Source organism: Marmota flaviventris, chromosome 12 (assembly GCF_047511675.1).
Source record: "Marmota flaviventris isolate mMarFla1 chromosome 12, mMarFla1.hap1, whole genome shotgun sequence".
Taxonomy (NCBI): Eukaryota; Metazoa; Chordata; class Mammalia; order Rodentia; family Sciuridae; genus Marmota; species Marmota flaviventris.
In genome coordinates this window covers 36,063,590-36,188,324 of record NC_092509.1, presented here as the reverse complement: position 1 = coordinate 36,188,324, position 124,735 = coordinate 36,063,590, and the positions used below count along the sequence as shown (strand labels likewise).

General features: G+C 37.5%; 1 protein-coding gene across 3 annotated transcripts; it reads left to right on the top strand.

Moving 5' to 3' along the window:
• The first annotated feature begins 3,174 nt into the window (after window positions 1-3,174).
• On the top strand, window positions 3,175-68,548 carry Slc39a12 (solute carrier family 39 member 12). Of its 3 annotated transcripts, none has more exons than XM_071619706.1 (12): window positions 3,175-3,435; window positions 10,488-10,769; window positions 13,867-14,074; window positions 19,392-19,564; window positions 23,596-23,767; window positions 28,645-28,817; window positions 32,175-32,330; window positions 34,548-34,655; window positions 36,999-37,065; window positions 43,446-43,604; window positions 45,222-45,409; window positions 68,420-68,548. In XM_071619706.1, the coding sequence occupies exons 1-12, from the start codon at window positions 3,175-3,177 to the stop codon at window positions 68,546-68,548; spliced, it is 2,076 nt and encodes a 691-aa protein (XP_071475807.1). The 3 variants fall into 3 exon arrangements, with proteins under 3 accessions (XP_071475807.1, XP_071475806.1, XP_071475808.1); XM_071619705.1 differs by having other exon boundaries at window positions 34,545-34,655; XM_071619707.1 differs by lacking the exon at window positions 34,548-34,655.
• Window positions 68,549-124,735: the final 56,187 nt, after the last annotated feature.

Below are 124,735 nucleotides of genomic sequence, written 5' to 3'. Positions count from 1 at the left end.
ATGTGTGAATTAGCAAAAGCTATCTTTCCTCAGAACATCTGCTGGAAAATTGTAACAAATATATAAATCTATTGTAGAGGTAAATATTGATCCCACAAGTTGTATAGTGCTATACCTGCAAAATTAAACATTATATATGAAATTATGTATTCTGGTAGGCCCCTTTAAAGTCTTTCTGGGTCAAGATGGGGTACACATATAAATACATTGTATCAGCATGAAGAAGAAGTTTGATGCTCAGGACAAGAAGAGAGAAAAAAAAATGGAAGTGAAGGAGGAATGACCAGCCAGACCCTGCAGGTCTCCACCCTGTGTTGCTGTGATAGCACTAGGGAAGGTCTGCATATTAGCAAACACTGCCTAGCATGAGACTAGTCTGGGGTGTGAGCCCAATACCTCAATCAAAAGCAGCTCTTCTTTACACAGTTAAGATAGGACACTTGGTACTCCCAGAAGTTGGTTCGAATTGAAAATAAAAACAGTTAAGAAAGGTAGATTTCAGGTTTGTCGTGGAAGCAGGCAGGCTGTACATGAAGGGTTTAAGCTACAACCATGAGTCAGAATCTGAGACCACGTGGGACTTCCAGACTGGACACTACCAGAGGGGAAAGAGGAAGCAGGTCACAATGTCCTAGAAGGCTACTGTCCTGGGGACACTGGTCAGTGTCAATCTGGGTCTAGTCTTACAGCCACAGGGCAGGTTCTATATAGTGGGACTGGAGCAATTTTAAGGATCTGCTCATTGGAGCTGAACCAGGCTATGAGGATAATTACAGGGACCAGGGCAAAGTGCAGGTACTTGCTGGTACCCTGGAGGACAAGCTAATTTGTTGAATAGGTATTGGACTACTACTCTTTGGTAACCTCTTGACCAAGTTTTAGAGAAAGGGTAGGGCCAAGCCTTGAACAAAGCTGGGGTGGTCCCTGCCATGGGGTAGCAACAGTTGACAACAGAAATCCCACTGGGAGCTTAGGTCCAGTTGTCCTCCAGCTTGGAACCTGCTTCCTCCTGATTCTGCCTCTGTTGGAGCCTCATCTTGAAAGCCTTAACTCTGGTCTAACCTGGTCAAACCTTGCTTCTTTGTTTGATGATCCCACACTCTAACTCCAGTTAATCCTTACCATGGAATTCAGGAGACAGAGGCCAAGTTCCTTCCCTTGAGATCAATCCCAGTCATTTATGATGGGTTAAAGAGAAGCCTGGTATTTTCTGGAAATATTTGCCTTCCATATGTTTATCAGTGTTAGTAGCATTCTTTCGGGATTCTCTTACCCTGTTGTTACCTTGTTCATTCATTCACTGATTGATGAGACCAATTTTCCCCATTTTGTTCTCCCCTTTCCCCCTACCCAGACTCGAATTCTGCACCCTGTTGGGCTTCTGTGAGCTGTATTATTTGCTTGTTCTCTATCTACTTTGAAGTCTTGAATTTTAACTTCTTTTGCCTCCTATGAATTTTGCCACTTTAATTCCCTAAGTCATTTTTTTCCACTAATAATTTATTGAGAGGCTGCGTTTTGCAAAGGCCTGAATGTCACAAGATCCACAGACCCCAGGGATCCTAATCTAGGAAGCTAATTAAAATTCCCCCATTTGCCTCTACTTAATTCTCAGGTAACAACATTACTCCTTTCACAAATTTTGTTTGAAAACTTCTACTTATGAATGCCTTCGATATTTTAAACTTCCGCACCTTATGAGATAAATAAGGTTCTAAAGAATCTATCTTTCCAATAACTGCTTAGTTTAAGTCTGGATGAAATAGTTATCATAGAATTAATTGGGAAAAAAAAAGAAAATCTTGACTGAACACTAAAGTCTTTTCTATTCTGTAACATGATTTTTTTTTTTTTTTTTTTTTTTTTTACCTAGATTCTGTCCCTGGAAAGGCAAGCGACTGTAAATGATTCTTTTTAAAAAAAAAAAAAAATTAGTTAAATATTAATATAAAAAGGACCCATTTATTAACCAGATTTATTTGATTATCCCCAAAACCTGCCAGACAGAAAGTTCCTTTTACCCACCTTCATTGTTACCCTCTGAGCAGCTCTCTCCATAGCAACTGAAAACTTCTCTGGGCTGAAATAATCCCCTCTGGCTCCCAGTGTACAGTCAAGGAATTTTAAAAACAGGGGACTTTGAAACCACGAAATGCTCTCTGAGATTTAAAAGCCTGCAGAGCTCCAGATAAATAATCGTTTATCTTTCTTAAGGTAAGCACTGGGTTTAGAAATGTTTGTATCATCCTCTGTCATTTTAAAAATGCTAACATAAGAACCTTAAGAAAGATTCTTAACCACCCCTGCCCCCTTAACCTCAAAAGTATTCCCAGTATCTTTGTTACTACCCCAAGATCATTATTAGCTCATCTCTGGGTCAGAATCTGAGATGAGTTGCTGTTAACATTTTGTATTCCTTAAACAATCTACTGAAGAGATTTGTTTTTTTCTCCAAAAGCTGATTGGCTTACAAATCATCTCCTATCCTTTTAATCACAATCGAGTGAGTGGATTTATCAGGGCTTCTGAGATCTTGAAATCTTGTTTTTCTAAGTAATGCATTCTCCAGAATCTTGATCCTTAATCAACTAAAGAGTGACCAGTATTTTATGAACATTACTATTTTTTTCCTCCAGTACTTCTCCTTGTATGAAAACTTCTAACTCAACATTTTATTGGCAATATATGGAATTTATTTTTCCTTTATTTTTATTCTCTTACTTTAGTGATGAAGACCCCAATCAAAATTTCATGGGGTTCTTTACAATGAGCTTAGACGAGGGTGTTTCCTTTCCAGGTCTGGTAACTTGTGTCACCTGCAGAAAAAGAGACAATTTACTCTTCCTAATGTTTGGCAGTTTCAAGACGGGCAATCTGACGTGCTTCTTGGCTGTTTTTCTGTAGCTGGAAAGTTTACAGTCATGGTAGTTTCCTGCCTCTGTTTGGGGTTATAAAAATTACCTACAGACCTCCTGTTGTTCCAAAACAGCTTGTCATTGCAAATCAGCTTAGCCACCCAATTAATGAATCCTTTCAAACATGTTGCAGGCACAATAATTGAAGCCTTTATTTCCCCCCTTTACCACAGAAATTCTTCTTGTCTCAAGTTTATCCTGTGAACAGCCACCCACTCACACCTACCTAAGACAGATTCAAGGTAAAGGAAGCGTGGAAATGTGTTTGTGGACCAAACATTCAGAAATTTGGGTGCCATTGGTCTTTCTACTCAGCCTTATTCCCTTGACTGAGACAGTCAAACCCTCAACCAAGGACAGCAGCAGCACTGGGAGTCAAGGCCAACTGGCAGAAGTACTACAGGTTCTCTCTGCTGGTGACCACCCGCCCCTCAACCACTCACGAAGCCTCATCAAAACATTGTTGGAGAAGACGGGGTGCCCCCGGAGGACAAATGGAATACGAGGAGATTGTAACCTGGTTAGTGAAATACAGTGGGGTCAGGTGCCAAGGTGTGTTCCAAAGAGAGTAATGGATGCTAGAGTGAGTTACTTCAGCAAAGCAAAAGGAAATACAGATCTTTTAAAACCCAAGTGGGCAATGCACTGTGGTCAAATAACATCCAGACTTGGGATCCAACAAACCATTCAGCATTCTGCAGAGAACACTTAAAGATAGAGAATTTGTCGTTGTTGTTGTTGTTGTTGAAATGGTAATGTTTATGTTTTCGAGAACCCTTCTGTGTGTTTAGATAGAGGTATTTATGAGCATGAACTTTTGGTCCTTTCTTATTTTATAATCCTTTCCTGAGCTTGCAGTCAACTTGCCAGTGACTAGTTAGATAGATGCTATTTGTTTTCTGTGGTGTAATTATAGCAGTCTAATGTTTTTCTAATGTTCAATGTTTGAGTACTTTTTTCTAGATGGTTGATTGGTGTTTTCTAATATTTTTCATGGTAGGAAGTTCATAATTGGATAATTGTCTTCATAATGACGAATCTGAGCTGAGGGAGAGAAATGCTACAGGTAGACCTGAAATTAGATCCATGGCTTCTGAGGTCCATAGCACAGCTTTCTCCTAGTCTACAAAGTGGATCCCTACCCTGACTGGGCACTTCTGAATCTGCTGGCAGGTTTCACAGATACCCATGTTGGCACCTTATCCTTCTCAGATGGAGACTGAACTTTCCCAGGATGGAATTAAAAAAAAATCTCTACAGATCACCTTAATATGCACTCATTGGAGACTTGAGAATTCATCCCATTGGGGTGGGTAGATGTCATGGTAGAGGGGGATAGAACAGTATATAAGGTGAGAACCCTGTGTCTTAAAATAACTGCAAAGAAAAATCAAGCAAAATTGATCTTTATCATTATATTGCTGACCCATGAGATTTTGGGGGAAGAACCTACAAATATATAGTTAAATGAAAAAATAAGTAAAACAGATGCAAATAACTGCTTCCAAATTAAATTTTGGAATTTTCTTTTCAATCATACATAGTTCTGGGGTGGGGAGGGATTTCATGGCCAAGTGTTTTCTTTTTTTTTTCTTTCTTTCTTTCTTTCTTTTTTTTTTTTTTTTGGTGACAGAAGGGATCTTGCTCACAGATACGAGTCTTTCTCTGCTCTGTTTTAATGATAACTATGTACATGGATACATAGCAACAGAAGACATGCCTCTAAACGTACCCAGGAATCATGGGTTACGAATGTCCTCTGAGAATTTGCTTCAGTGCAATGTTCTCCTTTAATGACATGGAGTGCCTTATTAAGGCTGCTTGAATATAGTCTTGCTAGGGGGAATGTAAACAAGCAAAATTGTTCTCCATTTTTGGGGCTGGGGAAAAGGGATTGTTTCACATTTATTGTTTTCTGTGACATTATCAAGAATTTGACCCATTTGGCTTTCCTTTGAATTATTTTCATTCCAGGCCTTGAAATAGTATAATAGTTTCACCCTCTTTCTGATGCTCTATTTCTTCCTTTCTGGAAGAAAACTGAAGTGAAGCAAGGTGAATCTCAGCTTCACCTGCTCAGTGAGCTTCCACTCACCTGCCTTCCCTGTCAGCAAGGAGCCCAGGGAATGTATCCCTGTCATTCATGAGAAACAGTGGAAATAGAGTCCTCCTGATTTCATAAATACCCAGGTTCTGTCTCAAACCACAGGGCTTCAGCTTGCTGTTGAGTCTCTGGTTATCTCAGGGACTTTTCTGGTAGGCAGGGCTCATGCTAGAAACTCTATGGTCAAATGAGAGGGTAAGGGAGTGAGCTCATATCTCTCAATGTCTGGAAAAATAAGGGAAGTGGGTGCCTTGAATTTGTGAGGAGGAAAATAATGTAAGTCTACGTAAACATAGAATTAAAAGGAAACCCGAGGTTTCTGAAAATATTGGGCATTTAAATATAAACCGATTCCTGTGTAGTCTTTGGATAGTTCTTATGTGATCCTGGCTTTTTCTTTTCTTTCTTTTTTAATGAGAAACAGCTTTACTGGACTTAATGAGGGATTAAGTGACTCTACTTCAGTACTAATGTGAACCATGACCCTACATGGTTTCCCGAAGGAAAAAGAGCCTGGTTCTGGCACTTTCTATCTTTTGGGACCTGCTGATCCTTGGCTTCCTCATCAGTAGGACTGATCTAGTGAGTCTCTCCTTGGGGATATCTCTGGGGATCACAGGGACATCTGTGCATGCATGAGCTTGGACACAGGAGCTCAAGTTTCCTCTTTGCCTTCTCTTCCCTATACCTTGTGCTGATGTAGCTGGTCCTTCCTGGTCCAGGGACATTGGAACAGTAACATTCTTCAGAAAGCTTTTCCTACCTGTCCCCCAAGGTCCCCTCAGCTGTGCCAGATGCTCAGGATTTTAACCAAGTTCTCCAGACAATTCTCAGCCAGACTTTAAGTTGAGACACAAAGGTCTTTCGTTTATTTCACACTCAGCACTACCCTCCCACTCATTTGTCATAACTTTCATGGGATAAAATGTAGAAAATTATGAGCTTTATCTTGCATCTTTAACAAGTTTACCCTCACTCTTTCTTCTCAGTAAAGACTCTCTTCTTGTCAGTCAAAAAAGCCACTAAAACTAGTTCAGACCATTGAGAGCCACAGTCTGCCATCAGCTGACATCCATCCAGCCCTTTGGCAGGAAAAGGAAGAAATAAAATTTCCTTCTTGTATATTAACATTGATTATTGTCCACTAAAAACAAAGATTCCTCATCCTCAAACAAGACCTCACAAAAATCTAAGAACTTAAAAGAGGACAGTGGATTGGATCAAAATCCAATTTTTAACATCTATGGGGCTAAAACCTCTTAAGTTCATCCTGTAGGTTTGGCAGCTGTCTTATTGATGTAGAAAAAAGGAAATTATCATATTGCTTTTTGTCACCAAGGTTCTCACCTGGCATAATCAATAAGCGAAACTGAATTACCTACCTAGGCAATCTGATTTGGCTTCAGGGTGTAATGAACAATTATTACCAAGTGTTAGGGTAGCCTATTAGCTTGTAAGGATGCCTCTGCTTGAATTTGAATCAATCTTTTGCCAAAGTTTATTGCTTTATGAAGTCTTCAAAATGAATTCCTAGAATCTGTGTGGGCATTTTTCCTTTTAAAACTTATGCTTCCACATGACAAGATTTAAGGGAAAATCATTGGATTATTCCTGAATGGGTCCATTCTTCTTTAACAAAGAATCACTTCACTATAGTCAGCAGCCTTGGACAGAGTAGATCTTGATGCCTATGGGGTGGCAATAATTGCAAAAATTTGCTAAACATCCTCCCCAAACACAATTCAGTCAACTGCTAAAAACTTTAACAATGAAAAAAAAAAATCTAGTGATGATACATTGAAAATCCTTGTCCCTAGGGCTGGGGTTGTGGCTCAGAGGTAGAGCACTCACCTAGCATGTTAGAAGCCCTGGGTTCTATCCTCAGTACCACATAAAAATAAATAAATAAAATAAAGATATTGTGCCCAACTACAACTAAACAATAAATATTAAAAAAAAAAAAAAGAAATAGAAAATCCTTGTCCCCCTCCCTTCTACCACCCCCCAAAGTGCTTTTGGTGGGGGGGTTTGTTTTTCCTTATTTATTTCATTTGATGCTTTCTACTGAATTCGTTCCTCAAACCACCACTTTCTGTATTAGGATACCTTTTCTAAGATTCTAGTGTCATCAAAGGGAGCAAAGTTCTCAGCTCCTGGTCATTTAATTCACAGTTACACTTTTTTTCAGCAAGCCTCAAAATATTAAAGCAAGGGCTGGGTGGTACCTATTTATTCAAGATTACTAAAATCTCTAGAGACACAAAATTAGATGCTTCAATAACTGGTTTAAACTTTTCAAAGTCAGAAGTTAGTTTTACCTTGTGTGTTGTAAGCCTTGTACAAACCAGTTCTGTAATGCTTAGCACGATTACAATGCATACCCCATTCTCAGGGGCCCCATGCCTTGCAAACCCGCTATTCTAATCCTGAAAAGGCCCGGCAAAATGTTGAGCAGGAACCATTGATGGATTAGAGTCTCAGGCATCTCAGACCTGATAAAATGTGGCCACATACACTGCTGTGTGTCCAAACCCTGGCTATATGTGCATGGTCTGGTGGCCTCATGAGCATCCTCTCCTGGTGTTGATGGTCTTCTTCCTACTGATCCAGCCCCATCCATCAGTATATCATCATGAATTCATTTAACCCTCTGCATATATAACATTCTCATTCTGATTGCCATTTGACTTTTACCAATCCTATTGATCCTAGATGATCTTTATTCCTATAAATTAGGAAGGAGGGAAAGTAATTGGTTGGGAGGGCTGTACAATGGGTCCACAGCTTATGTTCTCCATGACACAAAAGAAAACAATAAGAGAATAAGGCCTATCCTTGCTAGAGCAGGAATTAGGATTAGTACAACTAACCAGTATTAGCTCTGTGGTTTTAGGCTAGTTAGTTATCAGATCTTACACTTGGTTTTCACATATACTATAAGTAAATTTTTTTTTTCACAGAAGGAAAATATGATTCTTATTTCTGTTCATTATCTTTGCATATTGCATACAAATGTATCCATCAATTCACTAAATATTAAGTAATTGCATAACTGGTATTCTAAATGCCTTACAGTATGTGAAAATATTTGGTGGATTATTATACAGGCTGAGGATATTTTTCCATCTAAAATAATGGAATAGGGTTTACACTGTCAAAGAAATCATTATCCTAAGCATTTTCCAGAACCAATTAGATTATACTCTGAGGAGTGCCTGGATATTAAGGTGCTCAGCACAGTTCTGGGCACTGAACTACTAATAATTGGGAGCTAATACATAGTTTGGTTTCAGGAGGAGGTTGTTTGGCACCAAGAATGACTTTATTGCAGTTTTGTTTCAATTTATTCACTTGTTGTTGGTGTCAATCCTGCAAAAGGCTAAACTTGTAAAAGTAAAATTCACTCTCATTGCAAATCCCATTTCTCCTCTCTTTGCTGAGTTCTCAAGCCCTTGCAGTTGAGAGGGAGTGGGACTGGAGTTCCTTGGCTTGTGGAAGAACATCATTATCCTTTGGTTTGGAAATTTATTCCTCTGGATCAGGGTGGTATGTACCAGAGGGCACCTACTGACCTACTGGGTAGCACAGAAGGCAGAGAATTAGAACCTCCAAGTGGGGACAACTCACTCGGAGATACTGGCAGGCATTTCCTTACTTCACTCTGAGGTTGTTGTGGCTAGGTAATGGAGCTGCTTCTCAGATTCTGTGAGAATCTCAGGAGCTTCCCAGCTGTCTCTGACAAAAGGTAGCTGCTCTCTTGCTAAGAAAGCTTCCTATCCACAATTCCCATGTCCATCTTTTTCTTACTGCCCTATGATGTTATCACTAACCCCTCAGACCATGTGAACTTTTCAGATTAGAGGAGCCACATCTACCCACTTAGATTCTGTGACTGAGACCTGTGAGCTGAACTGACTAAAGCATAACAGAAGAAAAGGCATACAGGTTTAGTTTGATGTTAATATTTTTATGTGGCTTGGGAAACCTCACAGGAAGAAGTGCAAGCCCAGAAGAAGTGGTTGGACCCAGGGACTTGTATACCATTTTAACAAAGAGCAATAAATTGTGGAGATGTGACAAGAGGAAGGAAAATGGGTGGTAAACTGTGGGGGAAATGAGTATAAAATAGATGAAGGATACTAATTTCTTTCATCAGTAAGGTTCTTGTAGTCAAGTTTGTGTAGAAGAATATCTGCATCAACTCTGTCTCCAGTGATAAGAATGTTTTCATATTCTTGGTACATGGAGGAAACATTTCTCATGGGAAATTATAATGGGGTTTAGGGACAAAGGGGGAGGGCAGAGAGACCTTCTTCATCTACTGGTTTTCAATTGCCTTCAGCTCAATGGTGTCAGTGTGCCAAAGTGATATGTTTTGGGGTGGTATGTGTTCTGATTCTCTTCAGTGGAAACATTTTTAGCAATTATCTTTGGTAAGATTGATAAGGGGCATATGGCATTCCATCATTGAATTTTTATACATAAGTATACAACTGCACAAAATTGACAAAACCTAGCCTTCATGGGCCACTAGTTTTCATGGGGGATAAAGAAAATAAACAAGAATAAAAACCCAGTAATTTTATAATGCTAGTGCTATGAAGTAAATAAAATAATGATATGTTCCAGAGGTGGCTGTCTAACACAGTGGCTATAGTCACTTGTAGATATATTGAGCACTTGATATGTGGTTCATCAAAATTAATAATTTTTAAAAATCTTTGATTACATGCTGAAATGATCATTATTAGGGATATGTGAACTTCTATAAAATATTATTAAAATTAATTTGGCCTGTTTCTTTTTTAAAAAATATGGCTTCTAGAAAATTCCAAACACATGTAGCTTGCATTATATTTCTATTGGACAGCATTGTGCAGAAGAACAAAGTTTGGGAGCAGGCAGGTCTTTGGGAAGACTTCCCTAAAGGGATGGCACTTTAAACTAAGGCCTGAGAAATAAGGGGAACAAGAAGATTCAAAAGATGTGGGAAAAGAGCTTTGAGGAACCCACAGAAAAATCATAGGGGCAGAATTTCAGTTATATTGTAGAGAAAGGCTAAGATGAGGTGGGGCAGGTAGGGTAGACAGGGGCTAGATCAGGAGGAAAACTGTAAGGAGTTTGGATTTTATTTGATGTGTCATTGGCATCATTTTAAAAGCCAAAGAATTGGCTAGTTTTATGTAAATCAGCAGATCTACAACTATGTGACTGACAACTATGACAGTGTGACAACCATGGTTGGAGATAGAAGGACTACACTACTCTTAGAAAAAAAGGCTTCTGAGGAGAGCATTATTGTTATATGAAAGTCTAGCCATGATGCTCCTATCTGAATCTAGCTATCAGACCTGACTCTTTTCCCCTTCTACTCACAAAGTTTAGGCAGTGGAGACCCCGTGGCTGTCCGTGTTCTGGAGCTGTTTGTTAAACTTTGCTTCTGTTTCTTTCTTCCCTCCCCTCCACAGTGTTTTGAACCAGATGCACTATTACTAATAGCTGGAGGAGACTTTGAAGATCAGCTTAGAGAAGAGGTGGTCCAGAGAGTTTCTCTTCTCCTCCTCTATTACATTATTCACCAGGAAGAGATCTGTTCTTCAAAGCTCAACATGAGTAATAAAGAGTATAAATTTTACCTACACAGCCTCCTGAGCCTCAGGAAAGATGAAGACTCCTATTTCCTTTCACAGAATGAGACAGAAGATATCTTGGCTTTCACCAGGCAGCACTTTGACACATCCAGAAGCCAGGTAACAAGGACACAGTTGCTAACCAGCTCTGCTGCTAAGATGCTGTCTCAGATTCTTACTCACTTATTTATTATATTTAGTCAGTTAATGATTCCCAAGTCTTTCAAAAACTTCTAAGAAAGATAAGTATTTATGTTTTTTTTTTTTTTTTTATCCACGGTATGGTAAGTGACATAATTTAGAAATCTGTGTCTAAAAGTGGAAATGTGATGACTAATCAGAAGATGAATTTTAGCCAGAAAGCCAGTGGCTGGTAGGCAGGCAGGACAGGTGACAGGCAGCTCTATCTCCTGATTTCCCTTGAGCACTCCAGTGACTCAGGGTTTTTAATTAGTCTGCAAGGACTGAACTGTAGTAGTGGAGGGTACTGTGTCTACCTACCCTGCCACTGGCCAGGGAAGAAGGCAGAAACAGTTTGAGAGAGATGAATTCATTGTTAATTATTTTCCCAAGGAAGCATCTTGCCAAAGGCATTATTCATGATGGTCAGCATGAGCCCTTTTATGGTTTTTGATTACATGGTCTGCATGTGCACAGGGTCTGTTCAGAGGCCTCTCATCTCTCCCAGCTCCCATTAGAAAATGGGCACCTGCTCATTTGCTTCCTCATTACTATTCTAGCAAAAGCTGAACTTTTAATGGTGTTTATGGTTTCTGGGTTGCAGTGGAAAGTTTCAGAAGGTAAAGATTCTGAACATCAAGGTTTTTGAAGCCACTTTTCCTAGCAGAATTAATTGAGGACCTGTACCACTTTGAGAAATTGTTGAAAATATTTTTTCTCTCTTGAATTATTCATTGATTATGTGTAGACATTTTGGTTCTCGGTCTCAATGGTTACTTCTAGTAACCTAAAGGTATCTGAAAAGTCATGCTTTGACTTAATGGCCAGCAGACATATCGTCCAGTTTGCTGTAAATCTGTTTAGTTTCTCTTGTCATTAGTGGAACTAATAGAGAGGCTGTTTACAAGGCACTTTGCAAACATCACAAAAGTAGCTTTAATCATGTAAATATCAAAATTGGGCCATAATCTTGTTTCTAGTTTCATTTTAGGAAAAATTTCCTTGAGAGAAATATCAATTTTCTGTTTAATAAGGACGTGTTCCTGGGTATCATGGCTTTATTATAACATCTATACAACACAAGATGTGTTTGAATTAGCCACTAGGAATTTAGTCATCTCCCCATTACTATCTTGTGATGCAAATTAAACGGAAGCCCAGTGTTTAAAACCAGATGGTGTGTATGTGTCTAGGTTTATGGTTATTATACATGTACTGCCAATACCCGGGATTCGGAGTGTTTGTGAGATCAGACATTCTCAGAATAGGGTAAAAAAATGTTACATGGACAGCTTTTAGTCAACAGGAACTGAGCTCCTGCTCTCATAGCCTTTGCCAGGTCTTAGACTAGTGATCTCCTAGAGATAGCACTGTTCCTAGTTCCTGGAACTAGGAACACCCAGGACCTCCTTAGAAGTCAGTCGATGTAGACTTTTGCAGAAGGCTGTTGACACCTCACTGCAGCTGCCACTCTTTCTGACCTGATGATGTGAGGTCATGGTAGAGGGTGCTGAACAGGAGACCCTCCACTAGCATCCCCAGGTCTTGATCTGCACAGGACATGGCTTCTATGAATCAAACCAGTAACAGCTATTTCAGGTGAACCTCACTCATTCCCCCAAAGAAACACCTCTACTCCATAGGGTCCTACTGCAGCCAACCCTGCTAAAGAACAGAACACAAACATCATTCCATCTCTTCATTCCAAACAACTTTGTCTCCCATCTTCCTAACTCAATCCCTTAGTGTTCCACCTCTTCTTTTACTGTTTGTGATTTCTTGGTAGAGGAATAGGGATGTGCACAGAGCTCTCTGCCAGCCCTGCCCCTTGCATAGAGAATGGGCATTCTTGGCCACACCCTAAACACTTCAAGGATGAAGTCAATGGCACCTTATAAGGGTTACTATTTTACAACCTCTATGAAAAATTCATACTTCTGTGAGGTTCATGTTATCTAGTATTTAACTTATTTTCATGCAAAGAACTTCTTGCTATGTCTCCAAATCTATCAAGATTTTGATAACTGACTCTCAGCCTTCCATTCTGCTGTCTACCATAGCAATGAATATGCTCCTGCCAATTTCACCAATTACGGACTTAGAAAGGAATAAATCCAATGTATACATTTTATTCCTTGTCCAGGTCACGAGAATTGAACATTGACACAACAACGTTCTTTTCATTTCTCTTTTGATGAACACATTCTCTTCTTCATATGTAGTGGGCCTAGCATAGTGCCAGGCACACAGCAGGCATTCAATTAATGTTTAAACCAATGAATGGGAATACTAGCAGAATATAAGACAAAATTCTAGCTTTTAGATATTTATATTTTAGTTGAGGAAAATTGACATATACATATAAAAAAGGCCCCATGTCATTTGTCCTATGTCCTGTAAGAGTTCAAAGAACCTAACCCTGTGCTGACTTTTGATTTGTAATAATTTCACATTGAACTTGAGACTAAGGGCTGATGTGAAAGTAAGTGGAAGTGCCCTGTGACGGTTAAGGCAGCAGGGCCGGTGTGAAGTCAAGGTAGGGAATGTAGACTTGAAAGTCATTGGCCTGCAGGCTGTATTGGAAGGTGGGAGAGATTTTACCAGTTGAGAGGATGCTATAAGAGCAGGAGATAGTCTTGGGAAAAGCACATCCATGAGAGGATAATGAGAAAGGCTAGATAACTGAGGACTGGTAGAGACGGGCTTAGAACACTGAGTATCATGGCAGATAAAAGAAGTGAGTATTGGGCTGGGGATACAGCTCAGTTGGTAGAGTGCTTGCCTTGCATGCACAAGGCCCTGGGTTCAATCCCCAGCACCCCCCCCCCCAAGAAAAAAAGTAGAAGAAGGGGGTATTTCCAAATACAGTTGCATCTAAGACAACTTTGTGAGATGACAGTCATTTCCACATACAATTCAATCTTCCTTCAGATGGACTATTCTTTATCCTTAGGGAAAATCCTAGAGATCATTTTAAAGTATTCAAAATAATTTTAGAAGTTAAAAGTTTTTTTCTTTACTTTGTGTGTGATTTCAGTGTATGGGAACTAAAATGCTACAGAAAAAATCTGGAATCCAGAGCAGTGACGGTGCGGATGAAAATACACTTCCCAGATTGGCAGCGACAATCATTGCTTTGTCCCTCCAGGGTGTTTGTCTGGGACGAAGAAACTTGCCAGCCCCAGACTATTTTACAGAATATATTTTCAGTTTCTTGAATAGTACAAATACTCTCCACTTATCAGGTAAGGAGGATTTTCATGAATTCAACTTCCAAGTCACAGCTTCCAAAATGATTGTGCCAAAAACAAAGGCTGGAGCATTTCAATGACTGAATTTGTTCAGTTATATTTTAAGTTCCATTTTATTTTGGCATGTAGTAAGAGGGCTCAGGTGGTCTTTCAAGGCAAATGTGTTAGGATGTCTGTGTGGTGATGAGGTGTAAACATAGATTTGGCCCCTTTCTGTGTTGATGGAAATTGTGATATCAAGCCAAAGGGAAGGATTTTAGGTCTGCCATAAGGCCTAAATATACCCTCCTCTCCTAATTGGCACATAATACTGAGGCTGTAGCTCAGTGGTAGAGCATTTGCCTACCATGTGTGAGGCACTGGGTTCGATTCTCAGCACCGCATATAAATAAATAAATGTCCATCAACAACTAACTAACTAACTAAATAAATTAAAAAACTGGGCCAGAGGTGGCACAGTGTTCTGTAGAATGATGAAAGAATAATCCACTAATTCAGGGTTCAAGGTGGTCCACAACCAGTTTGCTTATCATCATATATGTGAACCATTTAATTTTCAATAAAAATAATGTGAATTTTCTGTCTTTGCTGAATTCCTTTTTGGGGCTCTTAGATGAAACGGGATGTCAGGAAGGAAATCAGAATTTTTTTGCACATTTCTTTGTACTGGGTAAGACAGATGACAGATGACTCAAAAGTGGTATGACTTATTTTTCAAATCTGCATTAAGATGGATAGAGAGAGATTTTTAAAAAGCATCTCATTGCCAATATCACAAGTGAAAAATAATGATTTATTAATATCATAAAAATGCTCATTCACATTTACCTGACTTTTAAAAATGTTTTTTTTTAAAAAATCAGGATCCAAAAAAGGTTCATAAAATGCAAATTGTTGGTAGATCTCCTAAATAACTTAATAGGTGTATCTGGTTCTCCTTCTTCATCTTGTCTATTTTGTTGCAAATTTTTTTGAGGAGGGGAAAATGAAAAGGTCCTTTACCATCTGGATTTTGCTTATTGCATTCTTAGTTTTTTAACATGCATTTATGTTTGTTACACTTCATATGTTGGTTGTTATATGTGAAGGCCTTATTAGTTTTCAGTTGTTATTTGGGAATACTATTTTATAATTGATGTCCTCCTCCAAGAAACATATAACATTTGGTTGTCTCTTTACTGAGAAATTGGAAGCTATTGATGATCATTGCCTACATGGGTTATTTAGGGCTTGCAAAATGGTAATCTTCTAATTTTCTCATTCTTGCTTTATTCATTTGTGTGATAATTCTACACTAGAATAACTTCCTCTTATCTTTATTTCATTTGTTGAAGTTCCTAGAGGAACTTCAAGTTTTTAAAGGAAATTGATATTTTAATTGACCAGTTTTCAAATAGTAACACATTCCTTTGCATCTTTCAAAGAACAGGGAGGTTTTTAATAAATATTATAATGTCATATCTCTCATTTGTCATTATTATCCTAATTGGTGCTTAGATTGTTCCCTCCTTAACCTGTGAAAACTTATTTAAGTTGATTTTAAGTTCTTTTGACAAATATCATTAAAATATTTTACATCTCCTTTGCTTTCCAAAATAACAAGATATTTCAGGCTTATCCTACACATTTCCTGCCCAGACCTGGAATCAGTCATTTTCTCAAGTATTTTTTATTTTTATACAATTAAGTAATCAAACTTGTATTTTGAGAGATAGTTAAGAAAGCTTTCCCCTATACCCAGGTTATACAAGTCACTCATGTTTTCTTCCAGTATTTGTATGTTTTCATTTCTGATATAGTTTAGATTATTTCTGGGTATATTGTAAAGAATAGATTCAGTTTAATTTTTCTATGCAACTCTCCAGTTTTTCTTATACCTCTTATGCATTATTTCCTCAACTGACTGATAAAATTCTTTCATATGAAACAATAAAGCTCTGAACACAGTGGAGCCTGTTTCTGGATTTTTCTAGTCTCGTTGCATTTGCCAACTTGTCTATTCATGTTCTAATACCATATGATTTTATTTATACCAGTTTTCCAGTATACTTAAGTACCTAGTACAGCTAGCCTTCTCCACAGTTCTTTCCAAGATTTTCCTAGTTTGTTTATTTATTCTAATGAATACCATCAAATTGTCAAGCTCCAAGAAAAAACTTAAGGTAATTTTATTTTGATAGAAAAAAATATGTATATATAGAAAAAATATATATAAATATATTGCATATAAATATAATTATATGAATTATGTATATAAAATTACTTAAAGAGAAATGGTATTTATAAAGTGTTGCACCTTTATATCCAAGAACAAAAAATGTCTTCCCATTTATTCATGTCTACATGTATATTTTTGTGGAGTGTTTTTTTTATTTTCCTCACACAGGTTTTAGGCGTTTCTTCTTATTTTATATATAGGCATCTAACTTTCTTTTTGGATCTCTTAAGTGACGTTTTCTTTAATTATATCTTCTAGTTTATCTTTATTTTATTTTATTTTTTTAATATTTATTTTTTAGTTTTTCGGCGGACACTACATCTTTGTTCACAACATCTTTGTTTGTATGTGGTGCTTAGGATCGAACCCGGGTCGCACGCATGCCAGGCGAGCGCGCTACCGCTTGAGCCACATCCCCAGCCCCCTAGTTTATCTTTAGATATATGGTGATTTTTTCCCCCTCTGCCTTATCAAATATGTTATTGAGTGCCTTTATGAATTTTTAGATATATGAAAGCCATGATTTTGTAGATTAATTTTGTAACCTACTCTGATTATTTTCTTTTTACATCAATTTTTAGATGATATAAGTATATCATCTTCAGAAAGATATAATTTTTTTCTCTAAGTCTTGTATTTCTATTTGTTTCTTGTGGAATTGCACTGGTTAATAATTCCACTATAATACTAAATAATAGTGGGAGTGATTAGTATTCTTATTATATTGCTGATTTTAAAGGAAAAGCCTATAGTATTTCCTCATTAAATCTAGATATTCTACTGTTATGTACAACTAACTAGAACAAATTTAAAATATTTAGAGAACAAATGAGCAAAGTATATTTATAAAGTCTTAAAATTAACTTGCATTCTTATGTTCTAGTACTCTTCATTTTTCCAGTAGACTTGAACAAAATGAAAAATTTAAACAAAAGGTACATTTGGGTCATTTCTTTTAAGCTTAAAGGACTTAATTTTATATTTCTTATAAGGCAGATCTGCTAGCAATGAATTCTCTCATTCATTGTTTACCTGGAATATATATTTTTTTAAGAGAGAGAGAGAGAGAGAGAGAGAATTTTTTAAATATTTATTTTTTAGTTTTCGGTGGACACAACATCTTTATTTTTTATTTTTTGGTGCTAAGGATAGAACCCAGCGCCCTGCACATGCCAGGCGAGCATGCTACCGCTTGATCCACATCCCCAGCCCACCTGGAATTTTTTCTCACCTTTATTTCGAAGGATTATTTTGCTGGCTATATGGTTCTTAAATAACATTTTTTTTCTTTCTCTCTGATTATACCATCCCACTACTTTCAAATCTCTATTGTTCTGATGGAAAGTCAGTGGTTAACTATAGTGATGCTCCTTCACATGTGATGAGTCCTTTTTTTTCACTTTTTGCTTTCAAGAATTTGTCTTTGACATTCAACAACTTAATTATAATGCGTTTGGGTGTGGATCTTTTTGTGTTTATCCTCCCTGGTGTTTGATGAGGTTTTTGAACACAGTAGATTTTTACATCGCTTGGAAAGTTTGGGGGTATTATTTTGTCCAGTAGATTATTTTTCGGATTATTTTTTCTCTTTGTCCTCTCTTTCAGTGACTTCCAATACATAGGTTTGATGTGCTTCTTGTTTCCTAGCTCTCTGAGACTTCTTGTTCTTCCTCTGTTTTTACTTTCTGTTCTTCAAAATGGATTGTTTCTGTTAATTTATCTTTTTGTTTAGTGATTCGTAATGGATTCAATTTTTAATTGGTACATTTTAGTTATATGTAAAAGTGGGATTCATTGTGATATGTGTATACATGTGCATGACATAATTTGGTTAATTTCATTCTGCTGTTCCTCCTTTCTCCATCCTTCTTCCCCCTAATTCCCCTTCCTTTACTCCACTGATTCCCATTATATTGTCATAAGACCCTTCCCCCTTTAAAAAATTCATTATTTCTCTCAGACTTCCACAGGTAAGAGAAAGATTCAACACGATTTTCAGTGTCTAGCTTATTTCACTTTTTGGTGATTTTCACCCTCTGCCTTCTCAAATATGTTATTGAGTGCCTTTAGTGAATTTTTTGTTATTATGTCTTCCTTCTCCAGAATTTCTTTTATTTAATTTTTATTTCCTTATTGAAAATTGCAATTAGTTGATTTGTTGTTTCATACTTTCCTTTTATTCTTTAAGTATGTTTTCCTTTAGTTCCTTAAACATGCTTACACTAGCTGCTTTGAAGAATTTGTTAGAACCAACATCTGGGAATACTCAGTGATGTATTTGTTAACTACTCTCTTTCCTGAACATGGGTCACATTTTCCCTTTTCTCTGCAAGTCTCATGATTTTTTTTTGTTCAAAACTAATAATTAAAAATAAAATTCTAGTTTGTAGTTTTTCTACCATTGATGATAACCTTTAGGAGAATTCCAAAGACACTTTAGTAACAAGTAAAAGGATGTATAAATCCATATGAATTTACAATTACATTTAATTTTTCTCTGTATAAGTATTTTTTGAAGCCTAGAGTAATATTGAGGGAAACAAAATTGCAATCTATAAACTTACATCCATTCCATAATACCATTAGAAAACAAGATCTAGTTTGTCTCAGTAATCTCATCTCCCTTTCATTTATTTTCTCTTTTCTTCGTATCCACAGAGGAAGATACTTTGATTGACTTGGCTACATTAAAGTGGTAGTCAATCTACTAAGGATGTGGATTGACTCAAGGAAATACATTTCCTAAAAACTAGGCCAATATCTTCTTTAATTTATACATTTGTATTAAAGGAAAATATTTTATTCAATGGAAGACATTTTCATTGGTTGTGTTGCCCATTTATCATCTCTAATGTATTAAAATGATGGGGATACCTTTAAAAGATTGGTTCAGCCTCAGGTAGATCCTGAGAGAGAATCCATGTTCATGTGAGGTATAAATGTTAGGTCTTTGTTCAGAATGAAACCTTGATTTTTCAATAGAACAAAAATTTATCTTGTAAAATGTCTATGCTGTGGCCATGTGAAATTATAATTATTCTGAACAAGCTCTGCCTATTCTATGTAACACCCAATTTTGTATGAAATTTCTAGAACTAAACCAACTCCTCCATACTCTCTGGACCAAAACCACCTGTATCAAAAAGGATAAAATCCATCAACTTCAAAGGAAACAAGACAACATAACAACCCATGATTGGGGCTACTCTAATCTATCTGTGTCTGTGGACAAAGGTTCAGATGATGGTCCAATTTCCTGGGATCAGGTATTTCCATTATTTCTCTCATATAATCATTTGCTATTGATAAAGAAAGTCAGCAGTGAGAGTTCTATCAGAGTTGTAGAAAATTCAAGAAGAGAATGTATATTTTCTTAAAAGTAAAAATGATCTATTTCTATAGCATGCTCTTACTTTTTTTTTCTATAAGCAGATTCCTGTAGAAATAAAAACAAGGCCAGGATATTTAGGAGAATGAAATATATTGCTCTATTCTTCTTTGGGTCACTATCAAATCCATATAAAATTAATTCAGAAAATATATGGTGAATATTTAGTATGTACCAATCACCATCCGAGGCATGATGAAACCAGTGCTGAACAAATATAGGCACAGCATTTAAGGACAATACAAGGCAGAGGAGGATATATATATACATTGCATAAATAACTACAATAGTGCATAAATAAATTTAGCTTAGATTAGGAAGCAATTGTTTTAGGTTGTGAACAGCATGACATTATTTATATAGTAGATGGTACTGAAGATTTTTTTAAAAAGTGATAGGTGAGCCTACAAATATATCTATATCTGTATTTCCTAAAGTTCTGTTTCAGAGAATATTCACTGGTATACCTTAGCTTCTCTTTAGGTACTATGATCAAACAAGTTGGGAAAATATACTGGAAATGCACATTTAACTGTGGCTTGTAAAGGAGTCTGGAGAGATTCATTTTAGACAAATTAATCTTACTGAACCCAACTTTGATCAGAGAATCTTTCTCTGCCCTACTCATTTAAAATCTTCAGAAATTAGTATTCTGTGATAAGGGCTTGCATTTATTAAATACTTATTATGCATCAGACACTGTGTTATTTTGACCTGCATTAGTTCATTAATTACTAGAATAACTATATGTGTTAGTTTGTATTATTGCATCCTGTAAATGAGCTATGGAGCTAATAAGCAATTGCTTGAGTTTATAGAAACTAAGGATATATATCCTCAGTTTTATATATATACATATATAAATATGTATATATATGATACATATGATAAATAATATAGGTAATATTCTGTGTTCTTAATAACTATGCTATTATTTGGGAAATTGTCTAGGAAATTGGACCTACTATATTATTAATTGGGAAATGATTTAAATATGTTAAAAATATTTTTGTTCTTTATATCCTAAATGAGCAATACTCCTATGAAATACAATCTGTATCTTAAAAAGACAAGAGTACCTACTTTATATTCCTAATAAAGAATGTTGTGTTCACAAGTTGTGAATGCATGATTGGGCAATATTAAATATTTTTGCTACTATGTATTTTAAAAAGTTAATTTCTGTTACCTATGTCATGTATAAAATATATCAATCAGAATTGATTCTTTCAAACTTATGATTATTATATTCAATGGAAGGTGACAAAATGACCTCCAGATTACTCTTGTAAAGTGTCCTTAAGTGCATCTCCAGGGCCATGTTTCAGGAAGGGAATAAATTTGATTTATGGAAACCTCATTTGCATAAGGAACAAAGGTTATTTCTTAAAATTTAGGCTTTCTTATTTAAGGCATGCATTTTTAAAAACAGTAACAATTATTGTTTGTTCTAACTATGCAAAATAAATGAAATAATCTTTTCTACAATTATTCTTCTCTGTACCAATATGTCACTTTTTTGTGACTCTTGATGGGACCCTAACATGGAATACCAGTTCTGAGGACCCTGCTTATATTATTTAGAACAACATTCTCCAAGTCTTGTTCCTGGATCAGAAACATTATTATCACCAAGGAACTTGTGAGAAATGCATATCCTCAGGCCCCACCCCAGCATTTATTGAGTCAGCAATCCTGAGAGTGGAGCCCAAAACTCTGTCTTATAATAAGCCCTCCAAGTGTTTATCAAAAGTGAAAATTAGACACTATCATTTTAGAATACATTTGAAAACTTTCATAGAAACCTGATAACATCAACACAAGAGTCAGCACAACTTCAATTGAAGTTTTATGCAAAGGAATAAAGGTGTTTTAAAGATTACTGGCCAGATATTATAAATTTTCATTCTATTCTTCAACATTTTATAGAATGTAATGAGTCACCATTAAGACATTCATATTAGCGATTTCAGAAGAAATTTAAAATAATAATGACTTACAGAGCAACAGCAAGTAAAGATCAAGGGCACAGAACTTACAATAGAATAAAACTGTTCTCTCTGAGAAGGTATTCTAAAACTAGAAACTATTCAATTTCTTGACAATGAACTGGGAAAAATGCATGATATTCTGTTCCTGTTTACCTCTCTGCTCTTACTTACCAGCTAGACATTTTCCCATAAGATATTTATGATGGATATTTTATCATCAAAAGTGTGTTACTAATTTCCCTTTCTTTTTGGGCAGTGTTTTTAATGATGAGATAATCATATTCCATCTGTAACAAATGGTTCAAAAAAGAATATTGTCTTTGGTACACATTATCTTATTTAAGGGAGGAATACCACATATTTAACTTTCAGGTGATACTTTTCAGAGTAGGAACCTTTTTGGAATTCTTGTACAATTCCTTTCTAAGAAACGCCTTCCTCACTCCTATCACATGGATAGAACTGACCTACCAGACAGATAACTGACCCAAGAGAGCCCCCAGATAACTTTCCTGAACTAATCAATTCTTTCTCAGGTTTTGCAGATCAATCCATTCTTGGATTCCTGACTGAATGTCACTTTAGAATGGGAATTTATATAGCCTCATGATTATCAAATGAGAGGACAAAGTGTAGAAGGAAATGGATACCCACAGAAGAAAACAGAAAGGAAAAAATGCTTTGTGTACAGGTGTGCACACGCATACACATCTTTGGTTCAGATTTCCAGTTTGGGCTGCAGCTCCTGATGAGGTGTGGCCTTCAGTGCCTGGATTCTCTGAGATCCTTTGTGTCCTTCCACTGTGGTCTCCTCCTGATTTTCTGATTTGTGTGGTTTGTGTTCCATGCAAACAAAAGCTTCCTAATCAAGAAAAATCTTTTTTTATCTATGGAATCATCACCAGAAGATTTTTTGTATCTGTATGGTTGAAAAGGAGTGTGTCATTATTTTTTAATTAAAAACTTGTCTTTGTTTAAAATCTCAAAAATTCTACAGCATAGCAAAGCGGATTAGCCTCATAAAGCACTGACTTTTCTAAAAACACTTTAGTCATTGAAACTAAAGATCACAAATATATTGCATTCTTTCAATAAAAGTCATTCATTTGTGCTTGTGAAAATACGGCATTTTCATTCACATATTAAAATATTTACATTGTAATCTTTGATGTATACAAACATCAGCTTTTATTTTGGAGATGAAAAGATGCCTTCTGGCAATTTTTAAGAGACTTGTTGCCTTTGTTGTTTATTTATAAGTTTTACTTAATAAACATGCCTATGTAATATGGAAAATTACAAACATTAAGATAAAAAATAAGACAATAGAAAACAACAATTCCTACTGTTCTGTGGAATGGTGATGTCAAGTAACACAGGTAGTCATATCATTGAGTGTATGTGTACCAGCTAGTTGACACAGAATTCACTTTTAAAATTTGTAACCTTACTTTTATCACTTTTGGAAATACAGGTTGCCAAAACAGGCTTATTAAATCAGGGAGTTATTAAAGATAACGACCTCATTACCACAAAGTTCCTGTTTATCCTGTGAAGTCTTAGCTACATTGAAAACCAACAAAACACAGGCATCAAGCCTTATTTTGACTGCTGGTTCCACCACCATGCAGCACATTGTAAAAAACAGTGTATCTTTTCAGGAAAGAAAAAAGTGTGCAGGAAATATTAAACAAGATTCAGAATGAAAGCAAGGTGCTACAGACTTTGATCTCAGATTTAAAAATAATCCTGGGAGGTTCACAAAAAGTTAATGAACAAAGAGCAGCAGGGAAACGTATAGGAATGGCTTCCTCTGTCCATTGTCGACATTCTGTCTAGTTTGGTTCCTTGAGGATGGCAATTGGTGGCACATCTGGCTCAAAACTGAGGTTAGTAACAGCATGTTTTCCCCATACAGACTTGCTTCTCTGCTCAACAGCTGGTGGAGATATTTCTACAGAATAGATTTTCGTCCATTTCTAAGGAGGACTTTAAGCAGCTGAGTCCAGGGATCATTCAGCAGCTACTCAGCTGCTCCTGCCACCTGCCCACTGACCAGCCAGCAAAACTTCTACCCACCACGCTGGAGAGTAAGTTCTGGTTCTTCATTGGGAAGCTGATCAGCCCAATGCATATAATAATAATAGTGAGCACAGAGTATTTATGATGTACCAGGTGCTATTCTGAACATCCCATATTTACCAACTCATTTAATCCTCCCAATAATGTGAGGAGATAGGGCTGTTAGTATACTTATTTTACAAATGAGGAAACTGAGGCACTGAGATGTTCTGTGACATACTCAAGGACACACAGATGGTAAATGATGAAGTTGGCATTTAAACTCGGGCAAACTGGCCCCAGCGTCCATGTGTATAGCAATACTGCTTTTCAATAAATATTTCATATTCTGTACACAATTTATGTAAACTGATTTTGTCCTCCATATTTGACTCAAATCATAGATCAATTGAAAAACCCACAGTTAATAAATGACATGGTCTAAGAGAAAACACATTAGTATTGGAATCTGAAGTGCAGAATTGAGTCATCTCTTTTCATCCCCAGCCACCCCATGGCCTTAAGCATATTTCTCCTTCCACAAAGCTGTCTCTTTTCTGCACAGTGGAAAAGCAGTGAGATCCTAAAGTGGTTCCCAGCCTTTCACACATCATGGAACATGTACAAAATGAAGGCACACGGGGGGATAAACCAAAGATGTGCTTGGATGGAGGTGACCAATCCAGTGGGATACCAGCCTCCCAGATATAGTTGACAGCCATATGAAGTAAAGGCATAGACACTTACCCTCACAAGAAGTGAAGCCATGAACACTTACAGGAAGTGAAAGCACGGATACTTGCACTCACAGGAAATGACCGAATCAACGTTTGTGTCCTGTTGAGTCACTATTGTAGGCAAGCTCTCTCACAGACTTCACAGGGTATCCATGAGGTTCCGAGGTGTTCATGAATACAAAAATGTGTTCAGTGAACCTAAATCACTGTACATGTAAGACCCTCCCCCAATGGTGGCTTAAGAATATCCATGACATATAGTGGAGATGTGACAGTTAACCAATGCAACTCTAAAGTACTGCCATTCATCTGAGGACCTTATATGTATTTTTTTTCAGAACCGCAGTCTTTTTCTTTGAGCTAGCTTGCAATGCCCATCATAGCTAAAGTGTTTAGCAACTCACCTCTGAGTCACAGTGCATTTTAAGGTAGCAAGTGGCTCATTTGAAGACTTTATGGGAACAAAAGTCTGCCAGGCCTAAAGACCAGAGCCTCCATGTTCACTTGGAGGGGAAAAAAAATATGTGTTCTTAAAAGTGAGCAGCTAAATAATTTAGTATCTGGTGGGCAGTGATGGTCACAATGGTTGAGGACAGGACTGTGGCACCTGTGAGCTTCCATGGGCATGTTCATATTCCCACCACTCAGCAGAGTGCCTGGTACATTCAAGCTTGGGAAAGGGTTTTCAAACTCAAGATCTACAATGAAAGGTTTATTCCCCTTTCTGACAAACTTCTAAACCCTTCTAGGGAATAGTCTTCCTGAGAAAAATCTCCACAAATAACACACACTAAAGAGCCTAGAAAAACACCACTGTCCTCAATTTAAAAATTTGCATTATGTGATTAAAGGAAAAGAGTTGTGTTGGTCTTTGGAAATTATAGAATATAAGATGTTGCATTAAAGACAGAAGGACCCAGGGATACATCATTATTAAGGAAATATTGTTTGCTAGGCTGTAACTAAATCCCTAAGTGCCACCTTTCATTGTTTCTGGGAAAGTGGATTATACCCATGTTTAAATCAAATTACAGACCTAGTTAAAGTAGCTGCTCAGGAATAGCTAAGAATTTAATAGAGAGGTCAAGGTCTATTGTAATGATGGAAAATGCTTAGAACATTCTGAAAGTCATCTGACTCCAATCAAGACACCATGGCACCTATATAGAGACCTGGAGTAAATTAGCAGAGTCCTTTGACCATAAATTCTGAGATTTTTATGGTTTTCAGGTTGCCCTTCCCAAACGAGAGCAGGCAAAATCTGACTCACAGAGGATCTGAAAAGATTTGTAATATATGTTATGGGACATTCATTCTCTTCCTCATCACAACTACCCACAGGACAAAGAAGAGTATAACAGGAAAAGAGAGAACTTGAAAGTTTTCCCTTTGCCTGTGAAATGTCATATCCTCACTTGTCCTTGGGAGTTCTTGACATTTTATGATCTTATGTAGCTACTATAAAAATGTGACAGCCTGGAATTTTATTGGAAATTTAGGTACCCAAATTAAAATTCAAATAGTTTTATGTAGAAATGGTAACAATGATATTCCCATATAGAATCTATGTAGAATCTATCTGGGGAGGAATGAGAGATGAAACTTTGTTGGAAATCCTTAGAGATGTTTTAACATAGGTATTCCTACTAAATTAGAATGAAATAAAACCTCTTCATTCCAACCACTTCAATTTTTTAAAGTTTTTTTTTTCTTTTTTCAGTGCTGGGTATAGAACGTTGGGCCTCACACATGCCAGGCATGTACTTTACCACTAAGCCACATTCCCCAGCCTTTTTTGAATTAAAAAAATTAAATTGTAGTAAAATTTATACAAAATAAAATCTACCATCTCAATCTTTTTTTTTTTTTTTTTTTTTTTTTTATGCTTGGGATTGAACCTAAGACCTCATGCATGCTAATGCATGCTAATTATTTGTTTTACCATTGAGCTACATCCACAACCCCCTTAACCATTTTTCATTGTGCAGTTCAAAAATGTCAAATATATTCACATTCATGTGCAACAGCTCTCTAGTACATTTTTCATGTTGCAAAATAGAAACTCTACAACTATTGAAGAGTAAGTTTCCATCTCCCCTAATCATCTTATGAAATGTCCATTATCAATGAAGGCAATTAATGTGGGGGAATCAATGTCTGAAATTTTCATGCTTCATCTGAGTTCTCTATGAATTCCATTTCAATATTAGACCCCTTAACAATTCAGAAGGTAGAATCAACAAAGTTCCTTCTAAAATCCTAAGCCCATTTCCATGTCACCAGTTGTACCATTAATATCATCTAACGTGAAAGGTGAACCTTCCAGAAAAACATAAATATAGTTAAAAAGTACATTTTCTATTATAACAATCTTTTTTTGTTGTTCCTTTAAAACTACTTTTTAGTTGTTGATGGATCTTTATTTTATTTATTTGTATGTGGTGCTAAGAATAGAACCCAGTGCGTCACACATGCTAGGCAAGTGCTCTTCCACTGAGCTACACTCCAGCCCCTATATTATAACAATTTTTGAAAGTACATTTTCTTTAAAAGTGCATAGCACTTTAAGTATTAGGATAGCTGAATTGTTTGTTTTCAGCCAAATGAAAATGATTCTATGAATAACTCTTTATCTCCAAGTCATTTATTTGTTTCTGAAAGACACTTCTATCTTAATGTTTGTTCTTCCTTCTCCTCCTCTATTTCTTCACCTTCACATATATTTGTTTTTGTTTGAATAATCTTATAAATTTTACATTTTTGCTTTTCTGAATACTAAAAAAATACTTGGAACCCTGGAGCCATGGTATAAATTTTAGGGGTTATGAAATTATTGCAGTAATCAAAAATGCAGACTGTTCAACTTTATATTATCATCCATTCACATTTTTTTTTTTTGCTGTTTTCACCAACAAATCATTCATTTTAGTTATTGAGAATAAGAAGTACTTTCAATATTGCATGCAATTTTGAGAATTTTCGGGAAGAAGTTTACATACTTATTTTGTACAGAAATGGATCTATCATGGGGCCAAACTATAGGCTCCCCTATAACATCTCTTCCTTGCCTTTTAAAGATTTAAAATCTATTAGATGGAACTCATTGCTAGTGTCTGTCAATGGATGTTTTAGTTTTAAGAAAGAGACATTAATTTCTTTGTGGTTTGGAAGTAAACTAGGTTTGTGATTGCCTCTTTGATTTTTGTTAAAGAGTAGTCAGAATAACTTCAAAGCAAGGGGGTTAAGTGAAAGTCTTGTCTTAGTTCTTTCTATGAGAATACCATAGAGTGGGGGACTTATAAATGATAGAAAGTAAGATCTGGAGATTCAGAAATCCAAGATCAAGGTGCCGGTAGAGTGGCCTTTGGTGAGAGGTCTACTTGCTGGTGTCTTCTCACTAAGTCTCCATCTGGTGGAAGAAAGACTGATCTCTTTAGCACCTCGTAAGGGCTATAGTCCCATTCTCAGGGCAGAGCCCTCATGACCTAATCACTCCCCAAAGGCTCCACCCCCTAATATGGTCTCCTTGGGTGTTAGGTTTGGAAGGGAGCAAAGCTTCAGAGTAGTCCATTGTTTTCCATAAGAATTAAAACTTTCCCCATATTTTAGTTAGCTATTTTGCTGCTGTGACTAAAGCATCTGACCAGAACAATTTTAGGGGAGGAAAAGTTTGTTTGAGTGCTACGGTTTCAGAGGTATTAGTCCATAGAAGGTCAGCTTCATTCCTTGGGGATCTAAATGATGCTGGCATCATGGCAAGGGTGGTGGAGGGAAGCAGCTCACATCATGGTGATCAGCAAGCAGAGAGAGAAATCTGTTCACCAGATACAAATATATACCCAAAGCCATGCTCTAAATCCCACCTCCTCCATCCACACCCTACCACTTCAGTTACCACTCAGTTAATCCGTATCAGGGGATTAAATCACGGATTGGGTTAAGGCTCTTGTAACCCAAACATTTCTTCTCTGGACCTTCTTGCATTGTATTGCATGTGAGCTTTTGGGGGACACCTCACATCCAAACCATAACACCCTATATGTAACTTATATCACAATCCACATCCCTATCCATTGTCATTGTAAGAGATTATTCTGGCACTTTGAGTAGCTGAAACATGACTGAACAACAACGAGTACTGACAGTCTTTGTGATCTCCTTTCACTTAGAATATGGCTACAGCACAGTGGCTGTGACACTTCTCACACTGGGCTCCATGCTTGGGACAGTACTGGTCCTTTTCCACAACTGTGAAGAGAACTACAACCTTATTTTACAGCTGTTTGTGGGTTTGGCTGTTGGGACACTCTCAGGGGATGCCCTGCTCCACCTTATCCCTCAGGTAATCTGTTTCTTTCCATTTCAGATGGAATGTGTTGAATTTCTCTTTAAATTTAACAACTGGAGGCATTTACACATAATTTTACAGTGGCTTCAAAGAATAAATACAGTGGCCAGTATTTTCCTTGGAAAGAAATAGTATTTGTCCTAAGCTTCTCAGCACTTTTGGAGGAAAAGAGATGACCAGACATTAAGTTCACCTCATATTATTCTTATTTTTTGAAAGAAAAAAAGAAAAGGTGATCAGATCTAAATTCCTATTAAGAAATATTCCATAAGGCAATATCCATTGTCTAAAAGTAGAAAAAAAAAAAAATGGACCGTGAGATGTTATGCTGGTTTTTCTCCAGTTGCCTGTGCTCATTCAGATCCATAGCCCATTTTTCTCTCTCTTCTACCCCAAAAGGTTGCATCTCCTCAGCTCTCATGCAGGCTGGAATTTTGTTTGGGTCAAGCCCATGGGAAGTCCAAGATAGATAGGAGGAGAAAGAGGCAGGTGCATTTCTTCACAGCTCCCTCCTAGCATGGGCATGTGCTCCAAAAGTAGCAGATGAGCCTTCCTTCTTACCACAAATGGCGGGTCTCCTCCAGGGCTCCACGTCTTGCTGAGTTTCAGTAACAGCACTTCCTCCCTGTGCCCTTTCCACCTGAAGGTGGTATTGAGTTTCTGGGGTTGCTTTTCCCTTGTTTGGTACCTTGGACCCTGCTCACAGCTCAGTGTAGCGACCATTATTAACTTCTCTTTCATGAAGCCCTCAGAATGGATTTCTCATTCTTTCTTGAATACGGGTGTCTGGATTTGTCTTAAGTAAAATGTAAGCACCAAGAAGCTAGCCCTTTGTTGAAGTAATCTGAGGGTTTCTATTTATCAGAAATGAAAACTCTTAGACCCAAGCTATTAAAAGAGCTATCTATTCCCTCTGAAATCTCTTCATATGGATGGAGACCATAGACCAATGATCCTGCCCTTTGCAAATCCCAAGATGTTAAAAATTTTCCACAAGCCTCTGGCACTTTTCTACGGGGCCACTCTTGTTGCTTAGAGGCTCAATAATAATGTGATGTTTGGAAAATCGCAAAGTGAGCATTGGAGAAATAAAACAAACCATTATTAGTTTTAATTTCCTCCATAATCTAATTTTCTGGAAATATTTCAGGGCTCGTTATTGGCTTGAGGCGGTGGCCAGGGCCTTTTTCTAGGTCACCACAGTGGTTACAGAGTTGTTTATTGCCTGAGAGCCTGAAAAGCCAAAAAGGATCTGAAGGCTGCCGGGGTCTTTAGAGGGGAGCACACAACTAGCTACAAGCAGCAGGGGTGGACGTGGGGGTGGACAGGATATGATACAGAGGTGAACTTAAAAGTTACCTCGATTTCCTGAAATTTAGAGGGCAGTTTCTTTGCTTGAAAAAAGAGCTGAGAACAATAATTATTAGAAAGAAGAGGAAAGACACAGTACAAATGTGGTGGAAAGTTAGAAAAACCAGTGTCCTGAATGTGACCCAGGTTTTCAAAAATCTGTGCAGAGCTGGGTGCAGTGGCACATGCCTGTAAATCCCAGTGGCTTGGTAGGCTGAGAAAGGAGGATCGCAAGTTCAAAGCCAGCCTCAGCAATAGCGAGGTGCTGAGCAACTCTGTGAGACCCTGTCTCTAAATAAAATATAAAATAGAGCTGGGGATGTGGCTCAGTGGTTGAGTGTCCCTGAGTTCAATCCTTGGTAAACTGTGTGGAAATGAGACAAATGTCATTGTTGTAATTTTCCTTTTTATTGGCTAAATTTATTCAACTCAAAGATCTACGTTCTATCCTGAAATTAAGGTGTTTTCTTCTGCTTTATTTTGTGATACTGCAATACTCACTAGCAAGTGAAATAATGGTAATTACAAGTATTAGGTTGATATAGTTAACCTTCTTACCAAAATAAAAACAGAATAACATATTTGGTTTTTTTAGTCATATCTATATACTCAAAGTATGCATATAGGAACACAATCATACTCACACATATACATACGTACATCCCATGGGCATTGGTATCCACAGGATAAGTTCCAGGATTCCAAAGGGTGTCACAATCCAAGAAAGCAAGGGTATAGTATGTGCATATATCCTATACATTCAAAGGTGTTGTATGTGCATATATGCTATGCATATCCTCCCTAAACTTGAAATAATCTCTGGACTATTTACAATATCTAACACAATGTAAATGCAAAGCAAACAATTATTACACTGTGTTATTAAAAGGATAATGACAAGAATAAAAGTCTGTACTTGTTTAATAAAAATGCAGGATTTTTTTCCTGAATATTTTCAATATGCAAAGGATGCAGATGTAGATCATGGATATGGAGGGCCATCTGTACATGTGTACATGCACAAATACCGTCATTCACAAATACCGACATTTCTGAACATACATACAGAAATCTATACATAATTTATTTTTTCTTTCTTTAATTTAGTGGTCAGGAACATTCTAAATCTGGAAACCACTAAGCTATTTACAAATTTTATACTCTTGGGAAAGAAATATGGTATGTAAGGACTTATAACAAGAAATTCTGGGGGCTGTGGCTGTGGCTCAGTGGTAGAGCACTTGCCTAGCATGTGTGAGGAACTGGGTTTGATCCTCAGCACTACATAAAAATAAATAAGTAAAATGAAAGTATTGTGCCCATCTGCAACTAAAATAATTTTAAAAAAAGAAATTATGAAGTCAATCAATGGATTGAAAGAACTGATAGAAAGAGTCAACCAGAGCAAAGTTCTTATTCTCAATTCATTTCATGGTTTTTGTTTGTTTGTTTTGTTTGTCCCAGAGGGCTGACAGTATTGCTGATCATATAGCATATAAGTGGAGGAATGTCTTCCAAATGGATTTCTTACATATCTAAGTATTTATTAAAACTTTACTTTAGTTGCATTGGGTTAGGGGGGAATAAAACTCCAGTGAAATATATCCTTCTGTGTTCTGGGTATAAGTCATATTGATATGGAATATTGATGTACCAACAGATAGAACTCCTGAAGGGAAAAAAGCAGCCACAAGACAGAGAATGTATAAAAATCTAGGCCACTTGCCAAAATAAAACTGAGGTGACATTTTTATTCATCAGGATAAGCTATTCAAAGATCTCCTTTATTTTCTACTGTATACATTTTATTTGACCCTCTTTAAATCATGTGGTAGAAATAGTCACTTATCTAAAACAAATAGCAAACCGAGTTTTGAATATTTCAGTCATCATCGGATCCCTAGACTGAAAGTTTAATATATTAAACCACTGTGCTTACTATTTGGTACCAAAGTCATCAAAAATTCTTTTCTTTCCCTTTTTTTTTTTTTTTTTTTTTAGGTTCTTGGTTTAGATAGGCAGGAAGACACTGAGTTTGGACATTATTTCCATGAAAGCAAAGGTCATATTTGGAAACTGTTGGGTCTAATTGGAGGCATCCATGGATTTTTCTTGATAGAAAAATGTTTTATTCTTCTTGTGTCACCAAATGTCAAGGTAAATTTTAAGTTTTATTTATCCCTTTTTCCAAGATTTTTATATCATTTGTTTGAAAGGTCCTTATGCAGAAGTATTCATATCTTCATGAAGTTGTCTATGCAAGGGATTCTTCAAAGAATCATTCTAACAAGTTTCTCCTAATTTTTTTAAACATTTATTGCTGGTCAGTTAATATACTTGCTACAACTGTCTATGTAATCTTCATGTTTGGTACAAAACAGGACACTATTTCATGTCTGGGGAAAGTGGCTCAGGACTGGAGTTGTGGCTCAGTGGTGGAGCGCTTGCCTGGCATGCATGAGACCTTGGGTTTGATACTCAGCACTGCATATACAAAAATAAAATAAAAGATCCATTGACAGCTAAAAATATTTTCTCAAAATAAAACAACAACAACAAAAAAAGATTTGGCTCAAAGTTCTAGCTACTAATCAGGATTTAGGATGTCTTTCTTATCCATAAACAGATAACAAACAAATGAAAACTTTCAAAGTTCACAAAATCTCCAGCCATCATCTATTTTAAGGGCTTTTAAAATGATACAAAACCAGAAGCTCAGGAATGTGATTTGTAGCAAATATTTTTCCAGCTTGAGTAATTTCTTTCATTGTGCTTTGATAATCATCTTCATTTTTAATGAAATAAAAGCAATGTGGCTTATTTGTGAATTATTTTTCTTTTGCTCTTACACAATGTTGTATAAGAAAAATAAGTTACCTGTTTGGTGGGATGGTTAAAAAGGGTCAATTTTTATGAAGGACTCTAAAAAATTGAAGCCAGTTTTCATGATAAAGTCCTCAGGTTCTTCAGTCCTGTGGTTTTTCCATTTATTTCCTGAACTTTACCTCTCCACATAACAACTGGCAACTTAGATTTAATTCCCAGGGCAAACATGACTACCTTTTAAATATCAGCACTGGTTTATTACCATTCCTAAGTTTGTACAAAGTTATTTTTATGCATCAAAATATAAAATGGCTTTATGGATGAATGGAGGGATAGGTGGGCAGATCTGTGATAAAATACATTATAGGAAGATGTTAATGGTAGGATCCAAGAAGTGGGTTATCTGTATGTGCCCACAGAGCTTTTCTGTATGTTTGAAACTTTTCATTAATAAATGGATGTCCAACCAATAAAAAAAATTAAAATAAATAAATAAATAAATGGATGTCAAGGATTCAAACAGATTTCAAATCAAGTCTTATAAACATTTTGTTTCAATGAGGCAGGATTTTCTTTGGCCTGGGGCACAAGCTAGGACACTACATTAATTCAAAAATTATGAATTACAGCTGCAATCATAGCAATTACCAAAACATTTAGGAAATTAGCCTCCACAAATGAAGTTCTAATCTTAAAAAGTACAAATAGCAGCTACAGATCTCCATTTACCTACAGTAGATTAGCATTCATGGACTGGGAAAGCTGAACTAAAATATCTGTCTATCTCTACTGAATGATTAGATGTTTAACCAGTTTGGAAATTGGTAAAAGAAATTCTGAACAACTAATCTGTAGTTCATTTAGATTGTCCTTAAGCTCGTCAGGAAACTTAAAATGAGTTTCAACAATACAATTTCAAAAAACTTTTTATTGCTGGGCACAGTGGCTTGAGAGGCTGAGACAGGAGGATCGAAAGTTCAAAGCCAGCCTCAGCAACAGCGAGGTGCTAAGCAACTCAGTGAGACCCTTTCTCTAAATAAAATACAAAATAGGGATGGGGATATGGCTGATTGGTTCAGTATCCCTGAGTTCAATCCCCATTACCAAAAAAGAAAAAAAGAAAAAGAAACACAAATATTTATAATGCTCTAATTGAAGAATGCCTTACTGGAGTTATTATTTTGTAATTATGGGGTACAATACAGTGGATGATTATCATTTTGCTATCTCTATCAGAAAGCGCTAAAATTAAATTTTGTTTAAATATAATTTTAGTGACAATATAAAAACTACCACCATTCAAACTTCTGTTACTCTCAACTAGACATTTTAAAAATTGTATTCTTAAAGCATTCTGAGCATGCACGATTGTTGCAGAGAAGAACTGTGCTTCTCTAAGATGAGACATTTTAGCAAATATCCATCATGAGGACATATTCCTGGTGTTCTATTTATGATACCCAACACTCTGAGAACCCTGAAATTGACACGGTTGCACCTGTGTTCCTCTATCTTCCACACTAATTTTAAACCATCCTTATCCAGCAGGGCCTGTCATTGGCTAATGGGCATGTGGGACATTCCCACCATCTTGCACTGAACCCTGAATTAAGTGACCAATCAGGAAGAGGCAAATCTCCTTCAACTATCCAGTTGGTAGGTTACTGATCTAAATGAAACATTCTACTAATGTGATTGCTTTCTTTCCTTTATTCCTCATTAAACAGATGAAAATCAGTAGGGTAGACAGAACAGAATCCACTTCTGATTTGCCTATTCTTCATCATGATAGATACATAAAAATCTGCCAAGCACTTGAAGCTGTTTTAAAGATCAAAAAGCCCTGTCTGCAGACTTAAGTGATTGCTATCTTTACCACTTTGTATCACTTACTTATGGATCAGATGGATACAACAATCAACTTTTAAATTTTGTTTACAAGTTTTCATGAACCAGTTGAGCTTTAGATTTTCCATTTTGTATGCTCCTAGCTACTTCTAGGTGGATGCATACAAATGTTGAACAAGGGATAAGTGTATCTAGGGCTAGGGCATTTATTTTATCATGCAGAAGAGAATTGATTATGTCCAATGAGATGTTCCACAGTGGGGGCCTTTGATTCCACTGAATTCTCAACAACAAAATCTTCCATGTTAATTTTTAAAATACAATTCCACTGAGGTTCAAAAAAATATTATCCTTCCACTTAAAGAAACAAGTATAGGGACAGGAGAAATATGAAAGTGTAACACTTAACTCGTCTCTTATAACCCTAGCTTTGACATAGGGGGTTTATAGTTCAAGGATACCTGAGTAGAGATAAGTTAGCTATTCACGAGAGATTAACATAGCAAAATAGAAATCTGATAATAGATTGCAGGTCTAATGCCAACTTAGAGACATTGACATAAAAATGTTCCTTTAGATGATTTTGAAAATTGTATTCTATTTATTGCTTAGGTATTTTAAATGTGTTTTGAAAAAACAATAGTTTCAGGCTGCAATTAGTTTTGAAATCACTTTACTGCAGGTTTTATTTCTTCTGTTTCACTGAAGAGCCCACAACCTCAAGACACGTGTAAGCAAACCTCTGAAGCTAACTTTGTTTTCAACTCTTTGAACACTCGGGTCACTAACATATTCACTGTTACTTTCATTATTTAAGCCACAAGATCAATCTTCTATTGCAAAATAGAAATCATGTGAACTTTTAAAACTGTTTCATGGGTTCCAATTCCCATTTTTTCAGGAAAGTATAGCTTGAAGGAGGAAAACCCTCAATTTTTTCCCAACCAACGAGGAACCTTGAACATTTGCCCCTGATTTCCATTGCATAGTATGATGATATACACCTTTTTTTTTTTTGGGGGGGGGGGGTCAGGGAGAGTATTGTGGGATTAATATTTGGACCCCTTTCTTTTAGTAGAACTATATAACATTTTTCTTCTGGTCAGGCTTTGATATAAAATATTCACATTACTTTTATGTTTCTAGATCTGCCCAATTTCAGGCAAGAGACCTGAAACTCTAAATTGTTATCTTTCAGGTCCTACTCACTTCTAAACCTTCCTTCTCCAAAAAAAATAGCCTATCTATACACACCTGGTGTTACTGTGCCACGTGAACTTCATTTACTTTCCCTTTCACATGACAAAAGACATTTATTTCTTACATTAAATTTGTATCAAAATGTCCCTAATTGGGGAGTGATAGAGTTATGTGAATATACTTCTTAAAGGACACTCTGTCTCATTGGAGGAAAGCATTCTTTTCACAAAATAGATGAAGAATCTGAGACCCAGAAAGGGTATCCTACAAAAATCAAACTGACTCAGTCTCTGAAATAAAATCAGGTAATTATAACTTATACCCTAGAAAGTAATTTCAAAATCTCCTCTGTCATGTATGAAAGAATGAAAAATTTTAATAATCTATTTGTTTATGTAAGTCTGCAGATCTATTTTCCAGATTGACAAGACTCTTTGACTAGAAAAACAATAATAATTTTAAAAAAGAACATTATACTGCAGTGGATGAAATAAAGTGTTAGGTTTGCAAGCTTTTCTTTTCCCTCCAGAAGATGCCATCTGCTTATAGAGCAGAAGAGGAATCCTAGATCTACTATCCACTCTCACAGGAGATGTGACAAATGAGGGCAAGGATCATTTTTTTTCCCTACTGATTTTGGGTTTCATAAAAGCTTGCATAATTTAAAAGTCTGAATTACAGACTGTCTCTTGGTAGCCTACCGCCATCCACGGAAGGTACCGATCTGTGTAAGAGAGCTATTTTTATCAAAATGTAGGTAATGCAAAAAGTATGCTTTATTCACATTGTTCAATTTTAGATTACATATTGTCTATGAAACCAAGTAGTTTTAACATCTACCTAGAGTATCAAAATATCTTTTAAAACTTAATATAACTCTTCAGATGTTAATGTTTCAGCCAAATGTGACTGTTACCCGGTTTTCACCAGTTATTTTTAAATTTTCAATAGAAAGGTCCAGAAGATTTACACTCTGCTGAGAGTCCCATAGACAGTATGACAGCCTCCCACAGAAAATGTGAGTACCAATTTAAAACAAAAAAACAGGTCTGGGGTTGTGGCTCAGTGGCAGAGTGCTGGCTTAGCACATGTGAGGCACTGGGTTCGAGTCTCAGCACCACATAAAAAACAAATAAAATAAAGTATTGTGTCTATCTACAACTAAAAAAATAAATTAAAAAAAAACCCTAACAACTCATCTTTAAATGTAGTAAGTGCCATAGAAAAAGACTGTATCTGTTTAAAAATAAAATGGCAAAATCATATAATTTCATATTGGATATCTAGTTCATTATTAAAAACTTAGCAATAAGATCTTCAATAAAAACCCATTCTCATCTGTCTCCCAAACATACTACACATTTATAACAACTTGACTCCATTATTTTAAATGACATTTTCCCCCTTTGCCTAGATTGAGAGGTCCTAAAATCTTCAGTGTATACACATGCATGGTTATCAGGACTCCTTTTAAATTATGTCTCTATGATGTTTGAGACTTTTAATTCACTCTGAAATGTGGAGACTTCCTTGATTTTTTATCTTCTTTCAGAGTCGAATAAAAGTTCATCACAAATGTCTGTCTTGTCATACTGCCATTAGGACAGCAGAGTTCAAATCTGGTGATGTTTCATTATTCATAACTTTTTCTGTAACTCATTTGTTTCATCAAGCTTTCAATCGACCTTTTTTCTTTCCATTTCACCATTTCTCTATTTAATTTCCCAATTGTAGATAGAACTTTATGCCTCTTTGCTATGTTTTTGAATACGTCTTTGAACTTCATTGTTTTTGGTTTTGGTTTTCATTAGTTGCTTTTGAATCTTGGCCCAATTTTTTCCCATTTATGTTACTGTTTTGTGACACAAACTTCCTAATGTTTTAATGTTAACCGGTTATGATTAGTTATTCCCATTGTACCACAATAAGTTAGTCAATCAGTGACAAAAAACAGCTAGGAAGAACTGAACTCTTCTTATAGGCCAAGCACAATGTTAAACACTTGATGCAGACTATCTTGTTCAATTCTCCCACAATTTAGATACAAATAAATATTATCTAAATTATACAAACGAAGAAAACAATTGTTAGAGAGGTTAACTGATTGCCCACAATAGCTAGTCAACTCCAGCACTGGGGAACTAAAAAAAAAAAAATGCTAATATACCAACAATTTCTTTGTGATTATTTATTCATGCATGCAGCCACGGATCCTCTCACATTCTTTTATTCATTCAAGAAGTGTTTGAAGATATGTGGTGCTATAGGCACTGTGTGTGCAGTGGAGAACAAAATAAGAAGGTTCCTTATCCATGGTCTGTTACATAGTTTGGAATAGAAATACTAATAAGAGCAAATACTTATTAGCATTATAACCATGATTGTTGTAGCAATGGCTATTCAAAGTGCTTTATATATATTAACTCATATAATTGATGTGTTTCTTTTATTCAAAATATATAATTACATTTGCTGTCAAGTTCTACTTATAAGACACTGTTAATAATTTTTTCCTTACTGAATTTTTAGTTCCAGGATTAATTTAGAATATGTGGCACTTAGTAGGTCCATGGTCAGCATTTTTTTTTTGTTGTTGTTTTTTTTTTTGAAAGAAAGGAAGAGGAAAGTAGCTGTGTCAAGTCAAAATTAGGACCAGGGAATGGAAACTAGATTGGGGACACTGATGTTCTTAATCAAATATTTTGTAGTTTGCATATCTTCCCATTTCAGATATCAAGCTTGGCCTTCAGAATGAATAGTGAACAAATCCAAATTAGAATATGCCACTGCCCGTCTGCCAAGAAAACACTGAATTAGCTTCAAACATTTGATTACTTGTTTCATATTACCTCATTGGTAGAACTCAGCTTGTGTTTCAAAAGACAGGATGTGAAAATCCTATCCACAGTCTGATTTAAATAAACAACAAAAAAATCATATTAGTTCCAGCTCATGTTTCACCATGGAAAACCTCAAATATATAGAAAATGTTAACACAATATGACACTGCCAGGTACATGAGCAAAGGTAAAATATTATAGATTTTTCTCTAATGAGTACATTAAATTACCACCGGATGCTTATCTTCCTCTAAATGTTGTTTAAATTATCTTAAAGAATAGTCTTCTTTGTGGCTTACATGCAAATGTGCATATTTGCCTTGTGGCTGGTTACATATCCATATTCTGACATTTAGAAACCCATAATCAGAGATAATAAAATAACAGACAGCAGAAATAGGCCATACTGTTTCCTAGCAGAGTGTATATTGGCTAAAAAATCTTTCATTTGAATATATTCTATTAATATCAAAACTACATGTAAGCACAGGGAAATCACAATTTTATTTGCCTGATGCAATGTGGTTAGATATATCACTTTAAAATTTGGAACATTATTTATCTCAAAGAAGAGCATTATCTCTGAAAATTGGTAGGAACCGCTAAGTGACTAGTACCATTATTGAACTCTGAGAGCTTCTGGAGAATGCTTATAAGAGCTGGCTGAATTTATTAATGCAATATTTTCTAGTGCATTTATGACTACTGCCTGAAATTTGCCCACTTGTCATAAAGAATAAAATGAGTTAATAAACCACAAGGAGTATGGAAGCGATATTTGTAAATAAGTATAATATTTAGAAGTGAGATGATGGGACACCTTTGCATCACAGGCAATACAATCTCCTGGCTAAAAATCTGGCCTATGAATGCTGTTTATTGAAGCCACTTATTTTATGGTGTGAGCTATACAATATGTCAAATAACATTCCCTAAATAAAATAACAAACCATATTATAATAGTCCCTCTTGATCTCAGACCATGTATGGGCTGAAACCACAAGATAACTTCTTTTTGTATGAGCGATGTACAATTATTCAAATGATGTTTTCAGTTCTGTTAGAACTGAAAACATCATTTGAATAATTGTACAACTGCTTACACCTGTTGCACACTATGCGTTCAGCTGAATAATTACTAAAAATTTAGATTATGACAGTTGGTGAATGCATGTTCCCATCAAGTGTTATGCCTGGACATTTTACTATCAGAGCAAGTGTTACCCTCAAAATACTTTTTGTGTTTGTTAGTAATTCAATTCTTGTAATTGGGTTATAACCTAAAATGTAGGATTTTCAAAGCAGAAATCTGTGTATTAAAAACTTGAACCCAATTTTGGTCTAAATCGTTTTATCTACTTTCTCTTAATCTCTCATAGAATCCCATGAAAACTAAAACTTCTCTTTATTTTGTTCAACATCCAAGTAGAGGTATTGAAAGTTATTTTGTAGAAAGACAAATATATTGAATCATTGTTTCAAAGATAATTGACAGCCAGAAGAGTTGGTTGTGGCTCTGTTACAGTCACAGTTGGGGAGTGAATTAAGTACTTTAGGATGGTCATTAGCACCAATCAGAAAAGATAACAGATGATCACAGGATGGCAGAACATACACTGCAGCAGATTATCACAAGGACCATCAGATTCAGAGGAACTGTTTTGGAGAATTGAGTCCCTTTTAATAACATTCTGCAGGGAGGTTTGTCTTGGTCCATTTGAGTTGCTATAACAAGCTACTATAGACAAGATGGTTTATAAACAACAGAAGTTTCTATCTCACCATTCTGGAACCCGAATGATCAAGATCAAATGAATTCAGCAAAGTGGCAGGATATAAAATCAACACGCATAAATCAAAGGCATTTCTGTATATCAGCGACAAGACTTCTGAAACGGAAATGAGGAAAAACACTCCATTCACAATATCCTCAAAAAAAATAAAATACTTGGGAATCAACCTAACAGAAGAGGTGAAAGATTTATACAATGAAAACTACAAAACCCTAAAAAGAGAAGTAGAAGAAGATCTTAGAAGATGGAAAAATATACCCTGTTCATGGATAGGCAGAACTAACATCATCAAAATGGCGATATTACCAAAAGTTCTCTATAGGTTTAATGCAATGCCAATCAAAATCCCAACGGCATTTCTTGTAGAAATGGATAAAGCAATCATGAAATTCATATGGAAAAATAAAAGACCCAGAATAGCAAAAGCAAGCAGGAAGTGAGCAGGAAGTGAGAATCAGGCGGTATAGCGATACCAGACTTAAAACTATATTACAGAGCAATAGTAACAAAAACAGCATGGTACTGGTACCAAAACAGGAGGGTGGACCAATGGTACAGAATAGAGGACACAGAGACTAATCCACAAAGCTACAACTATCTTGTATTTGATAAAGGAGCTAAAAGCATGCAATGGAGGGAGGATAGCATCTTCAACAAATGGTGCTGGGAAAACTGGAAATCCATATGCAACAAAATGAGACTGAATCCCCTCCTCTCGCCATGCACAAAAGTTAACTCAAAGTGGATCAAGGAGCTTGATATCAAATCAGAGACTCTGCGTCTGATAGAAGAAAAAGTTGGCTCCGATCTACATATTGTAGGGTTGGGCTCCAAATTCCTTAATAGGACACCCATAGCACAAAAGTTGATAACAAGAATCAACAAATGGGACTTACTTAAACTGAAAAGTTTTCTCTCAGCAAGAGAAACAATAAAAGAGGTAAATAGGGAGCCTACATCATGGGAACAAATTTTTACTCCTCACACTTCAGATAGAGCCCTAATATCCAGAGTATACAAAGAACTCAAAAAATTAAACAATAAGAAAACAAATAACCCAATCAACAAATGGGCCAAGGACCTGAACAGACACTTCTCAGAGGAGGACATACAATCAATCAACAAGTACATGAAAAAATGCTCACCATCTCTAGCAGTCAGAGAAATGCAAATCAAAACCACCCTAAGATACCATCTCACTCCAGTAAGATTGGCAGCCATTATGAAGTCAAACAACAACAAGTGCTGGCGAGGATGTGGGGAAAAGGGTACTCTTGTACATTGCTGGTGGGACTGCAAACTGGTGCGGCCAATCTGGAAAGCAGTATGGAGATTCCTGGGAAAGCTGGGAATGGAACCACCATTTGACCCAGCTATTGCCCTTCTTGGACTATTCCCTGAAGACCTTAAAAGAGCGTACTACAGGGATACTGCTACATCGATGTTCATAGCAGCACAATTCACAATTGCTAGACTGTGGAACCAACCCAGATGCCCTTCAATAGATGAATGGATAAAAAAATGTGGCATTTATACACCATGGAGTATTACGCAGCACTAAAAAATGACAAAATCATAGAATTTGCAGGGAAATGGATGGCACTAGAGCAGATTATGCTTAGTGAAGCTAGCCAATCCCTAAAAAACAAATACCAAATGTCTTCTTTGATATAATGAGAGCAACTAAGAACAGAGCAGGGAGGAAGAGCAGGAAGAAAAGATTAACATTAAACAGATACATGAGGTGGGATGGAAAGGGAGAGAAAAGGGAAATTGCATGGTAATGGAGGGAGACCCTCATTGTTATACAAAATTACATATAAGAGGTTGTGAGGGGAATGGGAAAATAAACAAGGAGAGAAATGAATTACAGTGGATGGGGTAGAGAGAGAAGATGGGAGGGGAGGGAGGGGGGATAGTAGAGGATAGGAAAGGTAGCAGAATACAACAGTTACTAATAGGGCATTATGTATAAATGTGGATGTGTAACCGATGTGATTCTGCAATCTGTATTTGGGGTAAAATTGGGAGTTCATAACCAACTTGAATCTAATGTATGAAATATGATATGTCAAGAGCTTTATAATGTTTTGAACAACCAATAAAAAAAATAAATTAAATAAAAAAAAGATCAAGATGTCACAAAGGCAAAGACCTCCTTTTTGGTTCCCAGATGGTACCTTCTCAGTGATTCTTCATGTGGCAGAAAGACCAAGGGAGCTATCTGCCATTGCTTTTATAAGGGCACAAATTCCATATATGGAAACTCTGTGCTCATCACCTAATCACCTCTCAAAGGCTCCATCTCCTAATACCATCACATTAGGAGAATAGTTTTCAACATATGAATTTGGTGGGGGTGGGGGTGGGGACACAAGCATTCTGAATATAGCAAAGTTCTCAAGTTATTTTTAAATACAAAAGACAAATAGGAAGGTCATCAGTAGTATTGGGGGAGGTTACAACATTGTTTTTGTTTCTTTTGGCATAGCTGGACAGGTGATAAAATAATTATTACCAGCATAGAATTTATCTCATTATTTATCAGACCAGCAGGGAAAACAGTGACCACTTTAAGTGTATTGGCTACCATGTTTGCATCTCTAGTCCTGATTTATTTTGAAAGCTGAGACAGAGTAGGGTTATTTAACTAGATGCAGTGTAAAAATGTCAAGGGCAGATGGGAAAACTGGTCAGATTTGAAGGATATCATGAAATATGTAGTACTCTGCTAATGCTTCTCATGCCTTTATTTGGTTCCATAGGCAAAACCATTAGCTTGTTAGCCATAATGATTCTGGTTGGGGACAGCCTGCATAATTTTGCAGATGGCTTAGTGCTAGGAGCAGCTTTCTCCTCTTCATCTGAGTCGGGAGTGACCACAACAATTGCTATCTTGTGCCACGAAATTCCACACGAGATGGGTAAGTCTTACAATAGAATCACTCTTTTGCTAATTGTTGAGAAAGGTCCTAATATATTTCTAGCCAGGGTTTACTTAGATTCTTTTTCCGACATATAATTGAAAGATGAATACTTTATGTTTATGATTTATTTAAACCATAAAAAAGGAAGGCACAAAAAAATTCTTATACCTTGAGATAAAACTCAAGTCGATTCCTTTCTGATCTTTCCCAAGTCCAGAAATGACGATGGATTCCAGAGAATTCTGTATGAGAGAGTCATTCAGAGAACTCTCATTTTATAGAACTTTGGCAAGGAGTTTAAATTCTGCATGCTAAATGTGGGAAAATATTAAGAGAGTGAACTTTACCCATTATGTTAGAAATCAGGCCAATGATATAAAATAACATTTAAATTGAAACCAACCCATGGTTTTACCAACTTGATTTAAACAAAATGTTTAAATCCAAGCATAAAATTGAAATGACAGGCATATGGTAGCAGATACATATAAGACTTTTTTTCTGGATAATCTTAATAGCCCTGTAATTCAAGTCCTGCCTCCCAGGAACCAAGATGGGATAGAATAAAGATTTCTGAAGCAGACCCAGAAATAGTAGAGATGGATCTGTGTCTGTGAATGCACACACACAATGTGCCTCAGGGACATGACTCTTCACAGTCATTCTTTCTGCTTCTACTTTCAGCCTACCTGGCCCCTTGGACCACCCCTTGCTCAAGGGTATTCATTGATCAAAGTCCTGTTACTGACTGGTTGTTAACTCATCTTTCTTGGAGTAGTTTATCCTGAGCTTATTTATGTATATCTGATCTAGAAACTGTACCCTACAGCCCTATGTGTAGCTACTGTGATAGTGGCTGATCCTTGATCCAAAATCACAGGGCTGTGGGACAGTCTGCAGCAGACCCACAAAATTACTTCAAGACGTATTCATGGGACCCATTATGTAATGGAACTAGGAAGTAGAGTGCCAGGCTGTCTCTTTGTTTGATGTTCATCTCTTCTAATCCCTGAGATTAAGAAATAGATACTCTGAGATTTACTAATAGATCATTCTTTATTTAGAGGACAGGGATGTATGGAAGAAGGTTGCTTTTCTGTACTTATTAAGGCAGCAAAATGATTTGTTCTCTTGACTTGTAATGAATTTTTTAAAAATCTCTTAACTGGTTTTATCTTTCCCAACAGCAGTTTCTGCATCAGTAAGTCATTGAAGCCCATATAATGTCATGATTTCCCCTAGCAAATTGCCAGGCAAAAATATTTAGAAACCCTGGGGATACTATTATAAACCCTGAGTGACTCTATTTTGCATTATCTAAGTTGAAAATGCATGGGTTATCAGGAACTGAAGAATATATCATAGACCTCTCTGTATAGGCTCTATTTAGGAGAAGCAAAGGAATAGACTTTCACACTGCAGCTCTCTATCAGCAGAATGAACTTGCTGAAAATCCTATAGAAATACAGGACAACACTTTTACTAACTTATCAGTCAACTTTACAAACGAAATTGGTTCCAGCTTCTGAAATTAGAAACAACCGAATAGCACATTACTTTTCAGGCATCACTAGTTAAATGATAATTATACTCTTTTTTCCCCTTAAACTTCAGGAGACTTTGCTGTGCTTTTAAGCTCTGGACTCTCTATTAAGACTGCCATTCTGATGAATTTTATAAGTGCTCTAACTGCCTTCGTAGGACTATACATTGGCCTCTCAGTGTCCACTGATCCATGTGTCCAAGACTGGATCTTAACAGTCACTGCTGGAATGTTCTTGTATTTATCCCTGGTGGAAATGGTAAGCTTTTTTGGATTTTCTGTTTTGTTTTGTAAACACTGAAAATGTAAAAGCATTTAAAAAAGTACATGCCTGTAATCTCAGCAACTCAGAAGGCTGAGGTAGGAGGATTGCAAGTTTGAGGCCAGCCTCTGGTAACTTAGTGAGATCCTGTCTCAAAATTTAAAAAAGATTTTAAAAGTCTGGGGATATAGTTCAGTGATGGAGTGCCCCTGGATTCAATCCCCAGTATGAGAGAGAGAGTGGGGGAAGCAATAAGCAATTAAGATGAAAGGTTAAATAGGTACAAGATAAGAAGAATATAGATAATAATATATGTAAATGACTAAGTAAATATTCTGTGCAATCCAATAAGGTAAATTGTAGTAAAAAATAACATAATTTCAGGTACAGAAAATATTGACATTCTATTAGTGGCCTAAGTGTAAAGAAAGAAATGTTTATAATTATCAAAAAGTGGCTTATTCTGTTCCAGTATTGCATCTTGTATATAATGCCTGGACCCCCAATTGACAAATGAAGTGTTTTATTAAATAACTATTTTACTCATATAATGCAAAATAGTTCTATGGAATTTATCATCAATGGTTGTTTGATTTAATCAACCACTTTATTTTAAAAATAAAAATTCATCTTTGAGTTTAACTGCTAAAGAAATGAGAAATGAGAAATATTATGATAGCATTTGTTCTATAAAATGCAACATGTTTCCTCAAGAGGTCCTCACTGACACTAACGACAACTCAATTATCATGTTTCATTCTCTATAGTCTTATAAAGGATTTGATTCTGGGAAATTTTACACTTTTATTTTAATTATATTTTTCCCCTCTTAAATTCTGGTCCCTATAAGATACCAGTCTATTTTTTCAGATTGCCCTCTGTTGGACTTCAAAATATTTTCAGGGTAAAGATCCTAATGATTATCCCTTCTGATGGCTTGGACTAAGGCAGATAAAAATTCAACAAATTGGCAAAAGAAGTATTGAAGACTGAAAATCAATCTAAATTGGAGTAAATTATGTCATTATATGTTGAGAGGATAAAGCAAACTAAGCAATGCTGCAAGTAATATGTCTAATAGATCAGACAAGCAGAATTCAACTATTGCCCCAAGAGTGAATAAAAGGAAATGTTTCATGAAGAAAAAAATTATGCAATCAGGAGCCTGGGCTGATGCAATCAGAATGGTACATTCTAGAAGACTGTAGAAAGGGAACTCTCAGAGTAAACACCATCATTTTAAACTCCTATGTATTTCTTTTCCTCAATTCTTATGAAATTCAAATAGCTGAGATCATTACCAAATGTACACCCATATTTAGAAATGTCATCATTTGGGATGCTCAGAAAAATTTTATTAATTTTGATAATGAAGCTAAAAGTGGAGTAGATTCAACCGCCCGTTCTGAACCCCATCTCAACCCCATCCCCCAACCTATGGTCAATGTTACAGCATCCTGTGATCCCTCCCATATGAGAAATTCAGATTACCAGCTTTTTGTGACTTCAAAAACATACTGTCACTCACCATTACGTGACATGGTTTATCCTTTGTTTAAAATGTCTACATATCAATCTTCAGATTCACTCTTGAGCCTTCTGACTTTCAGATTTCTAGTTTCTGTTTTCTTTATGGGTCAGTTGGGGGCAGTTGCTGTATTCTTTGGAAGTTTATTCTGTTTTTAACCCAGACTGGATCTCTCTTCAAGTATGATGGATGTATATGTACGTACTCAATCTTTTTTTCTTTGTTATGGTGTCTAAGCTTCCAAAATTGATCTGGGAAGATTATCAAGAGCCATTTGTCATGTAGAACCCTAAGCTAAATATGTCATTTTCTCCTCAATGTCTCTGCTACTTATCTGGTAAGAGTAAGTAATTGCTTTATAAGAAAGCAATGTAGCTGATACCCTAGGAGACTCCAGCTAGCATAAATCTTGACCTTATTGCAGATGACTATTGGCCAAGAGGGGGAAAAAAAAATCCGTATCCTGGCAAAAAAACAGGAAAGTAAATACTCTGAGTTTCCTGGGGCTGCTTCCGAAAATCCAGGTCGCCTGCTCTCACGGCCTTCTGAGTAACTTCTAAACAAATACAGCTCTTTCACATAGCAGCAAGTTTAACTATTGCTATATTCTGGGGCTGTGCCAAAGAAAACAGTCTGTCGTTTAAAGAGAAGAAAACAAGGTTCCAAGACTCTGTGAAACAGCAAAGAAAATAAATGACGGCAACTGAAGGGTAAAGGGGAATATTCTAGAATACTTGTTACTTGCTATATTTACCAGGCACTTTCTGGGCAGGGTTAATGTGAAAAGATTAGCTAGATGTTTGTTTGTTCGTTTCAAAGAAATGGAGTGTGTTATTTCAAACTCCTAAAAGAGAAAGAATGAGAGGCAAGAATGGGGCCATTAGCTATGAGGTCAACAAAGAAGAAAGTCTTCTCTGGGGAAAATTGCCAGCCTTTTCTCCAAAGTGGAAGGCCTAAACCCAAGCATGCTGACTTCCAGTTGCGTTGATTGATTTCTAAAGAAGTCAAGAATGAATGCAGCCTGTGTGGCCCCAGGAAATCAGTTTTCTGCTATGAAGATCAGTGTCCTAGTGGGTTTTCCGCAAACCAGAAACAAGGGTGAGTGTGAAAGCCATTCTGTTGGGAGATGACTTCAGAGAGCAGAAGCGAAGTCCTGAAAGGGAAACAGGGAGGCATAAGTCGGAACAGTAATGTGTTTTTATTTAGTTGACCAGTACTCTGGAACATCTCCCAGGACCCTCTGAGGAAGCCTTAAAAATTTACTTTAAACTTACCTGGAGAGTGAAAAGGCCTTTATCTATGGGCTCTTGTCCCATTTTTAAAAACTGTTCCTACAAGTATCTTCTCTCCACACTCCTAGATTAAGCATGTTAGAGCACCAAGGTCACTCACACTGGGCTTATGTGCCAAGACATCAGAGAGCCCCAAAACAGGAGAAAGGAATGTGGTATAGAACTGAAGCAAGGATCTGTACAAAACTAGTCAACACCCTTGTGGAACTGATCTCTGCAGCAGTGGCTAGGGTAGGAGCCTTGAGAATAGAGTGTAACACAGTGACCTCCATCAACAGTTGGCCCCTTCTACCGCTCAGATATGCTCATGACCTCTTTTAATTTTAAGTCCCTCCATCCCAAAGCCCCCTTATAACGGAAGCCAGTCAAAAAACTCCATGAGAACCTAATACAAAATACTTGTCAGAATAAGTGCCAAACCCTGCTGTTTTAGTCAGCTTTTTCATTGCTGTGACTAAAAATCTGATCAGAACAATTTTAGGGTAGGAAAAGTTTATTTGAGGGCTCACGGTTTCAGAGATCTTAGTTCATAGAAGACCAGTTCCATTCCTTAGAGTTCAGGTGAGGCCGAACATCATGTGGAAGTATGTGGCAGAGGGAAGCAGCTCACATGATGATCAGGAAGAAAAAGAGAGAGAGAGTCTCCACTCTCCAGATACAAATTATATATCCCATAGCCACGCCCCCAAAGAACCACTTCCTCCAGTCACACCCCACCTGCCTCCAGTCACCATTCAGTTAATCCCATCAAGGAGCAAATCACTGATTAGGTTAAGGATATAACCCAATCATTTCTCCTCCAAATCTTCTTGCATTGTCTCACACAGGAGCTTTTAGGGGATACCTCACTTCCAAACCATAACACCTGCTGCTCTGGAGGCCTTATCTGATACTGAGCATCTCGGTCCTCCAGCACCCAGTCTTCATCCTCCTCCCCTCCAGGCAGCATTTGGCCGACATAGATTCTCTTCCTGGAAGAGGAAGCCTAGCTCTTCACTGAGAAGTCTGAGTCTTTGTTGCTTTGTCCTTAGCCGGTCCTGTTTCCTCTAGTGGCCTGTTTACCATTATACCAGACTTGAAATCACCAAGAGAGGCTCCAAGGACCCCCCCCCCCAGTTTCTTGATAGGTTCCTTCTTCCCCCATTGGGTGGCAGTAGCCCTAGCTTCTCATGAGGACCCCCACCAGTGTAGTGACATGTTGTTGGTATTTGATCCACTGGTATGGGAACCCCAGATGATCACGGAGTGGTCATAGCTTTATGTTCAATGGAAACATTATTTTATTCCCTGGTTCATTCTCCCCAAGAACACAATCCACAATCTAACTGTGCCTAGGTTTATAGGCACAGGAAGCACAGATGTGATGATTGCAGAAACTAGTAATGACTGTGTATCAATGCTTTAAATTGTTTTGTTGTTTCCACTATAATCACTGTTACTGCCTTCCTTCTTAAATGTATTTACTTTTTATTCTTTTGCTTTATGAGGTAAAATATTATATCATGTATTTTCAATCATTATTATTTTCTAATATTAGCATTTAAAGCTATACATTTCCCTCGAAGCACTGCTTTAGCTGACTCATATATTTTAATATGTTGAGTTTTCAATATTGATCATTTTAAATTAAATTTATCATGTCATTTTTTGTTTCCTTTTTGATCTATGGGTTTTATAGAAGTATGTTACCTATCAGTATGCAGACTCTTTCTAAAATATTTTAGTTGTTGATTTTAATTGAATTCCCTTTTAGAGTAAGGGTATATTCTATTCCATTTTAACCAACTGAAATGTTTTGAGACTTATTTTATGGTTTAGCACAAAAAAGATTGACAATTTTGATGAATGAACTCTAATACATTTGAATATTGGTCATCATTGGAGATCAAACGTGGCAGCATTGGAGATCAAACCTAGGACCTCATGCATGCTAAGTTAGCACTCTACTGTTGAGCTACATCCTCAGCATCAAGAATATCTTATTTTCTCTCAGAACCCAAAGTTCCTTCTAAGAAAATTCTCAGAATTAGAACTCTAGAGGGTTTCTTGTATTCAACTTCTTTAAAGTTTACAAATTCATGCAGAAGGAAGACACAAGCCCTCAAGTATTGTTTTTCAGCAGATTGGATAGAGAAATTTCATTTTATTAACTACTATGATTTGTTATATAAAGCACAGATTAATTAATTTATAAAACATAAATGGATTATGTCAAAGTTTATTTTTGGATCTGAAATCAATGTTTGAAATTTTAAGGCATTTTTAGGCTTTACATCCTACAGAAACTGTTTCCATAGCAACCTATGTGTAGAAACCTCAAGGGGCTGTCCTGTAAATGTACCAAGAGATGTCCTTAGAATAGGGGAACTAGACACCTGCCCAGTGTTTTCTACATTAATATAACCTAAGCTGATGGTGGAGGATACTCGGGAAGGCAGGCAGAATGAAACTCAAACAAAACAAAGCTGAGGTGCTGGCTCCATGGAAATTCAAGGCAAATTAGTTGAGAGTTCACGTGACCCGCTGTATCTCCAGGATTTGGCCAACTGCAGATCAAAACTATTTGAAAAATTATTGAATCTGTACTGAACATGTACAGACATTTTTCTTCTTTTTATTCACTAAACAATATGGTATACCAATTATTTATGCATCATTTGCATCACATTAGATATTATAAATAATCAGGATGATTTAAAGTATATGGGGGGATATGTGGAGATTATATATAAATACTACTCCATTTTCTCTAAGGGACTTGACCATGTGCATATTTTGCTGAAATAGGTCCTGGACCAATGCCACATGGATACTGACAGGTAACCAAATGTCCTATTTCCAATCTATCCCCTGCCCCTGCCCAATCTTCCTTATCACATAGTTTTCCAAATCTTCCCCCCACCTACATTTTGGATGCTCTTTTGAAAATTCTCTCCTTCTTCAAGACAATTGCTGCTGATTTCACTTATATAGTAATGGAGGAAAACTCAGAAAGAATGGAGAACAATTTATTGCCTGCCCTTTTCTAGGAAGTATCTCCCAGAAGGGATATCTCAGCCATATTTTCCCTGAAGATTTTTCTAATTTCCATGCAATTTTTCTTGTGGGAAAGGCAAATAAAGAGCATTTAAAATATAAACTTAATTTTCTCTATGTTTAAAAAATACACAGGAATGCAAAATAAGATCTGAAACCTAGCCAATAAATCAGTAGTCCAGATCAAGTAGATCATTGGCTTCTTTAGAGGTATTTTAGTTTAGTAAATGCAATGGCTTCAAGGTAGTAAATTGAGTGAAAACATTAATTGAAAAAACAGACTTCTCTTTGTTTAATAACAGGATTATAAAATTAAACTATAATCGTGTGCTTTTAGGATATTGATTCCATTCTCTTCTCCCCATTATGTTTTTTTTTTTCATAGCGTTGGGCATCAAACTGAGTTAGGCAAGCACTCTACTACTGAGGTACATTACTGGTCCTCATGCCTTTTCTTTAATTTATTGAGTTTGATTGAGTCAATCAGAAATCAAGATAAGTTCAATGCAATTCAGTAATAATACAGAATCACCAAGTTGAGTCTGATAAATGAATACCTTTCCATTAAAAAATAAGTAAGTCACCTTTTCTTATAAGTGTGGCAATAACTGGGTAACATCCTTTAAATACAATCCATCATGTGGAGGGGACAATTTGTATGAAAAAGACATAAGAAGCAACCTTTAAATACATAACTGTTTGTAACAAATATTGCATAATATTTTAAATCAATGAGTGTAACTGGCATCATTTTAAATACTCTTTGCTGAGAAATGACCCACGTTTAAAACTTACTTCAGGCAGCAAATATAATTTAACATTCACAATTATTTCCTCATAAAAGCAAGAAGTATGAATCATTCTTACCAACAACTTTGAAAGATTTCTATTCTCTTTGTGTCAAAATCAGCTAAACCCTACCCTTAAAAAATTTCTACTGAGATAATGATTAATAGACCTAACTTTGATAAATGCTGAACTTTCTCTATGACTTAATAAATGAATACTGGAACTATTTATGCATTTCTTCTTCTAATGTCTCTTTTCTTCTAGCTCTTCTTGAACTTCTCTTTTTCTCTTTCTCACTTTCTCTCTGTCCCTCCCTCTCACACACCAACCAAAGTAATTGTTTCTTATAAAAACACTGAAGCTGGCTGATGGCTATCTTTTTCCTGAACTATAGAATTAAGAATTTATCTAAGTGAATTGTTTCCCCTAGGACAAATGGAGGGGTAAATTATTAAATGGAGGCTAAAAGCAGGTCCCATTTCTGTCACTCCTAACTATATGTGATGATGATAGGATCCTTATCTTACAACTCAGTTTCCAGAGGATAAATTTTCACTTATCTTTTGCTACAAACTGCATCATGACTTGCTTTGGAAAGATATCATTGGGATTTTATAGGCCTATAATATCCTGTATGTGAATATTGACAAGATATTAAAGTTTGAAAAGTTGCAGTTTTAAAGGTTACCTTGAGGAAAGTCTCCAGTTGCTTATCCCACATGTACTGAGAGCTGTGGTCCCTGCCTTCTGGCTTGATGAGAAAGATTTACACTGCTATATTAAAGTGTTTTTTTTTTAAACAGCTACAAATTGAAAACTATCTCAATTCAAAATAGGACCTGTCTTTAATGGGACTACATCAATTTTAGGATATTTCCATTCAATCAACATAGTAATCTGTGTTGAGGATCCTACTATTACTAATCAAATATGATTCTAAAATAAATCATACATTAACATCTCCCTTTTCATGGGTGTCAAAAGGGGAAACCAAGAAAATAAGTCCAGAAGAGAAAAGGGAAAACTTTATAGTCAGACCCCAAACATTTATTGAATTAAACTCTTGGGATTATTAAAAGCAAGAATTTGTATGTTTTTTTAAAAAGGAACATTCAAGAGCAAATTCTCATTCTCCAGAGTATTGTAGAAGAGAAATCCTACAAGGTCCTCCTGAGATTTTGCAGAGGATAAAACCTAATCTCTGTGAAAGTGTTTTCTTTTCCAACCAGGTCTAATCAGAGGATCAGCCAGGTTCCCCAAAGGGAAGGAGACTCTAGATGTGTGTCTCTCCATCTCTTTTAGATCAATCACAAGTAGATAACACTGCAGACGATTAAAAGACAGGGCTTCCAATTCTCCAGAAATGGACTGTTTTATGATTACTTATGGAACATGAGAGCTGAGATCTAAACATAACACAGAATTTCATGTTTCTAAGTGAAATGTAATGGCAATGAATCCTTAACAAGCAGTAAATGACCCTGTTATGGTTTGAACTTGGTTTGTCCCCCAAAGGCCCATGTTCTGGAAACTTAGCCCCTAGTGTGATGGTGGAAGCTTTCAGAGGTGAGACCATTGGTGAGACCATTTCAGAGGTGGCCCCATTGGTTCAGGCTCTGAGGAGGGTCTAACAATGGGTGGCATCATGGCATGATAAGATTCACTTCAGAGCAAATTGGGTGGTCAGGCTTGCTCTTATGAGAACTAACTCAAGTTCCAGGAAAATTATGGTAATCCCTTACAAGGGCTGCTTCCACAGTGACTTAAGGACCTCCCACTAGGACCCACCTCAAGTCCACACTACCTCCCAATGTTGCCACACTGGAGACCAAGCCACACATGGACCTAGGGAGGACAAACCACTTTGATATCATAGCACTGTACAGGGCTTTCACCTCCTTAGTTGACTTTATTCTCACATATATTATTCTTTTGGGTACTATTGTAAATAAAATTGTTTTCTTAATTTCCCTTTTGGATTGTTTATTGTGAATAGATAGCGTCTGACTTTTCTGTACTGATTGTGTCTTTCAACTTTGCTGAATTTATTTATTTGGATTTTTAAATATCTTGGGACTAGAAAGCAATGTAGATTCTGCTTAATGAATTATTATTTAACAGAAGGATATGTACTATAATCTGTATTTTTAAAAATATAATGCTATATGGATTAAATATAGAGAGTGGAGACCAACTTGTAAGTCAAAGGGATTCCACACCAACCACCTAAGCCCCTTTCTCTTGTTTTGTTCTTGAAACTCACTAAAAACAGAAATTGGAATTTAGTTCATCCAGTGACTCTTTCTTGCTTCTTCAATTTTAAATTTTATTAATAAATAAATATATATTAATGAGCAATAATTTTTCTAATTTACTAATTCTTTTTAGCATGTTGTGATTTCATGGATAACTTTTTCTGTGAATTTTCTTGGAGACAGTGCATAGATAAAGAATTACACAGATTTTTAGGTTTCGCAAAAAATGGGTAAACTTCTGGGTGTCATGAAGAATCATACGCAATTTGTGCATATAGAAGTACTCCTATGTGTCTCTGGGTAATCACGCTATCAACCAATAATTACCAACAGTCTTTCAAAAATCAAGAGAAAAATTAGTTGAATGCCTTATTAATATTGTTCTAAATATACAGACATATGAGTGTTCAAGAGATTAGTTCTTTTGTTTCTTTATCCATTTTTTTTAACAATAGAAAGATGTTCCAATGACTTCATATCAGTGATCAACATTAGAACAAAATCTAATACATTGTTGGTTCTAATGTGGAAAATACTTGGACTGAATCTTGTCCTGAGTATAAATAGAAGACATTCAAATGGCACAGTCTAGTTTGGACTTAGATACCAAACACTTCTGTAACTTAAAATATGTTACAGTTTTTCCTTCCTTTTTTATTTTTAGAGTAACAGTAATGTATGGGTGGGACATAAAATGATGATCCATAACATTCTGGGTCTTCTCCAGGCAGATGTGTGTATCTTCTGCAAAGGTAAGAGCACTCCTTCAGTTTACATTAGGGATAGATCAGTATCCTATTCTTTTTTCTTATACTACCTACAACAGAGGCCACTGGCCATGTGTAGCCATTGAGCAATGAGGCTAGATGAGGCTAGTGTAACTGGGAAGTGGATTTTCAAAAATTAATAAACTATTTTAGCACAATTTTATGCTCTCAGCAAAACTGAGAATTCAGTTCCTGTACTGCCTAGGGACCTACAAAGAGTCCCCACTGGCAAGAAATACTTCTCGAGGTATGGTGGCCTGCTCTTAAACTTCATTGTCTTTCAGAGCCAAGACTTAAAGATAACTTTTTTTCTTTTTTTGTTTGTCTAGAGAATTCTCATATGCTTCCTATTCTTACACACAAACACACCCTACCATTTTCCCCCTACACTTTGCTGGTTCATCCAATACCATCTGCAAACCTATTATACTGACACTCTGTAGTTTAGATTAAGTGTCATGCATTCTATGAGGAAGACCTATGATAACATTTATCCGTCACTGTAGTATCATACAAGGTAGTTTCACTGCTCTAAATATCTTTTGTCCTTTCCTATTCATCCTTATTTTTCCCCAGCATCAGTCAACCTTTATTATTTTTACTTTCCCCATAGTTTTGCCTTTTTCCAGATGTCACACAGTTCTAGGATATGCAGGCTTTTCACATTGCCTTCTTTTTTTTTTAGTACTATGTATTTAAATTTCCTCCATGTCTTTTCATGGCTTGATTTACTTTTAGTTCTGAATACTATTCCACTCTCTGGATGTACCATAGCTTATTTAACTACTCATCTACTGAGGAACATCTTGGGTGCTTTCAAATGTTGGCAATTGTGGATAAAGCTGCAGTTTTTTTATGTCCACATAATAAGTTTTCCCTGTTCAGATTTTGTGTAGACCTAAGTTTTCAACTCCTTTGGCTAAACACCATGGAACCTGACTACTAGATCGTTTGGTAAGAATATGTTCTGTTTAATAAGAAACCATCAAACTGTCTTCCAAAGTGGCCGTGACACTTTGCATTCCCACCGCAATTCCCACAGCCTTAGCACCACTTGGTGTTGTCAGTGTCCTGGACTTTGGTCATTCTGATACATGTTTGGTGGTATCTCAGGGTTTTAATTTGCAGTTCCCCAATAGCATGTAAGGTTGAGCATATTTTCTCATGATTACTTGCCATCTGTATATCTCCTTTGATGAGATGTCTGTTCAGATCTTTGACCCATTTTGTAATTAGTTGTCATTTTCTTGTTGTTGTGTTTTAAGTTCCTTGAATTTTAGTCCTTTATCAGATAAAACTTATTTATTTATTTTTTTGCAAAAATTCTCTCTGTGGCTTATCTTCTCATTACCTGGACATTGTCTTTCATAAAACAGAAGTTTTAAATTTTATTATAGCCCAGTTTATCAGTTCATTATTTAATAGATTATGTCTTTGTTACTGTGGATTGAGTGTCCCCACCAAATTTCATGTTGTGATTTAAGTCTCATTGTGAAGTATTAAGAGGTTTGAAACTTAATTCAGTTACAGTATTTGAAGGTGGAATGTTTGTGAGAAAATATAGCTATTTGAGTCGGTAAGGGTGTGTCCCTGATTTAGTGGGACTGTGGTTTTATAGAAAGAAAGACCTTAACTAAGATGTTCTGTCTTTCCATGTGGTACCCTATACTGCCTAGGGACCTACAAAGAGTCCCCACTGGCAAGACATACTTCAGGAGGTATGGTGGCCTCCTCTTCAACTTCGTTGTCTTTCAGAGCCAAGACTTAAAGAAAACTTTATTCTTTTTATTTGTTTGTTTGTTTAATTTTTTTTGGTTGTTAGTGGACCTTCATTTTATTTCTTACTTATACGTGGTACTGGGATTCAAACCCAGTGCCTCACACATACCAGGCAAGCACTCTACCTCTGAGCTACAACTCCAGCCCCAAGAACTTTATAAATTCCTCAATCTTTGGTACTTAGTAATAGCAACCTAAAATGGGTTAAGATAGATGTCTTGTCTAAAATATTATTGCCATGTAAATGAAAACCTAGACTTTGTTTATTATAATCTTCAAGAAGTTTCATGGTTTTGCATTTTACATTTAGGTCTATGATCCAGAGGCGCTTTAACACTAAGAAATATCCCAGCCCTTTTTATTTTTTATTTTGAGAGAGAGTGTCTAAGTTGCTGAGATTGGCCTTGAACTTGCCATCCTTCTGCCCCAGGGTTCCAATTGTCTGGGGTTATAGGTGTGTGCCACTATGCCTGACTATATGATCCTTTTTGAAATAATTTTTTGGAGAAGTGTGAAAGATCCATATCTAGATTAATGTTTATTTATTTATTTATTTGCATTTGGATACTAAGTTGTTTCAGCGCTATTTGTTAAAATGGGCCCATTTCTGCCTCTCTCTCTCTTTGATCACTGATCGATCTGTCTGTTGTTTTACTCACACCACGCTGCTTAATTACTGAAACTTAATATGAAAGCCAACATTGGTTACTACCAGTTCTCGGACTTTGTTCTTGTCACTCAATATTGAGTTGGCTATTCTGAGTCTTCTTTTCTATCCACATAAACTTTAGAATTGGCTTATTTACATCGACTAAGTAAATTGTTGGAATTTTGATTTGGCTTCTATCAAATCTGTATATTAAGTTAGGAATAAGTGAACTTGTGAGAAATCTTCCTATTCTTAAACATAGAATCCTCTCCATGTCTTCAGAGATACTTGATATCTTTCCTCAGAGTTTTGAAGTTTTCCTCATATAGATCTTTTACATATTGTGTGAAACTTATAGTTAAGTGTGTCATTTTTATCATGTTAGAGAAACGGTAACGTGTTTTTAACTTTAAATGCCACTTTTTATCGATGGTGTCCAGGAGAGTAATTGACTCTTGTATATTGTATGCTGCAACCTTGCTGTAATCAATTATCAGTTCTAGGAGATTTTCTGTCAATCATTTTTGGATATTCTTTAATAGATGACTATGTCATCTGTGAACAAAGTTTTATTGCATCCTTCACAGTATGAATGCCTTCTGTTTTCATGCCTTATCTAATTGCATTGGCTTGGACCTCCAGGATAATTCCAAAAGGAGAAATAAGAAGGAATATCCTTGCTTTTCTCCCTAATCTTAGTAGAAAAGTTTCTAGTTTCTCACTACTTAGGTGGAAGTTAACTATAGATTTTTATAAATATTCTTCATTAAGTTGAGGAGATTTCCCCTATCCCTGATTTTCTAAGAGTTTATTTATTTTTTTAATCAGGAATGGGTGTTGGATTTTGTCAACTGTTTTCTGCACCTGTGGCTATTAATGTGTGATCTTTTTTTTTTTTAGTTGTTGCTATAATGAATTACATTGATTTTTTGAATGGTGAACTAGTCTGCATACCTGGAGTAAATCCCACTTGGTTGTGGTATATACATATAATTCTTTTTAAATAGTGTTGAACTTTACTGTAGTTTGGATCTTTAATGTTCTGCAAAGGCCCAGGTGTTAAAGACCTGGTCCTTGGTATGTTGCTAGTGACAGGCGGTAGAAACATTGGAAATGGGGATTAGAGGGTGGTCCCTAGATCTTTTGAGGCATGCTCTAAAAGGGAACTGTGCAACCACGGTCCCTTTTTCTTCTCTTTGCCTTTCTGGCCATGAGGAGAGCAGTCTTTCTTTGCCATATGCTCCCACCATAATGTGCTGCCTCACCACAGGCCCAAAGCCATGGGGCCAAATCATGACCTGGAAACTCAAACATTGTAAGCCAAAGCAAACCTTTTTCTCTGTATATCATCTTGGGTATTTTGTATAGTGATGGGAAGCTGATAAATACTGTTGATTTTTCTAATATTTTATTGCAGATTTATTTTCTTCTATAAACCTGAGAGATATTCGTTTTAAGTCTTTAATTCTTGTAATGTTGTTGGTTTTTATTATTAGGACAGTACTGGTCTCATAAAAAGAGGAAGTATTCTCTCTGTTTCTGCATTCAACCTTCTGGAAGAGGTTACCAAGACTTGTTATACTCTCTACCTTAAGTGGTAGAATTCATCAGTGAAGTCCTCTGAGCTTGCACTTTTTCTTTTGGGAAGTTATTAGTTTGTTTCCATCTCTTTTATAGATATAGGCCGATTCAGAGTGAATGTTATTTGTGTGAGGTATGGCAGATTGTATTTTTCAAGGCATTAATCTATTTTAAAGGCATTAGTATAGGGATGGAGTTATTCATAATATTCCTTTGTTAACTTTTTAATGTCTATGAGATCTGTACTGACATCCCCTTTCTTATTTATGATATTAATAATTATGTCATCTCTCTTTCCTAGTTAGCTGGGCTAGAGGCTTATCTATTTTATTGGTCTTTTCAATGAACCATCTTTAGTTTTGTTGAATTTCTGAATTGATTACCTACTTTCAACTTCTTTATCTAATGTTTTGCTCTAATATTTATTATTTCTTTTCTTGTGCTGATTTTGGATTTAATTTGCTATTCATTTTCTAGTTTCCGAAGACAGAAGCTTAGGTAGTTAATTTAAATCTTTCTTCTTTTCTGATGTGTGTATTTAATGCTGAGAATATCTCCCTAAGTATTACTTTTACTCTATTCTACAAATTTTAATAAATTCTATTTCATATTCATCCATTTAAAAAATCTGAGATTTCTTCATGAACTCATGTGTGACTTTAGGTGTGTATTGTTTTATTTCAAGGTATCTTGGCATTTTCTAGTTTTGTTTCCGTTGTTGATTTCTAGTTTAATCAATATGTTCTAAGTGAAGATATATCATGACTTCTATGCTTTTAAATTTGTTATGTCTTATCCATCTTGGTGAATGTTCCCTTTGATTTGGAGAAGAATTTTTAATCTGTTCTCATTGGATGAAGTAGTCAATGGGTGTCAATTACGCCCAGTTGATTTATGGTGCTGTTGAATTCAACTATGTCTTTATTTTCTGCTTGCTAGATCTGTCCATTTCTGATAAAGGGGGATTAAAGTCTCCAAATAAAATACTGAATTAAACTGTTTCTCCTTGCAATTGGTTCAGTTTTTACCTCACGTATTCTGATGCTCTGTTATTAAGCACATACTCATTATGGATTTTATGTTTTCCTAAAGGGTTGCCTCCTTTGTTGTTATATGATTTCTCATTTATTTCTGACAAGTTTTCTTCATCTGAAGTCTGCTGTGCCTACAGGTAATATAGTAGCTTTGACTTTCTTTTGATTAGTGTTAGCATAGTATATCTTCCTCTATCCTCTATTAATCGCAATATATATTTGCAATTAATCCCAAGTATTCATTCTAATAATACCACAGTGCTTCAGAAGGAATACAAACATTTCATAATAACAAAATATTCTTAATTCTTCCCTCTTCTCCCTTTAGTCATGTCTTCAATCATTTCACATATACATAAGCATATGTATTTGAACATGTTATTTATTATATTATTTTAAACAACTATTATCTCTTAAGTTAATTAAGAATAATAAACTAAAAGTTTCCTTTACCTTCACTTATTTTTTTTCTAATGTTCTTCCTTTATGTAGATCTAAGTTTTGGACCTGTGTCTCTTTTCTTCTCTTAGGAAATTTTGCCATTTCTCAGAAGGCATGTTTCATTTGTTTGGCAGCAAATTCCCTCCAGTTTTTTTTTTTTCCTCTGAGAAAATTTTGATTTCTTCTTTATGTTTGAAGTATAATTTTGCAGGACATAGAATTCTAGGTTGGTGGGATTTCTGTTTCTTAACACTTTAGATATATCATCCTCTTTGGCTTGCATGGTTTCTTTTCTTTTTTTAATATTTACTTTTTAGTTATAGGTGGGCACAATGTCTTTATTTTACTTCATGTGGTTCTGAGGATCCAACCCAGTGCCTCACACATGCTAGGCTTGCATTCAACCTCTGAGCCACAACCCCAGCCCAGCTTGTATGGTTTCTGAGGACATTTCAAATAAGTCTCATCCCTCTGTCTCCTTCAAGATTTTCTTAAGGATGTACCTTCGTTTGATTTTTATTATTTTTTTTCATGCTAGTCTGAACGTCTTGTCTTGCATATCTGGTTTGGTGTATGACATTTACTTGGAAAAATTCTTATTAGTGTTTAGAATATTGCTTCTCTTCCTCTTTCTCTTTCTCCTCCTTATGATTTGTTTTACCTTTTGTAGTCGTCCCAAAATTCTTGTATATTCTGGGTTGTTTTTTAAAAAGTCTTTTTTAAAAAATTCTGCTTATTTTTGAAGATTTTTTTATAATATCCTTAAGTTCAGGGATTCTTTAACCACATCCAATTTATTAATAAGCCCACCAAAGACTTTTCTTTTGGTTTTTGTTATCATGTTTTTATTTTCTAATATATATATTTTTTTAGTTTTTGGTTTTTCTTAGGATTTCCATATTTTTGCTTACAATGTCCATCTGTTCTTATATGTTATTAAGTCCCTTAAGCATGCTGATCATAGTATTTTAGAATCTCTCGCCATTATAAGCCAACATTCCTGCCACTGATGCCAGTTCTGAGGGTTATTCAGTCTCTCTAAACTGTCTTTTATATATATATATAAAAACAAATATATATATATATTTGTTTTTGTTGAAAGTGGAGCTGATATACTGAATACAAGGAATTGAATTGAATCAAACCTTAGTAAGGTGTAGGGAGGGGCGGGTTCTACAGTCCTTTGATAGGGCTCAATCTCCCAGTGAACCTGTGCCCTGGACTGTGATCACCACACTTCACTAGAGCTTCTCATTCCTCCTCCCACCCCCCACCCCCACCCACATAAGAGAGAATGACTAGGGGGCACTGGAGGTAGATTAGGCTCCCGATAAACCCATGCATGTTAGCCTCAGGTTTACTAGTTTTCCCTGAGAACAGGACTTGTTAAGAAGAGCTGAATGCTCTGGTATATTTATGAGTGGTTCATTTTCTCCTCCCCCCGTCAGAAACTGGAGGGGAATCTATCTCCATGGTGAGGACTGTGGAGCTCCTAGAATTATGATTCACCAAAGCTGGACAATCTCTGAAAGAACGACCGGACAAGGCTCATGGTTGGAGAAGTGCCCCTTTATTGAGGAACAGCTCTGCACATTTATAGAGCTGGGGGGCGGTTTGACAGTTTGCACGGGGCGCTTTCTGATTGGTGGGTAAGGATCATGAGAGTCAGCAGGGCTAGTCTGATTGGTGGGTAAGGATCATGCGAGTCAGCAGGGCTCACCATTGGACAGCTCTTCTTGGGGGACGGTGAAGTTAGTTAGTCTTTGGAGCCGGGGTGACTCCCAACAATCTCTATGACTGGGTCCTCTGGAGTTTTTAACTCTTAAAGATGTCCTCACCAAGCCTCCAGAAAGTCATCCATCATAGCAAGTGTTCTAGCCCAGGCACTGGTTTCTGCTCCTGCTTTTGCTCCTGATGAGTTGTGAATCTCTGAATCCACCATGCTGTTTGTCCAGTTTCTGAGGTATGCCTGGTGATCTTTCTTCTTTGATGGGTCTAAGAAAAGTTACTTATTTTTCATTTGGTCTTTTTTGTTTCTTTAACATGTTTGGACAGAGAGCTCATTTCTAAGCCCTTTTATATATTAGACTAGAAACCAGGAGACCCAGATAATCAACTTTTAAGAATATAGTTTGCACATGCAAACAAGTAATTGGAAATTTGCAAATCAAATGATGACTTTAACCAACAAGTTTCTATTTTATTCTTAGATGTATATTTTCTGCAAAAAAAAATGAAGCCAAACTAAGGTTAGCATTAACTTCATCACTTTTATAAATGGCTTACTTTGTCTTTGATGACAGCAAACAGTCAACAACAAGGATGCTCTCCAGAGATTAAGCAAAATTAGGACCTCCTTCAAAATAAGTCTTTAAATTTTCTTCTTCATCCTATTTCTCAGGAACAAAGATGGTTTTGTTTATCTGATGCAAATATATATCATGGGTTTTAGGACATTCTTGAGAGGAAGATGGCATAAATCATTTGTCAAATGGGCTTCATGATGGAGAAGAAAATCACTTCTAAAAGTCCATGATATCAAAAGCTATGCATTCCTAAAAGAAAAAAAAATGTTGACATAAAATTTTACCTTCATAAGAGGCAATACCAAGAGTTTCAACAGATGAATATTGAATTTCTGTACTGGAATTGTGCATTTTTAATGATAAAAGGTCTTTGACATCTTTGCCTATTTTAGAAGCCCTGGTGCTTATCTTTCTCCTTCAATATGTACATTTATGTATCACCAATGAAAGTAAACACTGAAGGGTTCAATGAAGGGTCTTTAATGACACCAGTAAGAAACCATTTTCAAATTATAGATGGAAACAGAGAAGGCTTTACTTGGTGCAAGATTCAGGTGTACAAGAGACCCAGTATTAGATCCAGAAGTTGTTCTATACATAATCCTTCTTTGTGACAGGTCCTTCCTAATATGTAATTATTACATAGTACCTGATTGGTATTCATCTATATTCTCTTCCTGATATGTTTCCCCAGTTTTCTCTATAAGCATTTATTTTAAAGCTTTGACTTGACTAGGAATACAATTATGGAGACTAAAAGCTCAAAACATCTACTTAATATAATTTTCAGAAATATTCAGAAATCCCACATAATGGTTAACCATAACAATAAGTCAATTAGAATTTGAAGGGAACATTATCTGTGATAAGTTACAGTTAGTGTGGATCTTAAGGAATATATATCTATACACACACACACACACACACACACACACTCACACACATACCTTGATTTAAAATTGAAAAAAGAATTAATAATGACAAACTAAAGAGCTGCTTTTTAGGCAATTTTTTTCTTTTCCAGAAAATTACCACTCCTTGAGAGTCAAGTCTTTACATTCAGTGCATTGAGTTAGAAATCTTGCTAAACATGTTGGTAAAAAAGCAAGCTGCTTTTCTGTTTCAAGGTTTCCAAATTCCTGAAAGAATTTCTCTTAGCACTATCTTTGGGCAAAGCTCTTTTGTTAAAATTCTTTTTTTGTCCCTTCTGTGACAATATACTCTATCCATCATCTTACTTTTTTATTCCTACAATATAAATCAAGGTCTGTAAAATTGGTCCAAACAGGATTAAACTTTCTTGGAATTAAAGTCCCCTTTCTCACTGAAAGCCAGGGGTAAAGCGTCAGCACTTGAATTCTTATCAGGAATTTTAAAAACAGAATTAAAAAAAAACCCAAATATTTGCTTTTGAAAATTGCTATGAACCTTTTTTTTTTCCTTCAAATTTTAGTGACTAAAATGAAAAAATATGGGTAACTTCAGAGGCGCTGAAAAGTTGTAATCAGATATGGCTTGAACTTTGGCATTTTGTGTTTGTTTTCTTTGGAAAGACTTTCTATAATACTTTCTGGTGTTTCAGTATGTATGCAAAAGATATTATGATTCATATGTACATATATTATCATGCTAAAAAGAACCAAGTATTATCTCAAAAGCAGGTTTAGTCGAGTTTTCTAACAAAACCAATTTATATGTAACATGGGCAGTTTAGATAGGCCACCCAAATTAAAATTAAAATTAAAACTTCTATTTCGGGATGAGAATCTCCTTCAACTCTTTTTTAATGTCCATATCAACAGGATAACAAATTTAGGCTGTTTTTAATGTCCCTTTTCAAATGTGCATTGTCTGTCTTTAAAATACAGACTTACATTGTAATGCCTTTTATAACAAAGAGAGCACGATATCTGTATATTATATATTTTCATCATATGCAGTAATGGCTTTGTGCCTTACTGGACATTTTAGCCTTGGAAATTTCTATTCTTTTTATAATTATAAAGGTTCTGGCAAAATAGATAAGCATGAATTTCAGATAGAGACCTGGACACTTTGGGTCCACCACTGTAAGCTAACCTGGCTTTTTGTTCTAGTTCTGATGTCACATCTTGGTGATGGTGGGGTGAGTCTTTTATCTTCCCCTGAGCCAATGCTTCTACATAACTCAAAGGAGTTAATAATTTCCTCTCTTGCAGGACAATAAGGGGTAAAGAGCAGGAGCAGATATAAGAAAGAACATGACAAATGATTGTAAATGAAAAGAAAATCCAATAAGCACTATATAAGGTTTTATATCTATAGCTAGGTTGTTCTGAAAAACCTCCAGGGAAAGACATGCTTCTAGAAGGCACACCAGAATGGATGGCAAGTTACCCTAGAGCTAGTTATCTTAAGAAGAAGGCAGAGCCTGCTGCACAGCTCCACCAGGCACGATCCTCCATAGGAATGTTATCTTGGAGCTATGAGGGCTCCTGTCATCTCCTTATGGATGATGCCATCGACATACTCAGAATGAAGGATTAATGATTTTCTCCTTGGGGTTGGGTCGCTGACTCTCATAAACAGATGTATTTAATTCTCACATTTGTCAGACACTGCAGGTAAGAAGCAGATGTACATGCCAGTGAGAACAATAAGACACATTGTGACTCATATGTTTTTTAAAAAAAATTTTGGCACTCAGATTTAGTTAGAACAGTAACTGTTTGAGATTTTGCTATAAATTCCAAGATACTAATGCTGACTCTGTGGTTTTATTTATCTAAAACTTTGGGGGTTTTAACTCTACCCTCGTCAAGGATCAACTTCTCCCCGAAGACCCTGATTAGAAATTTGAGGAAAAGATGGAAATGAAAATAAGCTTTCTAAAGTGTGGGTTCATAAAAACATTGGTGATTTGAAAATTAATCTCAGTTCTAATCTATTGAAATAGAATCATTCTGGTTAAATCATTCTATATTATCTGAAATATTTTCCTCCATGATAATCTACTCAAAACAATTCTGATGGTTTAATCAGTGGCCCATATATTTTATAAGTCTTTGCCAAGAAAATCTTTCCAGAAACCACTTCTCCTATTTATGAAAGGAGAACAGCAGCAGGTACAGTAAGGAAGGGCTTGCTATTAATTCAGCCACATCATGTAAGTGATCATTAATTATCTTGTGTGAAAAATAAGAAGGAAAAGAAAGTATGCAATGTCTTATCCCAGTATTTGGAAGTAAGGTTAATCCAAGTTTAAGCCATTAAGTGACCACAATCAGTATAATTGTGTCTCACTGAGAAAGTCTAAGATACAGATTAGAAAACTCATTGACCATGTCACCTGACTCTGAAGTTAACTATTAAAAATTGCTTAAAACTTGAGAATCAAATATTAGAAAATTTCAGTACATCTTGCTAATGCTTCAAGGGTCTTTTGAGAACAAATATTCTTCCTTCCCTACACATATAAACCTTAATAAAGAATTCTAGAATGCTGCTCTGCCAATGTGGATTAGATTTATATCCAGATGTTAGAAACAAAAACAGTCCTATTAAAAGAATAGTAGGTATCATTCACTAAGAATAAATGGGAAGTTTATCATAAACCCATTGTGAACTGTATGAGCAACTTGTTATGTTATACCAAATTTAAATATTAAATATAATTATAAATCCATATGATATGTAAAATGTAAAATAAAAGTAAATGCTTTAGCTTTCTTTTACTAAGGTACTTGACTACAAAATTGGGAAGCATACAATTATGTATTATCCATAGTCTATATATTTTTCAAAATGTCCTTTTGAATTTATAGTAATTTATGGATCATACACGACTTCTCTAAAGTAACATGTTTAAACATGGAATAAAGACACCAAAAAAATAATACAAGGGGGAGAAATGAATGACGGTAGAGAAAGAAGAGGGGAGGGGAGGGGAGGGGAGGGGGGATCGTAGAGGATAGGAAAGGCAGCAGAATACAACAGACACTAGTAAGGCAATATGTAAATCAATGGATGTGTAACTGATGTGATTCTGCAATCTGTATACGGGGTAAAAATGGGAGTTCATAACCCACTTGAATCAAAGTGTGAAATATGATATATCAAGAACTATGTAATGTTTTGAACAACCAACAATAAAAATTAAAAAAAAAAAAAGACACCAAGGGCATGCCATGTGTTTAAGGCCAATCATCCTGGAAGGCAGATCTGGATCCTATTTTGGCCTTTCAAATTTTCAAATTTATTTAATTATTGGAGTAAGGTGGTATTGGGGATTGAACTCAGAGGCACTTGGCCACTGAGCCACATCCACAGCCCTATTTTGTATTTCATTTAGAAACAGGGTCTCAGTAAGTTGCTTAGCACCTTGCTTTTGCTGAGGCTGACTTTGAACTTGAGATCCTCCTGCCTCAGCCTCCCGAGCTGCTGGAATTATAGGCTATTTTGTCTTTTTAGTCCACTGCTAAATGCTGGAATGCAAGATAACAGGTTACAATAATCCAAATCCTTATCCCAGTCAATTATCTTCTAAAAAGAAGAAACATCCATCTCAAGCATACCCAGATAGAAATTTTAGGATGCTCCTCCACACATATTTGAAAATGTATCTGCCTGTTCTCCATTGCCATAAATCTAAAGCCTTTGAATACATTATCTGTTCATCTTTTATTTGATGTAAAATAATCTAGTAGTTCACTACTGCAGGAGATTTTTATCCCCTAGGTGAGATTTGAAAAGGTCAGGAGATAAATTGGATTGTTATGACCCTGGGTAGAGGTGCAATCAATATCTAGTAGAAGCCAGGGATATGGCTAAACATCCTAAGTGGACAGGTAAGGTCTCACGACAAGGAATTATCAGGGCCAGAATGTCAATCACACCCAGATTGAGTTAAATCTGCAGTCAATGTTGACCTCACCTGTCCTACAATAGAAATGTCTCTGTGTGAAAGAGATGTACTCACTCTGACCTTCTCAGGATGAGGGATAACTAATAGGCTTCGAAAACACATTGGAGCACTTCACACAGGTGCTTGAGTGAACATTTCCCTTTACATGATATTATGGCATTTGACAAATGTGAAATCATCTCCATTTGTCTCTCTGAGAATAAAATATAGACCTAGGAAATGAGGGCTTTACTGTTCTAAAGGTCATGAAGGCCTTGATCATCTCTTTGAATAGAAAAAAAATTACAGATGCTTTGCAGCAACCATATACCTAACAGAATAGTCAAAAGTAGTACCTTTCAAGTTTTATCTCTTTCACATTTAAATAGTTTCTGAAAGCAAAAGTGAGAGGAATTAGGCTTCAGCTGTTAACGATATCATTTTAAGACTTGTGCCAATAGGACCTTTAGAACCATAATCACGTGGCTTATTTTAGCTTACATTTCAAACTCGTGGTAAGAATAGGTATTAAGCATTTGGTAACTGTTTGGGGAATTTTAAAGGTTATTAAGTTCTGAATAACAGAGTCTCTCATGTTTTCCCACCAAGCTTTTCCCAGCAGTTGAATATATCTGGATTTTATTCTGTTTTTTTCATTCTTTTTTTAGCTTCCTGAAATGACTCATGTTCAATCACGACGACCCTGGATGATGTTTCTCCTGCAGAACGTTGGATTGATCTTAGGTTGGCTTTCTCTCTTACTCTTGGCTATATATGAACAAAACATTAAAATATAAATTAAGTTTCTCAAAATCCTTCAAAAATGAAGTCACATGGTTTCATTTCATTTCTTTTCTTGTATTCTATAGTGATGAGTAAATTATGCATTTCTTATCTCAAGTGAAGACTGTGCCTTGGAGTTCATTAACCTGCTAATTTTTAAATGCAATTTTGGTTCTGGAAATATCTAAAGGTCAGACTGAAATTTTTGTTTTTCTTTCCAACGCTGCGATTAATCTTATTAGTTTTTTTTAGCCATTAGTAAAATTTAATTAATTCTAGTAAACTTAAAAAATATTGTTTCTCTGCAGAAGAATATTTGCTCATAGTGTTTGAAGTACAGATGCCTGTTGGGATAAAATCAACTGTGACCTTTCTGATGTCAGCTTTACACTTTTTTTTTTCCCTGTGATATTTTTAAATCAAAAGCAAACTAACAAAGAAACAAAATAAAGTCTAGTTTTAACATGGTGATTTGTATGACCTTCTATTATTGGATGTCAGGTGTGAAGTCCCCCCTTACCGCGCTGATATGGTATAGTTCACCTGGAGGCATAACTCACTGGCTAAAGAGTGCTCATGAACTTGGGAAACCCAAAGGATAATATGTCAGCATTCTTCTTCTAAAGTCACCAAAGGATATCTGCTCCAGGCTGGTAGAACTGGAAACCAAAGATGAAGTTTGAACATTTTTCAAATAACAAAGGTTGAGTCCAGGCCATAGATTAATGCCTAAATGCTCACAGATTGTGTAACAGGTAATATTTATGGAAATAATCTTCCTGACAAGTAAGATATGTTTTATATTCATTCTGAGGAAACACAGAATCCTAAATAGGATTGCAGTAGGTAAGCTTATGAAATGAATAAGCAACATTACTGATAACCTAGAAAAATTATTAAAATAGAAAATAACCCTGGCTTTAGTCATGTTTTTTTCTTGGAACATGAATGCCTAATATTTTTCCTGTTTTTTTTTTTTAAGTATTATCTTGACAAGGGAAAAAAAAGCCTGTTTTACTGCCAAAAATGACTCATGGTACTCAGTCATATGTCTCTCCTACCTCTTACTCACCAATGAGTAGATATTCTTTGCCATGCCCCCCCTCCAAAAAACACAATCTTTTTCAACCACTTTTCTTTGATTTCAAAAGGAAGTGGGCTTCTTTCCCAGTTGTCTTTAGAGTTTGTTTTTAAAGAAGCATCATTAAATACTGCAATAGTTCTCAAATTTGGGTGCATAGCAGGATCAACTAGAAGACTCCTCGGTAGGAAACAGATGACTGGCTTCATTCATCCCTGGAGTTTCTGATTCTGTAGGTCTGGAGTGGAGCCTGAGAACTCGATTTTGAACAACTTCTGGGTGGTGTTGATGCCGCCAGATAGAGTATGAGTCTAAGCACCACTGGTATGACAGGAGTCAGGAAGACTTGGTTCCAAGAAAGAACAGGTACACACTCTGCTGCTCAGAAGCTATGTGCTTTTGAGTAAGGAGGTTAACACTTCTGAAAACCTCATGCTAGACATGAGTTCCTGAAACTCGCTTCTCTTCATCCCTTTGGCTCGTAGCATCAGATCAGTTCTGGGAGTTCCTGGGACTCAAAGTACAGACAGTACTTTGAGTCACATTTACCCTGAAAGGGAAGCAGATTTGACAGAGTTTTGCCCTTCTTTTGTTAAAAGGATACATTGTAACTGAATAGAACATACCCTCGTATAGGTCAACACAATGTGGAGGCATCACGCTTCATTCCTGGTGCCATCTGTTTGGGTTTCTATGCCCAGGTCCTGATTTTGACATGAAGTCTTCATTTATACCCACTTAATTAGAACAGCTCTGATGGATGTCTTTTTTTCCTCCAGTTCAAGTTTAGAGTAGTCTGGAACTGGCTAAATTAAAATTTTTAGAATGAGCTGCTCCCTCTATAACCTTTAAATTAGACTTTTGACACTGGTGAGGCGAGGAACTTGAAGGGAGCCGACTGTCAGAAGGGGTATATATGTTAGAGAGTCATACTCAGTATCTTGTAACCTTATAACCAGTATTCCCTGATCCTCAGTAGAGACGGGGGTCACTCAGCGGTAAACCTAAGGAAAGTGTGACATAGTGGCTTCTAAGGGTGGCTTTCTAGCATCCCCATTTCTCCTCTTGAACTTAATGCTGTTTATTTTTTTTTTCCTAATCCACACTGAGTTCCAGAAAGCAAACCACAACCTAAGATAAAATTGCTTGAAAATCTCTATTCCTCAAAATTGAGTGGTAATGATAAAAATATGATGCCAATTGTGTACCTTTTTAAATATTAACAGAGTCCAAATCTGAGATGGTGAAGATTGTAATTCTTTTTGGCAATATAAGTTATGTGTTAACCATTGATCTTTGAGGTAGATGGCATTTTCCTTGAAACCAGACTTTTCAATAATGTAACACTGTTTCTATTTCCTAGACCTAAATTTAGGATTCCACTGTATTTTTACTTGGTGATTGATTTATTTTTTCATCACTGAACTAGAAATGCTCCTGGAGAAAAATCAAAGAGCAAATTATGCAGAAATCTTATTTGAACATCCATCATCCACTGACAGGGCCATCTTTAGGGAGAGGGAAATTGGCCCATATACTGTGATGCAGAGCAGAGCCTAAAAAAAAAAAATGTTACCACTACTGTGTTCTGATTAGCACCAGAGTCTTCCATGACTGTCCCCATGAATTGTGGCCCTTCTGGCCCTGACCCCCTTCAGAACCAGATATATAGGTGAGACTATGCCTGCCCTTCAGAGACACCCTTCTCTGGATTCTGCACATTTACAACTCCTTTTGCACTTCTAAACTGGAAATAAGGGGGGGATCACTCAATCACTTGGATAGGCTGGTCTAATCATTTGACCTCTTATGTGGTCACTAAGAATTCAGGCTCTAAATGGAAATCCAAGTTCAAAGCCCAGATATATTTCTGGGAAGATCGCATTTACTTTCCACAAATTAGGGCTAAGAAGAGACCCTACATCATAGGGTTGTGGTGACATCAATACGGGACTACCCATGAAGCGCTTAGCATAATACCTGGAAAATACTAATGGCTCAATAAGTATTAAGCCGCCGCCACCACCACCACCACCACCACCATCATCATCATCATCATCACCACCACCACCACCATAGTAGCTCCTGGTCCCTCCTTACAACACAGTTTCACAGTTTACCCTTCAGTATTGTTCCTTTGGTAAAGAAAATGTCTTTTCTTGGTGATAAAGGGAGATCAAACTTTTTTTTTAATGTTTCCGTAATCTTCTATAAGCCCCCACACCAGCTTCTTCCAGCCCTTCAAAGAAGCTGTCTATACCATTTTCACCTTGACTCACTTCCAGAGCAGGAGAGATGGCCCCCCTCTGATTTGCTGCACTCTGTCCCCCTCCCCAGGCAGGCTTTGTCTTTGTGGCATAATGCAACACGGTGTGAGCCCCTCTCTCTTACTGTTTGTCTCTTATAGCAAGTGAAAACTTATTATGTTTCATGCCAGTTACACTTTTGAGGTTGAATAATGGAACCTGACAGAGAGGAACCTTCCTGAGGTCATAGTTATTGTCACAACTCGATTTCATCTCAGGGAAATCAAAACGTAGTTCAACTGATTTCCCCCTGTTACCAATGTACCTTGCTGAGGGAATGAAACCAGCCCTGGAAAGATTTTAGCACCAGGAGGGGAAATGGCATGTGCCTGCTTGAGGCCTGGCTTGTTTAAATAAGGCTGATGTAGCCTGTTCTTTGGGGAAGAGCACTAGGACAGAGAGGTTGCATGTGTCCAAAGGAGTGTCTCTCAGCCTGAGGGGATAAGCCCCATGTTGTCATGCACCCCTCAAAATCCAACTGAAATTTAGGAGAAAATGTGAGATGCCAGGGATGTTCCTCAACCCAGAGAGCTGGCCTCACACACCACTGCTTCTTTGAATGGCCTGTGAAACGTATTTGCACATCTTTCCGGTTTGTACTCCCACCCCTGCATCCCACTTCCTTCTTGGTTTTCTAATTGTTCATTTTGAGAAATGATAAAGAAAGTGCTCAGACCAACTCGCCATGGATTTACCACTAATTGTGTCTTCAGACCTGCATTTCCTCCTCTGAGAGAGATTAGGTTTGATGATCCCTTATGATCTCACTGAGAATTTGGCCTGTGGTTCTCTATAAGGACTCTCCCTCCAAAGGAAGTGGTGTTGCTTGTATCCTCCACTGCATATCAGGCAGCACATCACTTAGGGTAGAGTCTGTTGCTCTTATAGAAGTCTCTAGTATAGTATATAGTATTGCAGTAGCCATGGTTCAAATGGTGTTCTCCCAATGTTCATCTCAAGCCTGAACCTTTGAATGGGATCTTATTTAGAAATAAGGTCATTGCCACTGTAATGAAGTTAGGATGAGGTCATGCTGTATTTAGGTGGTGTCCTAATAAGATCCACCCACAGAGGGAAGATGGCATGAAGACAGGCAGAAGTGCTGGAGGGCTGTGGCTATAAACCAAGGAATGCCAAGGATTGTGAGCAACTACCAGAAGCTAGGATGAAGAAGACAGGATCCTTCCCTAGAACCCACAGAGGTCCTAATGATGCCTCGATTTGGAACTTCGAGTCTCCAGAATTGTGAGAGAATATTTCTATTGTTTAAAGCCACCCAATGGAATTATGTATTATGTCAGCCTTAGGAAACTCACAGTCTCTATAGAAGAATATCCCCCAAACATTAAAGTCTTGGGGTTCCCATAAGCATAAACATTTGAAGAATTATATTTTTAAAACCTGGGCTAAGAACTGACTTTAAAGCTGAAAAGTGTCACTAATGGTCCCTCCCTCTTTAGGTTCATTTGTTCAACAATCTTCTAGACAAACAGGATGAAGACATGGAAAACATGATTTGTAATTTTGTGGATGACGTAAATCAAGGAGATGTGTAATTATGTCTGTAAAATAGAATGAAGCTTTGAAAACATGACAATAATATTGGAAGCAACTTAAACAATGGATATTAGCATTAAGCAAACCTCAAAAGTAATCCTTTAAAATAAATATCTTTCAACCAGTGAGATGCTGTAGAAGACCAGCTTTAAACACATAGGCCTATATTTTAAGCAAAACCTTTTATTTCCTTTTTTCTTTGTTAAAGGAATTTTGTATAAGATATCCACAGATGCTACTAAAATTGATGAAAAGAAACCAGAACCCTACTCTTCTGTTGGCCTTCCCTTCTTTTCCCATAGACATCTACAAGGGATCTCTACTAACACTGCTTAGAAGAATGAAATTCTGCATTATAAATTGATATTTCAAACATTTATTGCTACAGATGATGTCTATGGCTCACTGAATAAAAATATAATTGTCAACTGAGCATATAATTCCAGTTTATGAATATATAGTCTATATCTTATATATTACATGTATTATTCTTACTGAAAAGTTTCTGGAAGACTATACATTAAAACATGCAATAATGAGTACTTTCTAAAGGGGAATACTGGTCTCAAGGCAGGGTAGGCACTTGCATGACAGGTCCTCACAATGAAGAGCAGAGCAAAATCCTTTGGTGTGTCTGAGAGGAGAGGGAAAAGTGGCCATTGTGAACTGGGCCAGAGCACTCTATTCTTAACAAGGCTTGCCCTGCAGAGAAACAATTTTCTCAGATTCTTTTCAACTGGAATTTTCTAAACAACTACCTGGGAGAAAGAAAATACCAACTCCAGCCATCCCAAACCTTTCCATGGCATCTAAGATGGAAAAAAATGAATAAAATGGAGAATCATTTGTGAAAGTCACAGCCCAGGGTCCCAGTCTCACTAAAAGACTGAACTCTAATCATAGAATTATAGAGTACTTCCTTTTCCCACACTTTACAAACATTATCAATACAGCTCTTGTACAATAACAAGGAAATGCAACCTGCAACCAAAACAACTACACATCTTGCGTATTAGCTTAAAAGAGGTCCCTCGGGAACTCCAAAGATGCCATGCAGACAAAAAAAAAAAATAGGAAATTTTTAGCCTCTGAGAACAATAGCTACTGCAAAGAGTAAACAAAACCTAATATCAACCAGATAAACATAAAAATGTCACACTAAAGGACTATTTATCTTGCTTTTTTTAATCCAGCATATCATATTGACTTTCAATACAAAATTACAAGGCAGACTAAAAGACAAAAAATAAGTTAGTATGTAACTCAGTGGTAGAGCATTTGTCCTGTTTGATCCATTACACTGCAAATAAATAAATAATAAAAAACAAGATAGAAGAGACAGAGTAACCATCGAAGTTATTATGTATGGCAAGTATTCGATATGGCAGTATTATTTATGACAGAAATACTGGAATTATCAGACCAAGGATTTATAATAACTTTGATAAATATAATAATGTAAAAAGTGGACAACATGCAAGAATAGTTGAGTAATGCAAGTAAAAAGACAAACACCTTAAGAAAGAATCAAAAGAAAATGCTATAAATCCCCCCAAAAAAGTAAAGAATATATTTGATTATTTGATGGATTCTTAGCTAGCAGGTAATTGGAGTGACAATAGTTTATAATAAATGGGAAGAAACATGAGGAATATTCTATTAAGATATTGCACTACGTGGTAAATGACGGTGTCATTTGGAAGAGAACTGGGATTAGTTTTAAATCAAGGATTACCACAAAAAAACTTTAAAAAATGAAGTGTAATTGATATGATAATGTAAAAAGTGGACAAAATGCAAGAAAAAATAATGGAAGCATACAAAATATTAAATTTAAATAAAGAATGCAAAAAAATGAATGGAAGACCAAAAGAAGCAAACTAAACCAAAACAACAACAACAACAAATCCCAAACAAATAAGAAAAACCCCCAAAAGCCAAAAAGCACAATGAACACAAAGCAGTAACAAGTATACTAATAACCACTTCCAATGCTAATGGTATAAATACACCAGTTAAAAGGGATTGGCAGATGGATTATAAGACTAAAACCCAATTACATATTTTCTATAAGACACCTACTTTAAAGACACAGATGCACTAAATTAAAGGGATGATGACACTCCTGGGTATATGTCCCAAACTATTGAAGTCAAAGACTCAAACAGATATTTGTACTCTTACTATTCTGAGCCATGTATTTGCCTTACTTAGCTGAAAGGTATAAAGAACCCAAATTTTCATCAATGGATGAATGGATAAACAAAATATGATATGAACATATGATATAATATTATCCATCCTTAAAAAGAAGTGGAATTCTGATACATTCTACAACATGAAAGAATCTTAAAGCTATTATGCTACGTGAAACTAGACACATAAGGACAAATATTGTATTTCACATATATGAGGTACCTAGAAGAGTCAAATTCACAGAGACATAAAATAAAATGGTAGTTGTTAGGTGTCCCAGAAAGGAGGCATGAGAAGTTGTTATTTAAAGGATACAGAGTTTCAGACTGAGATCATAAAGTTCTGAAGATGAATAGTGTTGATGGTTGCACAACAATGTGAATTTACTTACCACAGTGAACCAAATACTTTAAAGTGGTTAAAATGGTTAATTTTACATTGCCCATATTTTATTTCAATAAATTAAAACAAAGAGATGGGGAAAGATATTCAGAGTGACTATATTAGTTTCAGACAAAGCACACTGCAGCAAAAACAAATCTATCAAGGAAACAGAAAAGCATTACATAATTCTACATGAGTCAATTATACCAAATGTAATAATTCCTAACATGTATGTGCATAACAGCAAAGTGGCAAAATATGTGGAGCAAAAACTAATAGAAATGCATGGAAAAAATAGATTATTCTATTTCTAATGTTGAATACTTTAACTGCCTTCTATCCATAGATAGGAAAGAGAAATGGATAGTAATTGACAAACAGCAGGCAGAAAATCAGTAAGGACATAGCTGAAATGAAGAACATCATCAATCACCTGGATCTAATGGCATCTATAGACTACTTCATCCAAGAACAAAAGAGTACACATTCTTCTCAAGTTCACAAGAACAGTCACCAAATCAGACCATATTCTGGGCTATAAAGCACACTTTAACAAATTTAAAAGAGTAGAAATCATGTTTGCTCCCAGATTACAATGAAATTAAACTAGGAACCAATAATAGTTATAAAACTCAAAAATAGTTGGAGATTAAACAACACACTTCCAAATAACACATGGACCAAGAAACTAATCTCAGTAAAACTAAATATATTTTGACCAAATCAAAATGAAAACACAGTTTTTTAACCTTGCAAAACAGAAAACATCATGCCTAGGTCACTTCATTGATGAGTTCTACCAAACACAGAGGAAATTAACCCAATTCTTTATAATCTCTTCTAGAAGATAGAAGCAGAAAGTATAATTCCTAACTCATTTTGTAAGCCCAGCATCACTCCAATAAGAAACCAATGTCTCTCATGAACACAGATGCAAAAGTCCTCAACAAGATAGGTACAGTGATGTGTGCCTGTAGTCACAGCTGCTCAAGAGGCTGAGACAAAAGAAGCACTTGAGTCCAGAATGCCATCTCAAAAAGAAAAAAAAAAGTCAACAAATTGAATCCAACAATGTATTTTAAAAATTATATGTCCTTACCAAATGGAATTTATCACAAGTATTAAGACTGATTCAACAGTTGAAAATCAATTAAGATTATATGATCATATTAATATATGCAGAAAGTGCATTTGATGAAATCCCATGCCCATTCCTGTTTAAAACTAAAAGTCTTCAGCAAAATAGAGGGACGTTTTCCCCACTTGATAAACATCTATGAAAAGCCTAGAACTAAAACCACCCTTAAATAGCGACAAAATTAAAGCTTTCCCAGTAAGATCTGAACAAGGAAAAGATGCTCCTATTGACACTCTTTCTCAACATTGTACTAGAAATCCTAGCTAATGAAATAAGACAAGAGAATGAAATAAAAGATACAGATTGGAAAGAAAGAAATAAAATTGTCCTTGTACAGATGACATCCTTTATATAGAAAATCTGAAAAAAATTGATAAAAGTAGTCTAGAATTAGTAATTATAGCAAAAAAATTAATAAAAGTTAATTGCTTTCCTATATGTTAGCAATAAACATGGAATTTGAAGTTTAACACACAATACCATTTACATTAATGCCCCACAAATGGAAATTCTTAGTTATACAACTGTCAAAACAAACAAAACCAACAAGAACAAAAACATGTACAAGATTCTTTGAGGAAAAGAACAAAGCACCAATAAGAGATACCAAAGAACTAAGTAAATAGTGAGATGTTCCATGTCTAAGGAAAATCCAATCTTACCAAGATTTCAGTTCTTCCCACTTGGATATATAAATTCAATGTAATTCTAATAAAAATTTCAACAAGTTATTTAGTGTATATCAACAAACTGATCCTAAAGTACACACAGGAAGCAAAATAAACCCAGAATAGTCAATCAACATTGAAGGAAAAGAACAGATTTGGAGGAATGAAATTACCCAATTTCAAGTCTTAAAAAAGCTATAGTGATCAAGAAAATATGGTATTGATGAAACCACAGAGGCTGGGGATATAGCTGGGGATATAGCTCAGTGGTAGAATGCTTGCCTCACATGCACAAGGTCCTGGGTTCAATCACCACCACTACACACACACAAACACACACACACACACAAGCGAGGCACTAAACAACTCAGTGAGACCTTGTCTCTAAATAAAATACAAAATAGGGCTGGGGATGTGGCTCAGTGGCTGGGTGCCTCTGAATTCAATCCCCAGTAATCCCCCTATTTATCCTAAAGAATCAAAATCATACTATAGTGATACATGCATATCTATGTTTATAACAGCACAATTCACAATGGCCAAAGTGTAGAATCAGCCTAGGTGTCCATCAATATTAAACATACACAATGGAGTTTGCAGTAAAATGTCATTTGCAGGAAAATGAATGGAAATGGAGACACATTACATTAAGTAAAATAAGCCAGACTCAAAAGGTCAAGGGTCATGTTTTTCTCTCTTTTGTGGAAGCTAGAGAGGAAAAAATAAATGTTGGAGGATCTCATGAAAATCAAAGGGAGATCTGTAGAATAGAGGAATGGGACCGGAAGAGGGGGAGGGAAAGTGGAAATTCTGGCAAATGATTCTGGCCAACAATATAACAATATTGTTATATCTTGCATGTACAAATATGTAACAACACATCCCGCCATTACACACCAATAAAAAAAAGAAAATGAAAAAATTACAAAGAGATGTGGAGCTAGACAACCTCCAAGGCCCCGTCAAGTCTGGGTATACAAAGGCATTTTGGAGAATGACAATGTATTTTTGTCACAAGGACTCAAACGTTGTACTACATACAATTCAGGAAAGGGGAGCACTTTCCCAACTATTTTTGGAGCCGTTTTGGATTTGCCAACTATATGTGGGTGTTCTTTTCTCAGATATCCAGGTCACTGTCATAGCATTCAGCCAAAGTTTCGAAGTTAACTCTTTTCTATCTTTTCCACTAGACTTTTAGCTCCTTCATAAAAAAATGCTCTCTCTCTCATTCATTTTTGTACTCTCAGCCATTCACATACTTCCCAGAAGTGCTAATAAAAACTTAGGATAAACTATCTAAAAAACAATCAGATCATATCACTCCCCTATTCAAAGTATTTTCATCTTGTCATCTTCAGGAAAACATCCTTGTTGGTTAACATGGAATAAAGACTCTATGATTGTTGCCTTTCTGATTCTCCTGTTGCATTATCCATCTTCTCTTGCCTCAGGTTTTATGCCCCAACAGGATCAGATGGCTTGTATATTTTCCTTGAACACTTGCCGTTTCTTTTCTGTGTATATTTGCCAAGGTGGTCCTGTCTGTCATGCGTCAGGCATGTCTTCCTCCAGAAGTTCTCTGACTCTCCCAGGTCTCATCAAACCCAGCGGAATCATCTTGACATCCTGGTCATAGCACCTGTTGCTCTGTGGAATAGACTACTTAGTGAACAGGACTAAATGACTCTACAGTGCACTGTATTGCTGGTGTTTGGGGATATGGGTATTCAATAAATTGCATGAGCTATTCAACACTTTATCATAAATATGCTTATGATAAAGATGACTTTGCCCAACTGTCAGCTAATGGATGTGTTCTGAGCATTACTACATTAAGGTAGGTGAGACTAAGGTGTGGTGTTCTATAGGTTAGATGTATTAAATGTATTTTCCACTTAAAGCATTTTGGACTTATGGTGAGTTTATCAGCATGTAAACCTATTTTAGGACAAAGAGTGTCTATAATCTGTTCACTGATTGTGAAATCTGTTGTAGTTCTGCCCTCCGTAGCCTGAAGTATTAAAAGAACATGGGTTTGGGAGCTGCCTCTGACATGTACTTGTGTATTAATTTGGGAAAATTCCTTAACTTCTATGAGACTTAGTTTCCCATCTTAGATATAACACTTTCTGCTTTCCAAGGCTGATATATTATATGTAAGGAACCTAAAACATTTCCTGAAAATAATAAACACTCAGAAAATTATAGCTATTTTTATTACTCCTGTTAATATTTTTATCTACCCAGTACTAAAAAAAATGAGTAAAGCTTACACTGAGCCCATTAAAAAAGCACAATAATAATATTGCCAACATTTATTGAACACTTTCCACATTTTGGGTGCTACTTTGTAAGTAATAATCTGTACTATCTCACTTAGTCCTCAAAACAATCCTTACTGCCTGCTTTATAGTGTTTATTAAATTAGGAAAATGTCAATACTATTATTTCCCCCATTTTTCAGATGGAGAAAGAGACACACTGAGATTAAGTAACTTGACCAAAGTTATGTCAGTCAAGAGGTGGTGAAGCTGGAACCCAAACCCTTCAACCCTCATACTTCAGTGCCATGACAAACTGTCCTGGAATTTCCCACGGGTTGTACCTTATTCTGGAGATGAAGAGCATGACATACCTGTCGAGTTGTCTTGCATTTTTCTTCTTTTACTCATTTCCTTCTGTGGAATTTTTTTCCCAATGCCCTAACATCCAACTCTTCCTTTCTCTTTGTCTGCTCTGGTGATGGTCCTTGGTTCTGCATAAAACAGCTCAACTTCACGGATCATACAGGGCCCCTGTAAACTTGCCCTTCTCTCTCATGAGATGTGCTGTTTCAAATAACCCCATTCTCATCCACACTGTAAATTGTCGGTCAACTTGGATCAGAAATAGTCCTGCCTTCCCTACCCTTGTGAGTTTCCTGGAATGCTCCTCCTCCACCCTGCCCCCTTTGCACAAATCTTCACATCATTCCTCAGGAAAACACATTCCAGGAAGAACATTCTAGAAAATGTGCCTCCGCCTTACGTGATTACCCACGAGAAGCACGAGGGACACATGTTACCTTTTAGCTGTTTGTGTCCTGAGGACCAGTCATGGCTACAAGGCACTTGCCCTTGGTGAGATCATTCACCTTTTCTTACAAATAATCTGTATTCTGTGTGTTTGCACAGAAAGCCCTGTTTATGTTCTGAGTCTGCCATTTTGATCTATGTGATAAGAAAATCACTATCATTTGAATCCACAGCTTGAGGGGACTGCTTTGCTTTTCAAGTACGATAAGTTCTTAAACACGAGTGAGATGAAAAACATATTGCGCATCCCTCGGGGACTATTTAAAATGTAAAATATAAATATTTCTCCTTTGAATGTACTTAACTGAGCAAGCCTGTCTCTGGTTTGTGTCCTTTCAGTCATCACATTGACATTGTGTTTGCTATTCCTTCATTTAGCTGAGTCGAAGGAAGCTGGAGAAGGGAAAATCAACACTTGAGCCTTTTCTGCCCCGAGGAGCCCGTGAAGGTTGCCAAGTCTCCCTTGATCACATAATGCCTTTCAGATAAGGTTAGCTCGGCAGTAGGCTGGGCTCGTGTTAGTGTTTTATGGTGACAGATATGCTGGCTCCAGTCCTCCTGTGGCAATGCATCTCTTGTGGGGAAAATCTAACAGGAAGTCAGCCAGCGAGGGGGCCCCGGATGCAGCCTCTCACAGGCGGGACCTGGGGACTTGGTGAGGGAGGGCCAACTCAAACCACACCCAGACCTCTCCTCCCCCAGTTGGAGGGTTTTATAAAGTTCTAAAGAACTAGGAGATGCTGGGCACAGTGGCACATGCCTGTAATCCCAGCGGCTGGGGAGGCTGAGGCAGGAAGGTCTCGAGTTCAAAGCCAGCCTCAGCAAAAGTGAGGTGCTAAGCAACTCAGTGAGACCCTGTCTCTAAGGGAAATTAAAAAATGGGGGGGGGGTGCTGGGGATGTAGCTCAGTGGTCAAGTGCCCATCAGTTCAATCCCTTCATTGCCACCAACATTTGCTATTTTCCATTATTTATTTGTTTATTATTGTACTCATTCTAGTAAGGAGGAAATTATATCTCACTGTCATTTTGATTTGCATTTCTCTAATGACTAAGGATACTAGCATCTTTCTATGTGCTTACTAGCCATTTTTATGTCTTCTTTGCAGAAATGTCTATTCAAGTCCTTTTGCCTACTTTAAAAAATAGAGTATTTTTCTTAGAGCAATTTTATGTTCACAGCAAAGTTTAACAGAAAGTAGAGATTTTCCCATATATTCCACCCATAGATAGCCTCACCCCTGAACAAAATCCCCTACTAGAGTTACAATTTGTTACAATTGATGAACCTTCGTTGTTACATCAATATTACCCAGCCTCCATCCTTTATATTGGGTATCTCTATAGTGTAACATTAGTGTAAACATTATAGCACCCTTGGAGATGTACAATCTATGGCTTTGGATAAATAAATAACAAAATGTATCTGACCTTATAATATCATGGAGAGTATTTTCAGGGCCTTAAAAATTCTTTGTCTATTTATCCCTCCCTCCCCCAAACTCTGACAGTTCTCTCTAGAGGTTTGTCTTTTCCAGAATGGCATATGGTTGAAATCATAGAGTATGTAGATTTTTCAGATTAACTTCTTTTCTATAGTAATATGCATTTCAGTCTTGTGTGTGTCTTTTCATGGCTTGATAGCTCATTTCTTTTTATTGCAGAATATATTCCATTGTCTGAATATAACTACAATCTCCTTATCCATTCACCTTCTGAGGAATATCTTGGTTACTACCAAATGTTGGCATTTCTGGATAAAATTGTTATATGCTTTCCTATCAAGATTTATGGGTTAATATAAGATTTCCATTCTTTGTGTTAAATACCAGGGACCACAATTGCTGGATCCTGTGGTCCAAGTATATTTTGTTTTATAGGAAACCACCAAATTAACCTCCAAGTGACTGTGCCATTTTATATTCCTACCAGCATTGTGGTACTGTCCCTGTTCTAGATCGTGGTCATTCTAGTAGGGGTATTCTGGCTTCTCACTGTCATCTTAATTTGCATTTCCTTGATGATATGATGTGGGATATCATTTCATAAGCTTATTTGTCATCTACACGCCATCTTTGGTGTCTATTCAGATCTTTTGCCCAGTTTTAAATCAGGTTGTTCTTTTATTGTTATGAGTTTTAAGAGTTCTGAGTATATTTTGGATAAAAGTCCTTTATGAGATCAATTTCTTTTTGCTGATATTTTCTCCTACCCCACGGCTTATTTTTCCTTCTCTTGACATTGTCTTCATAGAACAGAAAAAAAACTAATTCTAATGAATTCCAGCTATTAATTATTCCTCCCCCATGGGTTGTGCTTTTGGTATTTTATCTAAAATTTCATTAATAAACCCAAGGTCATCTAGATTTTCTCCTATGTTATTTTCCAGGAATTTTATAGTTTCACATTTTGCAGTTAGACATGTGATCTATTTGAGTTAGTTTTTTTTAAATTTAAATGTATTTTGAACAAAGATAAATACATTAAATTGTATGTGTCCATAGGATGCTATGTTAGTTTTGATAACATTTGAGTTAATTTTTGTGCAGTGGATAAAGTCTGTGTCTAGATTTGTGTTTTTGCATGTGGATGCTGTGGTGTTTCACTACCATTTGTTGAAAAGATTGTCTTTGTTCCATTATTTTGGTTTTTATTCTTTGTCAAAGCTTCATTGACTGTGTGGCTCTATTTCTGGAACATTGTGATCTATTGATCTATTTGTCTATTCTTTTGCCAGTAACACACTGTTTTGATGACTGTTATTTTATATTAAGTCTCACAGTTTGCTAGCCTTACTCCAATATTGATTCCGAGTCTTTTGGTCTCTATATAGTTTCAATCAGTTTATTAGTATCTACTAAATAACTTGCTGGGATTTTGATTTGGCTTTCACTGAACCTATATATCAACTTGGGAATAACTGACATATTGAGAATATTGAATCTTTTCTTGAATATGGAATATCTTTCCATTTGTTCAATATCTTTCATTGGAGTTCTGTTAATTTATACCCAAGTGTTTCATTTTGAGGACTGCTAATTAAATGGTAAAATATTTTTAACTTTAAATTCCACTTTTTCATTAATGGTACAGAGGGAATATGTTGACTTTTGACTTTTGTGCATTAACCTCATATCCTGCAATCTTTCTGTAGTTGATTATTAGTTTCAGGAGCCTTTTGTTTATTCTTTCAGATTTTCTTCATAGATGATCATGTCATTTTTGAACAAGGATGGTTTTATTTCTTCCTTTCCAGTTCGTATACCTTCTATTTCCTTTCTTGTCTTATTGCACTGACTTGAACTTCCACTGTGATATTGAAAAGGAATGGTAAGAATTGACATCCTTGCCTTGTTGCTGATATTAGAGGGAAAGCTCCTAGGTTTTTGCCATTAAGTATGATGTTAGTTGTAGGGTTTGGTGGGGGATTTTGTTTTTGTTTTGTAGGTGTTCGGAAGTTCTCTCCAATTCCTTTGCTTTTTTTTTTTTTTTTTTTTTTGTTGTTTTAATCATTAATACTTGTTGGATTTTTGTCAAGTGCTTTTCTGCATCTATTGATATTATTGTGTGATTTTTCTTATTTGTTTATTTATTTATTTATCCATTCATTCATTCATTCATTTTGCAGCCCTGGGGATTGAACACTGGGACACTTTAACACTGAGCTACATCCCTGATACTTTTTAATTTTTATTCTGAAACAGGATCTTGCTAAATTTCCCAGGCTGTTCTAAAGCTTGCAATCTGCCTGCCCCAGCCTTATGAGTAACTGGGATTATAGATGCATGCCACAGTGCCCAGCTATAATTCTTCTTCTTTAGCTATTGGGTTACATTAACTGATTATTGAATTTTAAACCAGAATTTCATGCCTTGGATAAAGCCCACTTGATTGTGGAATATAATCCCTAATACAGTGTTAAATTTGCTAATATTTTGTTGACAACTTTTGGGTCTAGGATCATGAGAGAGGTTACCCTGTCATTTCTATTCTTGTAATGTTTGTCAATTTTGTTCTTAGGTTAATGCAGGTTTCATAGACTGAATTAGGAAGTACTGTCTTTACTTCTATCTTTGAAAGAATTGTAGAGAATTATTATACTTTCTTCTTTAAATGTTTGGTGGAATTTATTGGTGAACAACCTGGGACTGTAGCTTTTGATTTGGTAGGATATTAATTATTGACTATTCTTTAATAGATTCAGATTGTCTGTTTCTTTTTGTGTGAGTTTTGACATGTTGTACCTTTCATGGAATTGATGCATTTCATCTAGGTGATTGAATTTATGGGTATAGAGCTATTCATAATATTCCTTCGTAATTTGTTTAATGTTCATGGGCTTTGCAGTGATTTCCCATTTTTAATTCTAATATTAGTAATTTGTGTTTTCTCTCAGTTAACCTGGCTAGAGGTTTATCAATTTTATTTATCTTTTCAAAGAACAAGCTTTGAGTTTTATTGATTTTTTTTAATGATTTCCTATTTTCAATTTCATTGATATCTGCTCTAATATTTATTATTTGTCTTCTTCCAGTTACTTTGGATTTAACTTGCTTTTATTTTTCTAGCTCCCTAAGATGGAAACTTATATAATTGATTTTACATTTTTTTTCTCTTCTAATATATGCATTTGCTGCTATAAATTTTCTTTAAGTACTATTTTCTCTATATCTCAAATTTTTTGATAAGTTGTACTTTCATTTTTATTTTGTGCAAAATTATTTTAAGTTTCTCTTGAGATATTTGTTTTGACCCATGTATTGGCTAGAAGTGTGTTGTTTAATCTCCAACTTTTAGGGATTTCTAGGTGTCTTTCTATTATTGATTTCTAGTCTAATTCCATTATAATCTAAGAGCATACATTGTCTGACTTCTATTTTTTTAGATTTATCAAGTATGTTTTATGGTCCCAAATGTGGCCTATCTTGGTGAAAATTCCATGTGAGTTTGGAAAGAATGTGTATTCTGCCATTGGATAAAGTAGTCTTCATATGTGAGTTATTTCCAGTTGATTGATGGTGGTCTTGAGCTCACCTTAGTGATTTTCTGCCTGCTGGATCTGTCTGTTTCTGACAGATGGGTGTTGAAGTCTGTGATGCTCATGTTGAGATTCATCTATTCCTCCTTGTAGATAACTTCACTGAAGGTTTATAAATTTTATTTTTTAAACAATGTTGCTATAAATAGGCCTTTGGTGATGTGTTGAGGTGGAGGGGAGGAAGAAGGATTTTGTAGCCCTTCTACTAAGGCTCAGTCTTTCAGTGAGCCTATGCCCTGGGGCATTGTACTTCATAGACATTTCTCAGAATTTTTCTCCCCCATTATGTGGGACTGGATGTCTAGACAGAACTATATGTGGGTATTTTATTTCTTCTACTTGGAAGGCCTGAGCAGTTTGAATTTGGTATTTCCCTCTCCCTGGGGTAAGTCAGCCCAGTGAGTTAGATGTGGTTAACTAGTTTCTCCTGAGGGCACACCTGGTTAAAAAGAATGTTCTGGTGTGTTTCAAAACGGCGTGCCTCTTTTTCCCCTCTCCCTGCATGGTGCAAGAGGAAGCTTTTCACTAATATTTACTATAAGAACCTGTTTAAACTCCTGGGGGGTAAGGCTCACAAAAGCACAGGAAGCCCGGAGACTTGATCCGCAGAAGTTTTTAACTCAGATTTGCCAACATCCAGCCTCTATCAATGAATCAACCACGGCTCAGTGTTGATCAAGCCTGGTGTCTGAGGAGGTTTCCACTTAAGTGTTTCTATTCCCAGAAGTCATGATTCTTTGTATCTGCCTACTCCCCCCCCCCACCCAATTTCCAGGGCAGTGCTATGCCTGCAGTCTCATTCACTCATGGATCTAAGAAAGTTGTTGATTTCACAGTCATTCAGCTTTTTACTTTTGAGGAGGTCAGAGTGGTTCTTCTATGTAGAACAGGAAATTCCTCTGCCTATTTTTTTAACTGGGTTGTTTCTGTCCCTGTTGAGTTGTGAGTTCTTTGTATATTCTGGATATAGGATCAGGTAGATATCTTATCAAATAGACCACTTGCAAATGTTTATACCTTCCATTCTGCAAGTCGTCTTTTTACTTTTGTGGTACTATCTTTTGATGCATAAAAGCTTTTAATTTTGATAAAGTCCAATTTGTCTTTTTTATCTTTAGTTACTTATGTTTGTGGTGTTATGTCTAAGAATCCAGTACCAAATCCAAGGTCATGAAAATTTATCCCCGATCTTCCTGAATTATTTGTGAGTTTTTAAACACTATGTCACAGACATTTCCCACATACAATCTTAATAAATTCTTGTAGCGATCATATCTGGTGGTGGTGTCCCCTTTTGATTGATAAGGATGTCTGAGCTGAAAATAGTAATTTTCCCAAGACTGAACCACTTGTAAATTGATAAGGCAGGGATCTGAACTAGTGTTTCCAAATTCCTGATAGATACAATTAGGGGTGGGATTCAGGAATAAGATGTAATGTGTGAAATCACTGGGTTTCTCAGGAATTCCCCGAATTATAAATTATCCCAAAGGTACTTCCAACATTCTTTCACATATCTTAGTTAATCTTATGGATATCTAAAAAAATCTTGCCTAATACATAAGAAATATTAAATTTCACATTATTTATGGAGTATGGTGAATATTCAAAAGACTGAGAAATGCCAGCAGACTGTATTGGGTGGTATTAATAATGTGACATTTGGCTCTCCTATAGAGCTAACAGAACGACAACAAATCTTGCACAGATATTGCCAAATTAAGGACTTATTTGCTTCTTTGTTATTTCTTAGAACATTCATAGGATTTAAATAGAGCATGCAATGTGTGTAAACTTATACATCATGTATAGGAAGCTTATTGGTATTTATTTTATGTGCCAAGATGACTCACTGTTAGTAGCAGACAAAGCCATAAATGCTTTGAAACTTAAAATGTACAGGAAATATACAGCAACAGCTACAATGAAGACTGGCTTGAATGTGAACACTCCTCCTCTACGTTGACGGTTAAGCTTTAGCTTGTGCTGTAGAATTACAGTATTGCACCCTTTCCGCTAGTTCTCAAATGACTTTTCTCAGGATTTGGAAAAACGTACAAATTTTCTCAGAAATGCCAAGAAAGAATTCTTGCATAGAAACACTAATTAGTCTCAGGTCTGGGTTTTCCTCCTCTAAAACCTGTGTTCCTCTCACTACCAAATCCTGCAGGAAAGACTAAGAAAGAAGGTGACAGAGTTTTTTCTTACTCGGAGGTTCCACCTGGAGGCTCTGTAAATATGACTTATTTTAAAGTGACCACCTTTATTTCTTGGATTGTGTTCTGTTTTAGTGTTTGTATTGCCGTATCAAAATAATGCAAACCCAAACCAGGGGATTTAATAAAGAACAGGATTTATTTTCTCACCATCAGAGCCTGGGAGTTCAAGGTCAAGATGCCAGCAGGTGTTTTTTGTTTTTTCTTTCTTTTTTTTTTTTTGTCTCAAAAGTCACTGCTTGAGGCCCAGGCTCTCCTCACAGCAAGCAAAGCAGACCCATAACTATGCCTCAGAAGGGCTGACTAAGCCTTAAACTCAAATCTCTCTCTTGACTTTTTGTTTGTTTGTTTGTTTTTTCCTTCAATTTGTCATGCTTGAGCTTTATTCCTTTACCTTAGTGCTTATTAGCTTTTGCAAAGACCAGTGTTCCTAGGTACCATTTAAGACACCATTTAAGCTACTGTACTTTAAAAGTTCAAGTAGTTTCATATCATTTTTGCCATCATGCTTTTTGGGGGTAACATAAAAAGAATAATACAGTTCGGTGTGGTGGTGCAGGCCTGTAATCACAGCTCCTTGTGAGGCACAAATTCAGTACCAGTCTCAGCAGGTTAGTGAGACCCTGTCTTAAAAATAAAAAAAAATTAAAAAATAAAGGGCTGGGGATGTAACTCGTTGGTAGAGTATCACTGGGTTCACCCCCAACATAGAAAGAAAGAAAGAAGGAAAAGGAGAAGAAGAAAAAGAAAGAGGAAGAGGAGGAGGAGGAGGAGGAGGAGGAGGAGGAGGAGGAGGAGGAGGAGATGATAGTATCCCTCTATCGTCTACAGTTTTACCTGTAGTCAACCAAAATCTGAAAATATTATATGGAAAATTCCAGACACAAACAATTCATAAGTTTTAAATTTCACATCCTTCTGAACCACATGATAAAATCTTGCACTATCTTGCTCCCTTCTGCTTAGAATGTAATTTATCCCTTTATCCAGTGATCTACACTGTATATGCTACCCACCAGCTAATCACCTATTAACCATCTCAGATTGACTGCCATGGTATCACAATGCTTGTTTCAAGTGACCTTTCTTTTATTAAGTAATTGCTCTAAAGCATAAAAGTAGTGATGTTGGCAATTCAGATATGCCAAAGAGAATCTTCAAAGTGTTTCCTTTAAGTATCATTTCATATCATCATAGAAGAGGTAAGTGAAACACAGTAAGGTACTTTGAGAGAGAGATACTATGTACACATAACTCTTAGAGTATGTAATTATAATTATTTTAAAGTTATAAGTCTTTTATTTTGTATATTTGTAACTTTATCGTAAGTATATGTGTAGGAAAAATATAGTTATTTAGGTTACTTAAGTTAATTAGGATTCAATATTCTTGGAACATATCCTCTTTGGACAAAGGGGAAGTACTGTGCTCTGAGAGAGAAAAGGAGTAGGCAGGGGGAAAAGCATCTGACAGAATTAGTACAGGTTAGCGGTTACGAAATTAAACATGGGAGACAGAAACAGATTCAGATCCTAATTCTGCCACCGTACAGCCCATGTGATTTGTAGACATTGCACTTAACTTTCTAGCATTACATTCTTTGCCCATAACACAGAAGAATGATAGTACTGGGGTTGTGAGGCTCTGGAAAATGGAATAATTTCAGTCATACTGTAGCAAGGATTCAATGAAATAATATATTTGTAGTAATCAAAATGACATCCACCTAAAGATCGATTCCCACATCCTAATCCAGGAATCTGTCAATGTTACCTTTTATGTCAAAAGGGATTCTGCACACTGATTAAGGCTCAGACTTTGGGGAGATGACACAGGGAAATTAAGTTTGCAGACAGAATCATGATTCCTGATCAGCTGATCTTAAATAAGAGGAAATATTGGATTACTTGTTTGGGCCGAATGAGATCAGAAGAGTCTTTAAAAGTGGAGGAGGAATGCAGAAGAGGTCAGAAGGTGGTATGAGAGGGACTTGGCCTGCCATTGCTGACTTGGAAGTCTGAAGGGACCTTGAGGAGGGGGAAGGGGTGGTCTCAGGAAGCTGGAAAAGAAAGAAAAGAAAGAAGTTCCTCTAAAGCTTCCAGAAAATACCACACCCACCTGACACTTTGATTTTAGTGCTATAAGAACTATGACAGACTTCTAATCTACAGAACTATAAGATGATAAAATTATGTTATTTTCAGTGACTAATTGTAGACAATTTGTTACATCAACAATAGAAAACTAGTGCAGTATTAAAGATCTTAATGGGGTTCCCGGTACATAGTTAATTATCAATAAAGAGATACATTTTGGTCATGCATCCTAGATAGGGAAAGGAGAAGTCAAATGCTTCTAAAACAATTACTATTTCACAATTTTGTCCAGACTCCTGAGAGGCCTACTGATTCCCAGAGCTGGCTTTAAAACCTAAAATAGTTTTTCTCTTAATTATTTATGGCCAGATCCAGGGTTGCCCTATCTGTTTTCACACCTAACTGTCATTCTGTCTGAAAAGCACTCGAAAATTTGTTAATAAAATACACTATAATGCATCTGTATTAAAGATCAAGACTGTTCCTAGACGCAGTTCCAGGTACATGTAAGACTGTCTTTCTGGTTACCCCCATTCTAAAGCACCCCACCATTACTTCTCATACCAGAGATGTCAACAGCCTTCCAACAAATATCTTCACCATTAGGGGCTCCTCCCTTCCATCCATTTTCCACACTATCTCAATTCCCCCCCCCCCCTTTTTTGTGGTGCTGTGGTGCTGGGAATTAAACCCAGGGCCTTGTGCATGTAGGCAGGCACTCTACCCACTGAGCTACATCCCCAGCCCCATCTTCTAACCATCTCTATGGTGATTTTTTTAATATTTTAATTAGAGAATCATATTTGTACAAAATATTTGGGTTCCTTTTGATATAATTATACATGCTGCCGCAGTCTGGCTGGGCTCAAGTAACCCAGCCGCCATGAAGCACTTGTAGGTTCAAACAGCAACTCTTTATTCCCAAACTCCACCAGCACACTCCACACATGCTTCCCGGGAACACTCTTTCCCTCCACCAGGCTCTGTGCGCACTCTCTCAGAACCCCCATGAGAACTCAAGGGGAACTTCAAAGTAGCGGGCGCCCAAGGCAGCAGGAGCCGCCCTATTGCTGGACAGCAAAGGTCTATATACAACTGAATACACAGCTTAACTTAACCATCATCATCTCAATGGCTCGCTGGCATCACCTCTCAACCACTCCCTCTGGCAAAATGCCAGGTGCCACCCCAACTCGGCTGTGGCCCTCAATATCTCCCCCCTTCTGTTTAATTAAAAAACAAGCATGTGGCTCAGGAACCGTGCCTGTCTTAGGTTGTCCAATACTACATATGGTCCTTACCCATCATCGGATGAGCTGACCTCAAGGCGTTAGCCTCCTGTCTTAGGTTGGTACCATTGCAATTGGATCTTACCCGTCATTGACTACCAGTCCAGCATACAGCCATACTTGTAGATAGGCCTTTGCACCAGTGGGGGGGGGTGAGGTTCTTTGCCTCACCTCTGTTGGCCCCCAAATTTTAGACCATCACAAGCAGAAGGGAGGAGGATGCAAAATGCCACAACACCAAGCCAAATGACGGCTCTTTTTGGAAAAATTGTACCACCAATGACACCATCAGCAAAGATACCCCAGCACTAACAAAATTCGCTGCACCAACAGATAGTTTACAATGCACACAAGTGATACATAGTCCAGGCAAGTTCTGCAAGCAGATCAAATCAGAGGAATCCATTAATATGTCCATTTCCTCCCAAATAAATTGACTCATTGATTGAGCATCACTTGTTGAGTTACATTATTCATTGATGTATCAGTTTATATAGTTTGTTGTGATAGCTATCACAGAAGCTGTAGTTTGGTTTTATCTTTGTTTTCACCGGCACTGGGATGAAGACAGGAATTCTGGCAGTGATGGCTAAAAAAAAATTATGTAACATTCCAGCAGGCACTAAAAGAAAGCAATTTTCTAAACAATTTAGTATCCTGAATAGAATTAGATATAATGAAAAGGAAAGGTGAAAGTAAACAAACAGATCTGTTAACCACCTTTAAAAACAATCCTCAACAGCTGTTTACCTAATTTAAATTAAACCATTTGAATCACGTGAATAAAAAAAATATTTGGATCCATTTTTTCATGAGCGCTCCTCATATATGATATATGGACATATGCACATACAGACATACAACACAAAACACAAGTGTGCACACATAATACAATACATACAACACATAACATAATAGTAAAGGCCTTGTAGCTTTTCACAGGTGAAATCTCCATTGCAATGTTTAAAAACTCCACAGTCAAAAAATAGAACTGATCAGAAAAACATTAACCTAGGTCTGCATGAGCTCAAAAAATAAAATAGAACTTCATGATGTGGGAAAGGGCAATAATAAAATAGATATTGAAAAAAGCATCCTGGTTTCATTAGCCTCCAGGTGTGGGAGAACCACTGTCGCAGATGTAAGGATAGCCAATCTGGAGTTCTGGATATCAGCTGTTATGGATTTGAGCCATAACTTCTTTTTGGTCTGTAGAAATCACTTTAGTTAATCTCTCTGGATTCCAAATCGGCTGCTGATCTCCCTGTGGAAACACACAAACAGACCCCCGACTCCAGACAATCACTGGGTCAGGACCTTTCCATTGTCCTGTTAGAATATCCTTCCAAATTACCTTGGGCTTATGTACATTTTTGGACACATGTGCCTTTCTGCAGCACTAAACCCTGATGAATCCAAATTTAAAAAGTTTAGAGTAAAAAGGGTTATTTTAAGTTTATCTTTGGGGGATATATACCCCTTCCCAATTCCCTCTTTTTACTTTAATAAGTACATTTTAATAGTTTGATGAGCTCTTTCAACTATGCCTTGTCCCTGTGGATTGTATGGGATTACTGTTATATGAGTAATGCCAAATGATGAGCAAAATTGTTTAAAAGAGGTAGAAGTATAACCAGGGCCATTATCTGTTTTTAACTGTTTTGGAACGCCCACAGTGGCAAAATTTTGTAAGCAATGAATTAAAATATCTTTAGTTTTTTTCTCTGGCATGAAGGGAGCCCATCAAAAATCCAGAAGAAGTATCAACTGTAACATGCAAATATTTTAATTTTCCAAATTCTGGCAAGTGTGTGACATCCATCTGCCAAATATGGTTAGGTATCAGTCCTCTAGGATTGACTCCAAGATTAACTTGTGGTAAAAAGGTCACACAATTTTGACATTGTTTTATTATTTGTCTAGCTTGTTCCTTAGTTATTTTAAAATGCTATTGTAAAGTATTAGCATTGACATGGAACCTTTTATGAAAATTTGTAGCTTCTTCTAGTATAGAGAAAATATGTATGTCATGGGTAGTTTTATCTGCTAAATCGTTGCCCAAACTAAGGGCTCCAGGCAATCCTGTATGTGCTCTGATATTTCCTATAAAGAATGGATCTTTTCTGTCCCATATTAGACTTTGTATAGTGAAAAACAAAGAGAAAACAGTAGAGGAAGGAGAAATCCTATCAGCATCTTCAGGGGATACTATAGCATTAACTATATACTGACTATCAGAAAATAAATTAAATACAGAATCTTTAAACATCACAAAACTTGTAATACTGCATGAAGCTCTACCTTTTGAGCTGATTGTTTGGGTACTAAAAATATAAAAGTTTGATCAGGGGTAACTACTGCTGCTGTACCATTATTTGACCCATCAGTGAATATATTTGAAGCATTCATGATAGGTGTATTTCTTGTCATTTTTGGAAAAACTACAGGATGAGAAGACCAAAAAGACAACAAAGGATTGGATGGTAAGTGGTTATCAAATGAAACATTACATTTGCACATGATTATTGCCCAAGTATTTAACTCATTAGCTAACTCATCAATTTGATCCATAGTATGTGGAGTAATAATTTTATTGGGAGAAATTCCAAACACTTCCTTTGCTGCTTTTATTCCTTTGAGTATCAATTGTCCTACAGCCTCAGGATACCTAGTAAGAATAGTGCTAGGAGAATAAGATAAATGTATCCATAATAATGGACCTTCTTGCCAAAATACTCCTGTAGGAATATATTTTTTGGTAGTACAATAAATAATAAAGGTAAACTTACATCAATTTTATCCAAATGCATAGTTTCCATATATGTTTCAATGATTTTTAATGCCTTTCTTGCTTCAGGCGTTAACATGTGGGGTGAATTTGGATCTGATGGACCTTTTAGGATATCAAATAAAGGTCCCAACTCTCCTGTTGGAATGCCTAGATAAGGCCTTATCCAATTTATGTCTCCTAATAACTTTTGAAAGTCGTTAAGTGATTTGAGTTGATCTACTCGTATTTGAATTTTTGGTGGACGGACTATGGTTGAGGATAATAGGACTCCTAAATAATTAATTGGAAAATTTAATTGTACTTTATCTGTTGCTATCTCTAGATTATAATTTTTTAATAAGTTTGTAAGTGTGGCATAACATTCTAGCAATGTGTTTTTATCTTTGTGTGCTAATAATACATCATCCATATAGTGAAATATTTGTAGTTCAGGATTTTGATTTCTAAGTGGCTGGATTGCTTTGTTAACATAAATTTGAGACATAGTTGGGTGGTTAGCCATCCCTTGAGGGAGTACTTTCCATTCATATCTCTGATCAGGACCTTCATGATTCAACACAGGGACAGTAAATGCAAAACGTGGACTATTCTCAGGATGAATTGGAATTGAAAAAAAAAATCTTTAATATCTATAACTAAAACATACCAGGTTTTTGGCAAAGCAGACAATTGAGGAATCCCCGATTGAGCAGATCCCATAATAACCATCTCATTATTAATGGCTCTTAAATCTTGCAATAATTCCATTTACCAGATTTCTTTTTGATGACAAAAATGGGAGTATTATGGGGAGATATGGAAAGTTATATATGTCCCTCCACTAATTGTTGTTTGACCACGTCATGGGCTGCTTGTATCTTTTCTTTAGTCATGGGCCACTGAGGAACCCACACTGGTCTTTCTGATTTCCAAATAATTTTTATTGTCTCAGTGACCCCTCCTGAAAACCCAATCCATGTCTGTCTGTTCCTTGATCTATTTGTATTGGTGCTGTTATACCTTGTTCTTGTTCTCCTAATCTTTTTCCTTTCCTAAAACCTTGTCTAGCCATAATAGTGGGCACATTTGAATTGATGTTATTTGTTAATGTCAAACTAATTGATCTAGGACATCTCGTCCCTATACATTTATAGGAAGATGATCCAATACATATGGCTGTATAGTTCCTTCACATCCTTCAGGATCCTTCCAATCTAATACCATTGCTCTTCTATGAGGATTAGTCGCCACTCCTAGGCTTCAAAGCATTTGAGTGGCTTGTTGTAATGGCCAATGTTTTGGCCATTCTTGAGAAAAGATGATGCTAAGGTCTGCACCTGTGTCCAGTAGCCCATTAAATTCATGTCCTTGAATATTTCGTTTTAGCATTGGGTGAGAATCTAAATTTAAAGACAGCATAGCCCAATCTACACCTGTGGAGCCTAATCCCCTGGAAACTCTTTCTATAGAACTACTGGAAAATTTATCATGCAGGCTGGGTATTATTAATAACTGTGCTATTCTATCTCCTGGTGAAATTACTGATATACCTCTTGGAGAGCTAGCTATATTTTTTATTTCACCTTCATAATCGGGATCAATTACCCCAGGACTTATCATAAGTCCTTTTAGAGTAGAAGAACTGCGTTCTAATAATAAGCCTACTGTTCCTTGGGGAAGAGGTCCTTTTACCCCTGTGGGAATGATTTGAACTCCCATCTCTGGAGTTAGTACTGCTCTGGCGGAGGCGCAGATGTCCAACCCTGCACTCCCTCTGGTTTGTCTGATGAGGGATTTAATGGATAATGTGTCCTGGGCACTACCCTGATGGTGTTGCTGGGTTCCTCCAGTGCCCCGTATATTTGTGGTCATGGGCCCCCCTGTCCATTTTCTCCCAATGCTTTTCTCCATGATATCATAGGTAAACACCTGGTCTTTGTCTGTTTTTGATAATGGAGTACCCTCTATGGTGATTTGAGAATGGCATTCATTAGCCCAATGTCTCCCTCTACGGCATCGTAGGCAAATACCCGGTATTCTACTCCTTTGATACCTGGTTTTGTTAAACCCTTCTCCTATGAGGCAACTCCTTTTAAAATGTCCTGTTTTTTTCACAATTGTAGAATGTTTTTGACCTGGCATCTAAAGCCTGTTGTACTGCAGCTGCCAAGCCTTGCCCCTGTTCATTAATGTCTCTACATAATTTAATATATGTATTTAAATCTTCATGTTTCCATGGTCTAATGACCTCCCTGCTCCATTTGTTTGCTTGCTCATAGGCTGGCTGTTTAATTAATGGCATTGCTTGCTCTGTATCCCCAAAAACTCTGGTAGCTGTTTGAATAAGCCCATCTACAAATTCAGGGTAAGGTTCATTATTTCCTTGTATTACCTTAGATAATTGACCTTGTAAATTTCCATGTCCTTGTAAAGTCTTCCATGCCCTAACTGCATCTGCAGCAATTTGGAAACTCTTTCAATATAGATGTTGAAAAGAAATTTTCTTCTTTCCAAATGACTCCAAATGCTCACATTTTGGTAAGTGCTTGGAGACCAGCATCTGAAAGAGGACCTCTGCAAAAGGGGATTCCTCCATTTGTCACTAGCTTTCCCTGCTAAATTATAATTTTTTAAAGAATTGAAAACATGGCTCGCATTCCCCTGAACCAGGCATCTGGCACAGATCACCAACTAGACCACACAACTGAACCCCATCGCTACAACAGACAGAAATAACTTAGTTGCCTTCAGTGAACAAGGACCAAAGCACTCAAAAAAAAACAAACAAACAAACAAACAAAAAGCAGCAGAGTATGAAAGAACCTAAATAAACAGGAAGTCACAAAGTTAAAAATTTACTGATTTTTGACATTCACTCTGGGAGCCAAATACAGACTCTGAAGAGCATGTCTCAAGAGAGGCATTTTTATCTAGCTTCCATGTAAGTCTACCTGAGCATCTTACCACAATGTAAGTGCTAAACACCTACACATAAAAAATGAACATATGTGTGAGATTTTATTTGATTTGGTAATCATTATAGAAACCAATAAGTTATGAAGACCTGCCAAAAAGGCATTTTTGTATTGTATCAATGTATGCCCTGACTGTTCTTGGTTTTACTGGGGTGCCTCCTTCCTCTAACAATTTATTTAACATTCTTTCGGTTTGTTTTTGCTAATTTCTGACCCCATATTTCTGCTACAAGGATAACGCTACCCAACAAGATAACACAAAACAAAACTGAAACAGAATGAAACAAAAACGGAACAAAATATCATTGTATCAATTTTTGTATTTTCTTGATATGTGTATCCATGTTTTATCTCTATCTCTTCCTCAGGGCCGAACAACTTCAAACCCTGAGCCAATAATTTTCCCCAGTTTGCCTGAGAAAGTTCTCAGGACAGGCAGCTTGAAACAAAAATAAAACAAATCAAAATAAGAACACGTTGTTTTTTGAAATGGTCACCCATTCTCTCGCTCTTCCTCAGGGGTGAGCAATTTCACTTACCCCCAAGCTTCAGGCGTTCCCCGCACAGGCCACCAAATGCCACAGTCTGGCTTGGCACAAATAACCGAGCCACCACGAAGCACTTGTAGGTTCAAACAGCAACTCTTTATTCCCAAACTCTCAACACTCCCTCTGGCAAAATGCCAGTTGCCACCCCGACTCGGCTGTGGCCCTCAACAACATGGAAGGAATCTGATTTTAAACTGCATTTTTCCTCCCCTTCTTCTTCCTCTTCTCCCCTACCCCCACCCCCACCCCCACCCCCGCTTGTCTCCCTCATCTATTCTACTTCTACTGATCTTACTTTCATTCCTTTATATATTGATTTTTTGATTGGTAATGTCTGTATATGCAAAAAGGGTATATTCCCTTTGGTACATTTATGTCTATTTATATACATGATTCTGTTAAATTCAGTCTATATTTCTTTCCCTATCCCTCCCTCACATTCTTTTACTTCTCCACCAATCTTTCCTATATTTTTAGGCTATAAAAATATAGTTTACTATATTAAATCCTCTCCCAATCGCACTGCCTCTTTCCTTTCCTTTGCTTTAGTTTCCACATATGAGAGAAAACATTTGACCCTTGATTTTTTAAGTCTGGCTTATTTTCTTTCTTTCTTTTTTCTTTTTCTTTTCTTTCTTTCTTTTTTTCTTTTTTTTTTGGTACTAGAATTAAATTCAGGGTCACTTTACCACTGAGCTACATTCCAGCCCTTTTTAAAATTCTTTATTTTGAGGCAGGTTCTCAATGAGTTGCTTAGGGCCTCTCTAAGTTGCTAAGGCTGGCTTTGAATTTATGATACTCCTGCCTCAGCCTCCTGAGTCACTGGGATTACAGGCATGTGCCACGATGCCCAGCTGGTTTATTTTCTATGGTGATTTTTCTTAATGAAAATATTGTCATGTGATATCATTATAAAGCTTTCGATGATTTTTCCATCACTTCTAGGAAAAAGTTCCAAATTCCCAAGTAATTTTCAAAAGTCTTTGCAGCTCATTTCTGAACAACTTACTTTCTAGCTTGAGTTTCACAGCTACCCGTTTGAGTTTGGGGCTCTGAGCCACTAGGACAACACCACAGTTTCTAAATACACATTGCACTTACCTGTCTACTCCCCAAATGCCTTTCTCTGACATCGTGGCAAGTCTGAATCTTATCCAACACAGTATGAAGCCTTTGTAGCTCACCCCATTTGGAAGTGGTCTCCCCTCTGGGTTCAGGGAGCATGCTGCATTGCTCATCTGCTGTCTTCTACAAAGGTGATTTTCATATGGAGTTTCTCTTTACTACAAATCTAGATATGAGTTGGGGAAGGGCAGGAGGTGAAGGTGGGAGAGTCAATACCTTATATTCTGATGAATATCATACAGCATCTAGAATTGTGCCTTTCCTTGAGTCACTGATGCACATGGCTATGTAGATTTAAATCAATTGAAATTAAGACAAATTTAAAATTCCTTAATCACAATAGTCACCTAACAAGTGCTTAATTGTCATGGGTAGTAAGTGAGCACCACAAATGGGACATTTCCACCATCACAGAAAGTTCTGTTCATCAGTGCTGATGTAGAACACAGGAAATGACCAATAAATAACTGAGAAGGAAAGAAAGGAGGAAGGGGGATAGAAGGGGAGACATGTTTGTTAGTCAGTTTCACATTGCTATAAGCAAAATACCTGACAAGAACAATTTAGATAAAAGAAAATCTCCCAATTTGCTACTTTTACAAAGGCTAATCTCTACCATGTAAATAACAATTTATTGAATCAGAGTCAACTAGAGCATTTGAGGTGACTGAGCTGAAGACCCACTAACTCATTAAACACATACCAGCCAGTTGTAACCATGAGTTTATGTGAATGTTTTGTTTTATAATTGAGAAAGAAGAGAAATTTTTATAACTTTGAAAATGGGGAAGGTTTTTCAATTGTTGGTCTTCGTTATATGATAAGTGACTTGTTAGCAGCTTTTAGTTCTCTTTACAAAAGAAAAGGGGACTGTGGGTTCTTCTGCAATGTCATTTCTCAAAATATGCCAATAGATTACTACCTTCTTTGCTCATGTTTAAAAGGCTTTGTTCAGATAATCTGGGCATATTTCTGTAAAAAGCAAAACTACTCATTCAGAGTTTCTTCAATGGGACCTAATAATTACCAAATTGAAATGTAATTCTACTGAATAATATTGCTTTGTAAATAACAAGTCAAATTATTATAGGTGCATGTATTTATTTGCAATGCTAATATTTTATAGTGTTTTGTTTCAATAGTAACAATGTCACAGTTGAACACCTCTTATAGAAAATTCATGAATTAAAAACCTATTTGTGTATCAATTGAAAAAAAAAGAATAATTTAGAGGAGGGAGATTTTATTTGGGCTAATGTTTCCAGAGGTTTACTCCATGGTAGGCCAAGTCCATTTTTCTGAGCTCTAGGTGATACAGAACATCATGACAGCAAGGTTTGGTGGAGAAGAGATGCTTCATTCATGACTGGCCAGGAAGCAGAGAGAGGGGAGGGGTCAGGGGTGTCAGGGCAGATGCACCCTTCCAGGGCACGCCCCCAATGACCCACCTCCTCTAGCCATGCCCCACCTGCCTACAGTTACCATCTAGTAAGTCCATTCCAACTAATTAGAATAGACTAATTAGATTACAGCTCTCATAGCCTCATCATTTCACTTCTGAATATTCCTGCATTAACAAAGGAACCTTTGTGGGATGCCTCATATCCAAGCCATAATAGAAAGGAATATTGTATAATTCCAAAGAGATATTCAGAAACACTGTCTAGGACTTGGAAATGAGCATAAGGAACTACTTAGTGTCCTAAAAGCACAGAGATGGCAAACCCTGGGGATTATTGAATTCTCTAGTGCTGGGCATCTATGCTGACTTGTTATTGTCCAATATGGTATGGACAGGAGCTAACTGGTACAAAAGTAATTGGGAGGCAATGCCAATAGATTTTGTTGCACTAAAGAAATATTTGCTCCTGGTATAAAAGATCATGTCAAATGTTACATTTTATAGCCCTACAGGATATTAACATGTATTACATTTATTAACATTTTTTCTTATTTGTTCTAATTACTTATACAGGACAGCAGAAGGCATTTCAACTCATTGTACACAAATTTAACAAATTTTTAACTATTAAAAAATGTGTGTGTGTATCATCTATTCTTCAAAGTCCTTTTTGGCAGGTCTTCATAACTTATTGGTTTCTATAATGATTACCAAATCAAATAAAATCTCACACATATGTTCATTTTTTATGTGTAGGTGTTTAGCACTTACATTGTGGTAAGATGCTCAGGTAGACTTACATGGAAGCTAGATAAAAATGCCTCTCTTGAGACATGCTCTTCAGAGTCTGTATTTGGCTCCCAGAGTGAATGTCAAAAATCAGTAAATTTTTAACTTTGTGACTTCCTGTTTATTTAGGTTCTTTCATACTCTGCTGCTTTTTGTTTGTTTGTTTGTTTGTTTTTGTTTTGAGTGCTTTGGTCCTTGTTCACTGAAGGCAACTAAGTTATTTCTGTCTGTTGTAGCGATGGGGTTCAGTTGTGTGGTCTAGTTGGTGATCTGTGCCAGATGCCTGGTTCAGGGGAATGCGAGCCATGTTTTCAATTCTTTAAAAAATTATAATTTAGCAGGGAAAGCTAGTGACAAATGGAGGAATCCCCTTTTGCAGAGGTCCTCTTTCAGATGCTGGTCTCCAAGCACTTACCAAAATGTGAGCATTTGGAGTCATTTGGAAAGAAGAAAATTTCTTTTCAACATCTATATTGAAAGAGTTTCCAAGAGAACGACAATTGACAAACCAACAGACAAAAGTAACATAAAGGTGAAAATGTGCTTTGTAATCCCAAAGTATGGAAGATAGAAGACATAATAGTGTAGGAGATAGAAAGCTGATATTAAAAAGAAAAAAGGAAAAGTCCTTAAAAAGATTCCCATGAGGTCAAGGTAGAATTTTGTTACTTTAATACTATACTTTTAAAATGCTAAAAGAGGAAATAAAGGATAAGAAATAAAGTGAATACAGCCAGGACAAAGATTTCTTTGATGGATAGAAAAAGAAATAAGAACAAACATAATGGTGTTCAGGAGGAAAAGGTCATTCTCTAACCTCTTGGGTTCTTTTTATAGGGGCTTGCAAAGTAAAAAAACAAAAGACATTAGCAGATGAAAAAGCACACTGATTTTATTAATATTTATACATGTGAGTGCTCACAGAAGAGGAGTAAAACTCCAAGAAGCAGACTTGTGTTTATAGGTTGTTTTAATGAAGAAAATGTAGTTAGTGCTTTAAAAGATAATAAATATGAGGAATGAATTAGGAAATTTAGAGGGGGTATTAATGGAAGATAAGAGTTATTTTAATAATATCTGCTTATACAAATTTGTCTTGGTGTTGACTCCCTTTCTCCAGGGATAAGAATTGCACATTTAGTTCTGGTATTGGACTGGGTTTGGTGGTGGGATGCCTCCATGAGGGGAAATTGATGCTCTACTCTTAGGTGGATCAGGAAAGGAAAAATAACTCTCCCTCCATCTCTTGATTCTCAGATTCCTTCAGCTCTAAATAGTATGCCAAAGTGCCAAGGGTTGGGGTGACATAATCTAATCCCTCTCAATGGCTTTCTATATCTATATCTTTACTATATCTATAGTAGGTTCTGATGTGTAATGATGAGTAGATTCTGAAGAAAGCTGTTGTTCATTCACTCATTCATGGCACTCGGCCAGAAGCTCAAAATAGAGACATTTCTCTGCTCTTAAAGGTATTCCAGATCCGGGGGTCAGATATGGAAGCAGATTAAGTAAATACAGCACCAAGGAACTCTGCCGTATAAGTACGTGTGTATGTGATACAAAAGAACACAATAGGATAAATCACCAATTTTATCTGAGAATAAATATAACACAGTTCTGAAAATATGAGTATTGCAGTTATTTTCCATGGCTTCTGAGCAACTCTGACTGTAAACATGAAATCAGAGTCACAGTGACTCAGTAGCGATTACTGTCAAATGACAGAGTTAGCTAGCAAATCAGTATTCACCGGAAGCTATGTTCAATAAACAATTCACTTGGAGATGTTACTTTGGTTGAAAATGTGTATCTGTGAAAGCTTCACCAGTAGCTTATTCTCTTCAAAAGGAAAGTAAATCAACAAAATGGTAATAATTATACACATGTCCAATAATCTATCTCCATAAATATGTATGTATATACATATACTTGTATATGTATTTTACAAAATGTTTATATTTTTACAGTGGAATCTGCAAAGCACACTTCAGATTCTGTTGTGCTAATACCTACTGAATACTTGTGTCTAACTGACTTTTAACTGAGTCTGAGAGCCTTTTTATACAGTGTTTGCATCGAATTTGTTGTAGTGACATCTGTTCACTGTGTGAGAATGTGCTAGCTGGATTTGTTTGGTGAACTCTTTGTCTCCAGTCAATCTTTTTCTTAGAAGTTAACCAATAGCTTGCATGCAGATTCTCACAAGAACTCAGACTTATGTAATAGCCTTTTCTCAACTAGCTCAACGCATCTACAGTCTGCTGTTGTTTTCCTAAATGCTTGATGACTTTCTACAAACCTATTCCTACCAACCTATTATATCTGATCTCAAATCTGCTGCAAATAAACTTTACCTTTCTTAAGCTGTCAGTCACAGGCAGGATCTAAGTGAATTAAATCAGTTGCCCTGGGCAACGCTGAAGTACAACGGGTTTCGAGGAAATCAGCATGGTTCTTTGAAGTAAACAGGGGTAATTTTCCATTCTTTTTATGAATACTTTGTGCCAGTAGAAAAATCAAACCTCGCTGTGATGATAACATAAATGTGTTGATCTTCAGTTACAATCTGACTGAAATGCAGCCAGGGCCAGAAGAAAGGTTCTTTGTATGGAAATCCTTCCTGTGTCTTTGGGTGGGCTACAGAGGTGGTGGTGGGTGGGTGGGGGGCAAAACCACAAACACAATCAGGGTCATTGTGCAGGTGGTCCTGCTAGGCAAGGACAGCTGTAAATGGCCATTTATTTTGAAAGACAAGCTATTCACTTCGGTTTGCAGAGAACATACAAACTATTTGAAATTACTTCTAAAAAATCTTCTCTCTCACCTCATCTTTTTCTCTTTTAAAAGCTATGTTCATTTTAACTGGTACAATTAGTAAAAGGATTTCCCCAATTAATTTTTATCAGGTGCCATTTATTTTTCCAGAACTTTCTTGGCAGTCTGTTCTGTGATTGTTTTTGAACGTGGAATTCACCCTCTCGACCCACCTGTCAGTTTATAAACAACCAAACAGAAGGCCAGGAGAATGTGGGCTTCCAGGCCTGCAAGGGTTCAAACAGGGCCCAAGGCTTCTAATTACAAATCCCAATTCAAGAGGGCTAAGCAGTCCTTCTAGAGACTTTCATTTAATCCACTGTATACAGTGTCTTTTTTGCCACGTTACAGTAGTTCTGATTAGGATGCTTGGGACCTAAAGACATAAATCTTTAAGTGGCTTACATTTGGAACCACTGTTTCTTTTCTCTCTCTTGATTCTCAAATTCCTTCCCCAGGAGCCAAGAGGACCTGCCTGATTCTCCCTTCCTCCTTTCCTGGGTCTTCTCACCCTCACTCCCCTCCCATTCCTGGTCCTGTGGCACATTCACCTTCCGCCTCAGGGACTGTGCTAGATACTAAAGTGTGGCTACTTCTATTTCCACCCTCACCCAACCAGTTCATGCTACAGAGCATCAGCAAGAAATAAGCGATGTTAAAAATGGTCACATGCATTTATGAATATGTCAAAATGAACCCCACTATTATGTATAACTATACTACACTAATAATTTTTTTTTTTTTTAAGTAGGAGCAGGAAACTAGGATGAGGTTAAGAAATAAAATGATCAACGGTTCCCTGAACTTAAAACTGGATCACAAACCTTGAGGGGGTCTGGTGGTAGATTTTCAAGGCTCCGTGAATTTCTCTATACATATTTTCTAAACGTGGAGTCTTTATTTTGACAAAAAGGTATCAATTTCACATGTACACTAAATCATAGGTGTGCTTATAACCCGAGTATGGACAGGAAATTTCAGCATCCACATTTGTTTTTGGTTATGTGTCCCCCATAGAAAGCCACTTTTAAGAAAATGCAATTTTTCTTGAATTCGTGGTCTGAGCGATGAGGGACTTGAGGCTGAGAGGTACAGGGAGCCAGGGTTGGACGGAGGCTGCGGAGATAGACAGTGATCACTCTCAGAACGGAGGAGCTCCCTTTGACAATGTCGTGCGAGGATTGAATATGATCCTGCCCAGGGGTAGGTAATTTAAAAATAGTGTCCCACGTTCAAAGCCTCCCTGGGCTGGGTGTGGATCTTATGGGCGCTGCACGCGACCACGACAGATGCGTGCTTCCTGCCACGAGCTGGTCCTTTGGTTTTTCTGGAGGTTGCACGAGGCTCGGAATCTGTCGAGAGCTCTGCAGTGGATGCTTCAGAACTGCTGAGTTTTATTAAATGCTTCCCCAACTGCTGCTCCTCGGGACTTCCTCCCACTCCCGTTATCTGTTCTCGGAGGCTGGTGACTAAGGTTTCTGAATTATAAGGTACGCTCTTCAGCGGAACAGCCACCCTCCCCCGTCCCGGCTCCTCGGCTCCTCGGCTCCTCGTGGCTGTGCTCCAGCTCCGGATCACCACGTTTCTTCGCTCATTTCCTTCTGGCTTTAAGAAATCTGATATTTTCATTGTTTCTTCCCAGGAGCACTTGGGACTTCAACTCTGAGAAGAGAGGGTAGAGATGAGAAGCACATTCAGGTTCCCTGGGGAGGGCTGGAGGGACTTGTTTATCCTTTGGCCGGTACCTCATTTGTTATTTCTTGCTGTCTTGCCTTTCCCCTGAGCCTGCTTTCTTGTTCTTTCTCCCCATCTCTTTCTCCATCTGCCCTCTGCTCATGCACACAGTCGCATGGACACTCCACTTTAGTGTCTAATAAGTCACAGGGGTGATTTTTTTTTCTGAGGGGAGGGGTTCCAGGAATGAAACTCAGGAGCATTTAACCTTGAACCACTTCCCCAGCCCTTTTTTATTTATTTTATTTATTTAAAGACAGGGTCTCACTGAGTTGCTTAGGGCCTTGCTAAGTTGCTGAGGCTGGCTTTGAACTTGCGATCCTCTTGCCTCAGCTTCCCCAGCCGCTGGGATTACAGGTTTGCACCATCGCGCCTGGCACAGAGGTGATTTGTGATGCCCAGTTTCTAACCTACATAACCATACCTGAAAAAAGTAAAAGCAATTATGAGACCTAGAGACTCTGCCAGGTACTCTGCTCTTAACTCATGCTGTTAAGAGTTGGATGACTCTTTTAAGAAATCCAGCCCTGCTGTTCAAGCAGAGGGGGAGATTTCTGGTTCCTGTGTATAAATGAGCTCCACTTCTCTCAAAGAATCTAACACCCTTTTAGTTGACACTTTGAGATTTTTCAACCATGGGAGAAAGACTAACTGTGCTCATTTTGGTTGAAACACAAAATGCTGAAGAAGAGCATACTGGCTTTACTTGGGTCAGACATCCACATTGGAACTTAACCAGCTGGGACCAAGGATGGAGGGCAGGCTATGGTGGGGGAGGCATATTTTATTAACATGGTAGTTCCCATATAGATCTGGCAAGGACAGGCACAAATTGAAAAGAAAGAAGAGGTTCCAAACAGATCATCTTAGGTGGCCATTTTCTATATGCAATGGTGTGTGACAGTTTCAACAATCATATAAGGTCAACATTACTGTCTCCACTGGGCAAATAAGAAAAAGTCTATTGGAGAAGGTAGGCCACGTGGATGAGAAATGGTGGGTCAGATCCACTTCTGAATCCAACTGTCCCATTTCCACTGTGACATGACACATAGTGCTGTTTGGATGGATATGAACACTGAATTGCCTTAGTCAAACAAAGGAATTCTTAACCAATTGTTACTCAGTATCCACGCCAAATGTCACTGCCAGTCATCACTTATTTAATTGTTGGTTGTTTTTATAAATCCAAATGATGTGATGCTAGAGCTTCAAGGAACTTAAGGACATGATCTTCTCCACCCCAAACCCTATTAGAATCCCAGCTGCCTTCAGGCTCTACATAAGCAACCTGAGGGTCTATAGCCTAAGCTCTCAGTCCTTGAGCCACAGGAATCCTGTTCATCATTCTCACCTTTCACTCTTGTGTCCACCGCCAGTTACTGTATCACTCGACCTGTCTCCTTCACAATACCTCATATCCAGCTGTTACACTCTCTGACTGTGCTTTCCTTGAATTTCGGCTTTCTCAGGTGGTTCCACTAGCCCTCACGGTTTCATTGAGGTATCCCATTTCTCAACCACCCTCCCTGACTTCCACACCTGCCTTACTCCCCTCATGTTCTCTCTTCCCTCTTTTCTTGGCCAAGAATAAAAAAATGCATCTTCACGTCAACTTGACATGAACCTTTTAAATCTATGTCGTAACCTGACATTTTACCACTCAAAAAGCCCTCCAATGCTTCCCATCTCACTCAACAAAACACAAGCCCTCACCATTGTATCCAGGACACTTCCAAGATACGACCTTCCTTCTCAAATCTAATCTCTCTGTTCCTCTGTCCTCCTGGGAGTGTCAAGCTTGCTCGCTGTATGTAATTCACTTCCTCTGCCTGGAAGGTTCATCTCCCAGAGGAGATGTTTGGTTTTAAAATTCTGGACAAATTTCTCACACTCTCCTTTGCCCACATCACATCTTTTCAATGAACTTTAGGAAGTTCCATGTCAGTTACTGAGACATGAAGGATAACTTCTTGGATTCTAGAAAACAATCACGGAGGACATTTTTCTGTGATAGTAATGGGAGACTCCAGATCCTAAGAAAATTGTAAGCAAAAACACTGTCTTAGAATGGCTCTCCCTTCCCTTTGAGAGACCCCAGCCCAATAACTTTAGGCCCAGTTACAAAATCATCAGGGCATGCTACAAACCTGCGCAGGCACCAGATGTGTTTTTCAGATAACCAGTTAAATGTAACCGATTAGGAAAGAACAGGATGGTTGGGAAAGAACCGGGTAATTGTGTCCCAGGACACGATCGGGCAAACCGGAACAGATAAGCAGGAACAGAAAGAATGGAATGTAAAACTGTGGGTTTTCCAGGAACATACAGTGAAAAACAACCTTGCTCTTTAGGTGACCTATATGCTAGGTTCAAAATGACCAATAAGAAACCTGTTGCTTGCCGCGCGCGCGAAACCTGCTCCTTTACCCCATAAAAGATCTGTGCCCCAAAGCCCGGTGTGCCAGTTCACCGAAGCTCCGGCTGAGGTTCTGCTGCACACCCGCAGGCGCCTGTGTCCTAATAAACCGCCTCTTGCTTTTGCAGCCAGTGTCTCGTGTGCTTTTCCTTGGACAGGGAATCGGAGGGTCTTTCATGTGGAGGTCCTCTGGGTTGTAAGAGGCGTCCAGCTTCTGTATGATATCCAGATCTTGGTCCTCATAGACCCATTTATCCTCATAGTCATCATGTTGTGGGTTAGCCCGTTGGGGCAATAAAGTCATTACCAAGAGTTGAGGCCCCTGGGCTGCTTTTCTGGCTGTCTCATCCGCCAATCTGTTTCCCCTGGCCTCCGGAGTATCTCCTCTTTGATGGCCAGGGCAATGCATGATACTTAACTTTTTAGGCAGAAATAGAGCTTTAAGTAAGGCCAATATTTCAGTCTTATTTTTGATTTCTTTCCCATCTGAAGTTAGTAGCCCTCGCCGTCTGTAAATTTCCCCATGTATATGAGCAGTGGCAAAGGCATATCTACTGTCCATATACACATTTAGCTTCTTTCCCTCAGCCAACTTTAAGGCTTGTGTCAGAGCTATTAGTTCCGCCCGCTGAGCTGAGGTTCCACCCGGCAATGCACTCGCCCAGATTACCTCAGATTCGGTGGTGATGGCTGCTCCTGCTCGCTGTTCCCCATTGAGCAAATAACTGCTCCCGTCGGTGTACCAGACCAGTTCTGCATCTTTCATAGGTTGGTCCGTGAGGTCTGGTCGGGTTCCTTGTGTTTCTGCAAGAATCTGCTGGCAGTTGTGGGGATTTGCTTTTCCAGGAAGCGGCAGGAGGGTTGCTGGGTTCAGTGTGACCATGGGGCCGAACTGAATCTGGTCCGTGTCCAGCAGCAAGGACTGGTAATGGGTGAGTCGGGCGTTGGACACCCAGCGGTCAGGTGGTTGGCGAATTATTGCCTCGATGGCATGAGGGGTTAACAAAGTTAGTGGCTGTCCCAGAGTCAGCTTAGTGGCATCCCTAATTAGGATAGCCACTGCTGCTATCATTCGAAGACATGGTGGCCATCCTGACACCACTGGATCCAATTTCTTGGACAGATAGGCTATAGGACGCCTCTAGGGTCCCAGTTTTTGGGTTAGGACTCCTTTAGCATAGCCCTGTTTTTCATCCACAAACAAGTCAAAAGACTTGGTAACGTCTGGTAGGCCTAAGGCAGGGGCTGACAGAAGGGCCAATTTGATACGATCAAATGCCAATTGGTGCTCCTCAGTCCAGGTAAAGGGGTTGCTTTGTTTGGTTAGCAGGTATAAGGGGGCAGCTATCTCGGCAAACCCAGGAATCCAAAGTCTGCAGAAACCTGCTGTGCCCAGAAATTCCCGTAGTTGTTTAGGGTTGTGGGGAGTTGGTATGCTTGAGATAGTTTCTTTTCTGGCTGTGGTTAGCCATCGTTGGCCATTATGAAGTTCATAGCCAAGGTAAGTAACTTTTGTCTGACAGATCTGTGCCTTTTTAGCCAATGCCCTGTACCCCAACTGTCCCAAAGTTCGCAATAATGCCTCCGTACCTGTAAGGCAATCTTCCTCGGTGGTAGCAGCCAACAGGATGTCATCTACATATTGGAGCATAATTAAGGAGGGGTGTCTTACGCGGAAATCGGCCAGGTCCTGATGTAAGGCTTCATCGAAGAGCGTCGGGCTATTCTTGAACCCTTGTGGCAGTCTGGTCCAGGTCAATTGACCGGAGACCCCTTCGTCGGGATCTTTCCATTCAAATGCAAAGAGGGCCTGGCTTCGAGGGCACAGTCTCAAACAGAAAAAGGCATCTTTTAAGTCTAGAACGGTGTACCAAGTATGGGTAGGAGGCAAGGTGCTGAGGAGATTGTAAGGGTTAGGCACCGTGGGGTGGATGTCCTCTACCCTTTTGTTTACCTCTCTTAAGTCCTGGACAGGCCTATAATCATTTGTTCCCGGCTTTTTTACTGGTAGCAATGGGGTGTTCCAGGGCGACCGGCAAGGGGTTAGAATTCCTTGGTCTAGGAGGCGTTTTATATGTGGCCTGATGCCTTGGTAAGCTTCTCTTGACATAGGATACTGTTTAATATTTATAGGAGTAGCAGTGGTTTTTAGGTAAATGACTATTGGAGGTTGTTGTTTAGCCATTCCCATTCCACCAGTTTCAGCCCATGCCTCCGGGTAGGACTCAAGCCTATAGTTTATGTCCTTGTCAAGTGTAGGAGGTTTGCTAAAAAGTTTATATTCATCCTCTAATTTGAACGTTAATACATGTAAAGGGGCTTGATCTGGTCCCGTAATGGAGGTACTCCCATTTTTAAAATAGATTTGAGCTCTTAACTTGGTTAATAAGTCTCTTCCTAGTAGTGGATACGGACAATCAGGCACATGCAGAAACGAATGGGAAACTTTACCTGTAGCAAGGTGTACTTCTCTCTTGGTGGTCCATCGGTACAGCTTGCTTCCAGTGGCGCCTTGGACCCACGTCGTTTTGTGGCTCATGGGTCCTGGCGTTCGTGTTAACACCGAATGTTGGGCTCCAGTATCTACTAGGAAGGTTACAGGTTGCCCCCCTACTTGCAAAGTTACCCGGGGCTCAGGGGGGGAGCTCCTGGCCCTGACTCCCCTAATCTTCATCCAGGGCTAGTAATTGAGGGGTCCGGTTAGTACCTCTTCGGGTATTGGGGGGTTTCTTTGGACAGTCCTTAACCCAATGTCCTTTCTCCTTGCAGTAGGCACATTGGTCTTGGTCTATACAGGGTCTGCCTCGTTCCCTTTCCCTACCTGTTCTATCTCCTCGTTGCCCTGCCTGAGTTACAGTGGCCAATATCTTACTTAATTCTTTATTACGCTTTCGATCTTTTTCTCTTTCTCTCTTATCTAACTCTTCTCTAAATTTAAGATCTCTTTCTTCCTGCATTTTTCTGATCCTTTCTTCCTTTTCCTCTGGGGTTTCTCTCTTATTAAAAATCTTTTCTGCTTCCTTCAATAAGTCCGCTAGAGTAAAGTCTTGTAGGTTATCTAATCTTTGCAACTTGGTCCTAATGTCTGGAGCGGATTGCCAAATGAAAGCCATAGATACGTTTCCCTTCTGATCCTCACTATCGGGGTCGAAAGGAGTGTATCTCCGATAGGCTTCCTTTAGTCTCTCTAGGAATGCGGTCGGAGTTTCCTCTGAGCCCTGGGTGGTTTGTCTTACCTGAGCCAAATTGGTGGGCCTTCGCCCTGCTCCATGGAGACCCGCTATGAGTAAATGGCGATAGAGACGTAGGTGGTTCCTACCTGCATCAGTATTATAATCCCAATCCGGTCGAATTAAGGGAAAAGCTTCATTGATCAAATTTGGGAGTTGGGTAGGGCGCCCATCATCTCCCGGCACATTTTTACGGGCCTCTAAGAGAACTTTTTGTCTCTCCTCTGAAGTGAGAAGAGTCTGCAAAAGCTGCTGACAGTCATCCCATGTTGGTTGATGAGTCACTAGAATAGATTCAATTAGGGAAGTTAGGGCTACAGGGTCATTGGTAAAGGAGGGATTGTGGGTTTTCCAGTTATAAAGATCAGAGGCGGAGAAAGGCCAATACTGATATTGGCCGTTAGGACCTCCCGTCTGCCGCAAGGGGAAGGCCCTTGAAGTATCCCCTGGGGCGGCAGGTTCTCGGCGCCCGCGAAGTCTTCCCACCATGGGGGATGGGCCCGGAGGGGCATTGGTAGTTGGACCCTCTTGTTCTTCTTCTCCTGAAGAAACCTGGATGGGATCTGGAACTGGTAAAGGTTGGGGATGGTAAGGTAGGGGTTCTTCAGTCATTAGGTCTATAAGAGTTGAATCCTCTGGTGGTAAGACCTTCTTGGGTTTTGTCCCTGCTAGGGTCACGTTTTCGGGTTTATCTAGAACAGGGTAAAGCCTAGAGGTTTGAGGAGGGGGTGCGGGTATCGGGATAAGAGGAGCAGAAGGTGGGGGTGGGGCTTCAAGGGGAGAACGGGGAGGAAGCTTAGGTGGAGAGAAAGGGGCGACCCAAGGAGGCGGGTCAGAGGCCAGATATTTCCAGGTAACAATGTAGGGCACTTGATCGGGGTGTCCTTGAGGACCTTGGGTGAAAACCCGAGACTTCATCTGTGAAATAAGATCAAGGTTAAACGTCCCTTCTTTTGGCCAGCCAACATTGAACGTTGGCCACTCCGTGGTGCAGAGTGTTATCCATCTTTTCTTTTTGATTTCTACTGACCGGTTGTTAGCCTGGTTCCGGACGTCCTGCCAGTGATCAAGAGTAAGACTCAAGGGAGTTTTTATAGATTGTCCCATGTTAGCCTTAGATGGTATGAGAAAGTACAGAGACAAGGAGACAGATACAAAAATCAGGCTGGACACAAAGAACACTGCGCGGCCTCGGCACAAACTGAAAGTATCTGATGGATTAGGGGGAGGAGGGACTCCGTCACCCACAAGAACAGTGTACTCTTCGGAAACACTAGAGGCCCCCCAAAAATGGGCCTCCTGAATCCCTGGGACGTCTCCCAGGGTGGCAGGGGAGAAGTCCGAGTTCGTCAACTCCTTCTCAAGCTGCCCAAAAAACAGAGCGACTACGCGTAATCGTACAGACGCCGCGCACAGACAGATAACGATCGGAGACTGCAAACATAGAACAAAAGAGACACAAAACGCACAAAACGACACGAGCTGGCCAGCTTACCTCCCAGTGATGCCGGGCGTTCCCCGGGCAGGGATCCGGACGAGGGTGCAGGAAATCTCGGTGGGACCTCCACATGAAAGACCCTCTGATTCCCTGTCCAAGGAAAAGCACACGAGACACTGGCTGCAAAAGCAAGAGGCGGTTTATTAGGACACAGGCGCCTGCGGGTGCGCAGCAAAACCTCAGCCGGAGCTTTGGTGAACTGGCACACCGGGCTTTGGGGCACAGATCTTTTATGGGGTAAAGGAGCAGGTTTCGCGCGCGCGGCAAGCAACAGGTTTCTTATTGGTCATTTTGAACCTAGCATATAGGTCACCTAAAGAGCAAGGTTGTTTTTCACTGTATGTTCCTGGAAAACCCACAGTTTTACATTCCATTCTTTCTGTTCCTGCTTATCTGTTCCGGTTTGCCCGATCGTGCCCTGGGACACAATTACCCGGTTCTTTCCCAACCATCCTGTTCTTTCCTAATCGGTTACATTTAACTGGTTATCTGAAAAACACATCTGGTGCCTGCGCAGGTTTGTAGCATGCCCTGATGATTTTGTAACTGGGCCTAAAGTTATTGGGCTGGGGTCTCTCACCTTCTGCCTCCTAAAGCTTCCTTTCCTCATTATGGAAGCTTTTCATAAGGAAGCAGGTATGTGGATACATCTGAGACTAGTCAAAACCTCATGGGTCTTCCTGCTCCCTGGTTGGCCAGACCACAACCCACCTTTCCATCTTGTTCTCTGCCACCTCCACCTTCCTATCATAAGCTTTTTTCCAGAGCAACTGAATCTGCTGAGTGTACTTAGTCTGTAGACACTGTTGATACAAAGTTTGTTATGTTCATTCCACTGACAAGCTATTTGCATCTTAAAAGATAATCTCATTGATCCAAACAAATTCCAAATTGGTAGATTGCATAAGGAAGCTGGTTTTGACAGGGAATCTTCGAAGAGCCCGGGCCTCCTTTGCGACACTAATTCTGTGAAAACATAGCAGCAGCAAGTGAATTCCTTACTGTTGAGAGTTGGTCAAATCCTGATGTGTGAGAAATGCTATTAAAAATGCTATAAAATAGTTGGCATCTTGAGGTTTTCAAGAGAAAGAATGCCCTAAGTAATGTTACTCAATCTTGCATTTTATGTCTATATTTTTTTCAAATGTCATTTGTTGGTAAAGTCAGTATTGTAGCATTTGAGTGGAGTCCTCAACTCCCATTACTTTTGGCTGAGACCCCTCTGTAATTTTGAAGTATAGAGTCTGATGATCATGACCTTAAGGATATGTTCTGTTTTTAAAGGAAATATTTAACCATGGAGCAAGACAGTTTATCACAGGCACTTAATTTCATGTGGAAACCCAGCTGTTATTCTCTCTGGAATTTTTAACAACGATTAAGGAAAGCAAAGTGGTAGAATTGGAACCTGAGCTCTAGTTCATGGGCCAAAAGCGTTTCCAGAAGAAAGATTTCAGATGGGCTGAAAAGAAAGCTCAAAACATGGCGGAGAGCAAGCCGCCAAGACACACAGAGCACTTCAAACAAACCCCAGCCTCATCCTTGAGCAGTCATTAGTTGGCCAACTGCCACAGGAAGATATGTGGAACTCCCGGGAAGTGTGCCCAACGCAAGAGTTCAAAGCTTCCTGTTTGAACAAACTCTGAGTACCAACAGATAAAAGGCCATCCCCATTTTAGAAAAGACTGGGGGTGTTTTGGTTAGCAGCCTGATGTCAAAACGTTTCAGAATGTGCTGGTCTCCCTGTACCTACTATCCATGTCGATTGCCTTTAATCATCAGCTTCTCCCAGGCTGTATTTTGGGTGGCCTAAGCAAAATATAATAGCTTGAGAAATTACAGAGCAGTTAGAACAAAGGTTTTATGTAGAAAGGAACAGTTGTATATAAATTCCCATCATGTTAAGTTACCCCAAATGATAGGATTCTGACTCCATGTGTACGCAGATTTCAGATTACTGGTTTTGAATGTATCAGGTTGTGTGGAAGCAGACTGAAAGGTATCCATTCACATTGAAATTGATATCCTAAGAGATTCCCCCTAACTTGCCGTCTTCCTTTAAAGATGAACAAAATGCAGTAATGATCTGTCATCACTCAGTGTTTGGTTTTAAATTTCTGGACAACATCAGGGTAATATGGGAAGGAATCAGAGTGGTTCTTTGTGTATCTGTGAGGATGAAAGTATATATATGAGACCACAGAATGCTTTGTCCTTTAAGAAAAGGGATTGTGTAAGCTCTTTGAGGGAAATGACTGCTTTTTGGATGGTTTTTTTCCACGACCTAGTACAGTGCCTGGCAAGTAAAAGGAAACAAGGAAGTAAAGTTATAGATTCACACTTTAGAAGATATGATCTTTTTGAGTCTACAAGAGGAAATAACGATATTTTAAAGTGGTATTGGAAAGGCTATACATTTGCAAAATTCAGAAAAAAAATCACATGGAGAAATTGTCCAGAAACTGTAAGCAGTTAGAACTGAGTGTGGGTTGGGAAAAGAAAAAATAAAATATAATAAAAAAAGAAATACAATATACTTTGAGTCAAGGTCCATTGAAGCTATATAAGAAATGGGAAATTGGAGAATAGTCAATATCTTCTAAAGTTGGAGAAAATGAAAGCTTGTTTACAAAGACCATTAAGATCAGGGAAATATGTGTGGGGGTTGCACATTAGAGATTAATTCAACAAATCTTTGAGATTTAAGACCCTAGTTTAGTTGCCCTAGAATTTCTGAAAAGTGAACACACCCTTATCAGTGTATCCTGGTGGATTTGCGCCTTCCATTCTCATTGGCTTTAACCATGGATGTTTGTTCTTTTCCAAGTCAACTTTACCCCAGGCAGCTTGGTGTGGATTTCTATTTAGCAGATGCCTGAGTCCTGCCTGGATACCCCATCTGCCTGAGAAGACGGACCTGAGGAGCAAATATGAGTTCGCCCACTTTATTTATCATCTGCTTTTCACCATAACTGTGACTGACTTGGGTCCATCATCCTCCACACTTACTGAATTGACAGGACCTGGGGCTCAACACATTTGAACTCTGGACTCTGCATTTACACAGAGAAGAAGGACCTGGAAAGTCATGTATTGCCAGGCCCTCCCCTGTCTTATCTGAAGGAATCCTGAGGGGACAGTGGGCTGGTAGAGTACAGAGAACTCCAAACTCCATGACTTCATGGTTTGGAACAACAGGTTTTGTCCTGGCGTCCTTTATAGATGAGTGGTTCCCAGTGTCTCTTCCATACATGATTGCATTTAGCTGGTCCTAGGAGTCTTTTCAAATTTCTGTGTCTTTTCCCAGTTACATCAAACCCAAATCATTTTGTTCACTTTTCAAAGACTTCAACCTCTGTCAGTGGTCTTCCTCTAGTGAGAGGGGATCAGCACGCATGGGCTGCCCGCTCTGAGCTCAGCACTGGACTAGATGCTGGATACACCATACTGCACACCGTATCTTGACAGTCAAAAGAATATCATCTAACCAGGGAGATAGAACTAACAAAGGGGAGCATATCCATGATAGCTGGGGTTCATCAAGCTAGAGCCGTGAGCAGTGAGTGAGGAGTCAGACAAGAGGACAAGGAGTAGCAGTGAGGATATGTCGGGTGCAATTGAGAGGGTAGTGCAGTTGTCTGAGGCAGGAGCTAAGCATGCGCTGAAGTAGCATGAATGATTATGTCATGGATCCCAGGAGAAGTTGCCATAGCAGCTCAAGAATGCAGAGTAGGACTTCAACGAGGGTGATGACAGTAACAATGAAGAATAAGGTCAGGTGTGTGAAACATGAAAGGAGATTAGTTAGACAATCCTGTATAAAACAAATAAAAGTACTATTCATTATTTTCTTCTTGCTTTTCCTTCTCCCTAAATGTTTGTGCTGCATAAGTCCTGTAAATAAATAAAATAAAGCTTCTGAATTCCTGAATATTGCTAAATTACATCCTCTTCAACCAACCTTCTAGCTGCAAAATGATGTAACAAAAATAGGATGAGTAATTGACATATAAAGTCAAAGAAGCCTACATACCCACCTGGACTCCAGTTGGTGTAACCTGAGGATAGCTAGTTTACTTTGGTGAGTTAATTTTGGGGGGAGGTCGTGGTACTGGGGATTGAATTTAGGGGCACATCCCCAGCCCTATTTTGTATTTTATTTAGAGACGGGGTCTCACTGAGTTGCTTAGTGCCTCACTTTTGCTGAGGCTGGCTTTGAACTTGCCATCCTCCTGTCTCAGCCTCCTGAGCTGCTGGGATTACAGGTGTGTGCCACTGTTCTGGCCTGGTAAGTTAACGTTTTATCACCTGCAAATAGAAGAGAAGAATTCTCTCTAAGGTGGTTGTGAGAAATCAGTATATGAGATGGAGAACTCTTCTTGTCTTCCTTCAGAAAATTCATGAAAACCTGGAGAATCCACCAGATAGAGCTCGGCCCCAAATTACAGACCATAGATGGCCAAATACCAGCTGCAGATTTTACAAGAGGCATTTGTCCTTGGAATTGTAATATTATCATCACACCACTGAAGTAATCTGTACAAATATTTTCCACTCACTCTACCATACAGAATTAATATTTTTCTTGCCCCACTCCATATCTTAGAGTTTCCGATTTAAAACAAAAAGTGAAGGAGAATACATCCCTCACCTACCAGTGAATATAGTCCTTGGTTTCCAGTGGCTTTTCTTTTTGCCAGGCATTGATTTGGCCCTTCTATCAAAATGTCTTTGTATTTGCTGCAATTATCTTATAAATGAACTATCATTTCATTTCATGAGTTTTATGTTTTCTGTACAAAAATAGAAAGCTTAAGTTCTGCAATAACAAGTTGAATGTTTAGCTTATTGCATTCTGGAAATATATCAAATAGCAGGGATTTAATGTACAAGAAACATTGTGTTTGAGTTGTTTTTTGGCTTTCTGATTGTCATTATTTCAATTAACCAGCCTGGTTGTATGTCTCACCCTTTCCTGATCACGGGTTTTGGGGGCGGAGGGCACAGCCTGTTGAAAGGGTGCTTGGGGTGGGAGGGAGAGGTCCCTTTTTCACTTTATAAGTTCTTCTTGGTAAGGGCAATGCATATGATTTAGAAAGGGAATCACAAATCAGACAAGATCTTGATATGGAAATCTGAAGGAGGGAGAAAGGAAAGAAAGAAGGAAGAGAGGGAAGGAGAGCTGAAGGCCAGGGGGCTTCCAAGTTCCATGTAACTAGTTTGGTTTTGTTTACCTAAGTTGTAAAAAAAAAAAAAAAAAAAAAAACAGGATTTCATTGAAGCCTCACTATGTGCTAAGCTGGGGATTCCAAGGATATTCGCAGAAACAGAATGCTTGAATAAGCCAAAGAAAATGTTTCAGTGTTCAAAGCTGATAGTTTTGTGCAGATTGCAGAGGAGAATAGAATACTGCTTATGTAGAAAAATGGTCTTTATGGGGGAAAATACCTTATATGCCCTTATTCAATGAACAAGTTTGAGTGCTGGCTTGGGTGAGAAAGATGGAGAGGTTGGTCTCCTGATAGGGAAGAGAAGGAAACATATGGACTAAGGCTGGTGGAGATGACAGAAAGGTGACCTATGAGAACACCTCTTTACTGCAGATGACTGGGGTATTCAAAGTGAAGTGACACTCAGTGTTCCATTCCAAGTTTTCTCCTGCTTTGTTAGGTTGTGTGCTATCATCCATTATCGTTCCATTCTTATAAAAATCCTAAAACTTCACTAAACTTTGTTAAAAATAACAGCTTTCTCTGAAATATAAAAGAGGAAAAGATAGGAGGAGAAATGATGAAAGATGTATTAGTGAGCAAAAACTATTGCTGGATCTCCAAGACACACGTCCATATTATCTCCACCTTTGAGCTCTTTTACAAATCTGTAGGGGAGAACAACAGAAGCAATGCAAATAATTCTTGTTCATAAAAGTGCAAATTGTGTGGAGATGTTGGTAACTGTTTCCAGGGGTATTAGTCATTTTGCTTTGATCTATAATTCTTTTTATCATTTATGTTTGTGTATTGTTAAAACTCTCACTTGATGCAGTGGTAACATCTTAGTAGTTCCCTCATTAATAAGTTAAGAAAAATTTTTTCTTTTTATATTTATGCAAGGCAATATGATTTAATTTTTAACGAGAAGGAATATAAAAGGAAAGATGGAAGCCAAATTTTGAGGCAGTCTGTATAAACTGTGAATAACAGAGAAAGGTAAATGAGAAGGAATTGCGAATACATTAGGAGTTTAAACTCACAGGAAGAAATAACCGTGAAAACCAACTGCACCTGAAAAAACTAGAGCTCTTAGGAGTAACTGCTAGAGTTTTCACAAAGAATGGATGGGTGTCTGACAAATTTTACTTGGATATCGGAAAGGTGTTCTCTGTCTGCAATGCTATCACAGAAAAGTGAAAGAAAGAGACACTAACAAGTAAATTGAGAAACAAATGATTGCAATACCCATGGTAATTGTTATATTGGCAATATTTACATTTTTTTTGTACTGAGGATTGAATGCAGGGTCACACAACCACTGAGCCACATCCCCAGCCATATTTTTGATGTTATTTAGAGACAGGGTCTCACTGAGTTGCTAAGTGCTTTGCCATTGCTGAGGCTGGCTTTGAACTCAAAATCCTCCTGTCTCAGCCTCCCAAGCCACTGGGATATTTAAAAATTTCATGAAATCATGGTAGGAGTCCCTAAATCTACTGATATATCACCCAAATTTTGACTTAATTTTATTAGTATTTGAAAACTAAATTTTCAGAAATAACATAATAAATAGATCTCTCTGCACATCCATTTCTCTGTGTATCCGTCTATGCCTCATCCATCCCTGCCTTCTTTCCTTCCTTACTATTAGTGCTTTTCTCAGAATATTTCTCCCCATAGATTGATGGACAGACCACTAACTTTTCTGCAGTCACAGTCTCATATCATCAGTGTCATTGAGAAGCCACCTCTTCCCAGCCTACTATTCAAGGATCCTTTTTGAAATAAAATAGCAGAATCTTTCCTATGTTACAGGGAAAAAGATGCCCCTTCTTCTAAATAAAAGCTGCCCTCAGAACTGACAGGTATAAAAGAAAGGCAAGGATAGTTTTGTTCTCCAGGGGTTTCAGTGTTTCAGTGAGGGCCAGTTTAAAGAAGGAGGGGTTAGTGAATTGTTCTCTGTGTTAAAACCTCAGGTGTTCTCTGTCTGTAATGCTATCTCCTTCTGTTTGGGCAGCCTCTCTGGGAATTACTACCCCAAATTATATCACCCCAAATATAATCCAAGGGGCAAATTTATGGAGACCTGCTAGAGGGATGATGGCAATAAAGACCAAACTCATAGGTGCTCTTGTGGCCAGGTAGAAATAACAAATGTGAGATGAGGTGTTCTACCTAGCCACGTGCCTTGCTGGTTATTCAAGCTGCAGTAAATTCCCTAACTTTTCTAGAGATTTCTCACATATGAAATGCAAAGATAAAAGTTCTATCTTTAAAGATTGATTGATGGACGGAGACAAGATGATAACCAGAACTTGGCCTATGGGAGATGTTCCATGTTATTTCCACTTCCCTGTTTGGCCTGCTCAAGAGAAGGTTCCAGATCAGAGTCCTTAAGAAAGAAATTTTAGAAAAAGGAAGGATGAGTGCTATGGTTGGAATATGTATGTCCCCTCTAAAATTCATGTGGAAATTTAGTCTCCAGTGTAATGATGTTAAGTCGTGGGCCTGATGGGATTAAGGCCCTTATAAAAGGATATGAGGGGGTGGTTTCTTTTCTTTCTACTGTGTGAGGATGCCGTGTTCAAGGAGCCATGTAGGAAGGAGAGACCAGCCTTCACCTGAATCTGCTAACACTCTGAACCTAGACTTTGCAGTCTCTAGAGATTCATTTGTTTTATAAATTTCCCAATTTCAGGTATTTTGTTATAGCAACATGAATGGGCCAAAACAATGAGATTTCCAAACAATAATATTTCAAGGGATATAACAAAAAAAAAAGAGGATTTGGGGCTTGGTTCTCCCCATCTTTTGATCATTAGGTTTGCACCCAGGAACAAATTCATGGTTCTCGGTGGCAAAGCACTGGGTTTTATTTCTAACTTTTGCCCAGACTACAGCAACAAAAGCATCCTGATCAATGGAGTCTGCCCTCCATTGGTTACTGACTGAGCCACTGGCAGGGGAGACAGGCTGCTAGAATTCTAACCTACAAGCATCTGTACCAAAGAGCCACCAGTGAACAGAGAGGCATGCACCGTCTTGAGTTCACAGTCCCAGGACATTTTGAATATGTTGGTGGCAGGTAGACTCAGCTTCAAAGACTGTCACCCCCGCAACTAGTCATTTGACTCCTACCCGCAAAATTGCCTTTAGCAGGGAATCAAGCCTCCTCCTAATCTGCTAAGATGACTCAGCTGTGAGTTCTCGCCTGAATATCTTCCTGGAATGTTGATCTACGTCACACAAAGGCATGGCCCTGGTGACATCCTTTCCTCCGCATAGCACCATCTGCACACACACACTGCTGTTTGGGAGACTGGCATCCCACAGCAGAAGCTAGGGAAAGAATTTCCAGAACATCCATGAGAAAGTTATATTTTAAAAGTATCTTTATGCATGGACAAGGGCACTCAGTATTTTGATAGCACATTCCTCATAAGGTCTTTCAATTTCTACTTCAAAGGGTTAAGAAAAGACTGAGCTGAACTGGAGCTGTGGGGGCCTCCTGATGGTGGAAGGCAAAGGTCATTTACAAAAATATTTTAGCACCTCAATTTCTAAAGCTGGGATGATGGTGTGGTAAAATTTTATTAGAATATGCCAGATACTGGGCTAAGCCTGTACAGCCTTTTGCTCATTTATCCATATAGTAACCTGCATGTGAAATTGTATATGCCTTTTAGACTGGAAATTGAAACTCAGAGAGATTAATTAACACAGCTAAAAAGTTCTAAGCACACCAAATTACTTTTAATTTAAAATTTGCTTCAGCTTATAAGGCTAAAGATGGGACAATGCATCTACAACATTCACCATTGTGTTACTTGCTTAATTCTTTTATATTAAGTAGGAGGAATGTATTATTAGCTTGAGTATTTTATTCCAATTTTCTCATAAATAGCTAAAAATAAAAAGAACCTTAAACTGAAAAAAAGCAAATTATGAAAGATAAAAGAAGGTAATTCAATTTAAAAATCCAAGATTGACCAAAAAAAAAAAAAAAAAAAAGGTGAACTTAGAAGATAGTTACATGGAACGAGTGTGAATGTGGCCTTATGGTTCTTCATTGTCATTGTTCTAACAGCTAGATATTTCCTCTCCCCTACCACCTCCAAATGACAGATTTGTTTTCTCTAAGTATATTATCATACTCAGTATTCTCATAGTTAAGCTCCTACAGGATGACCTTCCTCCCTTCCAAATTTATAGTAGCATCACACTGAGTTCATCAACAGGGAGAATTAGTTACTTGGCTAAAACATTCTCAACTTCACCAAAGGATCACCAGTAGTATTTTTTTTAACATGACTCTTGAGCAGATTTAGGTGATTCGCTCTAAAGCATAATACAAGTTCTTGGAGGCCTGAGGCCTGCATGTAGTCCATATAGAACTAGGAATGGAGAGACCTTGTTTTTGATCACACATATGTGAGTTGCACAAGTCAATTAGACTAGACTGAGATTTGCTTCTCCTGGCAAGACCTGCTCTGTCTTGCACAAATATTAGGCATCACATGCTCTACACAGGTCATAAGAGACTGTGCAGAAGCACCATTCCTTCTTCAGTGATCCTAAGCCAAAGCCAACAACCCCCTGTCCACCAAAGAGAGACACTTTCCAGAATGCACATACCACCCAACAAAGTTAGCTGGTATAGGATTCTCAAAAGGCATTTGAAAAACCACCTAACTTGGATTGCTGATGGGCTGGAGCTAATGCTATTTAAGCCTGTTTTCTAAGAAGGGCTTCTTTGCCAGATGCAGGTCACTGACAAAGCTCAGATGCTGCTAGGACCAGCCAGCATGCATCTCCCAACTTGCAGAGTATTTTCATGTTTACCATAATCATGAAATATTCAAAGGTAGAAGGTGCAAATTCCAAATCTAGCAATATTTTAAACAGTCTTCAATAGTGGTATCATTTGACTTTAAGTACTATTTGTTCTTCTTTTACAAAGCCTGTGATTTGTGATCACAGAATGCTGAATGAGGTTATTTTTTTTAAAAAAAAAAAAAAAGAAAGAAAGAAGAGAGAGACATAAGGTGAGGTTGTGGGGCATAGCTCTTTCACAAGTAAGTTGAGTCAATTCCTAAGCAGCAGCTGCCCAGCTGCTGTGGTGCATTGTGAGAGAGACCACAAAAGTTGCTCTGACCTTGTATAAAGAGGTGACCATCCTTTGTCCATGGTCTGCTGGTGAATATTTTAAGTCACTGAAATTTAGACAGTTGCTATAGGTAACATATTTCTCAAATTATTCCACTCTGGAGGGAAATAAAGATTTGCAGAAAATCACATATTTGAGCTGAACCCTGGTGCTCCCTTTTGCAGAACAGAGTAGGGACCGCCTAGCTGTCTTATAGGCATATTAAGAGTTTTTCTTTCACAAAATATTTTGGGTCTTTCAGAGAGACAAGAAGTTCTGGAAAATGTAAAGGGATTGTTTTGTTATTGTTTTTTTCTGACATATAAGCAAAATAGTCTTTTTCCAGCTGCCTGTATTTATTTGCCTGGGTGAATGTTATCAACTTTTAAGGTCTTATTCTCTTTATGTCTTACTCCCTTTAAATGAATTTCCTTGTTTATAGTATTTTGTCATCAAGAACAGCAAAACTGAATCACAAATATGACCACTGTTTGACTCAACCAACAAATGGAAACAAAGATAGTAATTGTGTCCCCCAGAAATGGTCTCTGTACCCATATGCTATTTCTTTCTTTCTTTTTTTAAAAATATTCTTTAGTTGTCAATGGGCCTTTATTTTATTTATTTATATGTGGTGCTGAGAATCGAACCCAGTGCCTCACACATGCTAGGCAAACGCTCTACCACTGAGCCACAACCCCAGCCCCCCCATATGCTATTTCTTACAGGTTATTGGTTATACAGGGTGTTGGAGACCCAATACTTACTTCTACCTTGAGTAAATAGGTTTTCTGCTGTAATAAATAAGTGAATCCTTGGTTTCAAGCCAATATGAGCATGCTCAATTGCATAACTTATTTTTCTCGAAGGAGAATTTTCATTTGAAAAGTCCCAGGGTCCTTTGGAGAAGAGTGTGAACAGGATCTCCTATATTCTGGATGCCTCAGTGTTTTAGTCAGCTTGTTTGCTACTGTGACTAAAGGAGCTGACCAGAACAACTGTAGAGGAGGAGAAGTTTATTTGAGGACTCTCAGTTTTAGAGGTCTCAGTCCATTGACAGCTGGCTCCATTCCTCAGGGCTCAAGGTGAGGTAGAACATCATGTTGGAAGAGAGTGGTAGAGGGAAGTAGCTCATATGATGATCAGAAAGCAGAGAGAGGCGCCACTCACCAGAGACAAAATATATACACTCAAGACATGCCCCCAGAGACCCACCTCCTCCAGCCATACCCTGTCTGCCTTCAGTTACCACACAGTTAATCCCCATTAGGGATTAACTTAATTAGGGATTAATTTAATCCCTAATGGATTTGATTAAGGCTCTTCTAATCCAATCGTTTCTCCTCTAAATTTTTTTTGCATCCTCTCACACATGAGCCTTGGGGGACACCTTCCATCCAAACCATAACAGTCAGAAACATGAAGATTAACCACTGTGGGTTTTTGTTGCTATTGTTGTTGTTGTTTATTTGTTTGTTTGTTTTCCTGCC

Bases quoted from the DNA above. Each gene is read 5' to 3' on its own strand.
- Slc39a12 (XM_071619705.1), top strand. From the start codon at position 3,175: ATGTGTTTGTGGACCAAACATTCAGAAATTTGGGTGCCATTGGTCTTT. The intron at 19,565-23,595 runs GTATTTCCATTA...TTCCCCATACAG, and splicing joins GTCCAATTTCCTGGGATCAG to ACTTGCTTCTCTGCTCAACA. The intron at 28,818-32,174 runs GTAATCTGTTTC...TTTTTTTTTTAG, and splicing joins TGCTCCACCTTATCCCTCAG to GTTCTTGGTTTAGATAGGCA.